The sequence below is a fragment of the Pholcus phalangioides genome, unplaced genomic scaffold, assembly GCF_987345545.1.
Source record: "Pholcus phalangioides strain wild (caught in Gottingen) unplaced genomic scaffold, Ppha-v1.0 ptg000001l_1, whole genome shotgun sequence".
In the NCBI taxonomy this organism is placed as follows: domain Eukaryota; kingdom Metazoa; phylum Arthropoda; class Arachnida; order Araneae; family Pholcidae; genus Pholcus; species Pholcus phalangioides.
This window is the reverse complement of record NW_028301594.1, coordinates 27,900,922-28,027,942: the sequence shown is the minus strand read 5'-3', so window position 1 is coordinate 28,027,942 and position 127,021 is coordinate 27,900,922. Positions and strand designations below refer to the sequence as shown.

The following is a 127,021-nucleotide window of genomic DNA, read 5'->3' as shown; positions in this document are numbered from 1 at the left end:
GGGAAGTGAGGATTAATAAATTTTCCCCCATTCGGAAAAAAACATCTCTGAGATGAATACAATAGATCTCGCTTATAACGTTTCTACTAAGAACGTTTTCTCGCTTAGTAAGACTTATTTTTTTGTGGTCTCAACTTTTTCTAATCGAGAGAGATTTCCCGTTATAACATTTTCCTGCTTTCAACGTTTTTTCACGACGGGTTTTTTTAAACGTCTTAAGCGGGATCCACTAAATACGTAACTAATAATACTCATAAATTATGACTCATAGTTATCGGAATATAATCTGCAAGCAGTGTTGGTAAAAATCCCGATTTTTTTTTTAAAAAATCAAAAAAAAAATCGGATTTTTTTAATTTTTAGTTTAAAATATTAACTTGTGAGGAATAAAACATTACCTAATTTTTGTTATATTAATAGTTAAGGCTTAAATATTGTGTCTTTGAAAATATGACTGAACAATATCAAATTCTGAAGTGTATTTTCGAAATATAGAAATAAGTCCAACATTATTTCAGTTTTTTAGACAATGATGAACAAGTAAATACTAAAATGAGTACATCATCAAAGGAATAGACATTTATTCATGAGCATAGAAAGAAAAATTAGTATAAAACTTAAAAAACGAACACAAACGAAAAGAAACACAAGCTTATAGCTACTTTTTCATTCCCCAATCTGTTTTTTTACAAAGTTTATTTATACAAAAACAACTCCACAACAAGCAAAATACCCAACGAAGGGCAGATTTAAAGCGGCTTTAAAGCTGATTGTACCTAGGGTGACCATACGTCCCGTATTTCCCGGGACAGTCCCGGTATTTTCTGTATTTTTGGTCGTCCCGACTTTTTCGCAAAAGTGTCCCAGTTTTTCCCGTATTTTACACGACGCTTACTTGAATTTTTATTCTTTATTGAAGTCAAAGATTGAAATTATTTTTCAACTAATAAACTATATTATGATAATTATAACTATAAATGAGAATATTTATCTCCCACATTTGTCTCGGTGAACGTTTTTTTCGTGAAATTCATTTTAATCCACTGCAATTTGCAGTAACGTTTCATTTCCCGCCATTGTGATTTTACCGTAATTTTAACAATATTTGGCAACTTTGCTCGGTTTTGGCGTCATTTTTGGCGATAATTGGCGATGTCCCGTATTTTCCCGTATTTGGAATCTCAATGTCCCGTATTTCTCTCGAGGAAATATGGTCAGCCTAATTGTACCACCATAAGTAGAAAATACTTTCTCTGCTGAAGGTGATAAGGCAACACAGCTGTAAAAATTTGTATGAGTGCCTTTCTATTATCTTTCTTTTTGAAAACAATTGAAATTTATTCTAGTGCTTCAGGAAAATTAAAATCATGATTTGAAAATTAGTGATTTTTTTTAAATCATTCAGTTTAAATCAAGTTTTTAAAAGAATAGTGTGATTGATTTAAAAAAGTCGTGATTTAAATCAGTGATATTTTTAAATCATTTGATTTAAATCGAATTAAATTTAATATTTAAATCGTGATTTAAATCACTACAACCCTGTCTGTAAGAAATGAAAAAAAAAAAAGGCATTTCTTGATTTCCAGGAAAAAATTTAAATCCAATAAGTGAGATTCACACTGGGCTGAGGAAACGACATTTTTATAAAAAAATCAAGGAATCAGACATTTTCTCGGCATAATACCCCAAGGTGAAGAGAAAAGTCGCCTTGTCTCCGCCGGGACTCGAATTCAGACCCTCTGCTGCCTACCTACCTACCTACTCTCGAGCATGCTGCCATTTACACCACAAGAGACACGACCTTGCGTTCCTCATTTCACGCACTGTGGCATGAGGCACTGAAAATAGAGGCATTAGTAGCCTCCCTTCACTTCAGCAAAAGCCCCCCCCCCCTTCCCAGGCGGGACGGTAGTGACAGACGGCCTTTTTTCTCAGCCCAAGATGTCAAGGAAACTGATATTTTCTGGATATTAGCCGAGTTGAACTCGGAAAGAAATATCATCTAGTTTCCGCTGGGAATCGAACCGGTCAAGCATTCAAGTAAGTAGGAAGGAAGGCAGGGTCGTGTCTCCAGTGGTGTAGATGGTAGCATGCTTGTGCCCGGCTCGCAGGAGAGCCTGGATTCGATTCGCGGTGAAGACTGGTTGACTTTTCTTTCCGAGTTCACCTCAGCATAATATACAGAAAACATCTATTTCCTCGATATCTTGGGCTGAGAAAAAAGCCGTCTGTCTCTCTTTTCATAAAAATGTTTGTTGAGACAGGAAAAAAAACTGTGATGTCCCGTAAAGCATGGATAATATGGTCACAGCAATTATCAATCTTCTGCACAAAAATTGTTATCCTCCTGCTGCTGCAGCATTTATTAGTAAACAGATATAGCGTTGGAGACAGCTGGCAACACTTCCACTAGGTGGGACTTGTTTCATTTGGGTTGACGTTTCGAGGAGATTGCGATTAATTAATTGTTTCGTGCAATATTTAAATGATATCCAAAGCAGAATTGATCGCTCGAGCATTGAAACTGGCTTAGTTATCCGATATATGCACTATTAAATGACGTCATCCGACTATGGTTAGTTGATGAATTCGTTTATCTTTTACCAGCTGCTGCTTCTTATCCAAAGTCATCAACATTCCGCGAATTTTTGAGATTTGCTTTCCGCGGAAAATCAAAACAGCGCTTTCCTAATAAATTGATGACTGTTATCTTCCCCGCCTCTGCATGTGACATGATAATTGATATAATTCCTGATTATTACATTACATCAAGTATCTTTGTTGAGATAATTGTTTTTCATTTAATACTTTTTTTTTCTCATTAACTCATATACTTGGGTTTCTTGTCTCAAGCGTTTTTGTTTTCGTAATTTTTTATTAATGAAATGTAATAAACCATTGTTTTCGATTATAAACTACTGTGTTTGGCCCCATATTAATAAGAAAGTGTCCCGTATTATGGGCTATAGGCTTCTATTGGGGATTTCCTACTCTTACCAGACACTGGGGCCCCTGGCAAAAATGATTGGTTGAATTGGGGGGGTGGGAGGGCAAAAGCCTTGTTCACGAGGTGACTACATTTTGTGTGAAATTTTCATAATTTTTATAGTTGTACAGTCAGCTAGCTCCCGTTTTATTATTACTGGAAAATTTCACATGCGTTACGCAAATATGGGGATGGGAGGGGGCCTGGGAGCTGTTCTGATTGTAGAACCCAAGGCCATCCTGATAGCATCCTGAGTACTCAGGCAAAGTGATTTTTTTGTAAGGCTCCCTACTTTGCAAGACATGTTTAATTTTGAAAATTGAACTAGATCCTATTTTCTCAAGGCCAGATCGTGTCTGGGTGAGCCCATGTGTTAAGATGAGACGGACAACCATTGTGACGTATAGGTCCATCCGAGCTTAAGTGCATATAGCTCATCATAACAATGAGATTCTAGGAACTACCCTTTTGACAATGCATTGCCTATATTTTTCTCTGGGGAGAAAAACATCTGAAAGCATAAAGAGAAGTCGCTGAGAGCGAAACAGTCTTGCTTTCAGGCGTCTTTCTTGCCAAAGAAAATAATCGCCGAAAAGGAATGACTGTTAAAAATGTTTAAAAATTATTACAATTGGGGGGGGGGGGATTAAAATTATAAAACAGCTAGTATGTGAAAAATCAATAAAAATCGAGTACATCCTGATGAAACAAATCCAAAATGACTCATTCCAACAGAAAAGCAATGCAGTATGCTGGGAAAACAGTATATGTGATACACGTGTAAAGGAAATGAAAACAAAAGCTCTAAAATACTAACAGCTTCTGTCTAAATGTGGCGGTCTGTACCAGTGATCTCTAGGAGGTGATGTCACTTTCAGACAATAGCCAATAGTAAAAAAAAAAGGAATTGCAGTCTCAGAAGCCTAAGGAAATAATAGCTGACAAGGGAAAAAAATTCATGCAGAATAAAATAGCAGACCATTGCCAACCAGGAAGAAAAGTGCCAAAAAGGATTATACTATAGCTGTTCCAGATTCTGTACTGTGCTACGGGAGTGTCTCAAGGTATCGCTCTATCCTGGGGCCAGTCCAGCTGGTATTTATTCACTAATTAGGAAAAAGGGTGCCCTCCATTTATACTGCTGACTATTTGGTTAGAAGACTAGAACTTGTAGTTTAAACTGAAAGGATATTGTGGTCTGGGAGGTGATTTCTTTGTGTCTCACACTAGATGAGACGATATGTGGTTATAGTTGAAAATATTGTGAAACACCTGTATAACAATACTCGAGGGAAGAGAGAAAAATGGATTTATTATTATGAATGGAATATATTCACATTATGAAAGATTCATTGGGATTGAGAGTAATATAACTAATAGGCTATTATCGTTATACTGTTAAGTCTCAATAACCCCAGATGAACCGAACTGAGATTGCCTCATATTATCTGAAAAAGTAACAGAAAATGACTTTCTAAAGGGTGTGGGTACTTACTCTTACCTCTGTTTTACCTTTAATTCAACAGCATAATTCATTACATAACTGCCAAGACCCATGGACTCTGATTAAGGGAGACTGACAGAGTCTCCAAGTGGCCAGATTTTTGCACTATAAATTTACTATAGAGGGGCTTGGGGATTTGCCGGAGACCTCAACATGGCAGTCAAGACACCCTCCAAATTGAAATCACTTGCATGTGTAAGAAAAATGGGTAAAAATGAAACAAGACTCATGCTTGGTGGAAAACAGATTTCGAAAAAATTTAAAAAATTCCAGCACCTTGAATTATCTGAAACCTCTGAGTTTTGAAACTCTTAACTCATAGGTTTTGGAACTTAGGGGGCTGAAGCATTCCAGCCCCCCCCCCCAAATGGATGACACAACCTTCAACCCCCTCCCCCAATTTTTTCTTCATGTCGGCATCTGACTCTACTGTGTATAGGATTTAAACGGGCGCGGTAGCCCAGGTCAGTAAGATACTACCCTAAAGTACCAAAGGATGTTTGGAGGGGCCGCAAGTTTAATACCCGGTTCGTCCTCGTCAGAAAACTTTCCTGACACGGGTACAACAGAAATGAAGACATGACCGCAGAAAAAATTGCTACTGCAGGAAGTCCCCCCATCTAGGGGTTAGCGCACCAATCGTCCGATGAGTATAAAAAATAAATTGTAGGTCCCTGTCCAAAATTAGCTCTCGTATGCAGTAAATGACCGTGGTGCAACAAAAATGATCCAATGATAGGATTTTACTAATTTTTCTATCTGGTAGCTATGTAGCTGGACCCACAGACATTTAGTTCTTATTTCTCTTTTTCCCCTTGTATCAATATTTTTCTTTGCATGTGTCAAACTAATACTGCATTGAAACTTGGAATTTTTAGTTTTTCCCTTGCTATTTGTTTTTTTGTTGGTTTTTTATTGTGTTTGTAATCAGGTAAAGTATTCATTTCTCCATAAGAACTACTTGCACTGTTATCTTGAGGTATAATTGCTGAAATTATAAGAATATGGGATTATATATATATTCTTTATGAATTTTCAACTTTGCATTTGTATTAGAATATTTGAAGTATCGTTAATTATATTTTCATGCTGTAATAATTAAGTTGTAAAATTAATATGATTCTGAGATCATAATAGAAAAAAATATTATGTAAGACTATTTTTCTCCAAATTTATTTTTATGGCAAAAGAAAAATGTATTATCTTCATTTAACTTTTTTTTTTAATATTTAAAGGCATATAGCATAGATCCAAGAGTTCTCTCTGGTCTACTTGCTGGTAGACATGGTTGCTTATGGCTGAGTTTTACTAAAAATGGAAATTGAAGTTATTGAACCTCAGGTAAAGTATTCTTTGTCTCCTACACTTTAACTATCCAAAGTAAATTTTAGATCAATGAAACTAAGTTTAGACAGAACCATTGTTTCCAGTTTCCCGCAAGATACATCTTCTTTTCTGAAGATGTTTATGATTCTTATGTGGGGATTCTTTAAGCAATTGAAAACAAAACAAAATTCAGTAGAACCTTGATTATCCAAGCTAATGGTGGGGAAGGTGAACATGGATAATTGAAAATGTGTTTGAACAAAAAAAAAAAAAGATTTGAAATAATTAAATCAGAAATAAAGTATGTATTTTACCTGTTTAAAATGACTATCAACTGTATATGTATTCATATTATCCCTGCAAAAAGATCTAATAAAAAATTACACTTCTTGAAGGATAGCCATGCTACTAGTATACTGTGTTTCATTGATGGCAGACATACAGTAGAACTTTAGTTATCCGGGCTAATGTTGGGAAGGTGATCATGGATAACCTAAAAACACTTATATTTTTCCTGTCAGCCATTCTGCACAGTTATAAAATGTACTACAAGAATGAAATGAACAAGGAATAGTGTTGGTCAAACCAAAGAGCCATGCGGTCACATGAATACATGCGAAGAGACATCATTCTTGTGCCTTATCTCTAAGTTTTGGAGAGAAAAAATACATTTCTACTAACCATCCAGCATATCCTGTAATTGGCTGTAAATCTTCAAGTGCCAATGGCCCCAGGACAATTTCCGGTTCTTATGTGTACATATTATGGGGTCTGCCATTTCAATGCATTGACATGGGAGTTCAGCTCTGAGAATATGGGGGGGGGGGTGGTTCTGTAAAAGAATGCTTGTTTGTTTTCATCAACTTTCACAAAATCTTACACAACCAATGTAAAAAAAACAAAGAAAACAACACGAATAGGGAAGAGCTGAACATAAAATGGAAATTTTTTAGCATGGTTAATCCACTTTCAGGTTAATCTTTGTGCTGATAATCAAGGTTCTACTGTACCATAACCTCTTTTTCTAATGATTTTAAGGTAAAGTATGTAATCTTTTTCATACTAAAAAAGAACTGCAGTAAGGATATATATGTGCATATATATTTTGGGTGTGGAAAATCTTTGACAGGAACTTTCCACAATAGCCCCCTTGTTACATGGTGCCTCATGATAGCGAGCATTTACATATTTTGTACATTATAATAGAACCATTATTGAGGATATAATTATCATTAGAATCTTGATAAAATAGTTGGTTATATCCGTTCTTTACTGTCTTGCATGTGTAATATAACAAATAGTTACTGCTGGGCTTGGCAAAAATTCTTGGCAGTAGAACTGGCTATAGTATGGCTTTGGCAACTGAAAAATTGATAAACCTAAATTTTGTTTATTAAATTGGACTTGAGGACAACACAAAATTTCTGAATTTTTGTCAGCACATCAAATAGCATAGAAAAGGGTCTCCAGGTCCATGAAATGTAGAAAAAAATATTTGGACTGATACCCTAAAAATGAGCAGTTTGGCTGATGACTTGTAATAATCATGTTTGCTGAAATGTGAATTCTTTTGTTAGAGGGAGCCATTGCACATACCCATTAACTTGGATGGAGCACCAGAAGAAGTGGTGGAAGTGGTTCAGGCAATTAAAAAGGTATGTTTTTCTTTCTATATGAAAAAAAAAAAAGTTTAACAATGTTTCAGAGTGCCTGTAATGGAAATAAACCTTTAAGTGCTACTTTTTTTACCAAATAATTGGTGCACCAGATTCCATATTTTATCTATTCAAGTGGCCATTATCCAATGATTTCAGAATCAAGAAATAAAATTCTATTCTGGAATACAGAAGCTTGTCAGACAAAAATGTATTCTAGTTGTAAGGTTGTTACGTTAGATAATAATACATGTAATTTTAATTTAACTGTTTCAGTTATCTAATTAAATCTGTCCAGATATTCAGCGAACAACTTACTCTAAAAATGATAAACATACAAATGATTAACATGCATTTAATCCTGTATATAAATTAACTAATAACAAATCAGAAGTATTTTATTGAAATCAAAGTATAATTTGAATAGATTGATCACCTCAACAAAATTTTATAATTTTTTATGTGTAGGTAGCAGATAGAGTTCTCTATCATTGGGGTGTTTTTCCAATTGTGCTCCCTCCACCTCTCGCTATTGTGTCGTGTGATGGAGAAGGCAGCAGCAAAAAGGTTTGTGATTTTTTAGCAATGCTAGTTTTAAAAATGTAATCAAATATTTTATATTCTGTTCTGAATGATGAGTGTAGTTTTGTTACTTAGATACTTTAGTTCTTAGTTTGAGACTGACTCTTCGTGCATAGTTAGAAAAATTGATGGCAGAACTACACATAACAAAAATTATTCAGAAACAAACATTACACTGATACAAACTTCACAGAAGATTCACTACACACACACACATTCCAACATTCCGCAGAGGAATATGAACGAGGTGCATGTTTGGTTTAGTAGTTTGAAACTGACTGTCAGGTCCAATGTGTGAGATTCCGATTCCGGATATAGTCAAACCTCTCTAAGTGGGTACTTTTAGTTCCAGAAGCACAATTGTGGGGGTCAGAAGCAAAGAGATACAAGTGATTAAAATTGAGTTTCAAGAAAATTAACTTCAAAGTTATTGTAACATTAGAAATTCAATTTAGTAGTTAAACTAGTGGCCACTAGAAAGCAGCACTAGTACATAGTATGGGTCTGTTCATCTGTTAGTATAGTCAGATGTTGGGTAAAGGAACCTTTTTAAGCACTTAATTTAGCAAATTTTTTCACTTGCATCCTGTCTGTTATAAAAGTTAGAATGTCTTGTTTTTGTTTTCCACTATTCACACTTCATTGTTAGAAAATTATAACCAGTTCACATTATTATGAGGCCTTCAGGTGGGCTGTTAAGATAGCACAGCCAGTATCAACTTGTGCAAGTTCATCAGTAAGTACAGTCAAATCCCGTTATAATGAATGCCAAGAAACCGGAGAAATCACTTCGTTAAAACGAAATTTCATTATAAAGGAATTCCAGGTCACCTAGCATTGTTCCTATGTAAACTTATTTGAGGGATTAGAAAAGTGTTCGTTAAAACGAGATTTCGACTGTATTTTGAATTTTAGCTGGAAAGTTATTTGGAGGATCTGTCTCTAAAAATGAAATAATTTTTCTTTGTCTTTTAATTTTTTAAAAATTAAAATACTTATTAATTATTTTTTACAAATTATTTCAAAAATAATTGTTTTTATTCCAATCTTGCGGAAAACAAGCTGCAGATACTATGCAGAAGTCTACAATACTTGCTAACTAATTCAGATAATTGCTTTTTGATGTGTGAACTATTGATTACACTCTGGTAAATATGATGCATTCAAAATTAAAAGTTTGTATCGTTGTAGAGGGATTATTGTTATATTGAGAGGCGGTAGTTTAACATCAGAGTATAGACATTTCCAAAAAGACTTGTGTGTGTGAAAAAATATTGTTGTAAAGGGATTTATCATTATATTGAGTATCGTTTCAGCAAGGTTTCACTGTATTAATACACTGGAGTATTTATGGTGCAATTTTTCCAGTCAGGGATTAAGTGCTGCAACAGTTTATAGGAGGGTTTTTATCCCTCAAAGTATAAAAATCCAGTGATTCAGGATCATCGAATCATGATCAGAGAACTTGCAGAAGAGTCGAGCATCAGCATTGTATCCATTCATTCCATTTTAATAGATGGTTTGGGCTTCGGGAGAATCTCAGCAAAGTTCCTACCAAAGCTTCTAATGATTGAGCAGAAGAAACTCTGTCTGCAGATTGCACAGGACATCCTACAGTACACACCCACACAGCACAACCATCACCAAGGAGTCCTATCAAGAGCTTCTGTGTCGTAATTGGCTGTCCCCCCCCCCCCCTGGTTAATGCAATAGCATTGTTAAAGTTTTTCCGCCATTTCTGAAAAACCAAAAATGTCACACTGCTCACTTACTCTTCCTCACTCATTTGAGGTCTGCAGACGACTGCTAGCTTCTGTAGGCAGGAAAAAATTCGAACATACACACTGGAATTGCCTACATACATGCACCAAACCACACCTCCCTAGCTTCATTGGTTTACACATGAAAACTTATAGTCAGATACTTTTTGAACACAAACCTAGTATATATAGAATTACAATAAGAAATTATGCATGACTTCAAGTGTATATATTTTTGTTATATTCCAGCACAAACCTTTAATAGTCAGAGATCTTTTCATCGCACCAACATTCGAAGAACTGAATGTAGTTTCATTAGATGCCAAAGGGGATCCCCAGCCCCTCACAAAGAAACAGATACAAAGCATTGAAGACACTGGGTAAATAATTTTGAAATTTGTTAATTCACATTCTTTCACTTAAAGATATACATATATCAAGACTAATGAAAGAACATAAATAGAGGGAAAAATTAAAAACTTCTATTATATCAATGAATAATATCTGGTTGTTTCTCTCTGCAAAGTTTTTTTACTGAAAGTAATAAAATATGGCTGAGACTAGGCATAGATTTAAACTGAGTAGGAAAAAGCTGAGCTGACAATTAAACACTCAACATTAAAATGTTCATGTAGTATTCTTTTAAGCTCTTATCCTATTTTCAATCCAATCATTTTCTTTTTTATGTAAATAATATTTATTTGTTAGTAAATTTTAGTTCATACATGGTAATTATATTTTCTCCATTTTTGTTTTAAATAGGGAATTCGAAGTGGAAAGTATGAATTTTCCTGGCCAAGTTCACAAGTGGCAGCTCAGTCAATTTCTTCAAAAAGGAAAGCACAAAATACAAATTACATTTCTTCAGGTAAGAGATTTTATTGAAACATTTCAACGATTTGAAATTTACTTGAAACTAGGTCCCTGTCACATTGATTCTTGTATGTATAAAAAAATTATAATCATGCTGCAGAGATATGCAATTAATTGATTGCTAGTCTTTTTTTTTTTTCCTTCATTTTTTTGACTGACTCAAAGAAAATTGTTCCATCTGATTCATTATTTTTATTTAAAAAATTGAATGAAATGACAGCACCTATCAACCCAGACTCTACCACGAAGTTGGGCTGATAGAAATCGCAGCAACAGGATAAGTCCAATGGCAAAGTTTTGGCATTCATTCATTCAACCCATACAAGAAAATTTTCTTTAAAATTCTACGGGGTAAAAATTTGATAAATTTTTCAAGTAAAAATAAAAATAATATAGCACCCAATGGGGAAAAGGTTTTTACTTTCAAATAAAACTGCATCAGGAAAATAGCTGGAATATCGAATCCATTGTATACTTAATAATTACTCTGGTCTGGTGCAGAGCTTTCATAGATCCAAAATATATGTAAGCTACTTGATTTGTACTGTAACTCTCTTTAGTATTCATTCATGTCCTTGAATCACATAGCAGGAGAGACTGAGCTGGTTTCTATGAGTTTATAAAACTTACTATGTGTTTTTCTGGATTTTATTTTTGGGTGCTCTTTTATGCTTCACCAAAGCTAAATGGGTTTGAGAGATTTTTATTTATACACTGGACTAATAATTAATTTCATATAACGAAACTAATTTCATATGCAAAAAAATATTGATGCCAAATAAAAAATTGAAATGATAATTTTTTGTTTTATATTGATAAATATTTTCATTCTAGTTGACAATTTTTCTGTAAATGTCCTTGTTTTATTTTTTACTTTCATGTTCTAATTGATGGTGATGTTATGTACTTGAATACTACTATGTTGAATATATATTTTAAGATTTTTTTTTTTGTAATTATAAGCATACCATTTAGTTAAGAGCTGATTTTAAATTGCTTTGTATGGGTATTGCAGGATATAGCTCTCGCTGTACGGTTATTGGTTATCACTGCAAGAAACCGTATATTCTCACATTTTTTCAGTATTTCTGAGTCTCTTCGTGCCTTTTTACGAGGATTATCTCTCTTAATAGGTATGTTTTGAGATTTTTACTTATCTTTTTCATTCACATGAAACTAATATAACATTTATGGTATCTTAAAATAAAATTTATTTTCAATTGAATTCTGTTGAACTAGTTGATAATTTTACATTTTGATTTTTGTTAAGGATATTCTGTGTAAACTATCCATAAATTCGAGTGACTATCAAACTATACCAGTAATTTTCAACCTGTGTATATACCTCTGCTGTAATGATGAATTTAGAGCTTGAGAAAAATTTTGTTTTTTGCTTACAATTAGTGAATTTAAAATGAGTAAATTACTTTTATTACACTAATAACAGAAATGGAGACAGGTTCTTGATGTTTCAACTGTGGTTGGTGATGTAGACTTATTTATCTGGTAATAAAAGATTTAGGTTTAATTGTTAATGAATCAAAGAAATCATGATTAATTATATATTTATTATATCAAATAAAAATAGTATATCTGACATCTCTCCGGATTTTGCTGAAAAGTCAAATTTTGAGACAAACGTGAAGACATTGTTCCCCCCCCCCCTTTTGCCTATTTTCAGTGCTTAGAGTAATAAAAAATAATCAATTCAAATGTTTGTGATTCAGATGCATTTATTGGAATCCCATCATTGTCAGCAAAGAATCTGGACCTTAGGATTCAAGAAGAACGCAGCAGATACCTTGTTGCTGAGCTTACTGTGCGGGTGAGGCATCTATTTGTTATTTTATCATTATGTGGCCATACAACTGTAATCAGTTATTTAAATTTCAAATTTATCAAAATTTCATGCAAAATATATTAGTTATTGCAATTAGTTTTTATAATTATTTTGACGATTGTTTTGATTTTCACTGTTTGACGATAATAATACTGTGTGTGCGTGCATGCGTGTGTGTTAGTACAAAGGTTTTTAACAACTGGCTGTTGTGCAAAGATGAATTTTGGAAAGAATGTCCTTTCACTTTCCAGGTGAACGCCTTAGACCACTAGACTACAAAAGCAACGAATCTCTCAATCTTTCCTTGGAGCTCGTGAAAGGGACCATACATGGACGGCCAGACTGACTCAGGGCAAGCTCACAACTGCTGATGCTGCCACCAGATGGTGACTTATGAAAGGATATAAGTCGCCAACCATTTCACCCTTTTTATAAGTATCTATCCTTTCATAAGTCACCATCTGGTGGCAGCATCAGCAGTTGCGAGCTTGCCCTGAGTCAGTCTGGCCATCCATGTATGATCCTTTTCAGTGCACACGAGCTCCAAGGAAAGATTGAGAGATTCGTTGCCTTTGTAGTCTAGTGGTCTAGGGCGTTCACCTGGAAAGTGAAAGGGCGTGAGTTCAAATCCCCACAAAGACAGTTGAATTTCTTTCTTTCCAAAATTCATCTTCGCAACAGCCAGTTGTTAAAAACCTTCGTATGTATAGCGAAGAGGGACGTCATCTTTTCAAATGTCTTAGTTATTTAAATTTTTATAAGAAACAATATAAATTATATACTACACATTTTCACTGTGAGACCGAACCTAGACCTCTAGTCTAATGTGTGTTCTTGAATTCTGTCTCAAACTTTTATCTTGATTTTCAAAGCCATTCTGGGAATATTTGCATCCAGTTGAAGAAACACAAGTTGAAGTTGAAACTTTCTGATTGCATTAGTTTGAATACCTGTCAGTTGATTCCTTGTGAATGTTTATTTATTTATTTTTTTAAGTAAGGAGTGTGATTGCTATCTTCCATTTTTAACTGATAGTTTATAGTTTTTGTAAAAGCTTTTCTTTTCAAGATTTATTCCCATGTTCAGAAGACCATGGAACTTTAACCATTTTATGCATTATGGTCTCCAAATGACTTATTTTGATAAGAATAGGTCTCTTATTTTGATAGAAATAAGAGACCTATTCCTAAATAATTTTGATAGAGATAAAAATAAAGAGCGGGGCTCTTTTTGAAGTTTGATATGCTGATAGGTCTTGTTAGAGAAAAGCAGAACAGAGTTTAGTTTTGATTAAATGCTCTTTCTTCACATTGCAATTTTATTTGTTTACTTTTTTTTTGGTTTCAATCTGTTTCTTCGTATTTCAGCCAAATTTAGATGATGACATAGATAATTTATGCCAGTTTGTAAAGCATCAGGTGCGCAAACAAACTATGGAGAAATATAGAGTGGTAAGAGTTTTTAAGAAGTTAAGAATTTTTTGTAAGTAATCACAGAAACTCTGTTTATATTTTTATTATTATTTTGTTATTAACATTGTGTATCATTGGAATTGTATAATGTGTTGAAAATAGTTACCTCATAAACTTTACTACTACTTTCCCAAACTTGACTGCAACGAAAATAAAAATGAAGATAGCATTGAATATTATTATAGTTAGATGCTAGTGTAACATTCTGTAGCAAGTTCTCTATTTTTCTCTCAATACTAGTGTGTCTTTTAATTGATAAGGATGATTTCTCATGGGAAATTATTTGTTTGATAAAAAAAATAAGTGGCAATAAAATTAACATTTACTATGAGTACTGTTTTTTTTTTGGAATTTATGTTTTATGTTTCTTTCTTTTTTTTTAATCAACTAGATAATTCTTTAAATTTTATTTGTATTTTTTTATTTTACATTTTTGTAATGTGTAACTTCAATTTAGGATGTAGATCCATTTATTCCCTTATAACTAAGAAGACAACTAAAACATGGTGCTATAACTGTTATTTTCAGTAAATGACTTTAAATTAAATGTTATTTTAGAAGATGCTACAGTTAAAAAAAGAAAATTATGTATTTGTAAAGTTTTGAAAATATCTTAAAGACCAGTATTGAAATTTTTTTTCTATAATTTTGTTGTTTTCCATAATAAAAATTTATAATTGACTTTTATACCTTTTTTCCGTATTTTCTTTTTTAAATTTTACCAGAGATTATACAGTGGACACTCATTATAATGACCCTTCCCCCATCATTCCGTTGGAAATTGATACTATATTGAAAGAAAGAAAAGCATATTGGATGGTCGTCATTTGACACATCTGGGACTCATCATACCAGTTTTTGTAATGGAACAGTTGCTGTATCACATGGTCATTATAATGAACGTCAATTGTATTAACATTTCACTGAAAATGACTAAATTCCCCGAGGTCACATATACATAATCTCCATATTTTTATATAGTTTTTGATGACTTTTTTTTTTACTTATTCTTTTGCTTTTTGCCGAGACTTGTATCTTTTTTGAGTTTTTTTTTTGCCTCATTGACCATTAGGAAAACGAGAAAACACCACCTTTACCCTACTTGTACCAAACTCCCAAGGGCCATGAAATTGATTTGAGATTATTCAACAAAGGTGAGTTCACCAGTCATATAAACAAAGTTGTGCTAAAGATAAAATCAAAAAATTCTCCATAGATACAAAATCCATAAACCCCTCTGCATAGATCTCAATACTTGGTACGACAGAAGCAGTGAAAAAAAAAGCAGCCTGATTATTTTTTACAGTAAAATTTTTATTGCATGGAGTAGACAGTTTAGTTTGCTATAAAATGTTTGTTTTTTGCAGTTTTAGAATTAAAATTCAAAAAATATATAAATTATTTTCAGCAGAATTGTACAAAGTTTGATTTTCTAAAAATTTAAATACTGCGATTAGGGCCTTGACATTTAAATTTCTGAACTTGCTTGAAGGGTTAAAAAAAATAGGTATATTTAAGAAGACCTATGCAGCACCCTATGATATCATTGTGGTATTTTTCAGATTCAATAACAGTAGCAGATACAGAGACTATGCTATGAAAATTATTTACTAGTTTGGCAACTAGTTGTCCATATAACTTGATTATTGTTCCATAAAGAGTATTTCAAATAAAATTCTATGGTAAAAATATAGAGGTAAAATAAAATATGATTAAAAAGTGAAAGATTTAGCTGCGAAAATTGTGTGCCCGTAAAATGATAATTCAAAGAAATTCAAAAATTAAGATTTTTATGTGGTTCCTTACCAAAAAAATAACAAAAAGTAAAAATTTCACCTTTTTTTTTGTTACACTAAGTTACCCGAAGTTTGGTCATTTCAAACATGATTCAAAATGAAATCTAGTATATTAAAAATTTTCTAATCAATAAAATTTTTTTGAAAACTTTTAAGAGAGTAAAGGAAATGCATATGTGCAACACAATTAAACAAAGAAAACTTTGCATTTCCATTAGATAATATATTTGAAATTTTTTCTATCTTGATAAAAGTGCACTTTAGTGACAATATTTCATCTATTATGATGAAAAGGAATATGCTGCTTGATGTAATAATGATTTTCAAAAAGTGCCGAGTCAAATGTTGTCAATAACTTTATGTATGTGCTTCTTTTTCAGAAATCATTCGTAAAGCCCTACCAATAATTGTTAGTATTTTAGAAAAAGAATCTAGAGGTTGGTTCCTGCCATTCAGGGAAAAAATTGTTGCAGAGCTTAAAAGTGAGTACAAACACATCTTGAGTGTTTATATTACACTCATGTCCATAAATTAAGGATAATTCAGAATCACGGAAATCGAAATCTGAAGTAAAAATTTCACCTGTAGAATTATCACACACATCTGCAAGAATGATATGCAAATTTCAGGAAGCCACCAGATGATGCCGATAGTACGTCACAATGACGAAAGTGAGAGTGTAAGAGAGGGGTATATAAGGAATGGTGGCAAAAAAGTAAAATTGTTCACAAGAGTTCTGTAAGATGCTCAGTGCCATAAGCGAATAATTATGACACAGAGGACGCATGTGGATGATTTTTTACGTGGTAGAATTATCGGCCGCCTGGAATGTGGACGTACTCAGATGGAAGTATCCGAGGAACTTGGAATTGCCCAAAGTGCCAAAACAACGATTCCAAGATAACGGAAATGTCAGTAGACGTTACAGTACAGGTCGCCCCGAGTTACAACGCCGAATGAAGGTCAGTATTTGGCAGTAACTGCCAAAAGAAGCAGACGGAGCACAGCATCCGACCTGTCTCGTCAGCTATCTGCAGCCACGGGTACCACAATTTCAAGGCAAACCGTGTACAGACGTTTGGGAGATATTGGTCTATATGCTCGCAGGCCTGTCAGATGTGTTCCACTCACTGCAACTCACTGTCGGCAACGATTAGCCTGGAGTAGAGAACATGCAATGTGGACAATCATCACAGTGGGCTTGTGTGATGTTTTCCGACGAGCCAGGTCCAGGTTTAGCTTGCAGTCTGATTCACGTCGGACTATCATATGGAGAACGCCAGGTACCCGTTATCACCAAGACAACATCATTGAACGACACCGTTACGGTGGTGCAGCATTGCTCGTTTGGGGTGGAATTATACTGGGTTCCAGAACAGATCTGCCTGTTCAAACCGGAACCATGAAAGCCCAAATTTATCGGGACATCATTCTGGAACAACATGTACATTTGTTTAGGGGTGCCATGGGCGCAGAATTAGAGCATGTGTGGGACATGCTTGGCCGATGAGTTGCAGCCCGTCAACCACCTCCTACATGTGTACCGGAACTTCGGAGAGCATTGCTTGCTGAGTGGAGTGATCTTCCCTAAGATCAGATCGATAATTTGATACTCAGCATGCCTAGGCGTTGTACGGACTGTATTTCATCGCATGGGAGACATGCAATGTATTAACCATCATACCAACCATGTAATAGTAAGCTTTTGTAAAGGAGATATTTTTTACAATTGCTCCAGGGAGCAAAAATCGTAGTTTTTATGAATGGTATCATACATACACCATCGTTTTTGTTCTTTATCTTTTGTTTAATAAATGGGCTTTATGAATAAGCAACGTTTGTTTTGTTTCTGAACCTTTATTTGCCGGAGCTGGCATTATCCTTAATTTATGGACACGAGTGTATTTATAGACCAATTCAATGCTGGTGATACATGTTTATGTAAATACTGCAGACTCAAGATAGACCTTATTTTATCAGATTTTCAAAACTAGAAGGAGCCTAGATTCACCTATACTTAAAGCCACTGGCTTGATAATTGAAAGTAAATAGTTGGCTTGATAATTGTGGCATTCTCATATGTACTCTGATTATTTGCATCTAGGATCTTGTTCAGAGAAATGATTATGTGGTTGAGAACCCATAGGTATTTACTTGAGGCTAGTGAGCATTCTATGAAAGTCTGGTAACACTGTTAGGTTCTGTCAACAAGGGAGGAAAAAGCTGCAGTAAATTACCGCAATGGCGATATACCAGAGCTATAGGCAAATAGTAAAAAATATGCATTAAGCAGTTTTAAGCTGAGATACTATACCCACAAAACAAAATTTCAGACATCTGCCACTTCTGTTCTGATTCAGAAGTTTTTTCTGTTCTGAATAAAAAAAATATTTATCTCACACACACACAATGTGTTATTCATATACTAAAAGGATCTACTCTATATTCAAGTTTTTATTTAAAAAAAAAAAAAAAAACTTCCAACATTTTTTGTGAATGAAATACATTTCTGGATGAATTTTTGAGATTTGTCAATTCCAGTATTAAGAGTATCAAGTTACCTAAAATCACAGTTTATCACATTATAACTTGTAAGAACCCTAATCTTTTATTTTTTTCTCTTCATAGGATAAATGTTATTTAGTAATGCTCTATGCCTTTTTTTTAAATATATATTTAACTTTGATTTAAGTATTTTGCTTTATTTTTTCAGCTAAGAAATTATGTGATGATGAAATTGAAAGAGTGAGTTAATTTCTGATTTTTTTTAATTTTCTGTTTATCTATTAACTCAAAGTATGTATAAATTTCTATTAGAACATTAATGTAATGAATATTGTATTTTATTTTTATGGATAAATTTTATATTTTTTCTTTAGCAAGCCAACATAATTGTTTTGGATGAATATATGAAGAGGGTTTTCACTGCAATCCTCAGGCATCCATATATAGAAGATTTGGGAGCTGGAATTGGTAATGGAATAGTCCTGTTTTTAATATATTTTATATTTTCCTTTGATAGTGAAATATGTGTACATAGTAATGAGTTTGAATTGTCTGGATTAAAAATTTTGTGAAGACTAGTAGTGTAGAAAGATATTTACTTTTTTTACCTGTTTTACTTATTGAAGCTTTATAAAAGCTAAATAGTGAAATGTGCTTCAGTAAATGCAGCTCAGCTTAATTTATATCTAGAACACATAATAGACACATCTGAAAACAATTATATTTGTGTCAAGTACATAGCATTTTCATGCATGCACTAATTTGTTGAAAATTCTTCAGAGGAATCTAGGAGATGCATGTGTGCTTTGGTAGTCGTAACTTAGATTGGTGTACCACCTTTTAATTCAATATTTCTGCAATCAAATCAAATCATAGTCTGGGTGCTGAGGATTTTAATTGCCCTTAAACTGTAGGTCCTGGTTTTTTTTGTTTTTTTTTTGAATGTGTGTAAAATAGTCTTGATTCAACAAAATATGTAGTGGAACAAGAACCAAAAGCTTAAGTATTTTCTTTTTTATTTCTGATTTTCAGAAACTTGTTCCTAAAGCACTAGGGAAATTAAATTGTATAAACAGGCCACATAAAGCTTGATAAGCATGTTATGATGCTTTTAGTGTAAAATTATATAATGTTTCACAGAGTGATGTATTTGTTACAAACTATGATATTGTGTGTAAGAATTATGCTGTATGTATATATATATATATATTTTCTTTTTTATTAGGAGCTCTCCTGATAGAACAAGCTCAAGCTGTAGTTCTTATGCATCGTGCAGTTGACAATACAAAACGCAGGTTATCCCAGACACTCTCTCAAGTGAGTGATAGTTTTGTTTATTGATAGTGATAATCTTCCATCATCTTTTTTTCCCCCAAATGATGATACGTTTGTAAAAATTAAAGAAATATTGATCATATTCTAATTTATAGAAGTACATCCTCTTTTCAGATATCAATGGTTTTATTAATTTTAGTTGATTATATAGAATGTTGAACTAATTTTTTTCATGGTCTTTAACAATAGCTCATTATATCATGGTCTACTATTTCAGAGAAATATATCTACTACCGATGAAATCAAACATCTTTTTTTTTACTTGTAAAATAGTCAGGCAACGAAGTATTTTTCATTTTGTCAAATATAAGCAGTCATTTATCTAAGTATACTCAGTTCCAAGTTCTTCTATTAGTGTCTTTGTTAATTGATTAATCTTTCCAAGACTATCATAAAACAATTTTTTGTGTTGCTATGACTTGTTGTGAGAAAAGTTCCAAACAAATGGAACAACTAACCTATATAATTGGCTTGTGCATTAAAAATTTATACAATTTTATAAATAAAAACTGTGACGCTTGTGTAAAGCAGTATTCTGTTGCTCACTGGTTTATTGGGATATTGACAGCCACTTTTGCCGTTTCATATATTTTATTGTTCTCTTTAACATGACTGTTATTGTGCTCAATGGATTCATCGCAATGATCAAAACACTTTTTGTGTTGTAATGAAATTCAGATACTAAATAACTACACCATATTTCATTAATTCTTCTGAAAATTTAGAGTCAGATGGATTTTGTAGAATAAAAATCTTTTGAAACAGTGCTTCATGCATTTTTTTATTGTCTTATTCCTCCTTATTGTCTTATTTCTCCTGTATAAATTCATCAACTTTGTGAAGTTATAAATTAGTATTAAATGGTTTCACATTCATTTTGCAGCTCAAGAATTGCTTGAAAGAAGCTTATCCTGTGCTTTCTCTCATCAATCCATGGGTGAAAGAAAGACTGAAAATGGCAGAAGTGAGTTGGACTTATAGCAGTTGAATCTTAGTCTGGGATACTCGAAATATCAAAAATCCCTGAAATATATAAAAGGCACATACAGTACAAAATTTAACATAACTAATAGCATATTTCATTCTCTTACATCAGTGGTTCCCAATGTGGGCGTTAACTCCCCCTGGGGGCAATGGAATGTTCCAGGGGCGGGGACAGTAGAAGCTACAGGTGTATAACATAGGATCGTATGGGTTAGATTGCATTGGGGGCGATGGGACAAAAAAGGTTGGGAAACTATGATCTACATGATTTTTGGATACTTTTTCCAACTGGAAGTATGCCTCTCAGATCAACGGTTCGCCAGTAAAATGCGGTAAGGGGAATTATGGAATCACCTCATGTAATGTTGAGGCAGAGGCGTACGTAGGGAGGGGAGGGGCTGTGCTTAATATACAAAAGGCAGCTAATTTTGGGGGGGGGCTAAAAATCTGTTTCCTGTGCACATAAATAGAAATTTACACGCTAGAAATTTTTAAAGTTATTTTAGATAGTAAGCATGTAAAATGGTAATTATATATAGGGATATACAGTCAGGTGTAGGGCCTCGGAAAAATCGCTTTGGCCGAGGACCCACAACGCTCTGAAAAAAGAAAAAGGGCCCTGATCTGCAATAATTCAAAATGCATTTCACAGGGGTAAATAGTTGAGAATTAAAATTAAGTGAGAGGAATATTTATTTATAGGTAGGAGCAGTCGGGTAACCCGGGTGCAGGATTAGAAGGGGCACTGAATTCACCTTTTACACGTTCCTTCAACATCACCCGGGAGGGTGTTTCCGAAATGTTTGCTTGCCCTGGCTGAACAAGCATCTAGTTGCAGCCCTGTTTAGATGTCATATTGTTTGTAACGCAATTTGTAAATTGTGTGCGAGTAACTTTTATTCTAGATTCTAAGTGAAGATTATGAAATAAAGTAAGCTTTGTTGAAAAAACGGACGTTTTTGTGAAAGGAAAAAGTCGGGAAAGGCAAAATTACGGGTCCTGACAATGAACAAGTTGGAGCGTCAGGGCTGTAACTAGGCTGGGGAAACCAGGGCACTGCCCCTGGGTCCCTGAGGTGAATGGGGGCTCCCACCAAAGTTTACATTTGTTTCGCATAAGAATATAACCCTTCAAGAGGGTTAGATTACGTTGGGAGCGATGGAAAAAAAATTTTCTGAAGAAGGGGGCGATGGGATAAAAAAGGTTGGGAAACTGTCTTACATGATTCATTTATTAAGGATGTAAATGTTTCTCAAAGGTCAGTCAAATATTTCTCAAATATATCTGATGCATTGTTTGTGCTTGTCTTGTTTATTTAGGAAGATTTTATGCTTGACCATCAATGGGATCCTCACGAAGAAGCATTAGCCCTCTGCCGTCAGCACAGATTGGAACAGACTTCTTATTTCCTACAGCGGGACTTGACATTCATGCGAGAGGTTTAAAACAAAATCATATTTTAATTACATCCTATCATAAGTGTGGTTTTCGTTGATTGTTCACAGTTTTTTTCCCCCATATTAGCGTGAACCTGTCCTGAAGCAGGAACTGAGCCATGTACAGAATCCCAATCGTACTTTTCGTTGGAGGGCTCAGATATGGTGTCCTCATCACTGGAAAGTTAGAAAAGTGTTCCAGGGGGAATCAGAGGTAGTGCCGACTGTTATCAGCCACAACTCGTCTTCGCTTGCTCAACCTCGCTCTGATCCTAATCAGGTAATTTTTTTCTTTCTCCCAAATTCCTATTGTAAAAACAAGTTTGTGAATTGAATTTTTTTTTTTTGTGAATTTCCAGCTTTACCACTTCCACTACCAGTGAAATTTTGCATTTTATGCTGCTCATTATTTTCTTTCATGGTTTCCTATGCGCTATTCCATCATTCCCTACTGGACGTGATTTGATTAATTATGCATTTTTAAATATAATCTATATGTAAATTTAAATGATCTACTCAAAGATTAATAATAACCATTGAATGTGATTAATTTTTACCAAGTGCCTATGGCATTGTATGGGCATCATCAAAATTTTACGTTCTGGCTCTATGTGAAAATAAAAGGCAAAATATGATCCTGGAATTAATTTTGTGACCTATTTGATCAATTGACGTAAAATTTTTTTTTTTTTCATAGTAAATACCATGATTCTATTTTAGAGAACCAATCTTTGTTTTCCCTGTAAGCAAAGTTAAATATTCAAACCCCACATCTGCAAATTTTTGTCCTAATGATTGGAAAAATAAGCAGTATCAAGACCATTTCATGGTTGTGAAAATGGATTTTTTATTACAAAAATCGTCTAAGTTTATTAAAAGGTGTGTCAAATTCTGAGATATGTTAAGAAGTATTACCCATATGTAATTTTCTAAGAAATACTTTTCTTTGACTTGTTATTTCAGCCTGTTTATCTTGTAGAAAAGCAGTCATTGTATTCAACTACAACTAGAACCTTCTTTTGGCGGTGGATAAATTACTGCTTACGAACATATGCTTGGCTTTGGAATGCCATGTTCCTGTTTGGGGTATGGAACTTCTTTGTGAATTCATTTTTTAAAGCTTTTCTTTTTTTTAAATGTCTCGCGTCATTTTTAAAGTGAAAAAATGTATGTTAAAATACCGAAATTATACTTTTGAAGCAAATAACTATTTCATGCACAAAAACTTTCATTTGCAATATTTGTGGAGTAAAACGTTTTAGAAAAACATATTTTTCTATGACTGATTTCAAAGAATATGGGAAACGCACAAGTATGAATTTAGATTAATTTTCTCATCCAAAATAATTTATCAATATTTCTACAATAAAATATCTGAATAACCTAAACTTTAGATATTTAAACACCCTTTTCCACCCTTCTTTCTCCCGCCATAGATTTTGTAATGTAATTTAGACTTCTGAAACTGCCATGGAGGATCTAGTTAAATGAAATTGTTATAAACTTTTTATTCTTATCTACTATATTTTTTAAATTTCATCCCTAAATTACAACTTTCAGCTTCATTCTGTAATCGATGTTAATTTTTTTTTTTAATTTCTTCCGTTCATTTATGAATCACAGGTTGTTATACCATGGTGTAGTCCTGTTAGTCTACGAGCATTGTTTTCTATTCGCCCATTCAAGCCAGATCTTGAGCTCAATCAAATTGATGTAAGTTTTCTTATGAACATTTGTTATAATCACCTTTAAATGAGTATTTATTTTGTTTTTTTTTATAATTTCTGATATCCGACTCGTGTCTTATACAAAGTCAAGCGAAAACAATAAGACCACCGACCTAACTTGATGCTATTCCTCCTGTGTAGATCAAAATTCAGTGGGATATGATGAAGCATGTAATGCTGACAGATTTTCCCTACCACCCTCATCAAATTTATGTAGGGTAGCTTGCTGTCACAGTGTCTTGTGTTATTTCTGTTAGTTAACTACCCAGCTGGGATTTCATTATTAAATTGACAAATTGCTAGGCATATGTAATTTTTACTTTGTTCTACACACAAGTTTTCATTCGGATGTTTTCTCCTAACACCCTGCTGGAAAAATGTTTTTGTATTACACTTGTATCCTTCCTATCTCTATGGTTAAGGCAAGGAAGCCTATGTAAACTTTCGACATTAATGTGATGGATGTTCCACATTTTGTTTATGACTCAGACTCACTGTCACTTGTTTTGCATTATTTTTGATAAGTTTATATATTCTAACTGCTGAATAACATGAACAGCCTACAAGCATTATATTTATTTTATATATTTAATGCTTTATTATTTAAAAAATCTTAAAATAGTGTTTTTATTGATAAAATTAAATCCTAAAACTGTAAAGTCAACTGTTGAAAATAACAGAAATTTCAATATTGTGAAAATATAAATCTGATTTTTGCTATTTTTTCAAAGCATAGCATATGAAACTTTGAACATTAGTTTCAGTCTAGTTTTTATAATCACTAAATTTTTAGGGCATTCTTTATCCACGTAAAACGTCAGCCACCCATACTGTTTGTTCAAGACTGATTCTGCTCTGGCGGCACATATCAAAATCAAGAACTGAATTTGAATCTCGTCCTGACACTGGTGTGTAGTTATTATGTATATTATATGTATGAACTTTATTGATACATGTTTCATGTTTATTAACTGTGATTCCATCCTCCTCCTCTTAAATTCTGCTGTTTTTATCCTGCTGGAAAAGACCCACGTGCCACAAACAATTTAAAACTATTTTACAATTTTTCATAATTTTCCTCAATAAAATTTCTTTATAATATGATCAATGATCAGTATTTCTCAATGAAAGTTCTCAGGCATTCTAGAGGCTACAATAGTTATGAATAACTGTAGCAATAGTTCTGGTAATGTTCTAGAGAACTTTAGTATAATTAGGGTTCATAAACGAGAATGTGGATATTTTTTCAAAAATTTTTGCAATGGTAAGCAGGTTGATGGACACTGATCTAGGTGATGACTCATCTCGATCCAAGTCCATAATTAAAGTTCCCCATTTCTGAGCTATCTACATCACTCTTTATCAGGGAAATATAAAAAGTTTAGAATGCTTTTTAATGGAAGGGTGCAAAAGAAATCAAGAACAAAAAAAAATTATTTCTGACATTCACCACTTTTCTATCGAAATTGTAGTACACATGCCAAGTTTTTGCAAACCTGAGATCAAACTGCTCAAACTTCACAGCAGGGTGTCTAAACATCCCCAACAAAACCATTTCTATTCTCATTTATTCGCTGAAGAATATGGCTTTGAGTTTACAAGAATGTGATTTGCTGTTAAAACTCTTTTCAAACATTTTTGATTCAGCTCCAAAAACTATCCAGAGGTTTTTGGTCCTTGAAAGGGGTCAAATTTTCCCATCACTTCATTTAGAAATTTCTAAAGTTTCAAGACTGCAGAGTACTCAGAATAGAACTTTACTAAATTTTACGGGCATGTGTTTTCCTTGGTCTTCTGTGATTTCCTACTTTGAGGTGTGAATGTGAGCCAATCTCCCCGGTGCAGAGAGCAAAATAACCTACAACAGTACAAAAATGTTAATTATCCCACTTAACGTTAGGCTCATGACACATACGCATACAGCTTTTGGTAGTGTCCGGGTCTTCTTCGACCACCTGGCTTATATCTCTTCATTGAGACGCAGCCGCAGGCCATGATCTGGTTAGGAGGAGAAATATACACACACCCTGTATGCATCAGAATAACTATTAACTAGTTGCTATAGCGACTTTATTTCAGTTGGATTTGTAAGCATGTTTTCTGTTAGTTAGAGTAAGATTTAGGCCTATTTTATTTTTTGTATGTGTGTTTGGATCTAATATTGCATCTACTCTTCCAGTGACCAATTTTTATGTTCAATCTCTGTTGCTGTATAAGTATATTTTTTATCAATGACATGTGCAGGTTTTATTGGCAAAGGATTCAGCCGTCATCTGAACCGTTTGTGGAACTACTTAGTCAAAGGTGTATTGGGTACAGTGCTGATACTGTTCTGTTTTCCAATAGTTTGTCTCCTGGCATCTTTGTTCTCATTATGTATAGCAGTTTCTGCACCTTTCTGGTGAGTTGGCAGTCAATTGATCAGTCATTATAGTATTCTGTTTTTTGCGACAGACTAGGTAGCTAATTTTTCTGATATTTGTAGTTGTTAATTAACAAAATTTTGTCATTGTTCTATTTGTACAGAAACTAAAGAAAGTTTTTGTTTAATAAAGTACTTATCACTCATTTTTTTAATGACTCGTACTGCTAATAAAATCTTGTCTCTTTATTCTGTCATATACATATATGCCGTTTACAAAAATGATACTCTCTGCATAAATAAGTCTGGCTTTATATGGGTCATAATACCACAGAATTTTATTATTGTGTTTATAATTTATTATTGGAAAGTTGGCATGTAAATGTTGCCTGAGAAACTATGTTTCTTACTTTCTTTTACTGTTTATGTGTAGGGTTCCTTGTTGTACTCTTGTCTTTCATCTTGTCATGGTTGTTGCTTATGATCTTGATAGCCCAAGTAAGTTAATGATGCTATTATCTGTTATTTATGCAGTAACAAAAAGTGAATTAGGTATTAATTGACAATAATTTGAATTCAATGGATAATATAACCTATAACATTGTTTTGACCCTTTTTTCATGTTCTATTTTTATTTAATTATTCAATTCTTAAAAATAATTAAATCAAGATTCATTACTCATGGGTCCAACTGTACATAATCTATTATTTTTTCTTTGCATTAAATTTTTTTTAAATTGATGCAGCAGTTTGAGGCTTGTATAAATTGCCATATGACATCAATAACTTTTTTTAGTTGGTAGATATTTGTTGGTTCTCAGATACAATTATTGCTTTAAAAATTGCTCTTCAGTTTTGAAAGAGGTAATTTTTTTTAGGTCTTCCGCGCAACAAAATTTGCATCTTGCTGGAAGCACTAATGTGGCATATTTTGATTTTGGGAATACTTCAACCTCTTGCAGCTCTGATTGTAATCGCTATCATTTGCCCTGTGGGAGCATTCATCATTCTTCTTGGTAAGAGATAAAGTTAATTGTTAATTTGCTTTAAAACTTGAATTTTATTTTCTTCTGACCATTTATTATTTGGGTTTCAGGATTAAAATATTGAGAATAGGAAAAATAATTTTGCAGTTTCTAAAATAATAGTAATTTTATTTAATGTATAAAAGTCATAAAAAGTTTGTGGAGAAAAATGTTCATCAATAGTTGAGGGGTTTCATTTGTTTTTTGCAGTCGTAATTATATTCAGAATCAAATTCTTTATTCAATTTGGTGGAGCCAATTTTAAAGGTGGGGTATATAATTTCATTTTAGCACACAAAATAAAATAAATTAGTGGGACAGCACTGCGGGGGGAAAAACAACATACACTTAAGCGGGAATGCACAAAGAATAATTATGCAAAAAAATATATATATATATATGCAAAAAAATAATAACTAAGAAACCGCATCTACATAAGACAGGATTATTCAGGGCTAAAAAAAATGGTTTTAATTTTCAGATGGATCAGCATAGATAGTGTAATTAGTAGTTAAGAAAAAAATAAATATGTTCGATTTTGGAGTTATTCGCAGTTAGTACGTGTTTGAAATTGGAAATGCCATGCCTGAGCAAATAATTATCCCGAAAATTTCTGTTAGAAAAATGCATGCATATGGAAGGATGCATTCGAGAAATGCATGCTCCCAAGATTCACTTCTACGTAGATTACAAAAGCTGCATATTTTGTGAGGCTCAGCTATGAAATATTTATATCTCAGCTGGCAAACCAAAATGAAGCTGTAATAATACACGCTTGAGATGTATTTCTGAGCCAATTATTAGATAGTCTTCCAAACATGGAAGTGTTTTTTATTGATCTATTGCACACTGCTGTATAGCAAGTTTGTAAAAACTGAAGATCTTTTTGTTCACCCTGAAAAGTCAACCATCTAGGACGTAGGGTATGTAATGCTTAATCACAGCAGGATCGAGGTTAAACTTTAAAAAACTGTATCAACTCTCGTCAAAACTGTCCCAAATTGTTGCCAGCCAATTAAATTTGGTATCATAGTCATTTAGTAACTTGTATGGGTTTTTCAGGCAAATTTTCGGAAATCTATTACTTTTCATGTTTAAAATTTGCAAATAGAACTTAAGCAGGAATTTTTTCATCATGACAGATACCTAGGGTTGTACTAGTTCAATACGTAGAAGATAACTGGGAATATATTTAGACAAAAAATTTTCTAAAAAAGAGTGTGAAAATATGTTCAAAGTCGTCTAAAATTTTTGATGCTCATACTGGGGCCCCGTAAGAGAGAACTGAAGAACTAGAGTCATAATTATATTGTTAATAATTACATTATAAAAAATATAATTATGACTTATATTACCATATTTTTATTTTCATAATTAATATGCTGGTCAAAATGTATAGCAGAACCACTCATATTCTTACAATGAATTACTTGTGATATTGCATAAAATGTTGCATGTGTCCTTTTCCTGATAGATTTTCATTTCTGAGATATCAGTGAAATGTGCTTAATGAAAGATATGAAATAACATGAAAAAATTAAAAAAATAAACAGATCATTGCTCAATAAATTAGCCATTTTGAGACCATTTTACAGAAATCAAAAACACATATTTAAGACAACAAAGGTATTTTTAAAGGTTTTTTTACCCATCTTTCATGTGACAAGTATGTGCTTCAACATAAGTTATGTTCATTAAAAACTCAGCATTTGTTTTTGTAATCTTTGCTACTACTGTACATATTCCATGAATCAAAAATATTATTTTGTAAATATTAATAATTGAATAAGATAAAAAATATAAAAAGATTTATTTTAAATTATGTTTAAAGAATTCATGTGTTTTTCCTCATATTTTATAGGTGCTATATTTCGTTATGGATTACGTGTGGTCTGGGACTTCTTTGTTTTTCACTTTCTAATTAAAAAGAGGGGCAGAATTCCAGCGTCTAATAGTTGGCTTGTGAAAAGGGTGTCCGGTCCTGGACTTTCCAATAATCATTACTTTCAGGTGAATTATTCATATGTAATAAATTTTTGGTTATGTAATAGCCATGTTCAGTGTGTTGTGTTCATGTTTTATGTAGGTTGAGCTTATATTTTAATTTGGTATTCTTTAATTTTTTTATTATCTGTGGTGACTTTTTGCAGCTATCAAAATCTGCTTGTGCCTCTCCATGTGGTTCTATTCTTTTAGAATGGCAGCATCTGAACACATACATGCACAAAACTTACATAAATGTGCAATTGAATTAGTTGCCACAAAAATTACTATTCCAATGCAGTCACCTATTTGTGGGTACAATGGTAGTAACTTGCCTCTGACAATAGACCAGGGCTGTGCATGGCATAGAAGGATGTCCTATTCCTTCTGGGAAGTACTTTGTAAAGCTAACAACTCAGGAGTTTAAAAAAATTGGAAGTTTTGTGGTTTTTTTGGAAAACCTCTGCACCTTCTTAGATTCATTCTTTTGCAATTTGAAAACTCTTGATTTAGTTAGTTATCATCAACCTGAGATATTTTTCTGCTGATCTGCTTACAAAATAATAACATATCTAACAAAATATCTGAGTGACAGCGATGAATTGTTCTTATTATATTGTAATAGAGAAAGCAATATAGAAGAAATAAAAATGATTTTGCCTAAGTGACAACAGAAATTCACTAAACACTCATTTTTATTTGAAAGGGTACCATACTTTTGTGATCATATCAAAATAACAGTTGTTCCAAATGCCTTTGTGGTGGTCGAGTGGTTATAGTGACAGACTCAAATCTCAAGGACCCAGATTTGAACCTCGCTGGAGCCTCAGTGTTGGACGGTGAAGTTTGTTTTCTGTGGTTCCTAACTTTGAGGTGCAAATGCAAGCCAATCTCCCTGTTAAAAAGATTGGCAGCAAAGAGCAACAAAAGAGAACAACAACAAAAAAAGCCTACAACAGTAAAATCTTCAATCATTACACTTCAAAAAATAGATGGCAGCATTATAACAAGCACAGAGACAAACTTCGTTCTAGATTCACAACATGGACACGCACATTCCGACATGTAACAATTTGTTAGTTCCACAGAGGAATATGGACAAGGTGCATGAGTAGTTTAGTAGTAGTAGTTGCGGCAAATTTCAATGATTTAAATTGGAATGAAAAATTGGGATGGCATTTTTTCAATTTTTAATCACCAACCATATTTGCTATAAGCTATTGTGTGAAACTACCAATGAAAAAAGTGTTTTTTTGATTGACAATTGAAAGAGTTTTTCTGAGAATGGCACCAGTTTATTTTCTTCTCAATGCTTTCCCTACACTAGTGGTTGATCTTATCAGGAGGTGCCTAAGTCTCATTTCTAGATGTACTGAATTAGAAAATTTGTTGTTAACTACAAAACTACTTACTATTGAGTGTTTTCTAAAGAGAGATCTCTTTTGAAAACTAAAATTCCTATATTAAAATAAAAAGTATAAATTGGTACAGAAGAACCTCAATTATCCGGGCACAGATTAACTGAGTAGCAGATTAAACTGGGGTACGAAAATTTTAATTTCATGTTCGACTCTTCCCTATCTGTGGTGTTCGTGTGTGCGGGCGTGTTTTCATTGGTCAAAATTCATAAAATTTTATGAAGGTGGTAAATAAAAAGTCCCATTTCGTAGAACTGTATTTCTTCATACTTTTCCAGAAAGTCCCCTGTCAATGCATTGAAATGGCAGCTCCCATGTACACGCACACTAGACCGAACGTTGCCCTGGGATGATAGGCATTTGAAGATTTACAGCCAATTACAAGAAAAAACTTGTGTATGGGGGTATTGGTTGAAATGTATTGTTTTCTTTACAACTGAAAGACAAGGCCCAAGGATGGTTTACTTGAGATGTGATCACTGATCTAATGCATCTCTATTTTTTTTTAAATTAGATTTTTTCGCAAAGAAATATGAATATACTGTATACCCTGGATAGTAATTTTAAACAGATAAAATACAGACTTTTTTACAATTTTTTTTTTCATTATTTTTTCACTCTTTGGGTTCAATCCTGTTTTGCTTCCTCACATAATCGAGGTTTGAACCATTAGCCCGCATAATCAAGGTTCTACTGTATTTCAAATTTTTTGAATAAGCAAATACTGGTGTTTATTGTTCTTATCATTTTTAAATTAGATTCAACCTGAACAAGCTATAGCTGCTTTTGAAGCAAAGTTAGAGACAGAGGAACTGAATGCTTTCAGAGAAGAAGTTGAGAGAATAATAATGCTTCCTCAACAAACATTCAGGTATAAAATAAAATTTTTGTGATAAGAATAGATTAAAGTATGGTCCCGATTTAATGAACAATAATTCAGCTATATATATTGATTTAATAATGGAATTGAATGATTTGCATAGAATTTTGTTGAACTCTTCCATGTTTGTTTTAAATTTGACAATTGATTCACTTAATTTAATGACTGAATTGAGAAGTTTTTCTTTTTAAAAAAGTGTTGATTACTTTACAGTGAATTTGTGAATCAATGCTTTCGACCATTCTCAGCAGTTTTAAGCAAAGAGGGCATTTTTCTTGGTTTAGAGAAAGAAGCCCAAGAGCTACTAGCTGCTCTTCGAGATCAAGTTGACAGGTAAAAATTAGAATCTGTAAATATGATCTTCATTTTTTCCTCAACAGAAAAATAATTAGTCTAATTAAAATCGTAACTTTTGTTTCAAAGTCATAAATAAAACTTGATAAAACAAAGTCATGAAATGAAACTTTTTCAAAGTCATAATTTGTTTCATAACTTTTCCCCAATTCATTTTTTTTTTTCTTTTGTTTCTTGTGTAGGCGGAAAAAAGAGTTACAGACTGGTCTGAATGTGAATATGCGCGCCAAAATAAAACTTCCCGCTCCAGAATTACAGGTACAGTTTAAAATTGTTTTCCGTTTTTTAATTAAAGTTTAGAAAATACAAATTTTTACTTTGATAAGTGATTTGAAGGCTTTTTTTCATATTCTTACCCATGATTTTACAGGCAGTTTTAAAACATGCAACCGTTATGTGTCAAAGGTTCTACCCAACTCATGTGTTCAAGAGACTGCAGATCAAACAAGACTTATTCTGGGAAAGAAAAGGACTTGCATCAGAAGATTGGCTAGGTAAATTGTAACAAATTATTGCAAATTACATCATAAGTATTTTTTTACATTAACTTCAAATATGTTTGTATGGTCATATTCCTTCAAAACATGATCATTATGTCACTATTTTCACTAAGATCAAACTATACTGCATATCATTGATATCCATGGAGAGATACAAAATTAATAAATAATTAAATTTTATAATCTTTGTGAGTTGAAATTTATAGAAGCATAATCTTTAATATCATGTTTTGTGATGCCTAAGTGATGATTGTAGATACTTATAAAAATTCTAGGATTAGCCTGTCAGCTGTTAGCAGAAGTTTTCTCAGTTGAGTTTTTGACGCCTTTGGAGGAGACAGACACTCGTTACAGACTAGAAGTAATCGCTCATTTCTTAAGCTTATGTTGTACTAAGAATTTGGTCAGACTTAAAAATATTTGTTGTAAATGCTGCTCTGACATGACGTGGACTGCCACATCATGCAGAGTAGTGCGTAGTGCCCTTAAGTGAACTTGTAAAATGTATGCTCTTGCCCAATTGGCATTCATGTTTCACAATTTTTAATGACTTGAACCGTCTTCTAACAAGTTGAAAATAATAAATTTAAAAATACTTTGATGATTATCCACCATTTATATAAGAAATTTTCTACCTAATGAGTATGTAAAAAAAGGTGTTTTTTTTACCTAGAGCTCTGTTATTGGAAGATTTTTCATACTCATTTCTTCAAATCATTTAAAAAAACTTTTCTAAACCTCTTCTTCACTTCCCCATCATTTTTTTTTTTATTTCTCTCATACTTTTTAATTCCAATTTTCATCTGGCTATTGGAAAAAATATTTAGCTGGCGTATAATGCTCACACAATCACCCTCAAAATGCGACCTTTTATTTCATATCTCTGTATGCACCTCTAAAAAAAGTTGCTTACATACCAATAAATACCATGTGCTTTGCTATTCAAAACCTGGTTAATCAAATCTGTGGAGCATCAAATTGCTTCTATACTCAATAATTTTAGTATTCAATCAATTGTATGGCTTAAATTTTTGAAAAAAAGGGATAAGAGGTATAAAATTTTGCTCTCTTAGATATTCTCAAATTCAGCTTGTACAGCTGCAATATGATTGCTCTATAGCAGTTATTCCCAACGTGGGCGTTAACGCCCCCTTGGGGGCGATGCAATGTTCCAGGGGGCAGTAGAAGGTACGGGTATAACATGGGATCCATTAGATTAATGTTCCATGGGATCGTTAGATTGTGTTGGGGGGGGGGGGCGATGGGAGAAAAAAATTTCTGAAGAAGGCGTGGGACAAAAAAAGTTGAGAAACTATGCTCTATAGTCAACATCCAAGTCTGGCTAGCAGCTGACTTGTGCAAAAGTGATCCTGCAGATTTTTGCTGATGAGATTAGGAAGACCCTTATGAAAAAATACAGTAATCAATGGACCAAGCTTTGAATTTCATTGTATGGGGAATTTTTTTATAATTAATTATTCTTCATTAGAGATTAAAATAACACCTGCATGCAACACAAAAAAAATCAATGGATATTGAAAAAACTTTGATGTACATGAAACTGTTTCTTATTCAAAATTTGTGAGTCTGACCATATGGTACAAATTTTCGTAGAAATTTATGTCATGATTTTTTTTTTAAATTGATGATTATATTTTTATCATTAATCTTTTTATTTATTTAGGCACATGGTGTAAATCTTTCAAGATATTCTGATATCCTGTACAGCTCTGAACCGACCCTTGATGTAGATATTAGCCGTATGATTCACACTCCAAAAGGTTTGCATGTTTTACTTATGCAACTGAAAACTAAATTTTTACATGTGTATTTAAAAATTTATTTTCATTAATTTCTGAGGTTTATATATATTTCTGTCTATTATAGGCAAAATCCATGTTCATTCTCCATATTTAGATCTGGCAACATTTAATCCCATCAATATTTCTGCAACCACAGTTCGCAAACAAGAACAAAAATGGTAAATTTCTTTTCTGTTTACATGTAAAAATTTGCATTCATTGAATTCTGGTCAATAAGATGAGTTTCTTTTTTTTTTTTAATCTTTTGATTTGAAATAGGTTATCTCTATGAAAATAGTAGTTTTGAAATCAAGTGAATTGAATAGTAGAATAATTTTATTTTATTTATGTAATGGCTTCTTTCTGTGTGCTTGATAGCTTATGGAATAATCTAATTAGTTCTGATTTATGTAATGTCGCTCATTTTTCCATAGAGGTAGCTTGAATTACTGTGGAATCTGGATCATCTGGCCCTTTGTCCAGTCTTGTCAAAAATCAATGCATAATGATTCTGTGTGATAAGTTGAGATACCTGAAGTGCTGATTTGCCCCCAACTGCTACCCATTATTTTCTTCATTAAGCAAGGTTCACAACCACCACATTGTGTGATCCCAAGCTGCACAAAAACTTGTTTGAGGTGTAGTCACACAAAATTGACCATAAAAATCTGCCGCACTGTGATCGTCACTCATCAAAACCTGTTTTGATGAACCGGTCAGCTCAGCTTAGAAAGGGCAGCGTCACACTGAACTTATATGACAAGCGATATGATCTATGTAACAAAATTGACACGAATTGAATCAAAAAAATCAGTTTTGATTTCTTGTTTTGAACCAATTCGGCGGATTCCTAACATGTCACGGATTGCATCGTCGCTTGTCCTATTGGTCAAGTGTGCACCCAGCCTAAGGGTACGAACATGTGCATGCTGGTTTCCAATTCTGGGAGTCTGTGTTATAGATTGGTTGAAAACCTGGATGTCAAGTTTTTAACCAATCCCTGATGGTACAAAGTCTGATAAGATTAGGAAGCAGATTCTAACTTGCGGCTATGTTTATGACACTGTCCGCAAGATTCAAAGGTAAGAAACCTGTTGGTGGTTTGAAATTTCATAATAAAACAGTTTTGTCAACTAAATATTGAAAAATAATTAGATTTCATTCATCATTGATTACAAAAGTTTAAGCACATTTATTAATAAAGCAAATCATGAATGGCCTGGAAAAACAGGACATATGTTCACCCATTGTCGGGGTGTGAAAATTTTGTTGAATTGGAAATTGTGCTTCTCAAAAAGTTTGGGAACAACTGGAGAGAAAAACAATTAAGTTAATCTCAGACATAAACAAACAACACCTTCTAAATATATTTTTCTTACATTGAAATCAATATGTATTTTTGTCATTAGATAAGATGTACATGCATTTATAAATGTGATTGAATTGAAATGTCTTATATGATTTTAACGTATGAAAGGATCAGATATCCATGGAAGAAGAAGAAGAAAGTCAACCGTCATCAGAAATTACTCATACCACTTGCATTGCCTCATCCAGTGCAGATAGCGGTCATAATTTTCAACAGAGAAAATGAGGATCCGATTTCCACTGAAAATGAAATATGCCTTGAAGTGCTCAAAGTGAGTTGCATCCATTTATTCTCTTCATTTTCTTGTCTTGTGCTACAAACATTTCCATTGGATGTTTGAATTTTAAGGTTTTTCCACCCACAATATAAAAAAAAAAATTGTTTCTGTTCTTAGTACTTTGACAGACTTATTCCTAATCAATTCTATTTAAAACGTCTATTTTCTACTTGGTGTAGATATTTATTGTAAATAGCAAGGGGTTGAGAGAATCGTGGCATCCTTTTTTTTTGTATGCAGTCTCCCCCCCCCCCCCCCATCTGTATTATTTTTAAATGCCAAACAAAGTTTCTGTGCGGGAAAAACTCAAAATATGAGCAATGATAGGATGCTTTATTTCATCTCATTTACTTGCAATGAGGGAAATTTTGTAAATAACAGTGCACTGCAAGTAGTTAAATGTTCATTTGTTATTTTATTCTCAATTTGTGTTAGCGCTCAAACTTTTTTCTAATATTCAGGGCATTATTGAAAGTTTAATACTTGTGAAAACAAAGAAGCGATCAAAATCAGATTGACCGTATCGTGTTAGTAGAAGAGTATTTAAAACTCATAAATTTACATTCCTATTTGTATCTTGTAAATTTGGAAGAACAAAATATTGCTTCAAAAATCAAATTTTATTAAGTGCTCTTGTCCAGATTGCAAGAGAACCAGGATTTGATTCCTGATGGAGATGACTAACTTTTCTTTTCAAAGTTTGCCTCAGTATTGATATCCAGGAGTCTTTCCTTAATGCAAATATTCATGTTAGACAACACACACAAATCTATGGAAATGAAGTTATTTGTAAATTTATCATGCTAATTAATGTACACTTTGTTTAGTTTGAATTTATGTAAAAGCTTGTTGGCTTTACATTTTCATTAGTTTCTGAAATATGTTTTTTATGCATTGCAACTTGTTGTAGGCTTTAGAAGATGGAATAAAGAGTTCTGCAGTGCTAAATTATGACAACGAAGATAGATCCCTCGATGAGCAAAGCATAGCTACTACAGCAGACGATTGCAGAGGAGTAGCATCAGACTTTGAAACTGGTACTCCCGGCTCTGAAGAGGACGGTGTTAGTCGATCAAGTCTAGGTCATGGGATAAGCCAACAGCAACTCAGTCAAGGTGATGGAAGTGTTGTTGTGAACCTGGCATCTTCTGAGGACATAACGCTAGAGCCAGATGGCCAGCGAGTGACTTACAGTCATAGCTCTTACAGCACTACTGTGTGATTGTGAACATTTCACTTTGACTGCCAAGTCAATTGAAAAAATAAAGCTTGTATAGAAAATTTTATCGAGTGAAAGACGAGAAGATTTGTGTGAGATCACAGATAATTTATATTTTGTGCTGGCCACTAAATGCTTTGTCTCTTCAAGTGTTGCAGCTATGTGTAATATACTAGGCTTGTCATTATAGCTAAACCCACCCTAAAAGAAACTAAAATATATGGCATCCTGCTGTCATTTCTGTTTTACTTTTAGGGGTATAAAAATTCATGTTTATCACAATAACGCCATCATCATTTTGAATTTTGTCACCCACTGGAAAATTTACGAAATTATCCATAATCCCATTCTTCATATTTTAAATTTTGTTCATGCAAAAAATAAATAAATAAAAGTTATATCTCTGCACACATTTCAATGTTCCTCATTTTCATTACTGCTATCGTAGGCCAGGTTCATATAGCAATATTCAATTAGTTAACGGTGCATTATACCATATGTGTATATTTTATGTACATTTGCTTAAAAGTCTTTTGTATTTTTTTGTACTTTTGTATAGGTAATAATTTATGATTAAATGTGATTGTTTCCTTGCATAATGAGATTTTATTTTATCTCTTTCGTTATATTTAGTACCGCAGTGGAAATGTGATATTGTATAAACACTGCATTTTTATTTTTCTCTTGATGTATACTGTCTTTTAACATAGGCTATATTAGAATTATGTGAAGTGAAATCTCAGAAATTTAACTTTTGCACGGTCGAAACAGCAATTATTATTTCAAGTGAAAGATTTAGTCATTTTTCATGTTTGAATTGGTTCTGCATTTTTTTTTTTTTTTTTTTTTGGCATTTCAGAAATCTTCACAGGCAAAAATGTTTAAGTCATTTACACTTGTATTATATCATGCATTCATATTAACCAAATAATGTTATTACAATTATATTTTGGATTATTATGATAGCATCATATGTTCTAATATGCAAGTGTGCAGCAAAAACAATTTTACTTCGGTTTTTGTAATAGGAGTAAAATAAGCAATATTTAATCGCAGTGTATAAAAATAAGCTTTAAATTTAATTATGTGAGTTCTGATTTGCCAACATTGACTTGAAGTCATTCGCTCGTTCACTGCATTGACTTCATAACATGGTTTTTAGTTATGATTTTTTTTTAAAAATGGTTAAAATTTATATTGATTACTTTATGTATGTCATACATCAATATTCTTTTGTTTATCTCATTTTAACAAATCATATTTTTTTGGAATTATTTAGTCTTCCTAAGTTGGTTGTGTGTATGTGTACTAATGTGTTCATTCCATGTATTGGAAACAGAATTAGAGCTGAAACTGTATGATTAATGCAGTAGATGCCGCTTATTAGAATCGCAGATAATGTTATCAATTTCGTATTGTTATTATTTTTTTAAAGTATGGAACGGACCAATATCATAGCATGGGAAAAAATTAATTTATTGGGACTTCTAGTTTTTTTTTCTGCATTTTTAAGTTATTGTGGAACCAAACTTATTTTTCCTCCCATAAGTAACCATTATCAAACTGCAAGACTATGTAGGACAGAGGTCTTCAACCTTTTTCTAGTCGCAAGCACTGCCTGTATGTCATCAAAGGAAAAGCATCCCTTATATGTATGGATGCGTGAAATCAGAATGATTTCAATCTTTGAATGCAGTTTGTACAAGGTGTTTGATTGGAACATTGATCAAGTTCTCACAAGCATAAAATCAGACACGAGCATCAAGCACTCTGGGTGCTTCAGGGAACAACTGGGTGAAGATGCCTGTAGGAGGTCACAAGTTGTACCCTTCTCCCTTGTTTATAAGCATTTCCATACTCTGTTCACTGTGCCTCATTCGGTCAGTAGTAGCCGCTATAATCCATGTGTGCATGAAGGTACTTATGCAGTGGCTCATCTGTAGTGAAGACAAATATAATTTAAAATAAGAGCCCCCACCCCTTTTTTTTCAATTGTTACTTCACAGTTACTCAGCTGAAGAACTTAGGGGATCTGTGGAACTTACAGTAGATTTAAAAAGTTATTGACGTTTGGTAAAGCACATTAGACAGCTCCATTCAAACATGCAGCATTCTATTAAAATATTCAGCCTTATAATGGCTGAATATTATTAATAGAAAACACAGGATTTTAGCTCAAAGCAAAAATTTCCTATTTTAGAACTATACAGAAAAGAAAACGGCATGATTTAACATTTTACAACCAGTTATGTGAAAAAGAAAAACTATGCTATCCTGTTTTTATATGCCCTGTTCGATCAAACAGGACATATGGTCATTGTAATTCCTTCTGAATTTCTTTTTGATATAGTTATCAATGTGATCAGATTAAGCGGCATGCACTGTATCAGGTTTTATAGTGTTTTTTTGAGATTTCATTTCATGCATACTTTATGCATGATTCCATGTGTGCAATATTATGTACTGATAAAAAGCTTTCTAATCGTAATTCTAATGGAAATTTATTTTTAGATAACTTTCGTTTTTTCTTCCCATTTTGCAATAAGTTGAGGTGAAGTTGTTTTTTTTTTTCTCTTTTACTAGTAAAACGAACAAGTAATTTGTATGAAAATAAAGGACTGTTTGAGAGAGTAAATTAAGCTATGTATTTCACTTAGCGAAAATATCTGTGATGATATAAACAATACCTTATTTTGTGGCAATGGCTGTATGGTATGTTGTTTTTAATTCGTTGTTATATACAGTTAGTCCTGTTTCAAATTTTTTTTTTTTTTCATTAAAATGTATATTCACATTTTTTTTTACAAATTATCAGTAAAGAATGTTTTATATTGACATTACCGTTGCAAGATAATGAGTTCGAAATCATTTTGAGATCGAAGCAATAATTGTGTGTATTCTTAAACAAATGGATACAAGCTCTGCTGTTTTTAGGATAACATTTCTAGGATGGAAAAAACTTTGTTTGCTTATTATATTTTCTTCCTTACATTTGGAAATGCATTGCAGAGACTGTCTTTTGTTATATCTTAGTGGCAATAAAGCATCACAATAAATACATTGCCGAAGTGTGCATTTCAATTTAGGTTGCAAGATTTTTCAGGGGGTGGGGGGGGGGGGTTATTACTTTATATGAAAAAAAATTGGTGAAAATAACAAATATTGATACCCAGGGGATTTGTTTGTTTTTCTTTTTTATAATTCAATGACAGACAATTATTTAGTTTCATAAATTTTACATCTATTTCAAAACTATTCATATAGATCAGTATCGTTTTCAGACCCTGGTGACACAAATGTGTGGATTGCTTTTTCTTACTGTAGAATTTTTTCTTTTGACCTCCAGGTGTTAAACCCTGACTTAAAGAATTGTGTAAGTTTTGAGTTAGAAATTTGGTGAGCATGAACTTTTGGATGCTTTCATCACAGGGCAGCACTGATGAAATTGAACTTTCAGGGGGGTTTATAAGATGGCTTCCATGAGAAAATGCCTCTGGAAAAGTGTGATTTATTACATAAAATTTAGCAATTCTGGGAAAAAATATTTATGTGAAGATGAATATATATATTATCCTGCATCATCTTGGCTGATGAAATTTGAACGAAGTGAATTATTTTTTCACAAAAACAAATTGAAAAACTAAATGACATTTATGTTTTTAATGCATTTTTTGATTATCAAAAATGCAAAAAAATATTTTAAAAAATGAATGCTCGGGTCTGAAAGTGGTATATGAGGCTGTACTTTTGTTTGAATTTCCTATGAATGAATGGATCTATGACAGTGTTTCCCAAAGTGGGCAATATCGCCCCCTGGTGGGCGATGGAATGGTGCAAGGGGGCGATGGAACCTACTGATTTAACATAGGATCACATAGGTTTACTTGAGTTGGGGGGCGATGAGAGGAAAAAAATTTCTGATGAAGGGGGCGATGGAGCAAAAAGTTTGGGAGACTATGATCTATGAAATGAGATTCTCATCCGCTTTCTAGATCGGGGATTCTTAACCGTTAGTGTTCCACAAACCCTTCGTGCCAGGGACAGATTCGGTTTTGGAAGTCAGACTCCTTTGCCAAATGATATTTCAGCTCATAATAATGTAAACACAATAAGTCAATTGTTCTCCCACCTAAGCTTATGAATTCCCCTGAAATCTCATTAAGGAAATATTAAGGAGGATTGCAAACCATTGTTATAGATCAATAGTTCTCAACTTTTGCAAGCCCGCGGCCCGATTGATTCCCACAATGATTTTCGTGATATTTTTAAATTGATATTCTTGTGGTTCTCCTACACCAGTTTCCCACATTTTTCGTTCCATCGCCTCCTTCAGAAATTTTTTTCTCTCATCGCCCCCCAACTCAACCGAACCCATAGGATCCTATGTTAAATCCGTAACTTCTATCGCCCCCCTGAACCATTCCATCGCCCACCAGGGGGCGATATTGCCCACTTTGGGAAACACTGTCCTACACGATAAGAGGTGCACAGTTGAATCCCCAATTTGACGAATCCAGTGGCGTCGGAGCCGGAAGTGTTCGTGTACCCACAGAATTTATTCAGAAATAAAAATGTCCTTCGTAAAGATCAAGACAAGCACCCACAAGTTCCAAACACTTCCGACGCCCCTGGCCCAGGAATAAATACAAATACAACGCCACAACAGGCAAAATGCCCAACGAGGTGGCTGATAAAAAGATGCCCATAAAAATATGGTTGTCATATACCCAGTGAATTATGCTTTTGCACCACGAAATAACGATCTTTTCTTGGGAAAACTATGACCTCGAAAGACCGCGGGAATCATGTTTTAGAGAAGTTTCTGGAAGACCGCGGTATTCAAGTTCCGATAACGTAATTCAGGGGTGGGAACTCTGCGCCAATTGCGCCGCACTGCGCCAAAACTAATATCTTGCGCCATCCTGCTCCAATAGCGTATTTTCGCATTTTTCTGCGCCAAATAGCGAATTTTGCTTCAGTATGCCCGGAATTTCGGAAAGGTCGCCAAAAAATTTTTGTTCCTGCTAGCCACGAAACGTTTCTTTACGAGAAGAGCGTGTTTTATTCCACTATACTTAAACCATCGGCCCCTGATCGGGCTTTCCATCGCGAAACCCCGATATTGTCCGTGATCGTGGAACTGAAGATGGTTTGCAATGCCTTTCAGCTTTAAAGTGCAAATTCGAGTGTTTCCGTTTAAAAAAAAAAGGTCGTCACTGGAAGCAGCAGAAATTACTGTAGTCGATTGTCATTGTGATAAATCCCGATGTTTCGTAAAAAAAATTTTCATTCCGGGAGTAAAAAGCGCATGTTCGCCGAATTACGAATGTTAGTTTAGAAACTTTGCCGAATAACGAGCGTTAAATCGCCAATGTTGCCGAATAACGAGCGTTAAATCGCCAATGTGCCGAATAACAAGCGGTAGATCGTCAATATCGGCAAATAACGAGCGGTAAATCGTCAATCTCGCCAAATATCGAGTATCAGATCGCCAATCTCGCCAAATATCGAGTGTCAGATCGCCAATCTCGCCAGATAATGAGTGCTGAATTGCCAAACATCGAGTTGTTTCCTCCGAAATTCTTTCCCATTTTGCAACAATTTCTTTCAAAGTATAAAAAAATTTAAAACTTATAAAATTTTTTTAGCTCATTTGAAGTGCTGCACAATAGTGCCCTCAGTAAGCAAAAATCATCTTAAATAGACGGGTGCAAAAAATTTTATGACAGCCGCTCTTTCAAACAAGGTGTCAAAAGCCTAAAACACCAAAAACAAAAATCAAGCTGACGAAAAGATGTTTGATAACAAAAGACAGTGCAGTTTTATTTTGAAAAGGGTTGAGGGTTAACGAAAATATTCTTGTTAATTTCACTGCTCCAATTTATAAATATCTGCTCCGAATCCCATATTTTGCTGCTCCAAATCATGAATTTGCTGCTCCAAAACTGCTCCAAATCCTGAATTTTGCTGCTCCAAAGCTGCTCCGAAATGGACTTGGTCACTTCCCACCCCTGCATAATTATCTAATTCTGCGATTATTTGAATAGATTTCTTTTGAATAGCTCTAGAATCTATTTTTCAATACCACGAGAATCTATTTTTCAATACCACGAGAATCTATTTTTCAATACCACGAGAATCTATTTTTCAATACCACGAGAATCAATATCTAGGAAGACTACCTTGAAATATCATGAGAATTTTTTTTTCCTGGTCTGGAAATCGATTAAAATTTTTAACTGGTTAATCAAAAAATTTTAATCGACTGATTAATCAAAAATTTTTAATCGACTGATTAATCGAATATTTTTCGTAACTCTATAATATATTCGTAACTATATGTATATACTCTTCCACCGCTGAAGTCAAAGATGATGTCAATTCCTCCATCGCTGAAGTCGGAGACGATGATGTCCCGCCGTTAAGCAAGACATCGCCTCCGCCCTTGCTCATGTGATGGAAGTCATCGCCGCCGTTGAAGTTAGGATGGATGGAATGGTCGAAGCCGTGAAATAGGAACTCACACAGGAAGTGAACTGTCACGGAACAAGTGATTGCGGTCAACGAGGAGCTCTCGAAGAGGACACAAGAGTTGGAAAAGAAAATTCAAGAGCCTTGATGTCAACTGGCCGAACATCAAGCTCTCGACATACGACGGAAGAGCATCGTGGTCGATCTTCAGGACCCAGTTCGAGATGATCGCCTCTTCGAACGGATAGGACTGTGCTCAAGGCTTTCCACCTAGCCGCCGCTCTCCGAGGGGAAGCTGCCGAAGCGCTTCAGAATACAAGGACGTGAGAAGTACTCTTGTCTACTTCATGAAGTTCGAAGTGGCCCATCAAGCTTCGGGGAGAGAGCAACGGTTGGTCCGCGGTGCTTTTGTGGAGGACTTTAGGCGGACATCATCAGAGAACTGAAAGAACTCCTGAAGAGTGCCAGGAACGATCGTGGGAACCGGAAAGACAGGCCATTGGTGTGCTGAAAAAGCCATGATAAAGGCCACCTGCGTAGCGCATGCTCATCGCGGCTGCCGGTACGGGAGATACGCCATGTCGAGTGTACCACGTTTCACAGCTGCATGGTGGAGACCATGGACTCTTACGTGAGAGGCGGAATTGATGGACTCCCATGTAGAATGGTAATCGACATCGGAGCCAACATGAGCATCGCCAGAATGGACCTGGCTCAAAAATTCCAGCAACGACATCTCTACATACCACCATCGTGGACGCTGCAGACAGTCACGGAAGAGAAAATGAGTGTACGCGGAAAATTGGAAGTCTCTCAGTAAAGTTCGCAACGGTCGCCTACCGACAAATCGTCGTCGTGGCTGACATAAAAGGCCAGTGTTTTATCGGACTGGACTTCCTGAGAAAACATGGATTTTCTCTTGGACATGAGGAATGACCAAATGCACATGCCAAAGGAACACATCGCCCTACTCGGATGTGGTCGCGACGAATTTCCTTCACGGAAAGTGATGACTATTCCGGAAGCAGAAAAAGGGGTTCATCCCCGATGGCATGAAGAGATCCAGCCTCATAAAAAACCCCCATGGAAACGCTGACGCCCTAACAAGAGGACCGGATCCACAGAACCATCATCATTGCATCAAGGCAGAAGAGAAATACGGGTCGGTAAATCCTGTAGTGAGACAGGTAGCATTACAAGTCTCAAGTGAAGATCCTTGGAGTGACGAGAACACCCGGAAGGCCCAGCTGGAAGATCCGACATACGACCGATAATCGACTAGACTCTCACCGTAATTTGTGGCACGGGTCTGTGCACCTCCCCCCCCCCCACAAAACTAATTCAGAAATCGTAATTTCCTATATAAAGTTCGAGCACTCACAGGTTTAACACTTCCGACGCTCCTGGAAACGGAACGAAACGTAACGTAAGTGAAGGCCCGGAATCCTTATCAAAATGAAGATTGATCGGAAGTTAACTTCTCAGCAACTGGGGAGGGGGGGGCACTGGAGCAGAGGCAGAGAATTAGTTTAGATCATGATGCGAACTTTGAAACTAATTACGGGGGCAAAATGTCAATAAATGCTTTAAGAGCACATCAAATTGCGTTAAGCGATTTGCAGTCTATGTCAGCAGCGGATTAGTAGCCGCTGTTAGACTTGCGCTACCAATGTGCATGTTGATACAAATTATTGGTTACCGTGGGGACTTCGTTTCGTTACATTTAAACGAATATGCCTCAAATTTTTTGTTTCGAGTAGCCTTCCAAAAATGAAGATTTATCGGGAAATGGCGTCTCGGCAACCTTAAGGAGAGGGGGGGGGGTGGTGGAGGAGAAACAGAATTGGAATGGATAATGAGGCGAACTTCGAAACCGGTAACTGGGACAGGAATATCAATAAGTACGAACGAGCGCATGATACTGCGTTGAGCGATTCAAAGTTAACACGGCAAGAGACTAGTAGCCGCTGTTAGACTTACGCTGCCAATGTGCATATTGAAGTGTTAAAGGAGATATAGAAGTAGCCTATACCTCCATGATTGAAGTGCAAGCCCAACACTTCTAAGAATGAAAGTTGACGTCCACAGGAGAGCATACAAGAACGAAAGTGGTGAAGAACAATGGCAACTACGCCGGAGACCGAAACATGAACGAATGTAACCGTGTAAGCCCGTCAAACTAGAATTCGACTTTCCGTAAAATAACAGATTCCTTTGTTGCTGCAAATTATCCGTTACCGTGGGGTTTCATTTCTATACATTTAAAATAGGGATTCTATACCTTTTCAGACATGACTTAAAATCAAGATCAGCTTCTCGTTTTATGGGAGATTGTTTTCGTAGTGGGATCGTACGACCCTGCTCTGAAACCCCAGCGACCCAAGTTTGGGTCGAGGCAAATAGCTAAAGAATCCCTGGCTTTAAATATTCATACAAGAAAGCTCCAAGACCCCTGCGACCCAAATGTTAATTCCTGATTCAAACGGATGTTTCGAATTTTTGTTTCGAGAAGCCTTCCAAAAATGAAGATTGATCGGAAGCTGCCCCCATGCATCCCCCCATGCTTCTTGCCAATCAAGGAGAAGGAATGGTGAAGGAACGACAAAAAATTAGAATGGATCATGATACAAACTTTGAAACTAAACCAGCACTTCTAAGAATGAAAGTGTAACTGTGACCAAGCCCAAAACCGCAAACAAGAAATAAAGTGGGCGTCCAGGCCCTAGATCGCGGCTTTCCCCAAGCTAACTGAAATTCCACTCATGCTAAAATTATAGGTTATGTGGGGTTTCGTTCCTTCACATTTAAACGAATATGCGTCAAGTTTTTATTTCGAGATGCCTTCCAAAAATATTGATTGGAGGTTGGCTACACTAAGGTGGAAAAAGGGGAAAATAACCCTTGTAATTTGGAAGAGGCGTGAAGTTACTCTTAAGCCATTTTTCCGGATAACACTGGTGCCGTCTCAATGCATGGGCCCATAAGTAACCGATTCGTTCGCCTTAAGAGAAATGGAGGCCTCACAAAAATGAGATCTGTTCGAAATTTTCGAGGGTAGCCATGCAAATTTACCAAGTAGGGACTCAGGAAAATCACTTGCCCGGGGTCTAATGATAATCTTAGAAAGACGGCCCCGTTCCTAGAATATGTTTTGCGGGGTATTCCCATAATTTTTCAAATAAAAAATTCAAAATGAAGATCTGAAGTTCTCGGCAACTAAAAAGATGGGGTAGTGGAGGAAAGACAGAGAATCCGAATAGATGATGATACGAACTTCGAAAGTAATTATGGGGCGGAGTGTCAATAGAGAGGTGTTGGAGAGCGCATGTGGTAGTCCCAAGTGGTTTTAAGTTCGTGTCAGACTTGCGCTAGCAAAGTGTGTACTGAGTTGCAAAGCCACCACTTCTAAGGGTCAGACAGTATCTGCCATCTCCGCAGATAAGAACGAAAGTGGCACTCCTGCCCCGCAAATAGGAACGAAAGTAGGTGCCACGCATATGAACGTAAGTGACCGTGCAAATGTACTCGGCTGTCCAAGCCCTTGAAAGCAGAACGAAAGTGCAAGCGAGTACTTAAGCGGCTGTGCAAGCCCTTGAAAGCCGAACGAAAATCGAAGCGGCCGTGCAAGCCCTTGAAAGCAGAACGAAAGTCGAAGCGGCTGTGCAAGCCCTTGAAAGCAGAACGAAAGTGCAAGCCCTTGAAAGCAGAACGAAAGTGCAAGCCCTTGAAAGCAGAACGAAAGTGCAAGCCCTTGAAAGCAGAACGAAAGTGCAAGCCCTTGAAAGCAGAACGAAAGTGCAAGCCCTTGAAAGCAGAACGAAAGTGCAAGCCCTTGAAAGCAGAACGAAAGTGCAAGCCCTTCAAAGCAGAACGAAAGTCGAAGCGGCTGTGCAAGCTCTGGACAGCAGAACGAAAAAGTGCAAGCCCTTGAAAACAGAACGAAAAAGTGCAAGCCCTTGAAAACAGAACGAAAAAGTGCAAGCCCTTGAAAGCAGAACGAAAGTGCAAGCCCTTGAAAGCAGAACGAAAGTGCAAGCCCTTGAAAGCAGAACGAAAGTGCAAGCCCTTCAAAGCAGAACGAAAGTGCAAGCCCTTCAAAGCAGAACGAAAGTGCAAGCCCTTCAAAGCAGAACGAAAGTGCAAGCCCTTCAAAGCAGAACGAAAGTCGAAGCGGCTGTGCAAGCTCTGGACAGCAGAACGAAAAAGTGCAAGCCCTTGAAAACAGAACGAAAAAGTGCAAGTACTTGAAAACAGAACGAAAAAGTGCAAGCCCTTGAAAACAGAACGAAAGTCGAAGCGGCTGTGCAAGCCCTTGAAAGCAGAACGAAAGTCGAAGCGGCTGTGCAAGCCCTTGAAAGCAGAACGAAAGTCGAAGCGGCTGTGCAAGCCCTTGAAAGCAGAACGAAAGTCGAAGCGGCTCTGGACAGCAGAACGAAAAAGTGCAAGCCCTTGAAAACTGAACGAAAGTCGAAGCGCTTCAATCGAGAAAACCGTGGTGAAACAAATCGTTTCGTTCTTGCAGCAATTCATTGGTTACCGTGGGGCTTTGTTACTTTGAAATAATTAAGGGAAAGCTAATTGGAATGGTTTCAAGAAACCTAGCGAAAACTTTTTTCTATAAACCGTATCAAAATGAAGATCGATCGGAAGTGGTTCTCGGCAACTAAAAAGAGGGGATGGTGGAGAAGAGACAGAGAATGCGAATACATGATGATACGAACTTCGAAAGTAGTTACGGGGAGGAGTGTCAATAGAGAGGTGTTGGAGAGCGCATGTGACAGTGCTAAGCGGCTCGACGTTGGTGCGAGACGTGCTAGGGATATGTGTACTGAGCTGCAAAGCCATCACTTTTAAGGGTCAGACAATGTGTGCCACCTCTGCCGACCAGAACGAAAGGGGCACTCCTGTCCCGCAAATAAGATCGAAATTAGTTGCCACCCAGGCACAGGTGCAAATGTAAGTGACTGTGCGAACCTGCACGTACTCGGCTGTCCAAGTTCTTTAAAACGGAACGAAAGTGCAAACAAGATCGAAAGAGGCCGACCAAATTCCGTTCAGCGGAACGGAAGAGGCTGTCCAAGCCCTTCAAAGAGAGAAAATTCAAGCTAGAACGGAAGCGGCTGCCCTTCAATCTAGATAGTGAAACCAAATTTTTCACTCTTGCTGCAACTCATTGGTTACCGTGGAGCTTTGTTGCTTTGAAATAATTAAGGGAAAGCTCGTTCAAATGCTGTTTTAAGAAACCTAACGAAAATTAAAATTTTTAAACTTTAATGAAATTTTTTTTTTTTGAAACGAAATAAATGCATTTAAATATTAAGAACTTAAACATGAATGTTTTCAGTGGTCTTTTATATAAATATAAAACAATAGTTATGCTATCTCTTAGAGCTGCTAAAACTTTTCGGAGTGCCCCTCGCACATGTACGAGGTGTTTTACTTTCAGGCCCATTTGAGAGTCGAAGTTAAATGTAGCAAATCGCAAGCTAAAGTTCAATTGTGATAGTTTCATCGTTAATGATTTTTTTAAGGGAGAAGTATGAAAACTATTCTTTCACATATATATATAAATTAGTAAAAATTTTTCCTTTTTTCAACCAAAATTTTTTGTCGAAATGTCAGCAGTTGTAATTTGCGTTTTATGCCGCTTTTCATTTGAAAATAATGACAAGTACCGAGTGGCAAGTCTTGAGTTCTTACATAACTGGTCATTCCAGCACGTGAAAAGTGGTAGAAATTGAAAACTTTAATCATTTAAGTCTGAATAAAATTTTCTTCTCAAATGTTTCGTTACAAATTTTTCTCAATATGGAAAATTTAACTGTTTTGCATTGTACAGCGGCATTTACAGTCAGCTATTGAGCCTTTGAAAGAAAATCAGTTCGCCCGGAACACCTCAATGGATGCCGGGAGCTTTTTTACTAGCATGGTCTAGCCGCAAGGTAATCCGTTTATATCTCGCAAGGGACAGAGCGGTTACCATGTTTGGTGTTAAAGGAAGACCTCAACGCTCTTAAGACGCCCCCTGCGTTGGATGAACCCCTACCGTTGGTGGGTTGTTCACCAATACCTAAAGCATATTCTGCTTTAGGTGTTGGTGGTTCTAGGATTGATGTTCGTTTAAACTCTAAAGTATCGGTTGTCTATATGTATTTCAAAAAATGACAATCATTGATACAGAAAAACTGTAGGCTTATGTGGTGGAGACTTTCACATTTATATTTGAATTCAGCATCCCAAAATTAGTCTAATACAGCGGTTCTCAATCTTTTTCACTCGCGGAGCCCTTTCTGGTATATAATTTTTGTGGAGGAGTCCCCTCTTTTTAGGCCTATTTTTCATTCATTCATCAAAGTTACTGATTTATTATTATTATTATTAAAAAAAAGTTATTATTTTTTCCGAATTTACTGGTTTTTTTTTGTATTTTTCTCGAGCTGCCGCGGGACGCCCGGGGAGTTCACACGGAACCTTTCGCGGAGCACCGGTTGAGAACCGCTGGTCCAAAGCATAGTTTCCCAATCTTTTTGTTTCATCGCCCCTTCTTCAGAAATTTTTTTTCTCATCGCCCCCTAACTCAAGCAAACCCATATGATCCTATGTTATACTCGTGGCTTCTATCACCCCCTGGACCATTCCATCGCCCGCAAGGGGCGATTACACACTTTGGGGAACAGTGGTCTAAGCGTATTGCTTTCCTCATAATGAGATATTTTGTGACAGCCGTAGATTGATGAAAATTCCAGCAAACTACTCAAGGACAAAGTGTAGCACTTGGCACTTCTACATACATGTGCATACTCTCACTCAGGGCCGTCTTAAGAGCATCATGGGCTCCCGGGCCAAGTGGTTTTTCTGAAGTCCTACCATGTAAATTCTAGAAAATTTCAACCGAATCTCATTTTTGTGAGGCCCTTTTTCTCTTGAGGCCCCCGGGTAGGCCCCATGCGTTAAGACGGCACTGCTCTCACTCACCGTAAGCCCTGTTTGCAGTGGTTTTCTTTTAAAAAGTCACAGCGATATATCTCTCGCTCATTTTTTTCTTCGTTTTTTTCCCACTTCCCACGCCCAATAACTTGTTCCCGATCACAGCCTTGGCCATACAAAATCTAAGAGAAGCAATGTAAGCTCCTCCCTCTGAATCAATCATCAGGGGAACCTCCCAAGTTTGGCGTTCGTCTAGTCTGAGTTACTTAGATGACAATGAACTATTTTGTGCCAACCGTATACATGGATGGAATATCCCAGCAAATATTCAAAGACAACGCATAGCGTGCGGATGTAGACGTGCTTTAACGAACCACCGACTAGCATGGAGCTTTCCTTGTCATCACGTACTGACAAAGCTCAACAAGTTTTACCCGCTCGGTATATTCCAGACGCCTTGATGAGGGCCGTATACTGAGGTTATAGCTACTACAAGCATATGGAATTTCTAACGAATAAGTACATGTCGGAATATGCGTGAGCCTGGGGTTACCAGATTCGGAAACCGATAAAGGAAGACGCTTGAGCACACATTTGATAAAGCCCATTTTTCTATTATGGTGCCACTATACAAAAACAAATTCCGCCACAATAATTTTTCGCTACTAAAACAGAACCTATGTAAAAAAACGCAAAAATAGAAAAGAAAAAGAACAAATAACTATCCGTCTCCCCTCAATTTTAATGATTTGTGTTCACAATTCGGTCAGTTTTGTTATTTTGCCTGGAGCAAGGTGAGAGGTTTCTTTTCCCTTCCCTCAGGAGGTTTTTTTTTTAAATTTCGGGAGCGTTGCTTTTTTTGCCAGAGGTGATTTCGCCATAAGAATCAGCATTGAGTGTTGTTTGTGCAAATGGTATTCTTAAAATAGATATTGCGGTTTTCTCCTTCCAAAGAGGTTTTTCGGACTGCTTTTTTCATGTTATCCTGGAGCTAGCTGAGCCATGGTTAAAATAGCACTTGTCCTGCTTGGGGGCAACTTGGATTTTTGTATTCTATGAATCTCGACGGTGATTAGTCAGAGCGTGTAAAAATGGATGTGTAAGAAAACAAGAGAAGCCCCGTGTTTCAGAGTGAAGGAAAATGTCCTCAGGAAAATACCCGATACCTGAAAGGAGGACAACAAGGGTGAATTTTTTGAAACGTTGGAGGATGCTTGAATGATATATAAAAGGAGGGCGTCTGGTACCTTACCTTTTTGAGCTTCATAGGAAGTTTGTTTCTTAGGAATGCTTGTTTTGTGTTCAAGTGGTGCTGCAATGTTTCTTCCGAATTCAAAAAGCAGACAATTTTGCATATCAAGCTTTGCTTGTTATGTCATGTGTGAATTTTTAAATAATGTAGGCCTGGTTTATTTCTGCGGAGAGACTTTTTTAAATGGGGGATCTGCTCGTATCCGCACCTTGATATTGGAAAACCACAGAAAACAAACTTGCTATTCCAACCAACCACCACTATCACAACAGTGGAGTTTGAGCCTGGGTGCTCGCGATGCGAGTTCATGAGGATGCCCGCACGAGGATGCTCATAGCGGTGGTTATAGCAACTGGAAACCATATTTCTTTTCCCCATTCATTTTACCCCGTGGTATTTTCTAGTCCAGCGGTTCCCAGATATTTAAAGTTGTGTTTTCTCCCAGGAAATCTTGGTGAATGTCATGGACCCCAGAAACTACAGCCACTTATGAGCTTTGGAGGCGTGAATGCGAGCAGATCTTCCCGTTAAAAAGTCTCGCCACAGAGAGCAACAGGCCCGCAAGGGTACAAATATTCAATCATTACACTTTATTCGTAGTTCGAAAAATAGATGTCAGATAGCAGCACTATAAAAAAAAAGCCTTACGTAAAAACAAACTTCACGTTAGGTTCACAACACGTACATGCACATTCCAATTCCTTAGAAGTTCCACAGAGAAATATGGACTAGGTGCATGTGTGGTTTAGTAGTTATCTATCATATTCAGTGAAAATGTTCGCGAACAATGAAGAACATTTTATCTAGTACCAGCAAATGTGATGTGATAGCAATGCAATCTACTGGACTGTGAAGGAACTAAAACGACTTTTCATACCCCTATCGAGAGCTGTTACCACAAGTACAATTTTTGTCAAATTCTAACAATATTACAGCTGCAGTCTACCAACGTTGCAGGCTGTGCTTTTGGACGTAAATTTACTTAAAGCTTCTGTTTTGAAGTAAATTATTTATATAATTTTTTTTTCAACCTAGCATTAATTTATTTTACAATTCCACAATTGGGCCCTAAACCCCCTTGGGTGAACAGGCACCCCAATTTTCTAAGTACTACCTCCTAAATTACACATGTAGGTTATTTAGGTCAGCGGTGCTCAACCGGTGCTCCGCGGAGCTTTGTGGTCCAGTATCCACTCCCTAGGGTCTTCGGAGCCGCTCGAGGGGAGAAAAGACAGTAAATATCAGAAAAAAAAAATCATAAGTATTTTTATTAGTAAAAATAAATCAGTAACTTTTAGGAATACATAAAAAAATGGTCCTTCGGGGCTCCGCCTTATAAATTATATACTAAAAAGGGCAGTGCCGTCTTAACGCATGGGCCCATGGCCCCCACATCCTGGAGTAGGGCCCCTAGGCTGGGATCTTTTGCGGGGCCCCTTTATGATGAATTCATAGCGAGAAAAAGCAAAAAAATTGTAAAAATTGTCCCGGGCCCCAGGGCTGGAGCCTAGTCAGCCTACCCCTTGTGGGGGCCATGCATGGGCCCACCCGGGCTCGGCCCGGAGGCCTCAAGACAAGAGGGACCGCAGAAAAATGAGAAGTAGTTGAATTTTTTGAGATTTTTTTGCCATGTAGGACCTCAGAAAAATCACTTGGCCCGGGGGCCTATGATCCTCTTAAGACGGCTCTGAGAAAGTTCTCCACGTGTCAAAAAAGGTTGAGAACCGCCAATTGGCGTACACAGGGAGGGGGGCCCCAAGCAAAGATTATAGTGTTATTTTGCAGGAAAAAATTTAAATCTACCCCCCCCCCCCCCCCTTACTCCCTCCCTCCCTCCTTGAGAACATTTTGCGTACGCCTATGAGAACCGCTGATCTAGGTGGTCGTGGCTAATAGGCGACTTGATAAGGGAAGTAAGTGGCTCTAGCCACCGATGACATCATATTTACGTCACGCGCAAAAACTACCACTATATCGATTGTTTGCGTTGAGACCAGTGGGTGCTTCACTCCCAATTGCGAAGTCCGTATACAAGCGAGGACCCGTTTTCCACGACCGGCAGGATACGTGAGAAGGGAAATGAAAACAGGAAGCAAACAACTGAAAATAAAACACACGACTTCTATTCTTGTTTTGCTTAGCAATATTTGGCGAAGGGAAAAATATTGATGGTGTTGTGTGGTATCGTCATCTTTTAGCAGCTGATGATTAAACAAATTGTGTCTCTGAGGTTAAACTATCATCAAAGATGGCTGGAAATCAAAGGAGGCGAGAAGCTACGGAAAGGGTCATGATGAAATTAAAAGCGAGCATCGAAGTCGGAGATTACTATGAAGCTCATCAAATGTACAGAACCATATACTTCAGGTGAGCACTTAGGAAAAATGAAACATCGGTGCTCTTATTTGAGACGGTGCTCGAACGCTGTCATTATTTCGATTATAACATATCCCGTTAAACACATTTTTTTCAATATTCAGGGCGTAGTGAAATAGTGACACTCCTTATTTATCACGTTGGGACAGGCCTTGTTATTTTTTGGCTGAATGGGTTGGCAGTGTTGAGTTAAAATCGAATTATAATTTTGTTTTAAATTTTAATTCAATTTTATATTTCTCCGATCTCTTTGTCAATAAAATTTGTAGGGGCTGCCTATGTAATTTTTCTTTATGCTATCTCTGAGGGAAGAATATTTCAAGTATTATTTTTCACTAAAAAAACATGCTACAATAAGCACAGTGTTCAAAATTTTTTTTGAGTCTTCATTAGTGGGCGGTATTTGGTGCCTGGATTCAAACTTGTGCCCGATAATATTGGACATTTTTATTCAGGCACGTAGGTATATGTTACGGCCAAAAACCCAGAATTGGCTGGTTGACCCGGCCAATCAGAAATTCAGGCTTTGACCAGCCAGTTGATCGAGTGGCTGGAGATCCGGGGTTGTCGCTAAGTTGGCGTATTTTTTGCGTGATAATTATGATAATTTATAATTATATTTAGCTATAGCAACCATAATGATCAAAGGAATCTGAATATCAATATCTTAGGGAGATTGGTATCAGTATTATAGGGATCTCCAGCTACTTTCGACCAGTGTCCGAAATTCCACAGAATTTCAGACACTGGCTGATTTTGAGCTTTGGCTGGAAGACTTGAAGCATAATTAGGCTCAAATTTCCTTAAAAATTATTCTCTCCCTAGTTTTTTGAATTGGGTATAATGACACCGGTTATTCCCCCAGATAGGTTTAATCCCCAACATACAGTATACCTTTTTGCGCCAAGTTTGTGATTACAACAAAACAGTGATATGTTGCCAACATCATCCTCCCTGGTACTAAAACATAGATATTTTGGATGTTCCCATTGTCCTGCTTACTAAATAGCCCCAAATCAGATTTGGTAATAATAAAAAGAAACAGTTATAGTATAATCCTTTTTTGGTGGTGTTGGCAATTGAAACGTTCGAAAGCATGATGGGATGTCGCCGAGAGTGAAACACAGTCATACTTTTGAACATATTTCTTGCTAAAAAAAAATATCCAGCATATCGCCAAAAAAGAATGATACTGTGGCTATTAAAACAAAAATGAACTATAAAAAACTAACTACAAAATCAATAGAACAATAAGGGATTTTGAGATAAAAAATATAACATCCTTGACCGGATACAGGATTGAAAATAATAAGCAAGACTATCTTTTAAATAATAAAATGGCCAAGGTAAGAAAAAACTCTCTGGGTTCAATAAAAAATGATTGCGTGATCAAAACTGTAATGGCTAAAGTATGAAAAAAAATAATAAAAATGAAAATACGAACGTACAATTTAGGAGAGAGTGAAAACGAATCCAAAAAAACCCTAAATGTAACATACTGGGAATACGGTATTTATGATACAATGTATAAATGAACAAAATATATGTATAAAGTCCCCTAAAATGCTGACGCATCAATTGATTCAAATGTCATGTGCCTATTATTACGTGCAACTTCTAGGGCTGAATTCACCTTCAGACAATAACTAACGGTGAGAAAAAGAAGTAAGATAAGAAAATGGCAACCTAAATATGGAAAGAAATGATACTAATAATAGCAGACAGAAAAACAATGGCAATGAAAAAAATGGCTGGCCATTACCGATCAGGAAGAAAAGTGCCAACAGTCTAGAAAGTAGATCGCCAACAAAAAGGAACCGAATAAAAAAATACTATACTATAGCTGTTCCCCCCCCCCCCAAAAAAGTGACTTTTATACATACCAAGTATTGGGAATTTACCTGTGGTTAGATGTATATGTATGGTGAATATTTGTCACTTTGTCTTGGTTTGATAAAGATACAGTGAAATCTTCGTATCGCTGCAGTGATACTTGATGTAAGGATGGATTGCTGTAAAATAGTTTTTTTTTTTCATGTCTGGTATTTGCTTTGAGACAGGGCGTGACAAATTAAAAAAAAAATTAGGTGTCAGCCAAATTCTTCAACAGCTAAACATAGTTTATTCCTTAGGAAAAACATCCTTAAATAATGTTTTTTGTAGTTTTTCAAAACTCAATGTATTCCTAAAACCTTCTTAAAAACCTTACCTTAGTACCCCTTCTTAAAAATCACTGTTGTGAAATCGACACTTTGCATCATCTGGTAGAAAATTTTAGGTGCCAATACAGATTTTGTAGTCGCTGTGGCGATCTCGTGCCTGGGGTTCGTCTAGCCTGCTTCAATCTAATGTGAAATTTCTAATCGATACAACAACACCTTTTACTGTAATCAGTTCTGCTATAACAATCATTTTTGCAGAGATTCCTCAAAACCACTATAAATACTACGATGATATTTTTGTATATATTACTCGAAATTGTCTTCATCATATTCTAAAATACCTCGCTAGTTTCGGTTCTCTTGATGGCATCTAGTGACTTCAGTATTTTCTGTTGACATCCTCGATAGTGTAAATGAAGTTGTCACTATTGCTACTTTTTGTGTGCAATGCAGTGAACTTATTTACAGGGAAAGATCTAACTGAATTTTATTAATCTAATTAATTATAATTTTGTGCAACCATTCGGATTCTCACAAGTGCATTTTATAGTGTGACATTGATTTTTAGCCTTGATAATAAGTACAGTGGAAGAAATTTTGGTACACAAATACCACTGTGAACTGAAAAGTTTGGAAACTGGGTAAATTTTTCTTCACATCTCAAACTGCTCCCATCGCTCATAGACTGCTGATTCGCCTGAAAATGGGAGAGAGGTTTCCATTTTGTGCATATGGAGAAGTATATCTTAGTTTATTTGCACAATGTAAGGGTGAATTGAACGGTTTCGTCATCAGAGTAAGCAGTCTTTAACCAAAACAAGAACTTATTTATGCTCTCAATTTTGTTTTTTCTCATTTCAGAATGTGAACTAATCTCATGTTAGGAGACTCTAATACATTTTACTGTGTGAGACAAAGAAAAATGAAACTACTTCACTAACTCGAAAGGTTACATATAAACATATGAACAAAAATGCAGTTGAACCTCTAACGGGCGGTATTCACTGACATGGTTTAAACTATAGTCACAATATTTTGATAAGAGATCGACACGGATTGGTTAAATTCAGAATTTTAACCAATCTATATAGATCTGTTATCCAAAAATTGTGACTACAATTTAAACCATGTTGGTGAGTACGGCCCTAATTAATGCAATATAATATTACAAATGCTTCTAGAGGGAGGAGATCTTTAGTTTATAGAGGCAGCTTCCCTCTCCCTGAAAATGTGGAAAATACATATAAATTTGTGCCAATCACAGGCACAAATTTTTTTATTGAAATTAATGGAGCTAAATTTAACATATAAAAGCTTTGGTACATAATGGTAAATGCAAGAATTATGCAAAACAATTTTTTAAATTACCAGCTTTGCTAGGTCAGTGAAAGGTGTAAGTGAAGGAGGGGCCATCTTAAGAGCATTGTGGGCCCCCTGGCCACGTGATTTTTCTGAGGCTCTACCTGGCGATTTCTCAAATTTCAACTGGTCCTCATTTTTGTGAGGCCCTTGGGCTGCACCCGGGTGGACTTATACATAAAGACAGCACTGTATGAAAGGTCTATTGTGGGTCTTGGCCACATGCCTTGATTGATAGAGGCTCAGTGAATTGAAGTTCTATTGCAATAACAATTTTTAACTTTATGCTGTTAAATTTTTCAAAATGTCTCATTAATTACATATTAAGGAAAAGTAATATATATATATATATTTTACTAGCAGGTAAAATTTCAAATTGATGGTTTCCCATTAATTTCATACTGAAAAAACAAAGATTGTATATATATTTTTACAGAGTTTTTGAAGCTCTGAAAATTTTTTTAAAATTTATTTACAGATACCTTTCACAGAAACGATATGATGAGTTGATTGATCTGCTGTATGATGGAGCAACTTTGTTTCTGAGGCGTAATCAGGTAAAATTCTACATGAAAAAAAACATTTTATTTTTTTGTTATTACATGCTGTTAGATAAATTTTTTTATAAATAAAAGTTTTCTTGAAAGACTCAATATTTTTTCATCCTCATGATTGTGGTTTCAGAGTTTAACATTATGAATTAATATTTTTCAAACTCGTATTTTTCAGGCAAATAGTGGAGCAGATTTAGGAATATTACTTGTGGATGTTCTAAATCAATCTGGCAAAGAAGCATCCGAAAGGCAAATAAGTATGTTTCATTATTTTTTTCCCCCTATTGATGGTACAACAGCCTTTACTATGATAAACCCCTCTATAACAATTTTTGCAGAGATTTTAAAAGCTTTACAATATATTTTTTCTAAATATCGCTCAAAATGGTCTTCATTATAATTTTAAACATTTTGTTAGTTTTTGTTTCCTGAAGTTGCCCCCTGCTAGTTTTAAAACTAGAAATCCTTGAAAAACAAAGTGCACTTGATGCTCATTCTAATAATCTTTAGTTGTAACCACCATTCTGTTACAGTGAGCGGTACCATAAGTTTTTTCCACATAACAATTATCTTTTCCTTTCAATATAATGACCACCCAAAATAATGCCTGTTTTTGTCAGAATGATGTGAGATCATTATAACAAACATAAACTAATTTTTTTTATGGTTTACCTTGTAAATGTGGATGGAAGTGAGCAAAGATTATGAGGGGAAATCTAAATTTTAACTTAAAAATATGTTGTAATTATTAAGATATGTATAAACAGTTCTAAATAAATAAAAATTTGGTGGCAGCCAAACTTCTTAGGAGCAAAATAAAAAATTTTGTGTTAGTTTTGGCAGGGGCGTACACGGGATCAACCTTTGAAGGGGGCACAAAAGGATTGGGGGGAAGGGGTCAAAAAATTTCTTCCTGAGAATTTTTGAGTTACCTCCATTCCCTGAAGCAGAATGTTTTGCATTGCTCTGCAACAAGCCCTTCGCTGACTGGAATTGTTCTCAGGGAAAAATTCCCAGAATGGTGTTTTTCTACACTTCTCTTAAAATTCTTCCAAATTGTTCTACATGTTCTGCGTTGGGACCTCCATTCAAAAAAACATTTAAATTAACAGAAATTGATTGCGTTCATTCATTCGCAGAAATTCATTGTTTTTCATGATTTTGTGTTTACTGCAATCAAGTTAAATATTATAAAATTTTATCGTAAGCCCGGGATTACAATATAAAAGTTGGATCTTTTACAAAACTTGAACCAATAGGCCTATTGGTTGTATTTCCTTGAATTTAACCATTCCCCTCAACCCCTCTCCCTTTAAATTACCCTGAACCATACACTTAGTGGTTGCATTTTTCAAGTTTTATGAAACAACTTTTCTAAAACTTTTATGGTGTGATGCTAGCCTAAAAGAGGTACTTTAAAATAAATATTTTTATAGATGGACTTCCTTTTTCTGTAATGAAATTTTAAAATGTACAGTACATAACACACATTTATGAAGTATTGGCCGGTACTGAGAAGTCAGAAAATTTTAATAAGAGCAGGTTTTTAGTAGAAAAATAGTGTTTTTAATGGTATGGGTGGGATAGGAAGTGAGAATTTATAGAACTCCAGTCTATCCAGGTTTTTTTTTTGATTATCTGGCATGCCCTTTCACCACATTAGGCCAGATAGTTGGGAGTCTACTATAAGTATCAATGCATATTTAATTTTATATGTTTCATTCAGATTTTACCTGAATGAGAATGCATGACTGTAGTACCAGAAATCATCTTTTATTTAGCATTGCAATTTATTGTCTAATGTTGATTTTAACTACATATCAAATTGATTATTTTTTTATTCTATTTTAATAATACAGACAAATTGGGACATTTATTCAGTCTCATGGCAGCTGATTCACCAGAGAGAATGACATTTTTAACCGCTGCTTTACAATGGTCTGGGAAAAGTGGTGACCAGAAATTCTCTGTAGGACATCCAAAGCTACATCAGTGTATTGCACTAACTTTATGGAAAGGTAAATCCCATAAAATTAATCTAAGAAATAACTTTTTATTTTTATAAAGACTGGTGAATATCGAATGCTTCTTTAATAAGGGATTATGAAAAACTTTAATTTGAACTATTGACTGGTTGCAAACTGGTGTACTTAAAAATAAATAAAAATAAATATAGTAACTCCCCTACATGTTGAGTAAAAAAAGGTGATGAAAAAAACAGATGGCTTTTATCTAGATTATACTGTTAAATAATTGTTAAAAGAACTAAAAATTGGTAGAACTTTTGCTTTTACCTGAATGTGTTTTTCTTTGTTGTAATATTGGCTTCTTACTATGTATTCATGAAAAAATTATGACTATATTTTAAACATTTTTATTCATTATTTGTAATTTACTATGATATAGATTTATCTGCTTACATGAAACTATACAAATATACTTGGTATTTGACTATTTTTTAATGTATCACTTCTCTTTTATTCCTTGATAGAGAAAAATTACCCTCAGTCCAGGTATCATTTTATCCATTCTACTGATGGGTATAATTGCGCAACAATGCTTATAGAATATCACATAGCTAAAGGTTATCCCAGTGAAGTGGATCTGTTTATCGCTCAGACAGTTTTTCAGTGAGTACAATATTTATATAGTTTTGTTCATTTTTTTAACACTTAATAAGCAATTATTGAGTAGGATAAATTCCCAATATATACGGTATACCACAATTTGGCAATGTTTTTTATCGCCAAACCCGCTTTGACACTAGGGTTACTGCCCCAATACCAAAAAACAACTAAAAACACGTGGTAATAAAAAAATATATTTATTAAACATAATAATTTTTTTGATTAAACAACAATTAACACCTGTAGGCCGTACTTTGTACTGCGTATGCCTGGTGCACACAAATGGCTTCACCACCCACGTTCGCGCTCGGACGTTGTTTCACTCCAATAGGGAGGCTTGTGGACCTGAAGATATCGACTTCGGATCATCACAAACGTTATGGCAAGGCGCTGTGTGCTAGGGTTACTGCCTGAACACAAGCTCATCTTCATACAGAAGTCTAATGCTTCTTGGCCCTTCAAATTGTAGCTGGTGCAGATACGTTAAATCTACACGATCAGCCACAATGCCAAAAAACACTTAGGAAATAGCGTGAAAAAATGGCATGGAAAAAGCAAAACCGGCTTTGAGCAAAAGGGATAAGCAAAAGGAAATCGGGGACAGTGGCACCATCTACGTTTTAGGACCTGGAAGAATTATTTTGGCGACATCGCTGTTTTTGGCATATACCAAAATTTGGCGACAAAACAATATACCGTCTATTGGGAATTGGCCCCAGAGTAGTTCTCTGGGGTTTTCTTGAGAATTTGTTTCTGTTATCAGAATTGTACTTAGTGAAGTGTTACTATATCTATAACTAGACATTAGAAATTGCATCTGGACATTTCAGTTTAGAGTACTTCATTGAAGTTAGATACATCACATGTGGATAAGAATAGCACCTACAGATGATCCCCGGCTTACAAACATTTGACTTATGGATGGTTATTGAACTGTAATCTGTTTTATATGTGTAATATTTTTTGAGTAATTGTTTACGAGATTGGGAAATTTCTAAAAATTTTCAAACATCTTTGTGTAGGCTTAATTTGATGGAAGAAATTTAAACTAATTAAATCTCTTCCTTAAAATTATCTTAATTCTGATACTGTGTATAAATTTTAAGTGAATTCAATTTTTCTGCTGTGAACTTATATCCTCTGTTTAAAACACTCTGAGTTTCCTCACTAGTTTAATGCCATTTATAGATTTAAAATGCTATCTTTGAAGAAAAAAAGGATTTTAATGGCTATTTTTTTAATAGGTACCTATGCCTTAAAAACAAATCAACAGCATCCACAGCTTTCCAAACATATACACAGAAGCATCCAGGAGTGAGCAAAGGTCCGCCTTTTTTAGCACCTCTTTTGAACTTCCTCCAATTTCTGCTACTAGCCATTGAAAGGTAAATGACAAATCACCTTAATTATTTTAATGTGCATTATGTGAAAATACATATAGAATGTGTGCAGATGTAAGATTAGGGGAAAATTTTAAAAGAAAAGTGCATTTTCAAATGTTTCACTGAATTGTATGTCAAAATTCATTACAACACAAATCCTGAAGACCACAGTATTATCCATGATTTAATTTTATGGATGACAGTAGAAAATTTTTGTGAAAGAAAAGTTTATATATGTAATTTATCAGCTGAATATTGATGGAAAATTTCATTTATTTTGCTATTGAAAAATTTTGAGGATCCATCCAGAAGGGTAATGCCTCCTATTTATTTTATATGGTAAATTCAAATGATTAATTTGAATCACATATCTCATTTGAAAGAGTACATACATCTTTACCTTCAAAGAGTGCTATTTTTCTATAATCTTCACCAATGTCTATTGATTTCAGCCATCAATGAACAAGAGCCTATATGTTTGATTCTTAAAATTCTACATCTACAGATTTTATCCACTGCATACTTGCTCTTTCCAAATGTGGTTCCTTATTTACTGCTGACATAGACTGTTAAGTCCTTTTGAACATTTATTATGTAATGAATATTAATTGCTCAAATATTTTTCGCACAAAGAAATTTTATTATGCTTTCTTGTTATATGCAAATTTATGTTTGATGCCATTTTATTTGGTTATACTTTCACTGCCATTTATCAAATATCAGCAGAACTCATTGCTTTTTAGTGGTAAGGTTCAAACTTTTTTTTAATGACATGTCACAAAAATCTTGAAATCCCCTGCTGTGGGTGAACATAAATAAATAGAAAGTATTACTTTTAGACCAACCTAGGTATAATTATGCCAAGTTCAATGTTTGAATTCAGTTCAGAACATTTTTTCTTCTCTGGCATGGGCTTTAGCAGTGTTTTTAGTATCATTCAAAGGTGTTCCAGGGGGAAAAGCTTAGGCGATTTTGGCCATTACTCTGACACCAATAAGAAATCATGAGTTGTGACAATGTGGTTTCCTTGTGAAGAGAGTACCCAAGTGAGGGACAGAATTGGTGCTGGAGGTGGGGGGGGGGGGGGGGAGGGAAACCACAACATGGTATAAGCAACTTTAAATATGGAAACCTGAAATCAGGACAGTACAAAGTGAGTAAGATGTTTACTCTAATCTGCAATTGACAACATTTTACATGTTTAAATAATATGGTACGATGGTGATAATGAGCATCATATCCCAGAACTACAGCTTTAGAAAAAAAATAGTAATATGTAGTGAATAGGAATAACAGTCGAATTCCTTTATAACGAACTCCAAGAGAACGATGAAATCACATCGCTATAATGAAATTTCGTTACAATGGAATTTCTGTTTTCAACATTCATAAAATAAAAATTATAGCGGAATTTGATTCTAAAAGGAAAAAAAATTACTTATATGTGTTCCAGATAATAAAAAGAATGAAGTTCAATTTTAAAAATAACTCAAAGTAACTTAAATCAATTTGGCATCATTTCCATTATGGCAGTTTTTTCCATAAGGTTTACTTACGTAACGTGTTAGAGGCAAAAAATCTGTAATTTTCTTTTGCACAAGTATTGCGGAAGCCAAGGAAACAAATTCCTCTAAAGTATACGTGTGCTGAAATAAATGGTCTGGAAGGTTCTTTTGAGCTGATAAATATTGTTTTAAAGTTTCCAAACTAGCTAAGACTCTAGATGATGTAGGTACCGAAACGCATTCTTGTGAAAGCTGTTCTTCATCACTGCTGTCTGCAATGGATTGTTCTTGGTTTTTTTGTATCATACTTTTACATACATTTCGGAAACGAATGTAAAATGAAACCTTATAAAGACAGTTGCATCCACATCTTGGAGATTCGAAAGTCTGATCTTCTTCGTATGGGACCCTATAACTGCTGTTTGAATTTGCAATTCCAATTTTGTCTGAAACGTTGAAAGGGTAAATGGAGATATGCCGTATATTGATGCCACATTGTTTTTCTTTACGCCAGTATCAACTTCAGAAATTATGTAAAGTTTTTCTTAAATTAAAAACTGTTTCCTTTTGAGGAATTTTTCACTCATTTCCAAACAGAAAAAATATCAAACATTCGCCACTCGTAGCACTGATTTGATTTCTTTTTCACGCACTGTATTCATTAAAATTTCTTCCCACAAACTAAAGGGGAACAACTTTTTTCCCAACAGTATAGCACAAGCACCATTTACATCGGGGGGGGGGGGCAATAGGGAAAAAAGCGCAAAGGTTATAGGAAATTGGCATGACACAAAATACACTGCTGGCCACCGTAAATGCAACACCCTGAAGGAAGCATGCAAATAATATGAAATTTACAGCATGCATTAGCGGAGTTGAGATATGCAAATGATTAGAATTTCAGCGCAGACGCACATCGCGCGCGCCTGTGGCGCCACTTCAAAGCGCTATTTAAGGCTTGGAGATTTCGACGATTTGAAGTACGGCAATTGTGTTTTTTTCAAAAAAACGATCAATTATGCCTCGTAGAAAACAGCGATCATCTTTTGATCAAGTATCCGAGTTCGACAGAGGAAGGATAGTGGCCTACCGAGATTGTGGATTATCTTTCAGGGAAATCGGTAGTCGTGTTGGACGAAACCAAACAACTGTAATGCGGATATGTGATCGTTGGATGCAGGAGGGTACGACGGACCGACGTGTTCGATCGCATCCACCTCAGTGCACCACTTCATGTGATGACAGGCGTATTGTGCGTATGGCAGTGACGGATCGCTCAGCCACATCACGAACCATAGCACAGCACATTCAGTCTGTACCGCATCATCCAGTGTCTGCGCGGACCATTCGACGCCGTTTACAGCAGAGTGGTCTGTCCGCAAGACGTCCATTGCTTCGTCTACCCTTGACGCAGAACCACAGACGTCTCCGCCGCCAATGGTGCGATGAAAGAAGGATGTGGACGGCACAATGGAATGAAATTGTCTTTACTGACGAGTCACGCTTCTGTCTGCAACACCACGATGGTCGGATTCGAGTCTGGAGACACCGTGGAGAGAGGATGCTGAACAGCTGCGTTATGCACCGCCACACTGGTCCTGCACCGGGTATTATGGTATGGGGCGGTATTGGATATCACTCTCGCACTCCTCTAGTACGCATTGCCGGTACTTTAAAAAGCCAGCGCTACATCTCCGAGGTGTTGGAGCCAGTTGTCCTTCCTTACCTTCAGGGCTTGCCCACAGCCATATTTCAACAGGATAATGCGCGACCACACGTGGCACGCATTGTCCAAAGGTTCTTCGTCAATCGCCAGATTGAATTGCTTCCCTGGCCAGCTCGCTCTCCGGATCTTTCGCCAATAAAAAACATGTGGTCCATGGTTGCTGAACGATTGACCCAGATTACATCCCCAGCTGCCACACCAGATCAACTTTGGCAACGCGTGGAAGCTGCTTGGTCTGCTGTACCCCAAGAACACATCCAAAGTCTCTTTGAATCAATGCCGAGGCGTGTGGCAGCGGTGATCTCCAACAATGGCGGCTACTCTGGCTACTGATTTTGGCAGGAACCACACTTCACAGAAGTCTATAAATTTAATCATTTGATGCTTGGTCAACATGTTATCTACAAAATAAATATTGTTGCGATATCTCTTGTCTTTCTTGGTGTTGCAATTTGGGTGGCCAGCAGTGTATTTTCTAAAGATACAAAACTTTCTTTTGAAAAAAGTTGCTGCCGAGAACTATATTCACTCTTTTGATGATTTTCCGATACTTGTTTTCAAGTTCGTTATAATGGATTTTTCATTTCTTAATACCGGAATTGCACAATACATTGTTCCTATGTAAATTGATTTGAAGGATCAAAAAAGTTTTCATTATAACGGGATCCGACTGTATATACAGTGTGTGTATCATGCAATTAAAATGTGATCTTGTATGATTTTGTCTCAGAATTATATAAATAAAGATAAAAAGGATGCATTCATAATTCTTTTGGGGCTAAATTTTGTTTCAATTTTTCAGGGAAAAACTAGCATATTTCAAAGTCCTCTGTGAACACTACAAACCCTCATTAAATAGGGATCCGTCGTATTCTGAGGTGAGTAACAAAATTATCATTAAATTAGTAGAATTCGGGTGACTTATGAAATGTTTTAAATTTAGAATTTGTTTCTCTTGATTACTATGAATATTTTGGATAAATATAATAGTATATTTATTATAAAATTTATCATGTGCTAACTTCCTATCAGGTATTGGCTGTAACACACACACAAAAGGTCGATATAGGTAGGGGTCGATATTTTTCTAAAAAAAGTTACTTGAACACTGAATCACTATGCAAAAAAGGACATTATTCACAAATACTAGTTTTAGAAAACCTTCCAAGACTAGACTTTTCTGCATAAATTGTGAAGCCTTTTCTATGGATATGATTTATCAGACACTACTATTACTATCTGAACCTTATAACATTTCTTTTACCTGTCTCTCATAACATGCACCTTGTAAACATTCCTCTGATGAATCAGTAAATGCAGTAACGTGGTGTGAGTGTGTGGCTCTATCGTATTTATGTTGTCAGATTTATGTTCATTCTGTTTTACACTGGTGCTGCTATCCGCCTTCCATATTTTGAAGTGAAAATGGCTGGTGCCTGAATTTTTATGTTACGTGAGTATCGTGTTAAAGGTCTGTCTGCTCTCTGTGGAGAGCATCTACCAGACACTGTAAAAGTGTATACTGAAGTAAGAAATGTTAAATGCTCGAATTTAATAAAAAAAAAGTAGCTGATGAAGCAATTCTGTTTCTCAATTAGTTGAGCCATATTGATTCTTATATTTTTGTTGAAAAAAAACTATACTTGCAGGAGTTAGCAATGTTCCTATTTCTTGTATTTTACAAAAAAAAAAGCACATTACTTATTGAACTGCATGCCAAGTTTTACTTTAAATAATTTCAACAGAAATGTGAAGTTATATCATCAGTTTCACATTTAATAAATTGTTGAATTAAATCATTGCCATCACAGGAATTTTACTATTTAATTTTTTTTTTCAGTATATGGAGAGGATTGGACAATTATTTTTTGGCTTAGCACCAGCACCTAAACAACAAGGTTCATTAGGTATAGATTTTTCAGATAGTTCGCCTCTTTTTCAGTACCATTTGAATAGTTAAAATACTATTTATTTATTAGTTTTTCCTTTTAAATGAAAGAAGATTAAATGTATGCGAGATCTCTTTATATACCAGGGCTGGACAAATTGATTGCCGACATGCCCCCCCCCCCCCAGGGCGTGTAAAAACTCTTACCAGGCATGCATTTTTTTCAACCACATGCCCAACGTGGACACATAAAATAACCCCAAAAATGTAAACACTTTTGTGTTTTTATGATGATTCGGATTATCGGCAGAGATGCAAGTTCCTCCAGTATCCCTTCCATAGGCATGTGCAGAATTTTCTCAAGGGGGTTTTTAATCTTTCTTTTTTTTTCTTCTGGGGTGGGGGGGGGGGAAGTGTTAGAACCCCCAAAAAAAAACCCTTTGCATATGCCAATGATCTCTTCATTATGATATCTGAAATAACGACAAATTTTTATGTTACTGAAATTACCACAAGGCCAGTATCAGTCATTTCACAACTCACCACAATTGTATGGGTTCGTAATAAGGCAAATATGAGTTTTTATGACACATTGTGTCCAGTAAGTTTACTATGGGGTTCCCAGTAAAGTAAATAACATGTATATGAAATGGTATGTTATTTGGATACACTTTTTTTCCAGTTGAAGTATGTTTCCAACTTTTAAAAAACAAAAGGCTTGGGTAAGGATTTCCTGGACACGCTATAAAATAAGATTTATTGACGGTAATTCAGCTTCTGAGTACTTAGGAGTACTTAGTTACTAGTTATTATTTCATTTCTAGCCAAGATTTTGTTAGGCAATTGTGATGGATTATGCAGTCGATGCATTTTACATCCATTTTATTTTTATAGCCCTTAATATTTTACACTCTGGTACTGTTGCGTCCCTCACACCTGCCCGAATCCGGGAATATAAATCAGTTTGTGATTCCGTGAGCGAAGTGAACAGTAATTCAGACTTTTTCAGACACCAACAATGAAATAGCTTAATAAATGTATATGTCCTAAGGCTGTCTGGGTCTTAGGAATGTGAAATATGGTGAGAATTTTTATGAACCACAAGGAATATATGCAGATTGAAAACTCACGTCTATTTTAGTTCAAATAACTTGCCTTTAAATAAGTCATTCATTTTACTGGTGTTCGTGTATGTACTGGGGTACAAAATTTCATTTTCTATACCCTATCCCTTTTCTTTAACTTCTAGTGAGAATGTTTTTACCCTGTCTCTCTCCTGTACCCAACAAAATAATTGTTTCTAGACGTAATATTGGTGGAAATATTGAAGATTGAAAAAAGTGTGTGTTAAGGGGGCATCTGAGAATTTAAAAAAGTTTTATTACAGCTGTAAAAGATTGCTTGAAATCAGTTTGCCCCTTAATATATGCTGTTCTTTCCCTCATTTCAAGGAATTTGAATTTAAATATCTCTGCTAATAATTGCATTGAGAAACATGAATTTTATTTAATTTTTGGGACTCAGAAGAGACAGACAACAACTTCCTAATAGAGGGGGGTACCGTGTAAAAAATTAAGTTTTGTATCTTGTTATATAGGGTAAGTAGCTAATTAATCTGTAACTAGAGGTTGATGAGTTATTTGAGCTGAAATAGACTCAATTTTTTACTCTGTATGGCTAGAATAGTGACTTTAAAAAATATACTGGAGCTTAATTTTTTATTTCCCCCTCTGATATATTTTATTTTAACATCTCTGTCTCAACTGGAGCAATTTGAGCACTACGGTTGTCACTATGTTGAATTTTGGGAGCTTCCGGACAACCTGTTAAGTAATTGTGGAAATTTGCTTAGGACTCACTTTCTTGTGGGGGGGAGGGGGGGAATAGTATACGATACTTGTTCAAAAAACACAAACTTCTGTATGTTAACCATATCCAGGCACTGGCGGTTTTTAAATTTTTCTGTACAAAATCTCGAGTATTTTTATCTATTATGAACAGAACATGATAATGCATGCCCCATGAAATTTTATAGAATGTGTGAAATGCAGTATTCGCATTGCCTATGACTAGAGGGTTAAATTACTACTTTTTTTCCGTGCACGTTTTTCGTTTAAAAGACAAATATTTGCTCAAAAGTCTGAGCATTTATATGAGATATTTGTTGCTAATAACTTGGATTCTCTGCAAGTTGTACATTGAGTACTTGCAAGCACCACACTCTTATATAGTTTCAATATAGAAGTTTTCACTCATTTTATGATTTAATTTTTTATGATAAAGTTTTTGTATTTATTTTACATGTGGTCAATAGAATCATAGATTACATGGAATATAATGTATGTAAAAGCATTCCAATTAATATTTCAGGAAGCCTTCTACAATCCTTGCTTGGAAATTTGGATGATGATGACTCAGAGTCAGTCCCAGGACCTTCAAAAGATTACTGTGCTATGCAACCTGAGGATCTTGACTAGTTAATATAATGTTTCTCATTAATTTAATGCAATCCAAGAAATAGTTTGTCTTCACTCTAACTAATAAATAAATATTTCTATTAACTTTTTTAAATTTTCTTTAAAAAAATTCTTCCATTGCTTTTTTTTTTGTGGACTGACAGCGCAGACATTTAGTGGTCAAAACATTTTTTTACGTTTTTTCTTATATGATGAATTATAGATTATATATATTTTTACTATTTTTCTGAATTACACTCACTTGCTTCAAAATCCATCCCCAAAATGTCATAGCAAATAAAATATAGCCTTTGTGAATTCATAATCTCACATCTACTGATTTTTTAATGAAAATATTTCTTTACACACTTATTCTATTTGCATCTATTTAATGTGCACACAAGTCTTAAAATATTTTACAACTGCTGATATTAAGTTTTTGAATTTTTGTAAACTGGTCGTTATATGTAAAAATAGTTGTGATAACAACGATGGAACACAAAGTTTTTTCTTCTCTTCAAATGTGAGGTATACCCAATATGCATCACCATAAGAAAATATAAATTTATCGCTTTCAAACCAGTATTCTCCACTGCCTATTAAGATTTGTGAATTTTATATATACTCCATACACTTGCATCAATTCTTGATACATATTTTTACTTGCAAGGCAAATTTCAGTGTGACAAAATCACAATTCAATGCTAGAATTCCTTAAGATTGTGTGACGGTTAGCTAGACTTTCATGGAAAATATTGCCAGCAGTTCAACAATACTGTGATTTGTGTAGAGTTGCCAGTTATCAATGAATAATCAGCATGTCACAGATTCTTGAAACTTATGACTGAAAAAAAATGTTTTGTTTCACTGGATGAAGCAATTATTTTTCTTAAAATTAAAGAAAAAAAATAGTAACCACCTCTCCAAATGTGCTACTACATATTTTTTTCAACAATAATTTCAATAAATTTTTACCAGACAACACGAACATTTCCAATCTGAACAATACACCTTTTAGTAGCAAGACTAGAGAGGTAAAAATTATCCAGAATAATATTTATGAGAATAAATTCTTATTCCATCTAGGAATGAGAATATTCTCTGGAAGAACTATTTTTAATAACTTGAGAATATTCTCCAGTTATTTATAATAGTCCTAGGGAAGATTCTCAAGAATATGTATAATAAATATTCTTTATAAATGACTTGAGAATATATATTCTTATAGAGGATAATATTAGACAATATTCTCTGGAAGGCAACAATTATTTAAATACACTGGTGAAATAAATTTAGAGAATTTGCATATTTTATCGAATTTCATGAACTGAATGTAAAACCACTGCTTCTAGACAAAAATGCAAATCTTGTACGTCAAATACTTAAGCGTACACGTGTGTGTGGGCGGAGCAAGTAGAGAACAAGCTTTATAAGCGCGCGTAAGTTAAGACGCATTTCGTTCTCTAGCACACCTCGGCGAATTTCTTGGTGTTATTTTGCAGCAATCGGTTAATTTCAAATTGTAACAGTAAAAATGAGTAACCACCAATGTTTAGATGATGGAATGAGGTGGGGAGGCTAGAAGCAGGCCAATCTCAAGTCCAGATTTGTAGAGAGTTCAATTTAACGCCCAGCATCGTGTGTAACTTATGGAAACAGTTCCAGGATACCGGATCCATCGAGAAAAAGCCTGGGCAAGGTCGTCCAAGAGCCACGACGGCCAGAGAAGATCGCTATTTGTCTATTATAGCGAGGTGTAACATTAGTGCTACAGCTTCTCAGCTCTCTCGTGACTTGTATGCAGCCACAGGAACTCGTGTATCAAGGGTGACTGTTTCCAAAAGACTTCATGAGAAAGGGCTGTTTGCGTCCCACTCACTTCTACGGACAGGAGAATCCGTTTATCATGGTGCATAGAGATTGGAGTATGGATCAATGGGCGACCGTTCTCTTCACTGATGAGTCCCGGTTCAGCCTAAGCACCGATTCTCGCCGTACGTTCATATGGAGAGAACCAGGGACCCGCTACCTACCCTCCAATGTCCGCGACGGACATTGGCCATTATGGCGCAGGAGGTTTAATGGTCTAGGCAGGCATCATGTTGGATGGCAGCACATTTCCATGTCTTTGAAAGAGGCACTGTGACTGGTCTTAGAGCCCTATGTTCACCTTTTCAGGGGTGCAGTTGGCCCTGAGTTCATTTTAATGGACGATACGGCGAGGCCACATAGAGCTCTTCTGCTCGACGATTTTCTAGAGAGTGAGAATATTCGCCGGATGGATTGGCCAGCTAGATCTCCAGACCTTAACCCTATAGAGCATGTCTGGGACGGGCAATTGCAACTCGCAACCCCCCCTTTGGGAACCATCCAGGGAATGAAAACAGCGTTGCTGAACAAGTGAGACCAATTGCCACAGGAAATGATAAACTGCCTTATTTCAAGTATGAAATCACGCTGCGAGACCTGCATATCTGTAAGAGGGGACCATACCCCCTATTAACCCATTTTTTTGTTTATTCTGCAAATTTCTGTTTCGTACCTTCCGACTCCAACGAGTGTTACGCACGATCATGCATGTGTATTACAATTATTGAATGGTTATTTGTTTTGTATCAATGTATGTACATGTCAAATTTCATTAAAATCAGTACAGTAGTTCTTGAGATAATCGACCAAGTCTGCAAATTCTCTTAATTTCTTACACCAGTGTAGAATCAATTTTTATTCTAGAACATTGCCATATTATTTTGTCATGGGCTCAGGGTGTTAACAATATATATTTTTTTAATTTGCAAAAAAAATTAGTATTAAAGATGTGAAGTCGACGGTCATTATAGTGACCCATTTTACCGTAAAAACAGATATTATATTGAAAGGAAAAAAAAATTGGGACCAATTCTACTGGTCTTTATAACAAGTGTCTGTCGACTGTAAGACATTTTAATGATATTGAATAGCATATACCAGAGCCTAAAATTTTCTATATGTGATTGCTAAATCAGAGTCTAAGATTGACAAAATTTTCTGTCATAATCTGTCTTCTAACATGAAAAAAGGATCGTTAAGTCTCAGAAAATTCAATATTTAGAACCGTGAGAAAAACTATGCTTTGCCCCTAAGAAATTTGTCTGGCGCTTTTTTTTTCGATTTGTCCAGCCTTGACATGAAATCGAAAATGTATGCTTTAAGTTTAAAATACACTGAAGAGCCAAAAAAACTGGTCCACCTGCCTAATATCGTGTAGGGCCCCGCGAGCCCGCAGAAGTGCTGCAACACCACGTGGCATGGACTCGACTAATGTCTGAAGTAGTGCTGGAGGTAATTGACACCATGAATCCTGCAGGGCTGTCCATAAATCCGTAGGAGTAAGAGGGGTTGGAGATCTCTTCTGAACAGCACGTTGCAAGACATCCCAGATATGTTCAATAATGTTCATGTCTGGGGATTTAGGTGGCCAGCGGAAGTGTCTAAAGTCAGAAGAGTGTTCCTGGAGCCACTTTGTAGCAATTCTGGATGTGTGGGGTGTCGCATTGTCCAAGTCCGTCGGAATGCACAATGGACATGAATGGGTGCAGGTGATCAGACAAGATGCTTACGTACCTGTCAGAGTCGTATCTAGACGTATCAGGGGTCCCATATCACACCAACTGCACACGCCCCATACCATCACAGAGCCTCCACCAGCTTGAACAGCCCCCTGTTGACATGTAGGGTCCATGGATTCATGAGGTTGTCTCCATACCCATACACGTCCATCAGCTCGAAGCAATTGGAACCGAGACTCGTCAGACCAGGCAACGTGTTTCCAGTCCTCAACAGTTCAATGTCGGTGTTGTTGGGCCCAGGCGAGGCGTAAAGCTTTGTGTCGTGCAGTCATCAAAAGTACACGAGTGGTCCTTCGGCTCGGAAAGCCCATATCGATGATGTTTCGTTGAATGGTTCGCACGCTGACACTTGTTAATGGCCCAGCATTGAAATCTGCAGCAATTTGCGGAAGGGTTGCACGTCTGTCACGTTTAATGATTCTCGTCAGTTGTCGTTGGTCCCGTTCTTGCATGATCTTTTTCCGGCAGCAGCGATGTCGTAGATTTAATTTTTTACCGGATTCCCAATATTCACGGTACACTCGTGAAATGGTTGTATGTGAAAATCCAAATTTCATCGCTACCTCGGAGATGCTATGTCCCATCTCTTGTGCGCCGACTATAACACCACGTTCAAACTCACTTAAATCTCGATAACCTGCCATTGTAGCAGCAGTAACCGATCTAACAACTATGCCAGACACTTGTTGTGTTATATAGGCATTGCCGACTACAGTGTCGTACTCTGATTGGTTCCATATCTTTTTATTTGCATACGCATGCCTGTACCAGTTTTTTTTGGCTCTTCAGTTTAAATCAATGGTTAAATAATATTTTTAATGATATTTCTGTTAGAGCATCATTCTTCACTGTAGTAAAAGGCGGGAGACCCCCCTAAAAAAAAATATTTGCTTTTCACTTCCTGTTGAAAGTATGAAAATGTTTCACATTTTTGAGTGATTAAAAAAAAAAAAGTTTAGGTTAATACTATTCTTTGATATGCTTAAAGTCTTTGTAAGTGAAACCAACTTTTTCCCTCCAGCTTTCTTTTGAATGATTTTTATGTTTCAATAATCTCATAAATACAATGTGAGAAAATAATTTATTTTTTCCTTTGGAACAAAAATTCCAAACTACCAAATACGTGCTCAAAATCTTCTTTGCTCAAAATTTTCCCATATCTTAGGCTTAGATATAGAATCTTATCGGAATTGGTCCTTCTCAGTTGCATATATAAATCATGAGGCTTGCAGTCAACTTCCGTGAGTGGTACTATTTCTTCTACGGGAACAACCTCATCAATTCGTCTACCCCAGTACGACAAGTGCGCAATTTTCACAAATTTTTTGTCCTTACACAAGTAAATGTGTCCAATTATACAGCGGAAAAAATATGTGAATATAAATACTGTCCCAAGTCCTACACCAGCGGCTAAATTTATTTTCTGCATTGCTAATAGTGGGATAATACCATTTTCGTACATTATCATTGTTGTTGGTGCCAGGATGAGCATTAAAGCAGTCTGATATATTTTGAAGCGCTGGAAAACTGCTGCTTTACGTATGTGTTTAAAAGTATATATTCGATTCCATTCTTGCTGACATGACTGTGGTTGAGAAGCATAACTACTAGAAGAGACTCTGATGCACTGTTGATGGAAAACTTGCTTCGGCACTAAAACCGATAGTGGCTTATGATAGCCATTTCTTACTGGCTTTATAGAAATCCTGCAGCCCTAAAACAGTAAAATAAATCAGAAATCCCAAAATAATAAAATCATTTATTTTACAGAAAAATATCTCTAATTTCACTAGACAACAAATTTTGACAAAGTTCTGCGTTCGAAACAAAAATAGTCATTTTTTTATGTAATTCAGTGAGCCGAGCATGAATTTAACTAAAAAAAGCTGGATTGAGGAAAAAGGCTGGGTTTTTTTGAATTGCACGGTTAATAACACAACACAATACATTGAAACAATGTAAGTATATGAAAGAAAAAAAAAACAATTTTTATATAGAAACTTCAATATAATTTTACCCCTGTATTATAACAGTAAAAACACATAGAAATGCAAATCTATTACAGTACAATAGTTCATTATCAGCGTCTGACACCTACTTTGATTTTGCATTGAGCTTGTACTGGAGCATCTCTTACAATTCCCTAACAGTAGTCAGCCAGCATTGAGGTTGACCATTTTCTCTGGTAATGTTTTGTGGTCCTTATCCCTTTTTTAACTGTTAACATGGTAATATTCGTATTCAGCATGTCAAAATCAGTCAGAATTTTATATTTTCATGGTGAACACAATTTCATTGTTGTCCAGTGCTGTTTTTTAATTCATAAACCTTTCGATTTCTCTGCTGAGGTGATCAATATCTTGTATGTTAACTCAAATGATGTAGCCTAATTCAAAATTCATTGAGAAATTCTGCTTTTGCATAGAGACTAAACAATGACTAATTTTGATGTGTAGATTATCTGCAATACTTACACAGGGTGGTCCAGAAGTCCTGGCCTGTTTTAAAAAACTGTTAATGATAAAAGACAAACGGCTGAAAGAAAAGGTTTTAAAAGTTTTCGTTTACTCACTATGAAATTTGTACACACACACCTTTAATGACAGGGAGGCTATCAAGCCTATACAGCATTTCTTGCTATGTTATTTATAATATAGATGTTATGAAGAATAAAAGTAAGAAAAGAAAAACAACTTTGAAACCATTACTCTCAAATACTTTAAGCCGTATGTCTACCTTTAACACAGCTTTTTTAAAAATAATTTTTTCGAAACAGGTCAAGACTTCGTGGACCCACCCTACATATATCTACAAAATGTTATTTCAGGGTTGACTTTTTAATCATAGATTATAATCTATGATTACAAAGTTAAACTGACACAATACAATGATTATTATATGTTGAGTAATTTAAAATTTCACATTTGAAAATGCAAGACACATTTGTACTATGATTTGATACAAAAAGGAAAAAATTATTCTTATTGTGAACAAATCCAAGCAATTTTCTAGAGTTGGGGGGGATCCTAAAAATAAAATTTCATAATTTTACACTCCTTAGGCCGTATTACAATATGAAAGTTTGTTTATAGAACTTGGAAAATGCTACCAATAGAAAGATCAGTTTAAGTTCCCCTCGAATGTAGCCAATGCTCATTGGTTATTCAAGTTTTATAAGAACTTTTCTGAAACTTTTATAGTATAATCCCAGCCTAAAAAAGATCTTAATTTGAACACCATTATTTCACCCCATTTTGAAAATGTAATAAAGGATTCCACACTTAGCACCTTTCTACAGCTGAAAAGTTTTAAATTCCAGTCAGATGAGGCTGACTTGAGATCTCGAATCTCTCGAATGATGTGTTAACGTGATGGTAAATAAATTGCATGAATTCCAAATTTTTTTTTTTTCACTCTTTTACCCTTTCCATCATATAAATGAAAAAAAATAGAGATATTACTGGTGGTCTGCAGTAGTGATAGTAATTCCTTGAAGGAATGTTTATAAGGTGTGTATGGTTAAGTGGTTGTGGTGTCACTCAAAAAATTATTTTTAGTCAAAGCACAACCTACTATAGTCCGTTTCAAGTTAACTGTGCAGTGAAGAGGACAACAAAAGCCTCTTAACCAATGTATCAATGCGCGGCCTCAGTAAGGTATGGACGATTTCTAGGGTATCGCACCAAAATGTCGTGGTTGCTATAGATTTTTGGATAATGGTAAAAAATATTTTTTTCTAATTTAAAAATTTCAAACGAAGAAACATCGGTTCAAAACGATATTTTTTCATTATTTTTTCAAAATCATTAAAAAAATTGAAATATTATGTATAAATGATCATCTTAAAACTACGATTTATGGGAACTTTATTTTGCGGCGAAGGAATACTCTCTCTACCTTTCTCTCCACTGCAAAGTTAACCTGAAACGGACTATAGTTTAAAATATTATTCTTTATCATCCAGTTGTATTGGCATGCAAGTAATTTGTTGAATGTCTACTGCAACCTTAATACATAATCTTAATACATAAGCAAAGATAGCCTACTACTACTTAACCGTACATGCATCTCGTACAGATTCCCTGCGGAATTTCTAACGAATTGGTACATCCCGGAATGTGTGTTCACATCTGTAACGTCTTTATATTGTTAGAGTTGTGCTTTTGCTGGTGCTGCCACTTGACTTCTGTATTTTGAAGATATTGAGAATGCCTGAATTTTCGTGTAAGTATGATGATGAGAATGAACGCAAAGGAATTGAGACGCTGATGACAATAAGAATTGAAAATGGTGTTAAAAACTTTTTAGACTATTCTGGGGGGACCAAACGTTATGACAAGGAAACCACTAGTAGCAGAAGTTTGAGAACTAATGCTTTGGTCCAGTTTCTCATACTTTTGTCTCACAGCTCCCTTACCCAAGTGGACGTGTATCTTTTTTCATTATTTTTCAGTTGTTTTTTCCCCCCCTATACTAGTCTAACAAGGAACCGTGGCAAACCAGCGAATAGGCACACATTAATAAGGTCAGCTCACAGCAGTGCTCCGAGGAATCACTGCCCTAGTCTATTTCAATATCAGGCTACGGATAAAAAAATGTGATCACTGCAACATTTAGTAACAAAATTTCCCGTGAAGCATTTTTTTTAGCATATATGTTCATTTATAAATAAAGAAAAGTAATTTTAAAAGATCATGACAGTACAATAAAAGCAAAGTTGCAACTGGTGCGATGTTCATTATAACATAGTTTTGTCTTGAATAAAGTAGTGAAATTATGAAAATAAACCTTAAATTGAATATGAAATAAGTAGAGAAGCAGCGCATACCATAAGTAAAAGAGACATTTGAAGGGAAATGAAGGTTTGTTTTTTTGAATGTTTGGAAAAACTCAAAAATGAATCAGATTCAAAAAGTAAATAATAATTTCTACTAAGCAATACAGAAACTATATATATATATATATATATATATATATATGTTTGTTTACAAAAAAAAAGTGATAACCAGCTCTGTTCAAGGCACAGAGGCAACGAGATTGATCGATGACAGATGTTTTCAAGATGACGATTTCAGTCGCAATAGGGCGCATTAGTGTGACGTCACGACCGGCAGCGCTGATTCCAAACAAACATAAACTGAGCGAGACTATAAAGGAAAATGCCATAGGACGTAGATGAGCCTCTGTTTAAATTATTTTTCTAAAAATAATATGATTAAATAAGACTTGCGAGCTCTTGAAATGAAAGCTTCAAACTCTTGTGAACATGCAATGTTAAAATATAATAATGATAGTTCTCCTCTAATTAGCTATGGGTGCTTTTTTTATTTTTCACATGCTACCCGTTCACGTGCGTTTAACCTAATTGCTTCGAATATGCAGTAGAACCTCTCGATAACGGACACCCATGGGACAAAAAATTTTATCCGCTGAATTTTATTTTAATAACTCCAAAAGTGATGAACCTGTGGTTATGCATAATCACCAATCGTCTCGACAAAGAAATTTTGATTAAATTTCACTACATTTTTATCACTTTTACCAACGATTATGCGTAATTCCCAAATAAAGTTATAAACTTTTCATATTTAAATCAGACTTTCTAACCTTTGTATGTATTATAAACTTTCATCTCTTCATTGATCCAATTAATCATTTCAACCCGTACACGATACGTAAACCAAACATATTCTGTAATAAAAATTAAATTAAAATAAGTGTGAAGAAGATAAAAACATTCATAACAATATTATTAATCTTATAATGCCACAAGGTATCGACAAACAAAAGCAACATTTCCATTCGAATTCACCATGGAGCATTCAGTTAATTAAGTAATTAATTGATGATTTATCCTTTTTACCTTCGCGAGCTTTTGGGACATAATCTTGTTCAATGTGATAAATTCACAATTTATGATCATAAGTTAATAAATTAGAGTTTTCCTGATTTTGCAGTCCGCTATCGAGAGTGTCCGCTGACGCGAAGTGAAATACATTAAAGTGATATTCCACGAAACCGGGAATCAGAAAAGTGTCCGTTAACGGGGAGTGTTCGTTAGGGGAGGTTCCACACTGTATAACTTTCATTAAATTTTTATTTATTTTCAAATAACTTTCTTTCATTAATTAACTAACTCTTTTTGATCAATTACTTCTTTCATTAAATCTGAAATTTGTCCCGATAATTCGGAAATTATTATTTACATTAATTTTTAATTTTCATCAAGTATGAAATTATTTCTTTCAAAAACGTAATTTTTTTCATAAATTATTACTTTTAACAATTCTGAAAATTACTCGTGGTAATTCCTAAGTTATTCTCAATAATTCTGATTTCTATCAGTAGTTCTGCAATTATTGCTCTTTCAGTAATTCTGTGAATACTTTTTCATTAATTGTAAATTTTCATTTATCCTAAGTTTATTTTTTCAATAATTCTAAAATTATTTTTTCAATAATTCTAAAATTATTTTTTCAATTTTATTCCGTGATTAAATCTATGGTTCAATACAGGAATCAAAAGCATGGCTACTAAGCCAAACGCACTTGAACGGATAGCATGCAAGAAATAAAAAGCACCCACAGCTGATTAGAGACGAACTATCATTATTATATTTTTAACATTGCATGTTCGCAAGAGTTCGAAGCTTTAATTTCAAGAGCTCGCAAGTCTTATTTAATTAGAAAAAAATAATTTAAACAGAGGCTCATCTATCGTCCTATGGCGTTTTCCTTTATAGTCTCGCTCAGCTCATGTTTGTTTGGAATCAGCGCTGCCGGTCGTGACGTCACCACTACTGCGCCCCATTCATTATTTTATTTGATGAAACAGTTTGCAATTTGGGAAATTTTTCATAGTTCTGATAAATAATTTTCGTTCGATAAATATTAATTTTCTACATGAAATTACAATTTTTTTTTTCATTAGTTAACTTCTGTTGAGTGCGTTCTTATCCGTTCCTAGAATTTGAACTGAACTGTTAAAGTTGGTTGTGTCACTTTAAATTAATTTTTTGTTTGTTTGTTTGTTTGTAAATAAATTTTGAAATTCGTGTTATATAATGAAAATTTTTAGGGATAAATATTGTAAATAAAGAATCGGAAAACAAGTGAAATGCCGAAATCGTCGCTACAAGACAGCGTTGGTTTTAACGCCGAAGGTAAATCAAAAGGATGATCTCCATATTTCAACTAACGATTGTGTAAACATGAACGTGTTTTCCCACGTTGATAATTGTCAATAATCATAATGTGATATTGACAATTATTGGCAATAAGAAAGTGGAGTTATTATTGACAACTGCATTATTTCATGGTATAATAGTTGTCATTTCAATTGTCCTCGACTCACATTAACATTTATGAAATATATTTATCGATCTCATTACACTATACAGTCGACGCTCGTTATAACGACCCCCCCCCCCTCGTCTTTCTACGAAAACAGACGCTATATTGCGAGGTTGTTATATCTAAAGTTTTATCAAGCTAATTTCTTGAGAGCATTTTATACTTGTACAGAATGAAAAATTTTATTAATCGTTTTTTATTGTTATGTAAGCAGAGTTGCAATAGAAATAGCAGGTTAGAAGCTAATAATAGAATTTTGACAATGAATTGTGTGCATACTCTTACGTAAATGCAATTTAATGACCAATTTTTTTTTTTTGAGGCAAAGGTCCTCTTTTTTTGTTTCGAGAGGGCGTAGGTTTGCATTTATGAACCCGAAGTTGAAAGACCTCAGAAAACGCTTCAACAGGGCAATTATCAGACATTCTGCTGTGTTTCTCGCCATTATAAGTGTATTTTTCTGAATTCAAATCAAAGGTAAATGTTGAACATTCTTAGCAAAAAAAAAAATTTGCGGGCTGAGTTCGGGCATTTTATTGAAGTGAACAGTGTTCATAAGTTGTTATATTGGATAGAAAAAACATTTTAGACTACTGGCTGCCATAATGAGTGGTTGTTATATCGAGCATGGACTGTATTATACTCTATATCAGCTTCCGTTAACCTTTTTCGGCCTGTGGTCTCTTCCAGATGATATTTTCTTCCCATGGCCCTTCCGGGGAAGGGGGGAGTTCTCATCTCGCAAAAGAGTTAAATTATATCAGGAAAAGTAGTGTCACTTATAAAATAATGGGGCAATCCAATGAAAGTACACAATAAATTTTTCCTCCCAGCATATCACCCTGAATAATTCGAGCCTGCCCAGGGTTGGGCTAGATTTTAGTCAGCTTCCTTCTCATAGCAAGGATTCTATACAAGGCCGTCTCAACATCATGTACACCTGTCTCTTTTCCCGGGTAACATGGTGTTTTGCAGCCACATAGGCTTATTTTAGTTAGAAGTAAGAGCTTACACATTTGCATACTTACTCAAAGGTTTCGGGAAAATTTTCCTCACCTTAAGAATATATACAGGGTGAGGCGATTGTAATTAAAGTTCTCATGCTCACAATAGTTTTTCTCAAAAACGACGTATCCGAGTACAGTTAAATTTTTAAGATATCTTTATAAGATCATGGAGAGAGATTTATCAAATTAAAAAAAAAAGTTAAATTTTCAACCACTAGGTAAAAAAAGTGGGTTTTTTTTTATTGCATTTTTAATGGCCTCTCTAGTGTAACTACCAAGTTCCAATGGAATATTTCCATCAGAATGGACGCAACAGAGGTCTGAGTAGTGTCAATATACTAACACTGCTCAGACCAATATAGCGTCTGTCGGTATCCTGACATTATGCTGACCTATGTAGCACCTGTTCTGGTGGACTTATTCCATTAAAATTTGGTATATATGCTATATCGGAGTGACCAACCCATGGTATTTATGAGTGGCACGTGAACGCTTTTTGAAAATTAAAGAAATTCTATTCCATTTTTTTCAATCTTAAAGTAATTCTCTCTAACTTTTTAATAATCATATAAATGATTGTCTTTTAGGCTGCCAAACCAATATTTAGTATGGTAGACACTCTTAAAATAATAATTATATGAGAGAGAGGGAGTGATAACTTTCTACTCAATGTGTTTCTGTTCGGCGTTTCATCTTTAGGCATAGTAGCTGCACGTCCCATGTGTATGAGATTCAAGATTGTCCACACGGAGGATTGTATAGTACAATTACATTGTATATCCATGAATTCTTGGGAGAGGGAACTAAGCCTCTCACAAAGTTTATTGGGGAGGAGAGGGGGGGCCCCCAAGCATCCTGAGTCTTCAGGTTCTAGTGTCTATGCCCAACATGGTGTAAGTTAGATGAACTTCTATACCAATATACGTACATATACAATCTGCATTGTGATAATCAAATTCATGACAAAAATTGACCTTTGTCCCGTTAAAATGGGATCTATGGTCTGCATATTAAAATTTGTGTAGTGCCACGCTCATCGAAAATAATCTTGATTGTAGCATGGCTTGGGGAAAAGATTGGCCACCCGTTTGCACTGTACGGACCATGGAAAAAAAGGAAATACGATGAAAGAATCGCCACTTTTTCACCTGGTGTTTCAAAAATTAAATTATTTTTTATAGCATAAATCTCTCCCCCATTGTCTCATTAAGATATTTTGAAAATTTGGCTGTGTCCGGAAGAGTAGTTTTTGAGAGAAACTGTTCACATTACAGGAACTTTAATTATAATCACACTGTATTAAAACATATCAGTGCATTAAACTGAGTAGAAAAATGTTTTTTCTCGCTCGTGAAAAACCTCTCAATGTAGGTTCGTTATGTATTATCAAATAGGTTTCTCATAGAAAGACTTGTTTTGAACTTCTCGCGAAATTTGTTTTTGATCTTATATTATTACACCCACCAAGGTAGTATTATTCTGTTTCAGTTTTTCAGCAAGTATTGGCAAAGTAAAACAGACATCAAATTGTCACATTTCTACTAGCTTTCAGATATGATTCAGTGATTTGCATTCCTACATTTTGAGCCAAACTAGTACTTCTATTTCTTCATTAATTGTTCGGTAAGGATGGCTACAATTACACAAAGCGAAAACATCTGTATCAGAGGAAATCTGACGCCATGATTGGACAAAACATTTGCTGTTCATGCAATGAAAGTGCCCATAACCAGGGCTGTCATTTCAACTTTTTCCAGGGGTGGGGGGGGGGGTATGTATGTATATATACATACTCCTCAATGTATGTATATATATATTTGTGTATATATCTATATATATACAATTTTTAGTGTATTTTCAAAATCGGGGGGGGGGCAATGGCTCCCCCTCCCATTCCCCCTAAATGGTGGGCCTGCCCATAACGTTACCTTCAAATTGACTGGTCATGGTCCTTCTAGGTATAACTATAAATATTTCAACCAAATTTGTATTTTCAAATTGATGATGATGGTTGAACCAAAATAATAATGTATAATGTTTCAGTAATTTTAGGAAAAGTCGTGAAGGTACCTATGATTTCTATTTGAGCCCCATATGAATATTACTAATATCAGTTACAAGAATTGAATTATCAAGTCTGCCTGTGGACCACCTATGCCATTGTCACAGACAAGAGGTTGAAGAAACACTGCTTTATAAGGTTTTAATGAAGAAATATTATTTATATTCTGAGAATGAAAACCAGAGTATCTATATTGCTCACCCGAGCCAACCAACTAGAGTGATCCAGCGCCTGTGCTAGCCACAAGTTACAACGAATGGATCTAACTAGTAAGAAAAGAACATGTATTTTTGTATTTATCATAAATTTTGTAGTGAAAATTGTTCAGAGGCACTGTCGCCCATTTAATTGAAATTTGGTTGTAAATAAAGCAACCTTGGGACTTTCAGTGGCTGGGGACACCTGCGGCCAGTGTTTGGGGCCTGTGAGCCTCTCCTGGGCTTTCCTGGGGGGGGGGGCACGACAATAGAGTGGGTGGGGGCATAAACCTAAGCACCAGGCTCAGCTAGTGCAGCTAGGACTTACATAGAGGATCGGGCTTGTCGGAAGGGAATGATTCTGTGGCGACGCAATATTCCTCGAGATTGCTGTTGTAATGCACATGTCCTCTCCAGCTCTGCAGTTGTCTCAAGCACTCACGTTTCTGTCCGATATTCTCATGTACCTGTATAATATTCTAGAGTCTTCTTGTTGTCGCATACAATTTCTCTCTCAAGTTAATTGAATAAATAATAATTATTTGTTAACTCACTCATATTATTTTATGTCACGGAATAATCGAAGACTTCAGGTAGCATTCTCATTCAAGTAAAATTCTCTATCTGACCCTCTGGCACTCCTGAGCATGGCCCAACTCACACATGTAAAGGGCTAATATCCCAGAAGGGACATGCACCCGGGCTTTCTCTGGTCTGACAGAGTGCATTTTTTCTGATTTTCACTTATATGCCTCTCTCACTTATGCATCCTTTTTTGACTTGTTTCCTTGCAACGATGCATCAGTGAGAAATTACTGTATTTCCCCCCCCCCTAAATTTCTGTGCTAAATTGATTATTTTAATTTCATTTCAGAAATGAAATAGTCGAAGAAGAGGCTTCGTGTCAACCATGAAATCAAGCAGCTGCAGCTGACTTCTATTTATTTATTTATTTTATTCAGAAAGGAAAAACCAATATTCTTCAAATGTACAAATCATTAGAAGACTGGCAACAAGCAGTTCGTATGCCAACTGCCTACAGGGTAGGCAATTCTACTCTTCGAATACAAACACAGTTTGTTATCACTGTTGCGATCGTAGGAGTTTCTTTTCTAGTCCTTTTGTACACTCTTCTTCCCTATACAAGGAACTCTCAACTCGTTAGTGATGTCGCTGCTCATGACGAGCATCTGCATTTCCACGTCACCAAGGAACGCAAGACTGAGCAGAAATGCAACCAATGGACATACAATAGCACATATCCTCTTACGAACCCAGTATTGACGGACGAAGGATTGAAATTCAGGATAGCTGTCATTTCAGATCTAGACTCGGATTCCAGTGATAAGAATGAGAAGTATTCATGGATAAGTTATATGAAGAAAGGACACTTGACCGTCGACTTGAAAAGCAAAAAGGTGTCTATAGAATGGGATAGTGATATCATTAAATTAAAGTCAACATTGTCTCAAGCTGGACGGGGAATGGAACTGTCAGAGCTTGTGGTGTTTAATGGCAAGCTGTTGGCTGTAGATGACCGAACTGGCGTGATTTTTGAGATCAGTGATAACTCTGCCATACCTTGGGTGATTTTGACTGATGGAAACGGGAGAACAACGAAAGGTGCCTTTTTTTTGTTCTGCTAAAATATTTTGAAACCAGGGAGTGTGAAAAATTCCCAGGTGCCAGGTTGCCATGGTGACTAAAAAATTGGCATTGGCGCCGAAAATTTTCTATATGTGATGACTAAGAGACCATTCAAGTGTTACATCAGCAGATTGTTAGCCATTTTTGACCTTCGCCCTGGAAAATTTCTTCAGCTTTGTCGGCCCACCACCTAATGCATGCTGGGATCAAAGATGTGCGGGGGGTGAGCCCCAATGTCCCCTCCAAAAATATGTAGGAAAAAAATACCTTTATATGTTGTTATAATCAATTTCTGCATAAATTTAAATGCTGCTTGAAGGCTAAGAACTCAAAATTTCTCTTTAAGAAATTCATCATGCCCCTCTCCCACGCCTTTTGTGCCCCTTCAAAGGTCGATCCTGCTTATGCCTCTGATTAGATTTCACTTCTATAATATGCATAAGCGTGGGCAGGGTGAAAATAGGTAATTCCCCCCTCCCATTCGAAGAGCATGTATCTGCTTATGTACCAGAGTCCAGCAAATCACTCAAGGACAGAGCATTTGGCTGTGACCCACCCCTCTCTAAAAGCGAGGCAGGACATGGGAGGGGGGTGTCTGTTGAGGTCTACTAGGAAAGGAAGTCTTTTGAGGACTTATCAGTAGGAGGGGATGTTAGTTTAGGTGCTCACAAAATAGGGAAAGGTTTTTCTAATTTTTTCCATTCCCAGTAAAGATGCTATTAAAGATTATTTCATATTTTTATATAGACATAAGTATCATTCAAATCGCCCTCCATCAGAAATCAGCAAATCTGAAACCCCTTTCCCATCTATGCAGACAAATAACCCGCCGCCCCCTTCCAAATTAAAGTCTGAGGACAATGCAAAATTTTAAGAATTTATGTATTTCCACCAATGCAGGACTTGGTCACTAAGGCCCGGAAAAACTTGAAAAATTTATTTAGGTTGTTTTTCTCAGAAAAGAAGTATTCGTGGCTCCTAAAGAAATTTGGCAGCTGCCTAATGTTTATTTCCTGTTTGTTGAGCCTTGCTTAAACTTTTTGATCCCATTTTGAACTTTGAGGCCAGTGGTTCTCTAACTTTTGTCTTCCGCGCCTCCCTAGTATAGTCTAAGAAAAAAGCCATTTCATAGTATTGAATGCGACCAATCACCACAAGTTTTACTTTGAGCACCACTGTTATAGGCTGTATTAAAGTAAGAAGGGATGATCAATGGAAATTTAATAAAGGCAATGCAGTGATACCTTGACTTATGTCAATGATTCCTTCCAAGTCGAGTTAACGTTCTCCTTCTAAGAAGGCTATGTCTGGATCAGGGCTGGGCAAATCCCAGGCGGCAGGTCACCATGGTGACTAAAAAAATTGCTGTTGGTGTCCCCTAAAATTTTCTTTGTGTAGTAACTAAACTGCAGGCTGAGAGCAGCACAAGATGTTTGGAATTTATAGCAGCATATCTGCCAACATGTAAGAGGGTCACTGCGCCTTGAAAAAGTCAAAAGAAACATTATTTTTTACTTTTTTCTTCGGGTAAAAGTTTTTTGGCACCTAGATTTTTTTTGCAATTCATCCGAACTGCTTGTTCTTGAGAACTGCTGGTCTAGAGTAAGGTGTGACAAATCTCAGGTCACGCTTTGCCATGGTAACTGAGAAATTAGTATTAGAGCCTGGAGTTTCCCTTGAGCAATTATCAAATTTAAATGTGAACACAATACATAATTTTCAGTATTTATGTTCGCATGTGTGCCAACATAAGAAAAAGGCCAACATGTTCCGGGGAAAGTAGGAAAAGAATTATTTTAGACCTTTTTCTCGGAAAAAAAAAATTATTAATTTCTAAGAAATTTGGCTGGTGCCTAATTGTTTCTATGAGCTATCACCCTTCTTTTTAGAGCTTTCGTGATTTGTTCAAAATGCAAACGAAAAAAAACCCTTTGGATGCAATGTCAATGCCAGTAGAAGTAAATCAAAGTATCACTGTAATTAGATAGGGTCACTGGACATCTCAGTTTGAGTGAGGCAGTTCTTATATTTGAAGGATCTGTTCTGTTTAATTTTTATGTTTTTCTGGGGGACGTTGGCACAAATCTTACAAATTGAATTTTGTGGGAAAAAATAATTGCAGTAATCTCTAGAAGAAATGTTGCATCTCTTTGAAAAATTACTTAAAAAAATCCAATTATATTCAAAATCGGCATATTACTGTAAATGCTGAAGTTATAAACGATTCCCAGATAAAATCCTAGAATGATCAGAAATGCTGCACCACCATAACTTACTCTAGTATTAGCAGAAGCTGGCAAAAAATATAATTTTTTAACACATTTATGCCGGGGTGCTTTTTTGTTCTCATTTGCTAATGGCTTCAAAAAGCCTTTGTTGGTTTCTCACCTGAACAAGACTTTTTTTTAATTATTGTTTTCCTTAACTGCCATTGTTAATGTTGGTAATTTTCATTCAATGACACACATAAAAAGTAAGTTTAATTATTTGTCCTGTTGCCCTAGGTTTCAAATCTGAATGGGCATGCGTTAAGGACGAAACTTTACATGTTGGCGGGCTTGGAAAAGAATGGACTTCTTCGAAAGGCAAATTGCTGAACTTCTATCCTCAGTGGATCAAAATTGTCACTCCAGCTGGTGATATAGAGCATCAAGACTGGAGGAATAAATATCTTGCCATTAGGAAGAAAGCAGGCATAGAGTTCCCTGGTATGTTTCACTAATCTGTATTCTATCTTTTGTAAATAATTATTGGATTTAGTAGTTTGAAAATGGAAGTACAGTAATTTCCTGCAAATAGTTTATGGTCTAGTATAATCTGCAGATGCGAATTTCATGAATTCTATAAATATTATCATTGTGTAATCTGCAGCTGAGTATAATTTGCATGGCCGAAACTTCATTAATCAATATTGCAATTTTAAGGAATGAAAGGGGCAGTTTGTCCCGTTTTTGAAAAAAAAGTGTTGATTTATCTTCTTGCATCTATCAATATTGCCATCTTAAGGACTTATAAATCTTTACAAAAAATTCCTTTTTTCAAATTTTAAGGATTCCAAAAAAAAAAAAAAAAATTACAAGTTCCAAAAATCATAGAAAATTATATAAAAACAATTTTTTAGTCCTACTTTCTTATGTGAATCCAAGTCTGTATCCCAGGGGGCTCAGCAATCAAATTTAACTTGCAAACTACTTCATGACTTTAGATAGGCTCTGAGGATAGTGCCAGTCCCTGTTTATAGACCTGCCATCGTCCTGTCCTTGGAGAGAGGGGGGTTCGTGAGCTTGAGTGAAAAAAAGTGTTTGTTGAAGTAGATACTCGACGAAAATTCGGAATTGATGGCTACAGATTTTGGCGACAATTTGATTTTGCACAAAAAATCCTATAAGGTGACACTATCTCTATCTACAGGGATGTCGGTATTTAATAACAAGCTACGAGCACTGAGAGATTGGTGAAGTGAAAAATCGAATTGTCATTAAAACCTACTAAAATTACTTTGATGAACGCAGATTTCAGTGATGTATTGCAAACAAGACTAAATTTCTCCTGAACCATAAACCAATATGGTTTATTGTAGGCTCTTTCGGAAGCTCATGGAATGGGCGTTTTTGGCAAATTTAATTGATTGTTGCTAGAAGGGTGTTTGCGGAATTGGCAAATAAAAATTTTAATGACAATTCGATTTTGAACTTTGCCAATTTTTCAGCGCTTGTAGCTCACCATTAAAACCAGATATTTCGATGAAGTCAGTGTCACCTTATAGAATATTTTCTGCTCTTTCCAAATGTGTGCTTGATTTGTGGGTAGGTCCCTCAGGAACTTCACAAATTCTAGTTTTTCAGACTTCACACATTTTTTCCCCATATAATCAATTATCCACCTTAACTTGAAAACGGTTTGAGATAGGGTTGGTAGGTTGTGTTTCATGATCCACTTGGGCTGATCTATCGCCCCCCCCCCTTTTGTTTGGCAGAATAGGTCGGATTCACCCTGTATACAGTTGAACACTGTTATATAGGGATAGGACGAATAATGATTTGGCGGAATACTGAATATTTGGCAGCAGTATATCAATTTTCTTGAAATTTGTCACAATTATAAATAAAATTAGTGTTTTTAATTGGAAATAAAATGAATAATATGTTCCATAGATCCCTTGTGAAAACCTTCTGGCCAAAGAACTGGGAATATGATTAGTTGCAAGAAACTGACCAAGAACTGCAGAAAAAGAAAATAACTTTTTACCTTGCTTATATGCCTTCATTTTAGTAAAACCATTGTAAAAACAGCATTACTCATACATGTATCATGACCATTGCAAACTGAGTACAGAATTATAAATAAGGGAGCCTTCTGCATATATTCTTGCAGGTTAATAACGATAACTTACAGGGAAAAATTAGTCTGGTTCAACCTCATCTTCAAAATATGCTTCCAACAAAAAAAAAATTGATAACACAAACTTTCCTAATAAAAATCCTTATAACTATAAAGAAAAATTTTCCCATGATTCAGTATTTTTGTACTTTGTGAAAGTGATAACAATACCTAAATGATAACATTACCCATGAGTCTAATAAGCGGCATTTAATTTAACTATTATATATATCCACAAATACAGAATATCAAATTACTTGACATATTACTTTTTTTAGTATCATAACCAATCTCTTGAGTAAATGATGCAAATATCTTCAAAATTTATGTGTTTAATACATTTTTTTTTGTGAGGATTTTAAAGATCATTAGAAAAAAGGGTGCAATAGACTAAAATAGGGAATTTTGTTGCATTATTATAGGTGCAAATGCTAAATATCGTCATTATTTTAATGCCATTTCTAATTTTTGTCAGTAAAGATTTTTTTTTTTCACCGCTGATACAGATTTTTTCCCATTTTCAATAATTAAATTCCCCCCCCCCCTTATCTTCACAGGCTACATGATCCATGAAGCTGTTGTTTGGAGCAATATTCATAAGCAGTGGATTTTCCTGCCGAGGAGAGCAAGTAAAGAGACTTATAATGACGTTGAAGATGAGAAGAGAGGAACTAATTTTATAATCAAGGCTGATGAAGAATTTAATGAAATAAGCATTTCAACAATCGGACCTCTAATTCCAACCCATGGATTTTCTTCGTTTAAATTTGTGCCTGGAAGTCGAGATCAAGTTATCGTAGCATTAAAAACGGAAGAAAATGCTGGCAATGTGGCCTCATTTATAACTGTTTTCTCTTTGGATGGAGATATATGGTTACCAGAAACACAAATAGGTGCCTATAAATATGAAGGGATCGAATTCATTTAAATTATTTTCAAGTTTAGGTGTACATATGGAAAGATAATTAAATTGTGTAATTGAATAAAGCAATACCATCCATTTTTGTTTTCAAATTGTTGCTGGAAGTCATTCTTGAGTCATTAGTGCTCTACTGTTGGGAAATGGGAACTAGTTTAAAATGAAATACTTCAAACGATAAAAGAATGTAATCACAGAAAAACAACCACAGTGAAATGTTAAATAGCAAAAGCTGCCACCACCAATGTACACTTTTAAATGAAATGACTCATCAGACATCACTAATTTCATATTCTAGAAAATGGGTGGAAGAAAAGTAATTTCATTATCCAAAAAGTTTTTTAATCAATGTGTTTCAATTATGAGTTGAACAGTAAGAATCTGTACTGAAATTGAATATGGAAAATTCAAGCCGAATGTTTTTTGACAGTGTTCAACATTTTTTTTTTTTCGTGTCGTGCTGAGAGTTCTGTGCATCTACCCCTCTTTGGGAGAACTTCCTGCAGTAACAATCTGTTCTGAGGTCATCTTGTTTCTGTTGTATCTTTGGGTGTTTCTGGGAAAGATACTGATGAGAAATAATTAGGTATCGATCCAACGAGGGGATTAAAATGAGTTAAATACCAGATTAGTCTCACCAACTACTCTTAATTAAATTTAAATGTGTCATTCACCAATTTAAAGGATATGCCTGGGGCACAATGTTTCTTCAAAGATGAAATCATGAAATGGATCTAGACTGATGTGTGCATTATCGCCCACTAAGTGGAACTCTTCCACACTAGAGGGCGGGCATATACGACAGGTTCCCTTGAGTGCTGTTTTTTGCACAGGTGTGCCCACATTATTTTGTCCAACCCATGTATATTTTGTTCAGATACGAGAATTATTACCTCAACAGTGTTTTCCAAAAAACTGGGACAGAGCCAGTGAATACAGAGGACAGACTTTGTATACTTTTTTTTTTTTGAAAATTTATGCAAATTTCTTTTGCTCTTGTAAAGATGGCATTGTGTTTAAAAGTACCAAAATTTAGTACAACAGAAAATTATCAATGAACACAATAGTAATATAATTTTTTATTTAGTTTTGAGAAACTGTAATGCCAGGAACTTTGTTACATTCTTCTTGCAAGGTTTTTATTTCATCTGCACATAACAGGGATACTTGTGGTTTTTTTTCTGCAGGCACGTCGTTCTCAGATGGGCCTTCCTCGCTCTTGATACAAATATTATCTGAGATAAGCGATTTCTTCACTATTACAGAAGTTTTTATTTCATCTGCAGGTAACAGGGACACTTGTGGTTTTTTTTCTGCAGGCACATCGTTCTCAGAGCTTTCTTCAATAAGACCTTCCTCGCTCTTGATACAAATATTATCTGAGATAAGCGATTTCTTCACTATTACAGAAGTGAATTCGGAAAGATTATATTTCTTGAAGAAGTCATAGTTGTGTAATAGAGATATGCAGCATATAGTTTGTAGGACATCAATGGATATTATTAATTTAGGACTGATGAGCACAGGGGTCCATGTTGGCTGAACTTTTTCTGCTACTTCCCTTGTGTACCAGATTAGATGAGCTTTATCGATACTATTGTTATTTCTTATTTTTGATTCAACCTTATAGGTGAATGGGGAGTCACTATCGTCAGTGCTTGAATGTTTCTCAAGGATTTCTTTAATACACTTTTTAAAGTCATCAGTGAACCATTTGCACGTTGATTTGATGGGTATCATCTTCAAGATGTATCGAGACTTTGCTTTGCCATGAATTTCCAGGTCTTTGAATATCATCGATACTAAATCTGTGGGATCTTCAACCTGCGAGATGTTTAAAAAATTATGTGGGTGATGACTTAATAAAACATCTGAATTAGAATTAAAAAAACAAATAAGTACTTAATATTTATAATAATTATACTTATGAGTCAAAGTGGACAATTCAATCTAGATTTTTTTCACATCATTTATCTCTGAATAAGCATACAAGAGTGAAAGAAATGTTATGAAATATTTGTGAACAGCATAATCTTCCAGAATAATACTTAACTTTCATGTAATATCAGAGATTTCTCTTGTACTCTTTATCAAATCAGAACATTACAGTAAGGCCTGACATGATATCAGTATGGAAATGAATTCTAAGACTTGACAAAATTCACTAATCTGTTCACTGTTTATGAACAATTAGGTTTTTCCTCTGTGAATTTTTTAAATCATTTTTCACAACACAAAATTGACACAAAAACTTGCAGAAGAACCAAAATTGACTACGCAGAAGAAAAAGGACAACAAGTCTCTCTAAAAATTTATTTTTAATATTAGCATGAAACAATGTACATCAGGGGTTCTTAATGTTTTCTCACCTGCGGCTCCCCAAAGCAGTTTAACAAAGAATCGCTTCATAAAACCTTCATCAGTGCTGTGGTGCCCCCTAACAAAGGTTGGTGGCAGACAGTTAGTTTGAGAACCCCTGATGAACATAATTACACAGAGTAGATCTTATCTTGAGAAATACTGCATATATTTATAGTATACTAATATATATATAAATGCTGTATATATTTATGGTTAGCACTCTGGACTTATATATTCAGTTATATAATTAGAATATAGTTAGCACTCTGGACTGTATATTTAGTTTTCTTGAATGTATCTTATTCCCCTGGAATGTACCTTACTGGCCGGCATGCTGAAAAACTAGAGAGACCAGCATGCTGGGAATACCCGTATTTTCTGGAATGCTGGGAAATGGGAAATTAGAGTTGCAGTAAGAAAGTTCTTACATATCTAGACTCAAAGAATAGGTTGAATTGGATGATTTGAGCCTTGTCTGTTCTCTTCATTTCAGGATTCTTCGTGTTTTATGAACTCCGTTAGAGATATTTATGTCATGTTTGCTTTTGTTACCATAAATCTTGATTTATTGAAAATGTTGGATAACAAGCATATTCGTTTTCGTAGATTTGATGAGTTAAATGATTTACGAAGGGTTTTAACAACTGGCTGTTGTGAAGATGAATTTTTGGAAAGAAAGAAAATCCAACTGCCTTTGTGGGGAATCGAACCATGTCCTTTCACTTCCCGGGTGAATGTAGACCATTTCCAGGTGAACGCTCTAGACCACTAGACTACAAAGGCAACGAATCTCTCAATCTTTCCTTGGAGCTCATGTGCACTGAAAGGGACTGTACATGGATGGTCCCTTATGCAAAAAGAAAAAAACTAACAGATATGTGCAAAGCATAGTATCTGTATTTCATATTAGGCTCTCAATAATTATATTAAAGCGATAGGTAAATGCTTAATTCTTATTATCATTATTGAATTCCACGTTTGCTTCAGGGAAAAGTTATTTTATCCCGATTCACATAACTTAGTATTAGATTTATATCAGTTTTCTGAATGTATCATGTGATCCTCATGGAACCTCGCTTTTCCCCAACAAGTCGGGGAGGGAGCAGACTCTAACATTCAAAAAGCTTGTGTCCTCCGATTTTTACGACATACCAGCTAATATGGGGGGGGGGGGGAAATGCAGTAATAATAAGTTGAATTAAGAAACTGGTAAGGCCTTTGAAGGCTTTCAGAATGCATATTGAGTTTTTCCACTGAATTATAATGCACCAGAAACCAAACGTTTATATTTCTTTTGTATATGAAAGATAATTCACTGTAGCTCTAAGAAAACTATAGAAAAAAAGGAATTTAAAAAGATCAAACTAACTAATATTTAATTTTCAAGGTCATTTGATTAAAATTTGAATTTAACTTGATTATCATGACTAGAATTGTATTTGAACTGGTAATATAATTACTTTCCTAATGATTGATAATTCATTAATCTCTTGATATAGATAGTGTTTTTAGGAAAAATATAATCATTGGCAAAAAAAAAGTTAGCACTCACCCTCGCTTTAATGAATAGCACATTTTTTACTCTGGTATCAACCTGCTGGAATCTTCTATCATGTTTAGATGATTTGAGAGCGCTGATTTCTAAAGCCAATTGATCTTCTATATCAATGGATTTTTCTGATTCTGAAGCCTACAGACAATAATGTAAATAGTGAGACAATCAAATACGCATATAAAGCCAACTGCTCAATTTCACGAACTTCCAATTCAAAAACCTGATACATCCTTACAATCTACTTTACCACACACAAATTTCTGCCACTGCAATTTACTGTCGTTATAGAGTTGGGTTGAGAATGAAGCAGCCATCTCTTGGTGGTTTTCTCAAGCTCGTTAGGGAAAATATTTTGTTATCTATAATCTTCACCCCCCCCCCTCGGATCCAACTTGGGACATGATGGCAGCCTTCATGGTGGAAGAGATGAGCATCTTACCACCACATTACTCTTGTGCATTCTTACAAAGTAATCCTCTAGTCTGCCGAAGGTTATAGTTTCTTCAAAATTTTTTCTCACTTACAAACTAATTATTCAAGTTAAGTTTGTTTGAATTTGTAAAAGCGAGCACCAACTAATGGCAATACAGAATTTAATATTTTTGAAATGATCAAAGTCAAAACTCTAGCTCAGAGTTTTCCAAATTTTTTGTCCAATTACCCCCCCCCCCCCAAAATGTTTTTCTTCTCATCACCCCATAATTCAAACCAATCCATAGGATTCTACACTAAACCCATAGCTTCTACTGCCTTTCAATAGGCCATTTTATCGCCCACTGCTCTAAATCGAGGTAGCTCTGTAGTTATGAAGAAAGCTTATATTTTTATATTTTTAAAAATATTTTGTAGCACTGAATGAGAACTTCATACTCTTGAGAAACGCTTCTAATGCACCCGTAGGCACATAAAAGTTGACGACTTACAAATTACATTGAAAGAAGTGCTCAATGATATACTTATGGCGGCATAAACTACACGCGAGGCTACCATTTTAGCACGAGTTTCCAATAAATGTTAGAATGTATCAACAAAATGTTGCCACTCACTGAAAGGAATGTCTGGGAAGAAAAACGTCGCATTTTAATATCATATGAAGGTTTTTAACAACTGGCTGATGTGAAGATATATTTAGGAAAGAGAGAAAATTCAACTGCCCTTGCGGGCAATTGAAATCAAGTCCTTTATTTTCTGGGTGAATGCCCTAGAATGAAAGTGTTATAATTGGTTTTTCACGAGAAAATTCTGACTGGTAAAAACCTGGTAAATACTACCAGACTGTTCATTCACCAATAAGGCAGGGCTTCACAAATCAAGAAAAAATCGACGTGCCAATCAAATATTTCATGAGCCAAGAGCAATTTTTTTGGCCGAGCTAGCAATCATACACAGAAAATTGCAGGCACCAATATAAATTTTTTAGTTGCCATGGAGACTGCTGCCTGGGATTTGTTAAGCCCTGCAATAAGGTATTAGTTTATTGCATATATATATGATGAAAATAGCAGATTAACCTTGAGAAAAGTTCAGAAAACATGGCCGGTTCTCTGAAATTAGTAAAACCATGGGAAAAACATGGTTTTTTTTTCATGACAGTAAAAAAATATAGTAAATACTTTGCCAATCTTGCAAATGATTCAAACATATTGATGTCTGAGTTCAACACTCCTTGTGCAGGTGAATTCCAGCTGCAATTATAAAAATGTTTTATCGTTTCTTCTAGGTGCAACACTGGCATGATATTGCAGCCTTGTTCAGGAGAACATGATTCCATACCTCACACCCTCATCTCGTTTTTGATTTTTGTTCCTTTCAGGTTGTTATCTATCATACACCATACTAATATTTTCCCGAACTTGAATTGGACAAAGAAAAGATATGGAAAAGATCTAATTTGAACATCTCTCTTTTCCCCCATTAAAAATGGGACAAAGGATTTCACACTCTTTAACTTTCTGCAGCTGAAAATAGCTTTAAATTCCAGTCAAAGGTAAGACTGAGATCTCAATCAACTGCTTCTGATCTGTCAAGTTATCAGTAAGCCAACAGAGTGTGTTTATTTTAATCAAATGCTGCAGGTTAGGTGTTTTAAAGGTAGCATGATGACTGTAAGAGAATTGGTTTTCTTATACATAGTGAGATATACATAGAGGTGGGATTTCTTATACATAGATAGTATCTTCTCGACTTTTTTTTCCTCCAAATTTTAAGCTCAAGCAATCAGAAAATTCCTTATACACTTTAAAATACAGTAATTAACAAAAATTAAAAAAAATATATTTATTCACCATATTTTCTGGACCATACAGTCTATCGGCATATTCATTCAATAAGTTGTAAGCTTCCCTGACGCACTGTTTCTCATTGTTGTTGCACGTTATTAATATCCCAACATCACCTGATTGGAGATGACCAGTTTTCTGTCTCTTACTACATTGTTTATAATATCTCTTGTTTTTCCTTTTCTTGCTTTGAGCTTTTGACTCCATCTCTAAATGAAATAATTTTAGAATTGAAAGGAAAAAAAATTATATTAATTTTAAAATTCATTCATGTTTTATAAGCATTTTTCATGAAATTTTCTACCATTACTGTATGCAATGATTATACATTACTATATAACTATCATTGGTTTACAATTTTTCTTGAATCAGAAACTGCAAGCAGACGAGGCTAAAGTGAGATTGCAAGGGGTATGGTGCAGCAGATTTATAAGGGGTGGCAACTTAGGCTTTTTAGTTAGGCATCAAAATTTTTTGAAAATGAAAGACAATTATCATTTTTTCACATGTATAAATACAATACAAAGATATAATGCACAACATATAAACTAAACACTGAATGCAAGGGCAAATGATCTTCCAAGTAACTTATGCCCGTTCAGGGCAGATCTATGAAAATCCTATTGTTTTCTCGTGGCAACACATTTTGTATATGCATGTACAGTGTGTCTCAAAGTTTAGACACTATAGATAGATGTTTAACTGCACCATGGATACTGTTTCAAATTTCACTTTCTTTTTTTCTTTGCTTGTGATCAGAATTCAAACACCTACTTTAAACTTTGGTCATTGTCGAGAAAAATACGTTTCAGATTTTTTTAATTCAAAATTTTGTAAAAATTGCAGTCTCAAAAGTTTAGAAAAACTTCAGATTATATACAAATTTCAAAGATTGTGTCTATATGGTGTATCAAAGACATGATAGTGAAAAAATGGAAAGCTATTGGATTGGTTTTCATTAAAAAAAAAAATGCAGAAGTCATTGCACATTTTGTATGATGAAAGCCTTTGAATACTTCACTTGAAAGCAAAAAGAAAGGCTGTAAAAACCGTTGCTATTGCTTTGAGCTGGTAGAAATGAAGTGTCTGATGTCCTCCCCAGTAGCACACTATATTGTCAGCATATCGGACCAGTCCCATATACTATCGATATAGTGTGCTATTGGGAGTGTATTAGCCGAAAGTGCGTCCCAAAAGCCAAAATCTGGCTGTGGTAGGCAACGCAGTACAAGTTTATGTGAAAACAAAACCGTTGGAAGATTGGCTTCAATGCAAAAAATGACCTTGCATGAAATTATAAAAGATCTTGGAGTGAAAATTTCAACAGATACAGTTCATACAGAGAAGTTTGTATTCGATTCATGAAAGAGTAGTTAGGAAATCACCTGTCACGTGGAAGCACCAAAGAGCGGTAGAGAAGAGAGACTGAAATGGGCATGAAATCATGTTTCATGGAGACAAATAGCTTGGTATCATATTTAGTGGTGCAAAAAAATGGAACGCATATGTTCCAGACAGATGTTTTCAGCAGACATTAAGGTGGAGCTTCAATAAAGGTATGGCCAGCATTTGCTTCTAATGGTCAGACTTTAAGTTTCGAAATTGGTTGTCAAAACTCCGATGCCTAAAAGAGATCCTCAAGAACAATTTTCTACTGATTGGAGAAGGTTTATTCGGACCAAATTTGACATTTCAACATTATAACGTGTCTATTCAAATATCTTCTGCAACAAAAAAGCTATTTAATTGTGAAAATATATCTGTTTTAGACTGGCCATTGATGAGTCTTGACTTGAATCCAATTAGGAATGTATGGGGAGTACTTACAATAAATGTGTTTGCAAATGAAATATAGTATTTGACTGTTGATGACTTGAAGAGCTCTATCGAGGAAGCATGATAAAATTTCAATGTTGAAACCCTTCTTGAATTTAATTAGATCCATGGAGGATAGTGTGTTTGAGGTTGTTAGAAAAAATGAAAAGTCTATTAGCTATTAAAAGCCTGTAATTTTTGTAAATCTGAATCTAATTTTTGAGACAGCAAATTTTTGTATTTTCAATAGTATAAATATTCAAAATGTTTTTTAGTAGAATGTTTTCCCCTATAAATGTAGAAATGCTTCAGGTATTGTTCATTAAAAGGTGTTAATTTTTCTTGCTATTTTAAGAAAAGTGCACTATCTAAACTTTTGAGATGGAGTGTATGTATATATACATACACACATTGGTTTACCCCACGGTTTTTTTAAGCATGTGGTTTTTGGTTTCTCGTAAAACTTTACATATTATTAATAATATTTGTATTTTCCCACATGTTTTAATCACAGTTTTATATTTTTTCAAACATTTTTCATTTTTTATGTGTGAATCCAAGGTATTGTAAATTTTTGGTCCCAATTAGATAAAAAAATTTTTTTTATTATAGTTTTATGAGTAAGAATGATTGGAAACTGAGTTCTGTTTTGTCTGATATTTCTTTGAATTTTTTTTATTTTAAACCAATCTGTATTTCTGAATAGGAGTAATAGTAAATTTCATGTAGTAAAAATTCACATGAGACTGTGCCATATCTTGACAATAAAGATATTGAGGGAACAAACAGGATATCTGGAACTGTAATACCAGAAATAAGAATTACAAGGAGCAAGTATGCATTTTGGTGCTCCCATCCAGTAATTTTTCCAGAATGGTCACATAAAGGCAAAGGAAAAATCCGGCTTCTCACATCACATTAGATGATTCTATTCTTTTAGGTAAAGCGATTATGCATCAAAAATCACTCATTAGTGACTGAGCTTTCATGTTTGGCTTTTTCTTCTGTAAAAGAATAAGATCTGACATGATATGGCCAAGTCTCATTTCGTATTTGGAGAATTATACAAAAGCTCAATAGTAAAGGGACTATAAAAAAGTGGGTACTTCCTATTATAGCAGCCCATGAGAATGAATCACCAAGCGACTAAGATATATGGCCAATCTAGGTTGTGAAATCTTGCCTCTTTTTGTAGTATTATTTTAGATATAGTCTTGTATTATTTATTTTTATTTCTCTATTACATGTGGAATCATAACTGTGTCCGGGGGGCGGGTGTGCTATATTTGGCGCAGTATGAACATATAGTATTCCTCATTACTGCACTTATACCAGTTTATCATTAGGCATTATAGTGGCCAGCATGCAGGCCCGTCATTTAGAGGGGGGGGGACCCCGGCTTTTGAAAATACACTACAAATGGTGTGTATATATATATGCGTACCTTTAGTACAGGCTCTTTGCCCCCCCCCCCCCCCCCGGAAAAAGTTGAAATGACGGTCCTGCCAGCATGGTGTTCTATACTTTTTAGCAGACAAACTTTATTCATAATAATTTATTTATCATTAATCATTTTTATCGCACCACGGTCATTTTCTGCACACGAGGGCTAATTAGACTGGGACCTACAATTTATTGTCGATTCCAAACGGCAGGCTATTTATTTCCATATTTCAGGGGGAAAAAAACAATTCCAAACAGTCTGTTTTTCCTATTTTCAAAATATGAACAAAGGATAGCTGCCAGAATCAGCAACTTTCTGCAGCTGAAGGATGAGATATATATATATACACACACATCTTTTTCAAAAAATTAAAACATCCCAGAACTTTACGAGAGCAGATCATGAAATGCTCACATTGGAAAGCCTGAATTAACAGTACTGTTGTCATTTCCATTTTGTTTCAAAAAATTAGAACACCTTGAAAATTATTTAAAAAAATTAGAACATCTAACTTAAAAATGGATTATCACATGAATATTTTCATGAAAATTTACATCAAGACATTGAATTGATTTGTCTTAGGCACAGGTCTGGATTACACTTCAGCCATGAATCCCATTGTCTCTATTCTAGAGCCGATAGCAGCTGGTTTACAATTAATTCGTTTCTTTTAAATATTTATTTCAGCATGCCTCCACAAGCTCTTGATAGGATCAGCATCAGATATCACGAAATATCCATGACATTGATGGACATTACTGAATTCTTGTTCCAATCTGTGTTTTCCATCGTCAAAGTCTTTGGTTGCTGGAACAGAAAATAAAGACCAATGAATCAGAAGACTTTGCTAGATGGAGGTGTATATTAGGCTCTGTACCTTTTGATTCCAGAAGTTAAAGATTTGAATGAAGATGGAAATTCTATTTGCCATCAAGATTTTTCCTATGTGAATTGCTGCAGCATCGATGTAGCTTCTTGGACATGGTCAAAATTTTGATGTATAAAATTCATGGTCAAGACCAAAGATAGCTTTTAAAATTTGCCATTTCAAATGTGTTTGTGCTTCTGATTAATTTGACTCCCATTTGATGAATAAAATCGTCAGCTTCTTATACAAATACCACGCCACAACAGGCAAATTGGCCAACGAGGTGGCTGATTTAAGAACATCATGGATCCCCGAGCCATTTTTTGGAGGCCCTACCTACTACACCACACATGCACCCCCCCCCCCCGCGGAACCCCCAACGAATCGGTACACGTGGGAATGTGCGTGTACGTGTAGTGAAACCTGACGTGAAGTTTTTTGTTTCTCTGTAATGCTTGTTATGTGTAGTGCTGCCATCTGCCCACAGTTTTTCTAACTATGAGTGAAGTGTGATGGTTGAATGATTTACCGTTGTAGGACTGTTGCTCTCTGTGGCGAGACTTTTTAACAGGGAGATCGGCTCGCATTTGCGCCTTGAAGTTGGGAACCACAGAAAACCAACTTCAGCTGACCACCACTGTGGGGTTCGAACCCGGATCCTCGCATCGCGAGTCCGTCACTATAACCACTCGACCACCACAGCGGCTGGTTGGTGGTCGTCAAAATTCTTCTGAGTTGTTCAAACAGGATTCGACTGTAAATGCACTTGTTACACCACTGGTTTCTTCAATTTTGAAAAAACCAAACACACATTTTATTAATAAATTATATTTAATATAAGCATTTTTTATTTTGAAATATACCAAGACACAATTCTCACTCCTACAAGACACAGTTTCAGCGCCCCCCTTCGGCATATAAGCAGCACCAATAAAACAATCAGGAAACTTGTAGTTATGTCCCCAGCTAGATGAAAGGCATCAAAAATTAGTTTTCTCTGCAAATCATTCTACTCAATACAGTGGTAATTTGAATTTTACAGACAAAGCTTTGTGCGACCTGTGTGGCTGCACAGCCTGCTCCCCTAAAAATATGCCTCTGAACATGTAAGGCGTTCAATGTCATTCACAAATTATCTGAATCACATTTATGAATTTCTGTCTCATCCAGAACACTACACATAGTGTTCCTGGAAAACCCCAGGAATGGATTGGACTTTGGGTTTTTGGCACAAGGACCAATTGGGTCAAACTGCACCACAACAAATGACCATATAAAAATAGGATAAAATTTGTTCTTGTCATGTTAAGGAAGTAAAAGTACATATGGTAAAAGAGTAATGTTGCGTGAAGCATAAAACAATGATGTGGGAAACCTCTAGGTTTCTCATCCACCACATTTGTGCAAAGTGTGACGTCAGTATTATTGATACAGCTAATAGCTGCTTCATATACTGCTTTTTGTTAACGATAAAATATCACTTTGAACGAAAAACTGGTTTTGTCGCTCTAAGATGAGGGAAAATGAGTCCGCTCCATATTCCACGTGCCTCAACCACAAAAACAACTTTCTTAAACAAAAAAAATTCAAAATATTTTTACCTCTTATACTTTTCTACCTCTCTACAATATCCAGTGAAATGTGTAGGTATACTTTATGCATATATCATACAAAAGAAATTGCGGAGAAGAATAAAGGAAAATTAATAAATAAAAACAAATGTGATGATGAAGAAACAGTTCATTCAGCTTTATTCAATGTGAAAAAATTGCACGAAAAAACTCCACTTATTTCCTTGCAATACATTTACATAAATACTTTTTCTGGTTTCGCTTAAAAGAACCATCTCAGGACTTGACAAGCGGCAGTTCGCCATGGCAACTAAAATTTGGTATCACACTACTTTTCTATATATGTAGGCACCAGATTTTGGAGTCGGAACAGTACAAAACTTTCAGAGTTCATATCAGTGTATTTACCAATATGAAATATGTTGGCAATGTTGAAAGAACCTTATTTTTTAACCTGTTTTTTGTTGGGGAATTTTTTCTTTTTTTCGCTCCTAAAAAATTTTCCTGGCTCTTAGATTAATTTTGTCATGCCCTGTATTAATTTTTTCCAAAAGAGCTCAATACATTAGGAAGTTTCAAAAAATTACCCTTTCTTTAACCCTAGAATACTAACTCTACATCTCAGAGACATAGAGGTATAGGCAGTTAACATGCAGTTTTTATCAGTTTTTTTTGTAGTTAATATTTTAGGGTTAAAAAATATATTTCAGTTTATTGAACTTACACAAAACATATCAAAATGTGACCTTTTTTGCTTTTGATTCTCAGTAAATTTTACTTTTGAATTTGAAAATTTCTTGAAAAAGTTATACTTCATCCTTGTTATTCAGAGTTTAAAGCAAATTATTTTCAGCCACCACAATCAAAACAAAAGAAGATGAAGTGGAAGGTTCTATATTCAAATTTGAAATAAAGTCTGCGTTACATTCATTAGAAATTGCATGTGCTATCAAAAGAAAATCTTATTCAAGCCGAATTAATATAGAAGAGAAAGTCTAGAGAGAGTGCTGAGCTTGTTAAAAGTCATGTCATCATATATATATATATATATATAACAACTGCTCTGTCTAAGAAATACACCATTCTGAGTATTGTGAACTTAAGTTTTCCCGCAGAGTTCAATCGCATTCAAAAAGAGCAACATAGATTGCTTTCATATCAAAATTCATCACTATCCCAAGAACTGAGCGACTGTAGCGAACTTGCACTATCTATACTTTTGACATAATCTGATTTCATAGAACGCTCGGCAGTAACATGTTCCAGAATGTCATTACTGGGATTGTTTTTCATGTCTCCTAAGTTCTTGTTCAACAGCGGCTTTTTCTCAGTCCTACAATGAATTGACTTTGTGTCTTTGCCTTCCTCTTTGTTTGACATAGATTGTTCAAAATTTGAACAATGACTGCTGACACTTGATTCAGTTTCTTCATTTGATTCAGAAATCTCACCACCTGGCCTAGTGACCGTAATCATTGGAACAGCACCATCACCATGATTTGATTCATTTTCATCCAAAATAAATGTTTCACTGCAATTAGCTTCTACATTTCCATTTCGACTCGCTTTTGCAGTTGTTGCCAGTTTTGAACATTCTGAGCCACGACCCACTGTCTCTGAAATTTCTTTGCTACTGGTTTCAATTTTGATCAATGAATCAACCTCTTTGTCAACTACTTTTTGAAGACCGCTACGTATTTCCCAAAAGTCCTTGTATATATTTGAGACTTGTTGTGCTTTACCCCGCATGAGGCGCAGTTTCTTGTCATATTCCGAATCTGTGAGTTTGAAATCATTAGAACTGATGCCTAAATCGCAAATGTTTGAATTGACGATGTCTTGAAGATGACTATGCAAAGCTTTTACGTCCAGAGAATATCTCACTGAAGGAGCTTTTTGTTCTGATTGAGTATCCGGAGTTTTTTCTGTACTTCGATCGTGGAAATCATACAGTTGGCTTTGCTCATCATGTGAACTTTTCATGGCAATTTTTTTATCTCTATTAGGAGCATGCCTCATTGAAAAACAATTTACTGGTTTGGGTCGATGCTGACTTTTTGAGAATTCTTCTCTTTTATTCGCTCGCAAACAGCTTGACTTCTGTGGCTTGTTGAGTAATTTTTTCAAAGAAGAATGCTTTTCTCCGATTTTCCTCAAATATTCCTGAAGGTATTCTTCGAAAAGCTGCTCGATATTTTGTGCAGAATGTTTTGAATCACTCTCCTTCAATTTACTTTCAAAGCTTTGCATATCAGTCATATATTTCTCGTTTTGTTCAACCATCTTACATTCCATTTCATTAACTCTATCCAGTGTTTCTTTGTCTAAAAGTACAATTTTTTCAGTTCGTTTTTTTAAAGCGTCCAAGTTTTTCTCTGACAGACTTAATGCATTCCTCATAGCGAGACATTCTGAAGATAGCTTGTCAACGTTACTTTCATTCCTATCAATCTTGTCTTCTATAACTCGAACAGACTTCTCAATTTTGTTCATTCTTTTCTCAGATTCTACAATTGACTCTTTCACAACATCACAATCACAGAGTTTTGAATCGCTCGAAGACACCCGTCCTTTAGACCGTCGATTTTTGCGGTGTGTCTCAGATCGGTGAATCGATTCATGGCCATGATTATTGGAATCGAGAGACTTTGAGGACTCCATGTACTTGATCATCTCAGACCACCTGGAGTCAAATGTATTTCTTAGATCTTTTAGTTCATCTTCGAATGTTTTCAAAGGGGAATTCTTACAGGCACGAGGTGGCACATCAAATTTTTTCACATTCAGCTTTACAACAAGATCCTGCAGTTCTTCGGGGTGCCTCCTAATTATGTGTTTCACGAGATATTTAGAGTGAGCAAACATTTTATAACAATAAAGGCACTGGCAAACATGAACTGCAACAAGTTGCTGATCTTTACCACTGGTCTGGCTGTCATTATGCGGCTTCGTTTTGCTCCCTTTACTTTTACCAATCAAGCATTTCTTCAACTCCTTGTAGAAAGTTTCCACATCATTAGTTCTTGAATCACCGATAACCGATCGGTCTTCCTCTTCCTTCAAAGGCTGAGATGAATCCGAGCGATCGCCGGTGGAATTTGCCGTAAAAGATACATCCATATTAAACAAGGATCACACCAATCCAATGGAGGAAATTTACAGCTGAAATAAAACTTTAGCTGTATAAATGCGTTATCAATGAAAGGATAGACACATAAAAATAAAGAAGAAAAATCAATAAGAACGTAAATGAAGTTAGTGAGATCGTTAATGAACTTAATGAGAGCGTTAATGAAGTTAATGAGAAGGAATCTCTAAAAAAAATACAATATTATACCTGCAAAACAAACTCAGAGGGAATAGGTTTTTGTTGATTCACATAAGTTGCCACCACACCACGTGCTATTTCTGAAGAATCGCGGAATAAAAACTGAAAACCTAATCCTATAAATATTTTGAATTAATAATAAATTTTAAAAATTTCTCTATCAACAAGTTCAAAAATATTTTTAAAAATATATTTAAACATTTTTTTAAGGGATTCGCATCAGGAATTGGATCACAGCCGACTTGATGTCACTTGATCAATTTAGTCGGTCGTGACCAAAGCTGCATTAAGAGTTTTAAAGTGAATTAAAAAAATTTCGTGGTGAAAAAAAATCCCTTTTTCTCTCTTTTTTTAATCTAAAAGTCAATGCTAAAAACAAATTCATATGATAAATGTATCGTGTTTTAAGATTTTTTATATTAATCATAAATTATTATCAATAATTTTAGAATATTATTTTGAAATGAAGAAGTTTTTATAAGAATCTATAAAAACTATCTTATCCCCTGTGAGGGTGAAAACAGAAAACAACGTGTTGCGTTGGTAAACAAAAAAAAAAACGGGCTTAGCTGTCTGTGAGTGGCGTGATAATCATGGGCTCGATGTTTAGAAACTATACACGTTATTATAGTGAGTATCTTACAGTTAAAATAAAAAGCGAAATTTGATTAAATATAAAGGGACACGTTGTAAATGCTTTTATTTGTCTTTACAGATGCTGATGTGAGCTCGTCCATTCAGTCCAGCAAGTCAGCACCAAAAAGGTAATCGACAAATTTTTGTAATTAGGTTTAGTATTTTAGATATGGAGTAATTATTATAGGAAGTGGATAGAATAGGTGGACTACCAGAGTAATTTCGATCTTGCATTGATGAAAACCGCACTAATGCTATAGCTGCAATTCATTACGTACGATTTTAGTATACACCATTATTCTCAACATGATGGGGGGGGGGGGCCCTTGCAGTCCTCGGATATTTGAGGGGGGCCACGGTTGAAAATTAGATGATAATAAAATCAGGGTGGGGGGGTGGGTGCACAGAGAGCTGTAAAGAAATAAAGCTTTCAAGTGAAATATGGTGTGAAAAAATGTAAGTAACATTTTAGAATCCAACAGAGCTGTCCTTGTAACCTACCCATGGTCTGCGGCCTCGCATCCATGGAGGGCTCATATTAGATCTGGTACTATGATTCTTAATTGTAAGTATATTCCTATACACAGTTTATCCCGCTTATAATGTTTCTTGAAAAAGTGCCATCAAAAACGTTTCAAATGGCAAAATGCATTAAACAGGAAATCTTGATGACTATTAGTAGTTGCTGGGATCACAAAAAATAGTTGTACAAAGCGAAAAAAGGTTCTAAATGCAGGGCTGGTTCTGGAAATTTTACAAGTGTACGCGAATGATAATTTTGTGATAAAAAATCACCCCCGACCCTTTCAAAAGTTGGCACCTTCTGTGGTTAAGTAGTTCAAGGATTCAAGATTCAGTCCTGTGTAAGTGGGAATGTTATAAGCGGGATCCATTGTGTATGTAAGCTGTTATTTCCAGCTAATTGTATGGGAACAGCTAATTGTTTTGTTCTTCAATGAGGCATGCTCCTAATAGAGATGGAAAAATCGCCAGAACATCACTGTGCTCAAGGACCAATGATATTGAGATGGCCATGCGTAGCCAGTGCCGTCTAATGCATGGGCCCTCACAAAAATTAGATCTCGTTGAAATTCTCAAGAATTTTCCGGGTAGGGCTTTGTAAAAATGACTTGTCCCAGGGCCCATAATATTCTTAAGATAGTCCTGTGCGTAGCACCCACAGAAGAAGGAATTGCAGAGAACTAGCGCAGGGTTGGCACTGACCCGGGTATGCTGGGTGGCTATTTATCATCTGTCTCAAGATTTGTTGGATTGCCCCATATTTTACACACATATTTTTCTCCCATATACAGTCGATTCTCGATTTTAAGTTTCACATATTTTTGCAAAAATTCTATTTTTTTTTTTCTCAAACAATGTATCATTCCTTTTAAAAGTCTTTCCCATTTATGAACTTTCAATTTTCCAAACAATTTTTTCATGTCTTTACTGGTTAAAAAAAATGAGTTCCTACTGCAATTCGGTTCTTGAGAGGGTTGGTCATCTCCCTCTTCTGGATCCATACCTTGCCCAGGGTGCCAGAGATCAAGCTTATTTATAAAAAAAAAAAAATTCATAAATTTAGTTTTGAGTGTACTTGGCTCAATAAGTAAAAGCGGACTCACTTCTGGATGAGTGTAGGGAAGGGGGGGGGGCTCTGTGTAATACAGCTGGTGTAGAAGAAAATATGGCTCAAAATAGGCAATGGGCAAAAAAGGTTAAGAATCACTAGTATAGCCAACTCTTTTGAAGTAGACTACAATGAATAGCAGAATCAATCATAATTCGGCAATAATTTGGTGTTTTTCTTAGGCGACATCATTCTTGTAAACTGAAATTTGGTGGTATGCTTGACCGACACTATTCTTAAAAACCTAAACTACTATTAGTGCAAACAATTAATTCTTTCTTAAACCTCTCTTTTTTTTCTCTTTTTTTTTTAAAATAATGAAAGAGAAACAGTAGTATATCTATACTTTTTAGTGATTTTTCTATTTTGCTGCCATTTTCCTATAATATTTCAAAAATTTCAGTTTTCATTTGCAGTTGACTTTAAGAACTCTATTAGTAACAGTCTATCTTGTTAATGACGTGAATGCACTTGATTTTTTTTCCGTGAAGGATTCCAAACTTAATTTACAAAACAAAAATTTCAATTATTTCAACACATATTCTATCAATTTAATTTTTTTGAAATTACCTATTTTTAAAAAAGAATAAAATTTAAATTTTTTTCGTTTTTAATTTTAAAGTTATTTCCATAGACGTAAGTCCATAAAACATACAGGGAAATTTTTTTTATCAATATGTATAAACTGAAGAGATTGATCAGAAGGGAAAATAAAAGGAAAAAATTATAAAAGTCAATCTCAATCTGAATTCATTAGTAAAGGTTAAGGGGCCATTCAAGTATTACATCAGCATGAAGAGGGGGGCGGGGTGTTTGGAATTTTGATGACAAGGGGGAGGGGTCGAATGATGATTACGTCACCAACCACCCTCCATGAAAATGTGAAATATTCTTTATGGCATCCAATTATCCATTACCTATCTATACCACTCCATCAATTACTGCTTAAAACTGAATACACAAGGTGAAGATTAGTGTAACGAATATTCAATAATTATTTGGCCCTCAGTTACAGAGATTTTTATGCTCTATTTCCATCTATTTTTCATGTGTAATGCAGTTATTAATAAATCATTGCTTTATTACACTCATTTCTTTTTTCCCCCTTCCAACTTGACAGTGGGATGAAAATGTATTTTGGAATGAAGAAAGAAGAAATCGATGATAATGAAAGGAAAAAATGTAAGTGAATATCCATTATTATAACATGTAGCTGGTTTTTTTCTATAAACAGTAAAAATTAATGCTCCGGAACAATGAAAAAATACTGTAAAAATTCCATTTTCGTGTAATTATTAATATTTTCAAACTATGAGGGTTTGCAGATCTAAATTATTTGGCAAGCTTCCTTACTAAATGTTCTAGACATACAGTGAATTTTGCTTAATGTGATGCTATCAGGAACATATACTATAAATGTATCAGGTAAGTGGGAAAACCTCTTGTTCTTGAATTAGAAATATTTTGCTATGGAAAAGAAATTGGAATGCTCTGGAAATAATGCTTCTCAACCCTATAGGCATAGGCGGAGATTGACTTGGAAGTCTGGGGGGCAAGGTCATTATTGCTGGGGGGGGGGGCACTATGATGATGATATCATTTCATATATACATTAGATCAGTTGACTCCACCTTTGATGATGGGGGGGGGGAAGCAATGCCCCCCTACGCCCCCGTATCTCTGCCCATGCCTATAGGTGACATTGACGAGATATCTTTAAAAAGGCATCTTATTTTAGCATTGACAAGTCCAGGTACTTTGTAAAGTTGACTTCTCAATGGAACACTTTTCCGTTGCCCTTTTACTTTGCATCTGCTGAAAATCGATAGAAAGTCTACTTCATTAAAAAAGGTATACCATTTTATAGGAGGGGGGGGTTGATCTTTTCCATACCACCCCCCCCCCCCCAAAGCATAATATGTCGAAATCTGCGACATATGTTGCAAAACAATTTGGAAAAATATTAAGAAAAGTGTTGAAAACACTATTATGGAAATTTTTACTGCGAAACGTTTCCAGTCAGTCAGCTTTGGGGCATGCTGCTTAAAGGGTTTAATGAGAAAATCAGAATTTTGAAGGAAAAAAATCATTTGTCTAATATAAACTAACTTTCTTTTATTCTACTCATAACAAAACACCTCATTGTTTTTCTATATATAAATCCAAATAGGCCTGTATCATGTAAATGATTTAATTTGCCAGATGCTGATCCTGATGATTTCCCAAAAATGACTTTATATTTATAGTGATAGAAGTGAAGAAAGAAAATGCTGCGAAACGGAAAGCTAAAAAAAAACGTCTGATTATACGAAATTTATCATTCAAGGTTTGCGCATATCATCTCATTATTACTTCTCAATTATTATAACTAGTAATTATTTTGACTTAATCAAGCACAAAAAAATCGATATAAAAACTGAAATTTTCAATGTTTATGAACATATTCTATTTGTTATGTAGGTTAATGAGGAAGAGTTGAGAAAATTACTGTCAAAGTATGGAAACATCCACGAAATCAGTATTCCAAGAAAACCAGGTAATTTCAGTTTTACTTCTAGAAATTCATCTATGAAATTGATAGTGATATGCTTTTGTATATGAAATTGTTTCTAAAATTATCTGTTATTTTGTAGTTTGTAGTATAAGTGCACATAACAGATGTATGAATTTTATATGTAATCAGGCTCACACACACACAAAAAGAAACAGAATCCTATTTCTCCCCTTTTTTTGTTTGTTTCTAAAGATCTGAAGGGCAAATCTACGTATTATGGTTTTAGGTGAAGAAAAATGAGAAGCAAAAATTAACGATAGTTCTAAAAAAATTTATTATATCGAGGGTTTTTATTTGTGAAAAAGTGTTTGACCTTTATGTTCACATAATTTCAGAAAAAAATTGTTGAATCAGAGTTCATTTCGTTGGGTGTCTGACTGTAATTGGTTATCATCTTACTAGTATAATCCATATCATCACTAAAACTGGGTGAATATATAACTTCTAAATGGTATATCTGTTACCTTTAAAAATAACTTTTTTGTGGATATAAACCAGTGGTTCTTGTGGCCTTTTTTAGCTCATGCCCCCTTCCTACCATATTTTCTTGTGCCCCCTTTCCCCCAGCATGATCTTACTCAGGACCCTTACCCTCATGCAGGAGCGAGACCCTTTATACTTATTCAATTTAATTCATTCAAAATTAAATTTGTCAAAAATTTTATAAATAAGATTGATTTCTATAACCTTGGGCCAGGCGCAGCTCCTGATAGAGGGATGATCCCCTACCAAGACCAAATTATATGGGTAAAATGTCTGTAAATACTGGATGTAATACTGGATAAAACATAGACAATAAATTGCCTTTCCCAACACATCACTATGCTATCCCAGGAACACAAGGGGGGCCATGTGGCTCAAGGTTGAGAATCACTGATGTAAACTATTCCAACTTCAGGGGAAATAAAGCTGTAGATAATATACAGCAGCAGATAATCCATGCTAAGAAATTCTGATTTTTTTTTCATGTATAAACCCGCAGATTTTACACAGGAAATTACAATATATGTATTTTGTTCAACTTTTAAAGTTTTAAAATTATATGTATACCAACTAGTTATAAAAAATTGTATGTTTTTTTTTTTCTTTCTTTTCAATATATTTTTGATTCATTTCAGTAACATTAACCAGCTTATTCTTTTCCCCATTTTGCAGATGGTAAAAGCAGAGGATTTGCATTTGTGCAGTTTGAAGAATTCAAGAGCTGTGTGCTTGCAATAAAGAAACTCAATTATAAAAAAATTCATGGTGAGGGATATAGTAAACTGTTCCCCCCCCCCCCAAAAAAAAACTTTACGATTAAAAAAAGATGCAAAAACTGTTTGTACACTTGGAACAGTCGTTCTTAAACAGGGAGGAGCACAACTCAATCGTGGGACATAGACACTAGGAAATATTCTGTTGTATATTGATTGTTTAAAGGAATGAGTACATATACTAGGGGTATGCAAATTTTAATTGTTCGCTTGGAAAGGGAGTGAGGGTGCACACAGTAAAGCAGTTAAAGCCATGTACTTAGAATGAAGTTAGGCCTAGATTTCATCAATTTTATTATTTTTTCATTTTTATTAAATTTGCAGAAAATTTTTCATTTATTATTGATAATAACTAACGCTAAAACCAATGAAGTTTTTTTCCACATTTTTTTAGATAGAACAACACATGGGCATGAAAAATATTGTAGCCCATGAAGCCTGAGAGTTTATTTCCTAGTACATAGGCATATAACACATGTCTATGTCTTAAAAAAAGTAGCCAGCTATAAACTCTTCATTAACACCTACCGAGGGTTAGTGGTCAGAAAGTCTTATAAATTGTCTCAGATGGATAAAGTGAGAAGAAAACACAGACTAAAAAATTAATTACATAAAAGATTTTTTTGCAAAATTTGTTTTTATATTGAGATATAATTTCTGATTTAATCTAATTAAAAAAAAAAAGATCAACATATTAGAAAAACTTTTGTTAAAACAAAGAATTTGTTTATATAGACTCTTGTACAAACACACATGTATATAATGCTTACATATATGGTGTTATTTAATACTCTTCATTTGGGATACTTTTAAAAAAAATGTAGGTAGGCCAGTTGCTCTCGATTATGCTCTAGCCAAAAGCGAGTTTGAACATGTTACAGCTTCAAGAAAAGTTTCTGGGGGTATCAAAGAGGAGCCTGTTGATTCGGATGATGAAAATGATATTGATCATTCAGGATCAGCTGGAAAATCTTCATTTAATGATGGGAATTCAGATGACGATACTAAGTCATCCAGCAAAGACGATAAAGTTTCCAAATTTCTGAAAGAACTTCAATTTAAAGTTGAATCAGATGATGAAGATGTGGAACAAGGATCTGTGGCTAATGCTGGTGATGATTCTTCTGAATTCGATGAAGATGATTTGGGTAAACAAATTTTTTTAGTTACATAAGGAAGTTCATAATTCATGAAATTTTCATGCCGTGTGTAGAGAAATGGATTAATTGGCTTCTATTTTCTAAATGTAGTATCTTTATATTACTAATGTACTACTATAGAATTATTCTGTTTTTCTGTTTCTTTTACTTATATAAATTAATTACTAATTTTATTGTATCTATTCTGCTACAGAAAAACTTATTGATTTATATAATGCAATTATCACAGTATGTGATAGAATGTTCAACCCCAATGTGTATGCAGAGTAAAAATATACATTACATATGTGGACACTATATTTCTATGAATGACCAGTTACTTTTACAAAATCAAAAATATATATATTTACTAGCTATAATACCTGGCGCTGCCTGGTTTATCTTCAGTTGCTGGGAGGATTAAAAAAGAGACAAACCATTACAAAGGCATAAACTATAATACATATACTGACAGGATTAAAGAAGTGGCAAACCATTGTAAAAGCATACACATGTTTGAAACGCATTGCTAGGGAACCATGGTAACCAAAGTAAACTTTTGAAAGTGATCGTTGAGGCCCAAAAACTATATATTATTGCTTGGCAGTTTTTTGCCCGTTTTGGGCATTTGCCCCGCTCTGACAAACTTTTAAAGTAGCTTATCATTCAATACAGGCCCTGTTTGATATGTATGCAAAATTTGGCAACGATCGATTTAAAATTGTAGATTTGTATAGAGAACACATACACACACAGAAAATCAATTTTATATATATAGATTTATTAAAATCTGATATAATTAGTGTCTGTACGAAATGGGTCTGCTATTTGCCACTGGTACAGTCCCTATCCTTTTCAGAAGACTCTCTTCGTGTTTCGTACATTTCTAATGCAGTATGGGTGAACAGATCCATGGTGATCCTTTACATGTTACCTCATTTTTAAGACTAGATTCGGATTCTACACCCAAAAACCAATAAGAATTACTGTATCACATGTCAGATACAAAGTGGCTGTTGATTAGTGTTATTTGAAGAATTGCTTAATTTATATGTTCATATTATGATATATTTTAGTTATCTCAGTTTTGCTTATATTTTTAATTTGATTTTCCTTAGTCGTGAATGTTAAATGATTGTTTTTCATTCAGAAAAAAAAATTCAGTACCAAACTTTTTATGAAATGCATGTGTATACGCATATAATACCATTTATGTTGGTAGTATTATATTACATCAAAAAAAGTTAAAAAATAGTTTTTTCTTAACTGCAACTCAAATGTGCATATTTGTGTATTTGGTTATTTTTCTAGACATGAGTGGTGACAACAGTGGTACTGAAGAGAAAGCTCAGAATGTACCAGAAAACAGAAAAAAAGACATAAAATCAAAAACTTCTTTCAATGATGAAACACATGTGAAGAATGATAAAAGGCCTCGTGTGCAAAAGGATGATGTGCAGGAGGGAAAAACTGTTTTTGTTAGGAATATTTCCTTTGAAACGTGTGAAGAGGACTTTAAAGAAGCTATGGAAGAAATTGGACCTCTAAGTTATTGCGTATTCTGTGTTGACAAGTTAACAGATCATCCAAAGGGTACAGCATTTGTGAAGTATGAAAAAAAAGAAGATGCCGACAAATTAATAGAGAGGTCCAGTTCAGTAAGTAATGGTCGATTTTTTTTTTCATTCATGAAAAGACATACTTGACATATAGACAGAGGTTTGACAAAACTCAGGTGCCAGGTTGCCATGGCAGCTTGAAAATTACTACTGACACTTAAAATATCTAATGCAGACCTGCCAACTCTCTGGATTTTTCATCCTTCCTCCCGCTCTCCGGATTTTGGCAGAAAATCAGATTTTACTCGAGCTTTCACGTTGTCGTGACGTCAATGACTGTCGTTGTCGTTAGGCAAAACACCCATAGAGGACAGCCGTAAAAAAAAAGTCTTGGAGTCTTGGTGACCGCATTTAAGTAACTGGCAAAGACTTTATTTACGTAGCGTTTATCGGCAATCATTTATCAGGGTTACCTGGGTTGCCGAAATTCCTGTATAATCGTTATTGTATTCCATTAACTCTATAAAGCCCAGATCGCCCGAAGTCAGCCAAGTAGGTTAATGCCCATAACCGCCTCAAGTCGGCACAGCTAGGGGGGTATGGGTATGTTTTGGTGGGCTTTTGTCACCAACGGGGAAGAAGATGAAAGCTCTTGTCAGAGGCGGGAACGGGAAAGACAACTGCAACGCCCTATCAATGGGATTTTAAAAGCTGATGTACTAGAATGTTCCTTGAGAATGAACTAAGGGTACTCAATGCATTTTACAAAGAGATAATACTGTGAGGAAAGGGGTGTTTTCAGTAGATAAATTATCTCCCGAAAATCCATTGAAATGAAGGGGTGAACGTCAATGCAAAGGGTGGCATGAATAGAAACTCATGGAGAAAGGGTGGGGAGAGGGAAAGTGGCCGAAATTTTGACGAGTCCACTTCGAACACAAAAAACTTGGTATTTTCACGACTCTCCCAGGTTTTCTATCTGGGCGTTAAAGAGTTAACAGCCAGAGTGAAAATCCATTGAAATGAAGGGGTGAACGCCAATGCAAAGGGTGGCATGAATAGAAACTCATGGAGAAAGGGTGGGGAGAGGGAAAGTGGCCGAAATTTTGACGAGTCCACTTCGAACACAAAAAACTTACAGTATGTAGATGTGATTTTTCTATTCTGCACGGAAAGACTGACATGGATCTATATTCTGCTCGGGGACAATGCAGAACCTGCCTTTGGGGGGGGGGAATAGAACTTCTTAATTGATTTAAAAGTCGAGTCTCCCCCCCCCCCCCTTTGGTAGCCCTGGAGAATCTCCGGATTTCTGGATCCCAAAAGTTGGCACATCTGCTAATGTGTATTTCAGCGATTCTCAAACTTTTGTCACCCTCAGCTTCCTTGCCTGATCCATGATTCATCTGCAGCTCCCCAAAATAGTGTAGCAGATAGTTTCACTTATAAAAGAACCACTTAGAAGCATTAATAAGCATATAAAAAGCAATATTCCTCCAGTTCACAGTGTTGCACACTTTGAGAAACACTGATGTAATTACTAAATAAAAGTTAGGGGTAACACAAAAATTTTAGAAATTACTTAAGCATGTCCACTTGATCTGATTGAAAAGACCATACAGATACCATCTTCACTCACATTTGATTGCGTTATCTTAAATGAAGAAAAAAAAGGATGGTGCATTGTTAGAAAAACTATTCATATGTATAATACAGACCCCAAGATGAAAGAAGCTGCTTGCAAAACATACAGGGATCACTGTAAAGAGTTGCAGTCATTGTGTATTTAATGCAGTATGCCACATATGTATTTTTCATACTATTCTACTGTATCTTACCTTATTAATTGGCTTCTTTCTAATTTTGATGAATTAAAATTCTATATATCCCTTTTTTGTGAAGGCTCAAAAAATGGTAACCTAACATTTTTGCAGGAGTTTTATGTTCTTATGAAACATGTAATTCTTATATAGGATATGAAAAAGTTTTTGGTGTGGCAAAAAAATATAAATTGGGATCTTTACTATAAGTAGCAGGCAAGTCATTTAATGGTGATCTTCATGAATGGCTTAAGCATAGACCTGAAGCCACAGAATCAGAGAACTTTTTTTAAATAGGTATACTAATATAGAGCAGCATGTGACATGAGAGGCTCTGAAATTATGTTATTGTTTGACACATGCAAAATCTTGTCTAGACTTGCCATGCTTGCAGCAAAGGCTCTTAATTTTTTCCAATAAAAACATTTGTGGAAAAAAGTTTGTGGGGAAAGGATTGATTTTGCTTGTGGCTTTTTTTCTTCAGTTTGTTTATCTCTGGCATAGACCGTTCAACTTTAAGACATCATTTTAAGTAATGCCAAAGACGATTTGTTTCCATCTTGCATTTTGATTCTGGTCAGTGATTTACTCTGTGTTATATAATAAAATAAAACATTTTTTTTATAAAAGACATTTAATCAAATCATCATGACCTGTTACTATACCCATTTTCATTGAATCAGACATATGGAAATTTTTGATTAATGACAATGTGTATGTATCTTCACATATACATACTAAACTATGCTTCAGTCCTGCCATCTGGTAATTAACCAGTCAACTGGCCGATTCATTTCTTTGAGTGCTACTCGCAGTGCCCTTTTTTTTCTGGGAAATGTTTTCTTTTTCTCTTTTTTTTCCTTTTCACAATTTGAAGCTATTAAAATATTTTTTTATTGAATTTTCTATGAAAACATCAAAACTGAGTATATCATATTCTTTGCTTTACATTTAAAATCATCATGAAAGTAATAATAATAATAAAAATAATTATTAAAATTAGTGTTCTAAATAGAAATATTGAATTTTTAATTAAATGCAATGAGAGCATGAGTTGTTCAAGTTCAAAATGAATGCAGGAAAATATTTCTTGGTGAGCCATGTTAAAAATGATGTATTAAAATTTATAATGACATATAAATAGAATATTTTTCCTTGTATGCTACTAATTATAAGATGAAATATTTTAAAAAAATTCTCGAAGTCTGACTCTAATATTCAGTTTGTGTGGGATTTATTCCAAAACAAAGAGCCTAGCATAAACCAACACCACAATTAAGGTACCAATATTTGTTTTTTTTTTGTTTTTTAGCTTTAGAGAATACAACACACCTCTTATAAGAGAGCTTTCTTGTCATCACAGTCAAAACAAAAACATTACCAACCAAAAGACTAAAAAGTAATTTGAATGAACCAAATAGAAACAAATACAAATACAACGCCACAACAGGCAAATTGCCCAACGAGGTGGCTGACCTAAGAACATCATGGATCCCCGAGTTATTTTTTGGAGTCCCTACCTACTACTGCTACACCACACATGCACCCCCCCCCCACCCTGCGTAACCCCCCAACGAATTGGTACATGCGGGAATGTGCGTGTACGTGTAGTGCAACCTGATGTAAAGTTTGTTTCGGTGTAATGCTTGTTATGTGTAGTGCTGTCATCTGCCCACAGTTTTTCTAACTATGAGTGAAGTGTGATGGTTGAATGATTTACCGTTGTAGGACTGTTGCTCTCTGTGGCGAGACTTTTTAACGGGGAGATCGGCTCGCATTTGCGCCTTGAAGTTGGGAACCACAGAAAACCAACTTCAGCCGACCACCACTGTGGGGTTCGAACCCGGATCCTCGCATCACGAGTCCGGCACTATAACCACTCTATAACCGGCACTATAAACAATGGAACTACAAAATTACCAACAACCTTGGAATGGGATGCACAAAGGCGAACTCGTTGAACTGAAAAGTCATAAACAAGAAAAAGTGCATTTTTATATGGTGTTTATGTGGTAGAAAGTGTCAAATAGCCCATGTGATGCACTGCTTTAGAGAGGGGTCTTTTGAAAAAAATATCAACATCTGGGAATGTGTTGAGACATAATTTGACACCCCAAAAGTTGGGGGGTTAGCATGGCCCCACTGGAGCAGGACCCTATTTCACCAAACACCAACTCTGGCCATATGCAATTTACTGCTATTAATGAGATGGGTTGGAAATGAAACCACTTGTCTATCGGTGGTCACCTCAAGTTCATTAAAGAAAATATCTTACCTATATCCTCCCTCGGGTTTGAACCTGGGACCCGCAACAGCGGTGGTAGACGAGCATTTTACTGCCACACCACTCGGGCAGGGCCCTAGGCTGGAATCTTTTGCAGGGTCTACATACCAGACTTCAACAGGTCTATTTATGATGAATTTGTAGCTTGAAAAAATAAAAAATGATGAGAATCATCTCAGGCCATAGGGATAGAGCCTTGTCAGCCCCACCCTTGTGGGGGCCATCAGGGTTAGGTTCATAATATGTCCTATATATGACTAAGAAATGCTGCTGACAGATTATGTGGATCCACAACAGCTGAACCTTTGCTAAAAGATATATGAGTAAAATAAAACAGATGCATCTTTGCAAGGGAATCAGAAATTGAAAAAAAAAAAAAAATGCTTTGGGATGTAGCCTTTTGCAAAGTGTGAGGAAGATAATTGTAATAATAATCTCAGAGAGACCTTGAAATATAATTGTTCAACTCCATCTAGTGGTGAGGTAATAAAGTAGAAGGATGGCTGTGCAGGTGGCAGCAGCTGTATCTGTATGAGAAATTATTCCGTCATATCCATGTGAAAAAGACTGAAATATCTGTGACAGCATTTTCACAAAAGGACCACACTGAATCAAAAATAAATGAAGAAATATAAATCCATAACACAAAAATTTGACATAAATTTTTTTTCTTCCTCAGGAAGAGGGATTGACTTTGGATGGTAGAAAATTGAATTGTGTAGTTGCTTTGACTCGTCAAGAAGTTCAGACCAGATTTAATAAAGATCCAGAACAGAAAAAAGACAAGCGAAACCTCAGATTGCTTAGGGAAGGCCTAATTAGGGATGATTCTGAGGAGGCAGAAGGTGTTTCACAAACTGATCTTGCGAAGAGGGCAAAAGTGAGTTACAATTGGCTTTTTATTTATTTATTTTCAATTTACTGACGATTAAGCAATATTTTTTTATATTTTCAAAAGTTATTCAAAGGCTATATTTTTATATATATTTTACTTCATGTGTTATTTCAAAACAGATGTTTAATGGTTTGAACACATTTTAGGATTATTTATTGTAAAACACACATATATATTCAGTGTAACCCCCTACATAATGATAGTAGCATGTATAATGATATTACTCTTCTTTTGTAATGAAATGTTTCTCTGACCCATTTAGTATTGTTATATAGGAGTTTTGCTGTCTTACAAACTTCCTTCCAATTCATGTTGGTGCTGTACGTATATTGTATGTTCATATTTTAGGGATGGTTGAATGGAACCCAGGGCTTGATAAATTGAAAAGATATTAATGTGCGAGCCAAATTTCTTAGGAACCATGTATGGTTTTTCTTAAAGAAAATTGTCTTAAATGATGTTTTTTGACTTCTTCAGGATGTAATAACTTCTTTCCATGTTAAGACATACTTTAATGAAATCAGAAAATTTTATGTTATCCTTAGGCTTCAATTTAGCAATCACATATGAAAAATTTCACAGGGGCCAATACCCATTTTCTAGTTGCTATGACAATCTGGGATTTGTCAAGCTCTAGTGAAACCGTTTGTATTACCAAAAAAGTTATGCTTTAAAAATTAAATTAATTTTTTTTAATTAGTTTCTGGATGATTTGCCATGACAATTTAATAAAAATATCTGTTCTGCCTTTTCTTATTATGATTTATGTTTTCATCCTACAAAAATGAACTTGATATGTGTTCCCTGTCTCCTGTTCAGTTGTACTTTGTGATTCAGTCATGAATCGTAATTGTTTTCTTTTCATCCTTCCAAGTTATCTCACAGTTAATGGTTATCTTGTAGCTTGAAGCAATGAAGAAGAGAAAGCTGAAAAACTTGAATTTCTTTGTCTCTGACAAAAGGCTGAGTGTTCACAACCTGCCTGGCAATTATACTGATAAGCAGCTTCGAAAACTATTCATCAAAGCTTCTAAGAAAGGTGCTGTCATAACTGAGGTATTATTTTTTTTATGATTACAGTCAAGTAAGTAAATATAGATATGCAAGTTTCTTAAATAATTAAGAAACATTATTTGAACGATTATCATATTTCTTCACTATTCGCCACATGCACATTGTTCACTGTAAGCACCACCCTGCTGCATATTTCCAGGATAAAATTCATTTTTGATTGCTTTTTTTTTGCATCCTACAAAAAAAATATTTATTGGGAAATATTACATTATTGAACAAAAAATAATGTAATTAGTTAATATTTAAATATTATACTATAACTTTTATAATGAATTTCTTAAAGAATGTTTTTTGAAACAAATATTTACATAAGCACAGTGTATGTGTTTTGAACCTCCAAAATGATATTTTTGAAAACAGACCAACAAATTTGATATACAAAAAAAAAACAGTGTATACTCATCTACATTTAAATTTATGAATAACTCATATTTCAATGGAATAACAGGAAAAGAAAACCTCAATTATTTTTTATATTTTGGATGAAAATTAAAATTTTTCTGGTGCGCCCTGTCTGATTAGACCTTAGCTATAAAATAACTGAAGTGGTGTCAAAGTGCAGCAACATTGAGCTAATGTTATTAAATGTTAATTAATGTTGTTAAGTAATGACTAAATGGATTAATTATTTAATTATTCTGGGATTTAAACTGTCTTTTTAGTTTTTTGTCTCATTGAAATAAATCTTTTGTCACTACTGAATCACATTTCTCTGTTGATTCTAATAGGCACGGGTCATGAAAAATCTACAGAGTATAAATGATAAAGGTGAAGCAAAATCTAAAGGATTTGGTTTTGTTACATTCACTGAGCATGAACATGCTCTGGAAGCACTCCATGCAATCAACAATAATCCAGATGTGTTTACACCATTAAAGGTAAATATAATTTCAATTCAATTTCAGTATAAGTCAATTTAATTTAGCAAATTTTGAAATTTTATTTCAAACAAAGTATTTTTTCATACAAAAAATCTTTGGAAATATACCCAAGTATAAATAAAATGCTTGTTTGATTTTCTGAAATTTGTTGCATCAAACTAATTTTGATGTTCATTAATGGCATCAGTTAATTATTTGAGCAGAATAATTGTTAATCATGCGATCTTGTGAAAACTTGAGGATTCATTGTTCAAATTATCAGCTACTATGTTTTTATATGTACTTGGTCTTGATTATGTCAGAATTCTCAGCAAAATCTGCTGTATCATTTCCCCAAGTCTCCAGAAGAAAGAAATATAATTCACACACTCACGAGATCGGAAAAAACACACACTCCAAATTTCAAATTTTTGTCAAGTTTTGGTTTTTTCCCATCACAAAACTTTCCCTCACTTTTATCAAATATTTGCACGTTTCCAAACACTTTTGCCAAATATTTTACATTTTTCCTGACTTTCTCAGACTTTCCAGGTCACTGCAAACTCTGCATGCCTCATGTCTAAAACAATGATTGCAATGAAATTTAACATTTTCATTTTATTTATTTATTTGTTCCAGTGTCTAATTAGTCTCAATCAAGTGGTTTTGCCATCAGAAGAAAAAAATGCTCTCATTTTGAAATCCACAATTTTTTTAAATGTCTTTAGTAAATATATCTATTAAAAATCTTTTGTTCTCTATGGAAATAACGCTCACAAAATTTATTTTTTACTTCAATTGTACATAGTTTTTGTGAATATTTCTGCAGTCTGGGCTGATTATAAGGAACCCTCCCACCCCCATCATTTCACTTGTAATGAGTGTCGACTGTATAAGCTTTTTCTATATTGTATGTGACGTGGTTTATCCCGTACCCTCAAAACTATTTTTCTTTCTGTATACAGAGACCAATTGTCGAGTTTTCAATCGAAAATCATCTTGCTTTGCTTAAAAAACAAAAAGCACGTGAAAGAAACAAGTTCTTACATAAGGTAAGAGGAAAAAATATTATTGTTCATTCATTAACCTTTAAAATTTTACTAAAAAATTGTATTTCAGTTATTAGAAATATCTCTAATTTTTTAACTTTTTATGATCATTTAATGATGAAAAGGAAAATTGTATATGGTAAAAATTGCTAGCTGATCAGCTACAAGTAGCTGTCATTGAATAAAAAATTGTTTCAGAACTATCATGACTTTTTTGTGTGACATTTTTCTGACCCTAGTGGATGATACAATCGGGGGCTTGTTTGTACTTATTGAAATGGTAATTAATCCTTTCAGACCCGAGCATTCATTTTTTGGAATTTAAAGTTGTTTTTGGAATTTTTAATATTAAAAAAGTACAATAAAAATATAAATATTAGCAATTCTTTTTCTTCAAATTTTGATTTTTTATTTATTTATTTTTTTTATTTTTTTTTTAATTAATTTATTTTTTTTATTTTTTTTTTTGTGAAGAAATAATTACTTTGTTCAGATTTTTTTCAGCCAAAGTTAATGCAGGGCATATTCATCTTCACAAAGAATTTTTTCCAGAATCTTATTGCTAAATTTTATGTAATAAATCACATTTTTCTCATCGACACTTTTTACTGGATGCCATCTTAAAAAACCACTGAAAGTTCAACTGTAGTGAAGTGCTGCCCTCTGATGAAAGACCCCAAAGTTCATATTCCCCATATTTCTAACTCCAAACTTACACAATCCTTTAAGTGAGGGCGTAACTCCTTTAACCCATTCTTAACCGCTCCTCAAATTCATGACCAAATTGCACAATTTTTCTAACTATTATACCTGGTTACTTAAATAGCATATTTGAGAAGTTTAAAAAAATTGCTATTAATTTAGCATGTTTTTCTTTGTAATTAATGTAAATTTGAAATTATTAAACTTCCTAATTAATATAAATTAATTAACCTAATTTAATTAAAATAATTAGTGATTATGATGCTGGGAAACCTCATGTATCATGTGACAAAAAAATTTAAGAAAAAATATTTTCTATTTTAAAAAAATTTATTTCTGTTCATGGCCGTGAAAAAAAAAAATTCCACATCAAAAATCAGGATAAAATTTCTAAAAATTTTACTTTTGAAAAGGTATAAAGAATTAAATTTCTTTGTAAACAAATTTTGAAAAATACTCTATGGCAGCGGTTCTCAAGAGAGGCCAAGGTTCTGCCATAAAAAAATATGTACAAAAAAGGGTTCCTCGAGTAAAACAGGGAAATTATATACTGAAAAAGGCTCCACGAGTCAAAAAAGGTTGAGAACTGCTGCTCTATGGCACTCATTGGACCTTTTAATTTCCAAAAATATTAATTTTATAAAAAAAATTGAAAAATTTTTTTTAACAAGGTGTTGCGCAAATTCGTCGGTCAAAAATGTGTGTAATTTTTTTTAAACACATTTTTGACTGACACATCTACAGTGAGAAAAAGCAACCACAACATTATTTGCATGCAAGATCTGAAAGGAATAAGAGTGAGCAAATATTTTCAAGTGGTTTTATTTTTCATATTATTTTATTCTTTTTTTCATATTGATTCTGAGCTACTGTAACTAATAATTAATATTACAGTAGTTTCAGAGATAATGGTTTTGTGATGGAAATGGCTTTGGGAAGTATTGCATATATATATTCAAAATAAATTCATGATAGCGAAAAGTCTCATCATTGAAATTATACATAAAAAATTTCTTGGAGATTTTTCAAATGTGTTAAAAATAATGTTAAAAATAAAAATTAGTGGAAATAATAATACAGTACATTGATTTTATGAATAGTGATGCAATAGAAGATACAGGGTGGTCATAAAATAACTTCCCCAATTTATGAGCCCCTAGCTTCCATGATTGTGTACAAATATGAATGAAATTTGAGGTGTAAATGTTTCAAAGTATGCACTCAAAAATAAGGAGGGAAAAAAAAAACTCTAGTTCTCATAATTACGGTCCCAGTAACAAAGTTTCAAAAAACTCAACACCCTCTTTCATGCATTGCTAAGTGATGAGCACTGTGAAAAATAGCACCTCATAGCCGTGTTACGAGCTTCATTGCTGTCCAACCGCATGCAAAGTTTCATCATATGTAAAGGTAGAATGCGTTGTTTCTTCTGTCACTTTTCTGTTCTCATTGGTTGTTTCCATATTCTTCTTCACTTCCATCTTGCCTTGGCGCTTATCATGCTACAGGTACTGCTCCAATACCATTCATTTTTTTTACTATGCTGTTCACTTTGTGTTGCAGAAAAGTGGGTGTTTCGATTTGAATTTTCAAAATTTTGTTGCTGTGACCTTAATAGCCAGAGTTAGGGTTTTGTTTTCCTTCTTATTAGTGCATACTTTAAAACACATATCTTGAATTCTATTCATATTCATTGATAATTGCAGCCACCAGGGGCTCGTATATCAGCAAAATTATTTCATGACCACACTGTATGTCAATTCAATTTTATACAGATGGCTGTTTGATTTATAGATATAGCCATCTGTAGTTTGGTCTAAATAAAATCTATTTTACTGTTAATCTATTATTTTGTTTTACTGTATAAATAAATGAACCTTTATTTTGTGTTTATTTCTAGAAAAATGAAACATCAAATCAAGAACCACAGAATGAAGGCGGCAAAAAATCACATCAGGATGATTCCAGTTCCAATAAAGATAAAAGTAAAAAAAATAAGAGGAAAAAGGTGATATAATTTTTTACGCATCCACGTTATTTGTTTTCATCTAAATTGCAGTCATTTGATTTCTTTTGTAACTGTGCTGTATTATGCAAGAATGAAAAGTACTGTATTTTCCAATTCATAATCTCAATGAAACAGTACTTTGATCTTAAGATCTATTTTTGGAGTGGTTTCAATAGTGTGTCAAATGTGCTATAGCAAATACAGCAAGTTATGTGGAAATATACTCAAGCTCAGATCAATCTTCTAAACCCGTGATTCTTAACCTTTTTACTGGGATGCATCCCCATAATCAACTTTAACTCACATTCTCTCACTCCCCTTCGGATAATATACATAATATACATACTCATATCTTAGACAAAAGTATATGAGGGGGCAAAAAGGGTCGTGTCCCTTCCAAGCTATGGTAAATGGTAAAAAAAAATGGTCTCTCTGCAGAGAGTAGGCAGACCTTCAACATGATACTTACATGCTATGGGAATTCAGGCATTTGTCCTTTTTATTCAAAATATTGAAGACAATGATAGCACAAAACAAGCATAACTCAGTCAATATAAATGTATTAGGGTCATGCATACACACACCCAAACACATTCTAGAATGTAACTTGTATATTTGTATTTGTAACCAATTCATTAGAAATTCCCCAGATGAATGTTTATACAAGCTTCATATACAATTGATGGAAAGGTATGAAATTTTTGTGGTCCCTCTGCTGTGTACATCTCATTATAGAGTATGGTTCTAGTAGTAGTCAAGCTTTTTGTGGCTTTGAGCATATTTTATTTGAGCAGCATATATGTTATATGCTATTTTTCTGCTTCTGGTTATTGATCAATGTTCCCCACTTTTTTCTAATTCAATTTCACAGGAGCAAAAAAAGTCAAAGAAGAAGAGTGTTCCAGTGAATGACGCAGCATTCGATAATCTTGTAAATAAATACAAAGGAAAGTTGTTAAATAAAATGAAATGATACATTCTTATGTGTCACTTAAAGTATTTCAAGGCTATATTTTTAATTCATTTTAGAATATTAAGATATTATATAAGATAGAATTCATTTTACATACAATATATATACATATGTAATATTTGTTTGTGCTAGCAAACTTTTGGTGTAAGTACTTATTTTTAAATTCTGGAAATAGAAATTTTGAATTTTTAAACATGGTAACTGTAACTAAAACAAAACAAAGTTTTCTTTTATTAACAGTGTGAAATAGCTGTAAATAAATTATTTTTCTAGAATTGTTCTAAATCTTTCTCAATGGTATTAATGTGAAATGATTTAAGCATAGGTTCGATTGCTGATATATTGACGGCCCGGTTTAGAAAGGCAACTCTGAAAATTGTACACAATGATAACAGTGGAAAATGCCTCTACATATTGCGAAACAGCAACAACTCTCAATTCTGCTTATACACTCCCTGCTGTAGTTAAATCTCAGTTGGTTCCCATTCAGTTCCATACAAAGTGAATCTTTACAATGCGGATATCTTAAAATAT

At 34.8% G+C, this 127,021-nt stretch overlaps 6 protein-coding genes across 8 annotated transcripts; 4 read left to right on the top strand and 2 right to left on the bottom strand.

Moving 5' to 3' along the window:
* Positions 1-2,393: 2,393 nt before the first annotated feature.
* Positions 2,394-40,030, top strand: LOC149090256 (uncharacterized). The gene is made up of 33 exons (XM_089233440.1): positions 2,394-2,575; positions 5,726-5,831; positions 7,394-7,471; positions 7,940-8,038; positions 10,063-10,193; positions 10,576-10,681; positions 11,702-11,819; positions 12,414-12,511; positions 13,894-13,977; positions 15,071-15,152; positions 16,175-16,276; positions 18,508-18,539; positions 18,674-18,767; positions 19,525-19,616; positions 20,518-20,598; positions 21,938-22,057; positions 22,143-22,334; positions 23,018-23,140; positions 23,678-23,767; positions 24,575-24,689; positions 26,026-26,182; positions 26,577-26,641; positions 27,022-27,159; positions 29,030-29,178; positions 31,328-31,440; positions 31,663-31,782; positions 31,986-32,061; positions 32,174-32,297; positions 32,579-32,664; positions 33,988-34,084; positions 34,191-34,284; positions 35,583-35,745; positions 36,662-40,030. Exons 2-33 carry the CDS (start codon positions 5,805-5,807, stop codon positions 36,971-36,973), a joined length of 3,558 nt encoding a protein of 1,185 aa, XP_089089566.1. The 5' UTR covers positions 2,394-2,575; positions 5,726-5,804; the 3' UTR covers positions 36,974-40,030.
* A 13,657-nt stretch (positions 40,031-53,687) lies between these two features.
* On the top strand, positions 53,688-69,980 carry LOC149090255 (Golgi to ER traffic protein 4 homolog). The gene is made up of 9 exons (XM_089233427.1): positions 53,688-53,987; positions 57,996-58,074; positions 58,247-58,328; positions 59,931-60,089; positions 60,563-60,701; positions 61,943-62,083; positions 66,114-66,189; positions 67,152-67,218; positions 69,570-69,980. Exons 1-9 carry the CDS (start codon positions 53,869-53,871, stop codon positions 69,674-69,676), a joined length of 969 nt encoding a protein of 322 aa, XP_089089553.1. The 5' UTR covers positions 53,688-53,868; the 3' UTR covers positions 69,677-69,980.
* A 4,345-nt stretch (positions 69,981-74,325) lies between these two features.
* Positions 74,326-78,271, bottom strand: LOC149090254 (transmembrane protein 186). Its single transcript, XM_089235827.1, has 2 exons — positions 78,092-78,271; positions 74,326-74,977 (listed from the first exon to the last, which is right to left on the bottom strand). Exons 1-2 carry the CDS (start codon positions 78,107-78,109, stop codon positions 74,345-74,347), a joined length of 651 nt encoding a protein of 216 aa, XP_089091953.1. The 5' UTR covers positions 78,110-78,271; the 3' UTR covers positions 74,326-74,344.
* Positions 78,272-80,234: 1,963 nt separating this feature from the next.
* On the top strand, positions 80,235-90,922 carry LOC149090253 (soluble calcium-activated nucleotidase 1). 2 transcript variants are annotated; one of them, XM_089233414.1, is made up of 5 exons: positions 80,235-80,425; positions 83,666-83,953; positions 84,756-85,504; positions 88,033-88,236; positions 90,466-90,922. In XM_089233414.1, the coding sequence occupies exons 3-5, from the start codon at positions 84,868-84,870 to the stop codon at positions 90,834-90,836; spliced, it is 1,212 nt and encodes a 403-aa protein (XP_089089540.1). In that variant the 5' UTR covers positions 80,235-80,425; positions 83,666-83,953; positions 84,756-84,867; the 3' UTR covers positions 90,837-90,922. The 2 variants fall into 2 exon arrangements, with proteins under 2 accessions (XP_089089540.1, XP_089089534.1); XM_089233408.1 differs by lacking the exon at positions 83,666-83,953 and having other exon boundaries at positions 80,240-80,425.
* A 960-nt stretch (positions 90,923-91,882) lies between these two features.
* On the bottom strand, positions 91,883-106,314 carry LOC149090252 (THUMP domain-containing protein 1-like). Of its 2 annotated transcripts, XM_089233386.1 has the most exons (4): positions 106,058-106,314; positions 97,029-97,231; positions 94,741-94,878; positions 91,883-92,651 (listed from the first exon to the last, which is right to left on the bottom strand). In XM_089233386.1, exons 2-4 carry the CDS (start codon positions 97,227-97,229, stop codon positions 91,911-91,913), a joined length of 1,080 nt encoding a protein of 359 aa, XP_089089512.1. In that variant the 5' UTR covers positions 97,230-97,231; positions 106,058-106,314; the 3' UTR covers positions 91,883-91,910. The 2 variants fall into 2 exon arrangements, with proteins under 2 accessions (XP_089089512.1, XP_089089503.1); XM_089233377.1 differs by lacking the exons at positions 91,883-92,651; positions 94,741-94,878; positions 97,029-97,231 and adding an exon at positions 102,878-105,882 and having other exon boundaries at positions 106,058-106,127.
* On the top strand, positions 106,298-126,513 carry LOC149090251 (RNA-binding protein 28). The gene is made up of 14 exons (XM_089233397.1): positions 106,298-106,678; positions 106,764-106,812; positions 109,435-109,496; positions 110,561-110,640; positions 110,775-110,850; positions 112,024-112,116; positions 112,949-113,272; positions 114,575-114,921; positions 119,606-119,806; positions 120,725-120,877; positions 121,624-121,773; positions 122,721-122,807; positions 125,407-125,514; positions 126,386-126,513. Exons 1-14 carry the CDS (start codon positions 106,642-106,644, stop codon positions 126,485-126,487), a joined length of 1,869 nt encoding a protein of 622 aa, XP_089089523.1. The 5' UTR covers positions 106,298-106,641; the 3' UTR covers positions 126,488-126,513.
* Positions 126,514-127,021: the final 508 nt, after the last annotated feature.

What these genes read in the sequence shown, in the direction of transcription:
- LOC149090256 (XM_089233440.1), top strand. Translation starts at nt 5,805, where the DNA reads ATGGAAATTGAAGTTATTGAACCTCAG. An exon ending in CAAAGCATTGAAGACACTGG is followed by an intron (nt 10,194 to 10,575) that starts GTAAATAATTTT and finishes TGTTTTAAATAG; the next exon opens with GGAATTCGAAGTGGAAAGTA. An exon ending in ATGCCATGTTCCTGTTTGGG is followed by an intron (nt 23,141 to 23,677) that starts GTATGGAACTTC and finishes TATGAATCACAG; the next exon opens with GTTGTTATACCATGGTGTAG.
- LOC149090255 (XM_089233427.1), top strand. Translation starts at nt 53,869, where the DNA reads ATGGCTGGAAATCAAAGGAGGCGAGAAGCTACGGAAAGGGTCATGATG. An exon ending in TGTTTCTGAGGCGTAATCAG is followed by an intron (nt 58,075 to 58,246) that starts GTAAAATTCTAC and finishes CGTATTTTTCAG; the next exon opens with GCAAATAGTGGAGCAGATTT. An exon ending in GGGATCCGTCGTATTCTGAG is followed by an intron (nt 66,190 to 67,151) that starts GTGAGTAACAAA and finishes TTTTTTTTTCAG; the next exon opens with TATATGGAGAGGATTGGACA.
- LOC149090253 (XM_089233414.1), top strand. Translation starts at nt 84,868, where the DNA reads ATGTACAAATCATTAGAAGACTGGCAACAAGCAGTTCGTATGCCAACT. An exon ending in AAACGGGAGAACAACGAAAG is followed by an intron (nt 85,505 to 88,032) that starts GTGCCTTTTTTT and finishes CTGTTGCCCTAG; the next exon opens with GTTTCAAATCTGAATGGGCA. An exon ending in AGCAGGCATAGAGTTCCCTG is followed by an intron (nt 88,237 to 90,465) that starts GTATGTTTCACT and finishes TTATCTTCACAG; the next exon opens with GCTACATGATCCATGAAGCT.
- LOC149090252 (XM_089233377.1), bottom strand. Translation starts at nt 105,840, where the DNA reads ATGGATGTATCTTTTACGGCAAATTCCACCGGCGATCGCTCGGATTCA.
- LOC149090251 (XM_089233397.1), top strand. Translation starts at nt 106,642, where the DNA reads ATGGGCTCGATGTTTAGAAACTATACACGTTATTATA. An exon ending in TGATAATGAAAGGAAAAAAT is followed by an intron (nt 109,497 to 110,560) that starts GTAAGTGAATAT and finishes TTATATTTATAG; the next exon opens with TGATAGAAGTGAAGAAAGAA. An exon ending in ATCTTGCGAAGAGGGCAAAA is followed by an intron (nt 119,807 to 120,724) that starts GTGAGTTACAAT and finishes GTTATCTTGTAG; the next exon opens with CTTGAAGCAATGAAGAAGAG.